Raw genomic sequence first — 144,179 nt, 5'->3', positions numbered from 1 at the left:
AATATCTCTAAGGAGGTAGACTCCACAACTTCTCTCTTTGAAACCAGCTTTCACTGTAAAGCCCGCAAAACGCACGAGAACAGACAGCTTGTGCTGAGTTGTGAGAGAGAAACCATCTTGTCCTTTTCACAGCTATAGCCTGCTCGATGAGAAATGATGGTTCAAATCTCTGTAACAGTAACATCAACAGCATATGTCTCGGTATTTTATTTGGCTACACATTTCAAAAGATCAGCAACTGCCAGAAGCCCAGGTAATAGGATCTCTCACAATCTCATTTCATGTGATATACCCTTCAGATACCACACAAGCTAGGATCTGGGGGAAAGACCTAATAGTCCAGTATTGTGATTGAAATATGTCTCCATGGATTCTTTTTTTTTTCCTCTAGGAATACATTGTTCTGTTATTGGTAGCACTATAATCTCTCTTCCAAGACCAGCTAAGAAATCATGAGATGTTCACATCTTAAACTGAACACCCCAAAATGTCTGCCAAAAGAAATAAACCTATATGTTGAAAAACAGATTACCTATGTCAAAATCGATGCACTTGTTAGGAATCATGATTTTTACCTTTATTTTTTTATTAATGGTGGTTTCTGGTGGCATTCAGCTACAAAAATCAGAAATCTCCATGTTCATATCTACATGTAAACTAGGTGCCTATGATCCCCTTATATTTAGTGGAGATCTGGGATTTAATTCAGTTACCTTAATATAGGCATCAAAATGGCATATTTTTGTGTCAAGGGCATTTGAGATTCCTTTTCCTATATGATAACCAGTTGCTAGTCCATAAATTTGTAGACCCTCAGTAATGGCCACCATTTTCATGTAGATTCATCCCAAATGGCACTAGACCCTATCTTTAGGCAATTGAATCAATTAGCCAAACCAATGGAGCCTAGGGACTTTTGAAGCTTATGTTGTAGAAAATGCATACATTTGACCAGTTGAATTATTCTCTACGTTCCACTAATTATGTTGACTGGAAATCCACAGATTGCAATGGGACACAGTTCCATGTAGACATCTAGATGTAAACATCTAAATACAAATGTCTTAACCTCTGAGGTGAAACCCACTCCATATTCCTAGACAACCTGCTTGATAGCATGCTCTCTGCGTTCCAGCGTCCCGTTATATTTCTTGAGAAGACACAGTTTCAAGTAACAGCTGGAAAAAACACATGGGGAAGAAAAATACCAAATATTTTTCACATATTCTTTTGAAGAGATTTTTTTTTTTTTTTTTTTTTTTTTTTTTTTTTTTTTTTTTTGGAAGCAGAAGGTTTGGAGACCTTCCAAGGAAAGTGTAATCAGTATATATTAGGTTTTGTACAACAGCCAAATGTTACGGACAATTCCAATTATATATGAAACTGAAAGAGTCATATTGAAAGGGTCAGTTTATTTCTTGTTCCAAGAAACTCCTCAAAAATAATACCAGGATGCAAACATTGAGAAAGTAAATGCATTCACTTCAGACCATTATGAGTCTCTTTTAATTGTAATGTTTATGTATCAACTGTGCACTTGCTTGCTACAGTACTTTTATACTCCTTTCTCCAACTTGAACTTTGATCTCTTAATTGTGAAAAGTTATTCACTGCCCTTGGAAAACACTTCCAGGACCTGACAGATCTCACTATTCTAAAGCTGTTTATTGCATTATATTTAAATTACTTTTTTTTCTTCCATTTTGTTCCATCCTCCTGGTTGTATTTCACTGCATTAATAGCACTGAGTCCCTTTTTCTCTGTTGCACTTATCCTTCTCATTACTTTAAAATTGCTCTTAAGCCTGTCAACCATTTTTGGACTAGGTTATTTCTAAAACTTCTTTTTTTTTTTCATAAATCTTAGCCTTTTCATAGCCTTTGCTGTTTCTCTGAATTCATTCCAGTGCATCTCCATCTAGAAGTTTTACATTTAGAATAATGTAGTTCACAACAGTTTTTCCAGCCACAATATGTCATATGTAAGTATTAAGTATTAAAAAAAATCTTTCTGTGGATTTTCTGTCTGTATTTTAGGATTACGATGTTGCTATTTCCTGCACACTTAGCATCTTTCATTGTTTGACAAACGTGATAAGTCTAAGTGCCTAAGTTCTGTGTTGCATCAGTTTTGAATCAAGTGTACTCTTCTGTAAAGAGCTGTATCTATTCTGAAGAGAAATGAGAGGTTCTGCATAACGTTTTCCATCATGGATTTGCAGTGCCATTTGGCAAAGTAATATGCCAGTTATTCGTAAGAACAAAAACAAAGTGAACTCAAAATATCCAGTCTTTTTTTTTTTTTTTTTTTCTTACCGCAGGTTAAAATTAGAATAAAATAATCGGCTAGATATAAACTCGGTGAACTTACAGTTTCCAGCTGCATTTTTCCTTTACCACCTGAAACTGTGAAGCTAACTGCCCCGGGTCCAATTTTGAACCTGTTTACCCAAATGTAAACAAGCAGTAACCCTGTTGAAACTGAGAACATATAGAATGCAAGAATAGTAAGTTGGGAGCCCTAGGTGATATTATTTGCCAGCACAGATTTTCCCAGTACAATAAATGGAAATGATCCAAGAGAAGAAAACAATGAAGCTATCTATGGTGGTGTACTGTGAAAGAATAACAGAGAAAAAGCATTGTTGTTGGAGAAAGCAGCTGGAGTTGTAAGGCTCCCCTTCTTGCAATGGATTTCTGACGCTGTAATCAATTCCCTAAAAACCAGAGCATTAATGAATGGGCCATTATACAGCAAGTTACTCCAAGGCCTGGTTCTTTTCCAAGTGATTGTCAGCTTCACCCTGCCTGCAGTGTGAATATGTTGGCCCTGGGCCTTTAATTCAAACCTACAAGTACTATTCAAAGATGCTCCTTCCCAGTGCAATTCTCCCATACGCTACAAATTGCAGATTCACGGTTAATTAGTCTGCCACTGACCGCAGCAGGCCATGGTCTACAGCAAAGCCTATATTCAGAGAGATTAAATAACGTACAAGCTTTCTTTAGGGCAACACCACACCATGCAAATAGTATACTAAGGCCTTCCTTGCTATGTGGCAAGCCCACCCTCTGCTTCATGTCTTCTAGCAGAATGGAACTGCTCTTGTGTAGGGTCACAAGAAAACAGGCGTAGGAAGACAACCTTTGATTTTCAGGGGCCACACCATTATTTTTTTTTAAAGTATTACTATAACAACCGACACAGGTTGAAAAACACTCTTTGATTTTGCTGCACTTCTTATGAAGTACCCATAAAAAGTTAAGTTACAGCAAAATAGTCTCAATAGCAATATCTATGATGACAATGCATGGAAATAGAATATGAGAAAAGAGGCAAAAAAGAGGCCTAGAAAATGAGAAACAGAAATTAATCAGTGATGCATGGCCTTGTTGAGGATACAGAGTGAAAGCAGATTTCTTGCATTGTTTTGAAGGTTTCAAAGAAGGAAAAAATAGCATATTTCAGGCTGGGGTTTAACTGGTATTTGGAGGACTTCCAGTGGTCACTGACTGATTGAGCCTTGTGCTTTAAAATAAAATACAAATGGCCTGACAAACCACTGGGAATTTGTGTAGCCAAGGAAAAGAAGGGCGGCGAGGGGACAGGCAGAGGCACATTCCTAACTCTCATCTGGATGGGGTGTTCGAGTGCACCAGTCCTTGTCTTGTGTCAAGGATTTCTTGTAAAAGCAAGTCTGGGGTTGTAAAGGACATAGGGGCTGCAGAGCTCTCGGAGTGTTTCCTGCTGATCCAACAGCCAGGGCCTCAGTGCTCGCTGCTCTGTACACCCACTTTTTTCTGTAAAAGCATTCAGAAATTGTGTTTACATTTTGAGCATGCCAAGTAACAAATGCACAAGACAGGTGTGTTCAAAAGAATAAGAATTCAAATGCTGTTTTCTAGGATTTATAAATACATTTATTCAGTATAGAGAATTAAAGCCTGAAAATTGTTCTTAAGAAAATAATCACTCAAAGTAATTTAAAAAAACCCAAAAGGACATGAAGGTAGATGATGCAGATATTGCTCTTAGTTGAGTTATCAGTGCCAAGGGACAGATGGCATGCACTGACGCATGCTAATAACCATACAGATCAGCTTTAATACACTAATTGTCAACATGAAAAGAAAAACATGATAGATAATCTATTGTTATTTTCTATTCTTTTCAATCGGTGCTGCTGGGAAACTTGTATTACTGGAGCTGTACTATTCATCAGTAATAGTGAGTGTTCAGCTGAGCATGACTCCACATGGTGACAGAAAGTTTATTTTTAACTTTCTGCTCCATACTTTTCCGCATTCTACTCCATATTCAAAAGCAACTTTGAGACTAAAGGGCCACACTCAAATGAAGTGCCTATACAAGTGCCTACAGCACTTGAACAGCACGTGCAGTTCAAGAGAATAATACATGAACCACAACCACGTAGGCTCAACTTCTCTATACATTCAGTGGGGAAACCAAGACCAAGATATCACTAGAAATTTAGCTAGATGCCTTCAACCAACACAGGTGAGAAACCAGTGAACTCCAGCATCCCATCCTCACAACTAGGGACTAGGGACTGCAACAATGAGGTTCTCTGCTTCAGTGTTTCAGCCAAGAATTTGGGTGGGTTCAGGTATTTCTGAAGAGTTGTTAGCCTACCTCTCCCGGCGGAATGTTCGGGGAGCCAGCCACACCATGCTAGAGATGTTGGTAGCAAAATAATGATATAAACGCTTGTCTGCTGGAGACATACCCCAGGCCCTGGACCCATTCTTTTTTTTAGTACAAACACAGGCAATTTCAGTCACCTGGATCCACAAGGTACAGTTACAGGAGATGACGGGCTCTGACCTGTAGCTGGAACTCCTCTGGGGACTTTCAGCAGGACTGCTTTTATTTCACCTGCGCAGGCACTAAGATGACGGGAAATATTCCCCATTGTAGCATTTGTGCCACAGCGAGAAAACCAAGGTGACATCAGCAGCAAAAGAAAGGATGGATGAACCTCTTCAGACATTCGATTTGGAGGATTCTTGTTACTTCTGCAGTTGAAGGTAGATTACATGGTTCCTGCCCCAAAGGCTTGCTCCTAACTACTCAAAGGAAGAAGCTACGCTATACTACACTATAATAATGTCTCATCCTTCCTAGTAGGCTGCCGTGTTTTTCCATTTCCGTTAGCTGGCTTGGCCACAGGGCTTCTGAATTTTTTAGTTTATTTTTATGTAACAAGAATACAAGGTAGTAAGATCTAGTGGCTTGATGCCTGGCTGATTCATCACTTTTAGGTTTATTAACTACGTCAGTGTGGAGCATTAGAGGGAGGTGGGTAGAGAGGGGGTGGGGTGGGCATGAGATATTATTTCCAGATTCTTTATCTCCCTATTGTGTTCAGTATTTAAAAGTGACAAACACCGGTCTCCCCACACTGTAAAATGCAGACAAAATTTCCCTACTTTTGACTTTTCTCGAATACTGGATTAATAAAGCAGTAGTACCATATTAGCAGTATACTAGTAGTAGCCTACTAGTAAACAGTAGAAATATAATCAGCAAGCACTAACAAATTCCCATGATGACAGCAAAGGGTTTGTACAGTACAGGAGATGGGAAAAAAGGATCTAGTCTAAGATCCTTTTTTGGTCGTTTCTGGCCATGAAAGCCAATGAAATCTAATGCAGCTTGAAATCCCCCAGGCACACCAAAGAAAGTCCCTAAGAGGAACAGCTGTGTTGAATTGGACTTAAAAGTCACCATCCTTGGCACTGGCCAGTAGTGTCTCTACAGAGATGAGTGGTGTGATTTTCCAATGCGATAAGTTATAACCTGCTTCCAGTTTTGACTCCACTATTTCAAATTTATGAGGTGATTGAAAAAAAGGGCTGATATTGCTGAAATGCAATAAATTGGGCCATGAAGGAATAGTCTTAGCTATGCATCCCCATAAATTAGACTGAGATAGCTACATAATTTTGTCAAACATAAAACAGCCTCTTCGCTTGCTGAGAACTACAGTCTGATTTCAAAAGTTCTCCTCTGCTGAAGTCTTCCATATCCTGTCCCTAATCTCCTAAACCATCTCAACCCCGGAGCAGAAATATTAGAGAAAAACAGGGAGATACATTTTCATTCCATGTGCTTCCTCCGCTTGGATGTGAACGGCGTTCACAACATCTCAGCTAGCCCATGTGCAAAGGGCATCGTCCTTGGATGCTAACCAAGACTGTCAAGCCATTTGCTGCTCTCAGAGACTTTTAGCTGTTCACTTGGAGCATTTTCCACTGAGCAGAGAAGCAGGATATTGGAGTCAAGATTAAGTCCCCCCATCTCCCAGCACTGTATCAAGTAAAACCTTCTCCCACCCACACATTGCTATCTCAGCATAACAACAAAAACAACCTGCCAATCTCTCCCCCCACAGAAACCTTCAGAGTTTTCATCAAGAGTAAAGGAAAGGTACCGCAAAATTTCTCAAGCACACCAGGCAGAAATCGCCACCATTCCTTTCAAACCATCTGCTGTTATTTTCTTTGAAACCACTGGATGAATCAGATCGGGAACAAGGGAGTGGGTTTTTTCCTGTACCAAAACCACGCTACAAATAAAGACAAGTTTTCTCCTCTCTAGAGGAGCACTTGTTGGCCAGAACCATCAATGTTTGCTGAGCAAAAACTTCAGTCCGGAAAGTCAGAGAGGCAAAACCAAATGGGAGCATTTAAATGCAGTTGTAGGAATGGGGGAGACTAATCTGGGAAAGGCTACGAACACAAGAAAAAGTAAATTCAAGAAGGGCCTACTCTAAACAGGGACAATAAACCAGACAGGACAATAACACAGTGAGATTCATTCTTGATAAAGCTGAGACAGCTAGGGAAAAGCATCCAAAACATTTGCACTGACAAGGAACGAAGAGAACTAGAGATGAATATTCGGAAGCTGATGGAAAGAATATGGCAGAAGAAGAAACTGAATTTAGGTCTTCCCAGACCTGGTTATTACTGTAGCCATGGAGTTGTGGTGGCTTACTAGAAGCAAGCTGGAGAAATTAATGAATTTTAATAAGGGATTTATAAGGGTCAATTGTTTATCCAAACTGTAGGGTATGCAGGGTTTTGGGGTATCATATCACTTAATGATGTGTTAAAAAACCACAGTAAGGAACTTATTTGAATCATTCACATTATTTTAAAACTTTCTCTGTGTGCCCCTCTCTAATCTGCAAACATGGACTCAGCCTATGAATTTAGCTGGATCACATTATCCTGCAAGTCTTCATTGGCCACATCCACACTCATGAATAACGGAGACGTTACAGACCATTCTCAGGACAAGATGTGGCCACGCTTTTAAGCCACCCAGCTAAAACCCTCACTGCCCTTCTGCTCCTCAGGTGGCCTTATCCATACCACCCTTGTGAACCTGTGGTACCCACCCAAAGCATATCCAGGCCCTTTCGGGGAAGGTGCTGCCCATCCCAGACCAAAAAAACATCAGGGATTTTGCTGACAAATTACACAGTATGGACAACTGTGAGAAGGCTACTGAGTCCCTCTCCTGGCCCTCTGCACTTTAATGATGTAGGTGTAGTTTTTGGGGTACACATCCAGCTGTGCCAAACCGAAGGGCACCAGCATATACATGGATAAAGGTGACACTTAAGTAAGTCATCATAAGCAGAAATAGTCCTTATGGGCATGTTTTTTGCTGAACAGACAAGGTATGAGGACCACGCTCAGTAGATAAAGGATGTTGGAAGATGCACAAGCTTGAACAGAACTTTTCTCTTACCTGTGAGTCACTTAACAAGTTTGGGGGTTTTTTCATGCTATGACACAAGATTAATTACAAGCTGTATAGGATTATTCTTTGAAACCACTTTGCAGTTGATCTTGTTTTTCAGCTAATCTTGTTTTTCAGCTCTGTGCACTGTGCTGTGCTGCAAGATGGGCAAAACGGAGCCTTTAAGCCCACTACACTCATTTCTTCTTTGGGTGGTTTTGATGCCATATGAGAGGGTGTATAAATTTCATGTGGTTTTGTTCATGTAAACAGACCTTGGCTGATTTCAACCAAATTTAAAAGGGTGGAAAACTCAGAGATGGTAAATTTCTAAAACGCTTATTAAAATAGGCAGCTGAGTAGAAAGTCCTCTTAGTGAATTTTAACTACCTTTCTAGACATCACAAAACCTACTAATTGGGGAAAATAAAGAAGAGAGGGAAAATATACACAAACATGACCAGTGCAAACCAGTCTTCATTTATTCTATTGCTCATAGAACAAGTATTTTTTACTTTAAATTTAAGTTTCATTGCATCTTTAGCCCTCTGGTATTTCATGCAAATTGTCACACAGGAAAGTACATTAATCTAAGATTTCCAGCCATGACACAGTTCCTGACATTTATATTGAAGTGAAATCTGTGAGGAATATGAAGCCAATTACTAACTGTTATATACATGAGAAATAAACCATGTCATTATCATTCAGGGTGTTTCAGACCTCCTTTTTTGCTATCACCATAATTTTATAGAACTTATTTGTAATTTGCTGACAGCTTTCTACTATTCAAACTTAGAAACTGCAAAACAGCATTTAATTTATCCATCTTGGGCATTTTCTATTAATAGTATCTCTGAAATGTAGCCCTGCACTCAAATAACCCCAACAAATGCAGCAAAAGAACTAGCAAAATGTATATATACACATGTATATAAATATGTATGTATATATGTCCTTAGGAAGAGAAAATCTAAGATAAATTATCAAGGTGGAGAGGAAACTTTCCCAACAAGACCTATTATACAATAGCTCCCCTGGGGAAGTGATGAGCACATAATTTCTTGAAATACTGAACATGATCTTTTTCAAAACCAACAAGTGTACACTGGAGAGAAAACCTCCAGCAGCAAGGAATTGGACCATTTAATAGTCCTTTCCTGTCTCTACATTTGTGGTTCTGTGAAGATCCCTAGGGGCTAAACGAGCCACAGATCTTGACAATGCTTTCCAGTAGTCTGTTATCAGTCACAAGTTACAAAACAGCTGGGGAGTTACTAGAGCAGTTCATGCAATTTCCCAAATCAGGTCAGACCAAGCAACCTGTCACCTCGGTACATCATAGATCCAAGAGTGGAAGTGATTAATACCGTGTAATATCTGACTATGCTACCCACACTGGTCTGCTGTAAAGACCTATGCCCTGCCATTAACAAAGACATTGTTCATGAATTCCTTATTAATTTCATGAAGAAAAATCAGAAAAACAAGGATGAAGACAGTCAAAAGTGAGGAGACAGGGGAACAATATTTTTTTTCCAATCTTTCTGTTCAGTCCTCCCCTGTTGACCCCCCCTTTTTCCCAGCCCTGGTCTGCAACCAGATAGATGAGGGCAGCAGCTTGCTCAACAAACAAGCTTGTGTACCCACTGCATGTGTGTTTTGCCTATGAATCACCTTCTGATGTTGTTCCAGTTCTTTTCTGTGCGTTTATTAAAAACCATTCCAAGAGTGGGATGGACATCAGACAAAAGATGGCTCAGTAGAAGAAGCTGTAATTTCATATGGAATTGCTTCAGGACTTATCAGTTTGAGGAAACTGCACAGATGTTGTATTTCTAAGCATTAACTTATCACTGAATAGGCACTATTTCAACATAATTTATATTTCAGTCTTGGGATTTCCCTGACAACCTCCTCCAAATCATTTCTAGCTGTTAACGTCCTGTCAGATTTAATGATTCTGGCTTCTCTGACAGTTTCACCCTTAATGTGAAATAAATGCCTTCCTGATGCTTCACTCAGTGTTGCTAATGGGGTGGTAGCTTAAACATTTTTCTTCATGTCTGTCTTTTGGTCTTCAGAGGCTAATCAAACTTGGCCACTGAAGGCCACTAAATGGATCCTGCTGGTAGCACTGAAAGTTAAAGAAGTCTCTTGGCCAGGTGGGACTGCAACGGTCACCGAGGCAGATGTGGAGGGGGATAAATCTCAACGGAAGCCACTCTTACTGGATAACTAAAGACAGATGAGTTACTTGAGAGACAAAATATTTTTGCCAGAGGAAGTAGAAAGAAGGGAAAGTATTGGGGCTCTTAGCACATCATCCCAGGCACAGGATCAGCTGCATTAAGCATAGGCCAGAGGAAGGAAAGTTTTTGCCCGCTAAAACTTCTTTCACTCTATACAACCAAATATCCAGGTTTCACAGTGCACACAATCTAGTCACAGCACCGCAACCTGAATAAACAGCCCTCATGCACCAACCACAAGGTTGACACAGAGAGGTTTGGCATTTCTTTACTCAGGCCTTGTAAGAAGTAACATCCTTGACTTAGGTCAGAAATCTTCCACAAGACTGTCCTGATTCCCTCTGCTCCTGTAATGTAGTAGAAAACCTGTTCAAAAGCATCTTTGAGCTACAATTCCCTGATCTATCAAATGCTTGATTCAGCGAGACTGAGTCCAATCCAATGCCAGCAGGATAAATTATTGTCTCTGGGAAGTTATCATCTTTGCAAAGACTAAATCTGTTCCTCAGGATTTGCCTTTGCTGGGCTGCAAGTCCCTAGGGACTGATTATTATGGGAAGAGAATAATTAGTTACGTGATTTGTCTCCCAGATGTCGATGTAAAGAGAAGTTCCTCCAGAGGCTGTCACCAAACACTCATATCTCTTCTTTGAACAGTACATGGAGCCTAAACTGCTGACTTCTGTGTCAAATTTTGATGCTTAAAATTAAGTGGCATGAATATCTCCCTCCTCACAGTGTCCCTGCTACAGTCAACTTTCAAAAGGAACCAGGAAATTTGAGGTCCTTAGCCACAGAGGTGGAAGAGTGTGTTTCCATCAAGAAAATGGTGATCCAGGTGACACAGCTGTAGGGAATACTTGAAACATTAGCAGCGTCTTCTAATACTGACAGAAGATAGACATTTCCAAGCCAGACTTCACGGAGTACAAATTCTCTTCCCCTGTATTATGCAGACTACTGAGGGACGGACATTGTTCTACAAACATGATGACAGAAAAGCATGATGCTCAAAGAAGCATTTTCCCCATGGCAAGACTTGATTCCTCCTTATTTGGGCAATTTTTCTGTGCCTACTTAATATGACCGAAAATTTTTTAGAACAAGACAATGCAAGAAAACAAGTTGGCCCAGAATCACAACATGTGAGGTGGAGAACGGACTTTTGTCTCTAACACAGCAAATATTTTAGACAACCTCATTTTTCATATTCACTGTTTACTCCTCTGTTTTTTTAATCTCTTTTTTTTTTTTTTTTTTTTCCACAGAATAAGCCAGACCAAAAAAATCTCACCAAAAACAAAACCTTCTCAAAAGGTCAGAATGAAGAATAATATTTCATACTGCAGGTTGTGGAGCCATAGCATTCCTTTTCAACAACACCAGAACCACATGAGAAAGTTTGCAAATACCATTTAAGATAGCAGGGAATGAGTCACCTTACATAGGACCCCACTGTCTTATTTAGGTAATACTCGGCTTAGCTAAAATTCTAATAACTGGTACCAGCTACTGCTATTAGTTACAAATACTCCGTAGGTAACTTATCCCTTAATCTGCCGGTACCACTATCAACATTTAATTAATCTGCCTAAAGGCCTGGTGCTGCCTCAGTGAGATAAAGGAATGTTTTGCCATTTACTTAGAGCTAAAATATAACCCAATTGCCATTTTTAGGCACTTGAACATTGATTTTCCAGATGTGCAACACCATTCGTTTCAACAGCACAGCCAGCTAGCTGGTTTCTAAACAGATTTAGAAGCCTAATTTCTGAGCTGACGACATTTTTTTGTAGTGTCTGCAATGTTTAAATACCTGTCACTCCAATGATCCTTGGTCATCATCATTTTTCTTCATTCTGTAAATGCATATTCATGAAATAATTAATTCCCAGGGCATAATGGAGGGATAAACTACTTGTGCTTCACATGCAGTTTGTGTGTGTGAGAAACTCCAGCTTTACAACTTTTCCTTCCACTTCTTTTCCAATTCAGTCAACCTACTACAAGGGGGATTTGTTCCAGAAACCAGACTGGTATGAAACCTATTCAACCCATAGGCTGTGAACGGAAAATGCTGGTATCTATATGAAGGGCTCACATGGTGTGTCCTTATGTGTTGGCCCATTTTAATCTTCAAATATAAAAGACAGCACTACATGTGTAGTTACTGTTTTGTGATAGAAATAGTCTTGGGGGGGGGGGGGTTGTATCTGTAGCACTTTTAGCAATTACTGTAACAGAGTGAAGTAATTTATGTCCACTAGGTCTCGATTTCATACAAATCCTTTCTCAAACTAATTTCTGATTTTGAATCATTTCTTTCAAGAGCAAGAACAAAGAAAAAGTTGTTATATTCTTGGGATTCTCCAACAATCAGTAACTCAGAAACATGGGAAATAATAAAAAAAAATACTTTAAAAAAACCCACATACATTCTCAAACTCCCCCCTTCTGGCCAATGACCACAGCCCGCACAACCTGGAGTTCATCCTGTATCCATTTGTTTAAACAACTAAAGAACAATGAAACATTTCTGGACATTCCTGCAATCGCCTTCTATCCATCAGCTCTGGCAGCTGCTTGGCAACTCTTGATTTGGCCTCCAAAGTAAACCCACCCTCTGAAGAAAACACTGCAAACCTCTACAGCCAGCCTGTTTGCCTGCAAAGTGATTAATTTTGAGCGCCTTGAAACCGAAGCCAGTGTGCTGATAACACGAAGCAAACAGAGGGAGCAGCGTGTTGAACAGCTTGGAACGAACTGTTCTTGCTTTGCAAGCCAGGCTGATATTCTCACCACGCATTAGTTTTTCCAAGGAACGGAAAATGAGCACCCTGGGCAAGTTTGAAAGGCTTGAGAGGAGATCTACCGCGTTATCCACCTCCTCATCTCTGTGATTGTGGAGACACCCTTTTGATAAACATACATTAAATCTCTTCATGTTGCTCAAGTCTGAGATCAGTGTCTCTGCTGAAATTCAGGGGCTTCCCTCTCTGAGACTTCCCTGAACATTCCTTCCACTATTCTATTGATAAAACAGGAATATTTCATATAATAACATATACTGATAAGACATGAAGGCTGAGATGAAGAGGTCTCTTATGAAACCCAGTTAAGAAACACTTGGGTTATCGCAACCAGATGTTATTAAACTCACCGCAGGAATTACTGGCTTAGATATGCTGGCCTGTGTTAGGAAGCATTCAAGCCACATAATTAAAACTGTCTCTTTTAGCTTTAAAATCCACAAATCCTTGCAGCTATTGCACTTGCTAACTCCTCTGGAATTCATGTGCCAATAGCAGTTTATACCATCTTCCCAGAAAAGCGTTTGCAATGAAAAGCTTAAAAGCATCAAGAGAACAAAAGATTCCCTTTTCCTTTAATAATTTTCAAGTCAATATTACAATCTGGAGGTATCTGCCTCAGGATTTATGAGCTATATGAAAAGTTAGCCTACTTACCTACCATGTACGCTTTTATCTCATGCTCATCCCATAGTTTCTGGACATGCCCAGTTGCAGCCAAGGAAAACTTAATTAATCTTGACTTAAGTCAAGGTAAACAATTTAAAGCATTTTAAAATGCTCTCTGGGGCTCAAAAAAAACCAAACAAGCTTCACTAACAGAATACATGCTTTCATTCCACAAGCTATTGCTGAGGTTTCTTCAATTTGGTTGAACATCTGTAATGATTTTCCAAAAAGAAAGCAATAACTATTGTTTGTAGCTAGAGGGCTTGATTTCATGTCCCATCTGATTTTTCCTGACAGTCCTCAAGATGCAACTAGGAATGCCCTGGTATTTTTTTCTTTTTTCTTTTTTTTATTTTCTCCCCACCCCTTCCTTCATGTATAGCAAAGCACTCTGAGGAATCATGACAGACGGGGAATGGAGGTGTCGCCTGCTTGTTCACTTTTACAAAGCCAGTGTGCTCACAGCATGTTATACACACGTCAGAGGCACACATGGGGATGGTATATCTAGGGTCCCTCTAAAACGCTGAGTTCCTCTTGCCTAAGCTTTTTTGGAAGGAGACCAAGGTGATGTGTCGTTGCAACCAGCTTCTAGCATGCACCTGTGTTTACTTAACGTCAAAACGAAGTCTGGGCTGGACGTTGCTGGATAAGGTGTTATCCTCTACAAGCTGGTTAAACTCTTTATTTTCCTTAGAAAAACACTGAAATTAAGTTGTTAAAGACAAGTCCTGAATACATTTCAGAGCATACCAAAGGTAATCTAAGTGGGTGGCTTACAGTTCATTGAACTATCACACATTTACTGCTCCCATAGCCTGGAAAGTTTTCCAAGAAATACAAACCAATGAGGCAGGACCAAGCAAGAAGGTGTCGGAGAGCTCAACGGGACTGCTTACATTGCTGTCAAGACCCAGGCATGACCAAGGGCAAGAGAGGTACCTGAGAAAGGTGCTCACATTGAGGTCGATGAGCTAGGGCCAGAGACCAGCTACAAACAGCAACTTTAAAAGCCTCCAAGGACTTTTGCCAACATTTGGTGATGCCATTCAGAATCCAGTCATGGCTCACAACTTCATCTTTCCTACGTCGATAACAACAGCAACCTGTCTGCCTTTTGTCCTGAACCTCAAAAGCACAACGTTCATCGCATTAAATTACCCAATACAGGGCCGTGACTCTTAGAGACACCAGAATACAGCTTCTAAGGGACTTTAAGGAAAAAGTATTATCTGCTGCTCTGTCTTGGGCTTTGGCATCCTGAAAAGAAAAGGTTATGGAAACTGTACCCTAAGCAAAATGTAAAAGGGCCGAAAAGTTGGGTTCTGTTTGCTTGTTTCCAAATACAAAATGAAGGGAATTCCCTGTTGCCTTACACAAGGCTGTACAGTTCTGGGCAGCGAAAGCTAGTGACACTAAATTTCAGTGCTGAGAAAACCGTATCTTTAGAAAGCTGAGAAAATTTCACTTTAAAATTCCTATACAGTCTTAACATTTCCCATGCACAATATCAAGATCTTCAGAATAATAGCTGCAAACTGCTCTTCCATGTAAAATCTTTCGAGGGAAAAGAAACGCCGAGATATTACTCGTTCTCTTTCCACCAGATATGGGAAGAAGAAGGAGAATGATTTTAAGGTAGAGTTAAATTTTTCTTTTGGATAAAATTCCACGTTCTGTTAGTCATCACAAGAGAAATATGGTGTAAATCAGCCATAGTCAGTTGAGTTCTGCATTCCTTAACTCTGCCTGAATTTGAGTCCTTTGTTATTCACACAAATATAGAAGTCTATAAAGGTCACTCAAAACCAAGCAAGAGTGATACATTAGTATCTCTTCATCACTGCAAGGTCTCAGCCTATGAAGCCTTTTGGTTTTCTTCTTTATGTTCATTCCCCTGGGTGGTTACTTCATAACAATGATTCATTTTCCTTTATTTCTTCATTATTCTTTTATTTCAGAAATAGTTTTCTATTCATTTCTCTTCTTCATATTTGATTCATGTTCTGAAATGTTAAAGTTGCAAAAACTATTTTTTTTAATGAAAAATTCTTTAAAAATGAAGGACTTAAAATAAACAGAAAATATTATCCTGGTGATGTACATATGCTCAATTTCTGAGCATTGTTATTTATTCATTTTGATAAAATCTTTGATTTGAAAAGACCCTTTATCATCATAGTTCTGACAGGTGACATCTGCCTTTTTTTTTTTGTTTAGGGGTATTTTTTTGAAAATTAACTTACGGATGCTTTAAAAATGTAAATGTAAAAGATCTCTATGAAAACATAAGATGAAAATATAACATGAAATGTCCTGGTTCTGTGCCATTGCCCTATTCTGGATGAAATATCATTGATTTTGTGGTTTTTTTACTTAATGGTAACTGTGTCTAGGCCATAAAAAACACACAATTCTAAAATACCAAGAAAATTTCCAACCTTAGCTGAAGAAAAAATTTCTGTTTGGTGGGGGAGGGTGGGAGCAGAAAACATGTATCTATTATTTCCACCATGAGCTGCAAACTTCAAGTGTCACAGTAATGGGCACTTGCTCAGAAACAGTCCACACATTTATTACAGCCTATAAAAGCAATGTCCTGTTCCCATCCCTTGTTTGCCGTGAGCAGTGAGTGCCAGCACAGTAGCGTTGGTGTCTGATGTACCAGACCAAAACACCCCCTGGCAGAATAATTACCCCGTGCTGAGATCTCTGCTGCTGTGGCTGCTTCACCTCCAGAATGAGAGCTGGCTTGGTCGAAGGTACGAGCTACGCTGGGTGTGCAGTGTGGAAATACGTGCCGTGACACCAGATGTATCTCATTTACTGTGCACACCAAGACTTTAGAGTTAAATTTCCATTTTCTTATTGCAAACGGGGGTTTACTAACGTAAGGAAGCTGTTTGTTTGGAAGAAGGTTTAAGCAATCAGCATTTCACAGCAAGCACTGAAGATCTACGCGACTGCGGCATTAGAAAGGTGAGGTTTAGGATTCCTAAAATCTGAAACTTGATCCATCTGTTCTGGAAAGTGGGAAAGGAAAGAGAACGGGAAAGAAGTTTATCTTCCAAGCTGCCCTGACTTAAATATGTTTGTCCTCCCTGCTCATGGGTGCCTCGTCTCTCCCCTCTGCCCACAAAGAGATGTCAGAAGCTCCTATAAACCTTCCACCTAGCAAAGCCCCTGAAAGAGGCTGCTATCATTTGTCATCCTCCTCCTCCTGCAAAACTAACCCTCCGTCCACGTGTTCCATTGTACATCAACAAAACAGATAATAAAGATACCAAGAAAGGTTATTTTCTGTATATTTTTTTCTTCCTGTTTCACACAGCTTCTGTGAAAAAACATGACAGGTGGTTTGAAGAAACCATCCTACGTGCTTTCTTTTTTTCATCAAAAGGCTGACAAAGAATGGCTTGTCTGTCGCATCCCTCTTGCAATGTCTCTACTAGGACAGGCTGAGACAGAGGCGGTTTTGGGAGCAACAGTGCTCCCAAGCATTTCTGAATGGCTGGCTGGAACAGCATGTGTGTGCAGATAGATATTTCAGACTGTTTTGATGCACTGCGGGCCAATAACTTCTCTACGAGCCAACCAGGGGTACCAGGGATTTATTACAGTTGAGGCTTGGCCAGTGGGGGTCACTAAAAATTAGCTGTAAGGGAAATAAAACAAATAAAAGAAAAAAGAAAAAAAAAAAAAAAAACATGGGGAGAACCTGAATATTAAAAAAGCATTTCGGAACTTATTTTTGGCCCCAAGCCTTGTTTTGAATCCTTCCTTTGGTCAAACAATGGCAATGAGATCAGAGCCAGGCATCCAGTGCCCACTAATTACTATCTGGACTGACGCTTGCAGTGAATAGCTGGTAGGAGGCCCGGATCGGATGGGAAATGATTTTGCTGAAGCATCCCGCGTGGATTCCCTGGTGGTGGTGGCATGTTTCTTTATGGGCTTCCTACGCTGCTCTCCCTCACGCAGTGGGGGAACGCAAGCCAGGTGACTCACTGAGATTCTGCCCCATGTTTACTGCGGCGGCAACAGTCCCCTCTCCACAGGGACTTGCTCACCGTGTGGAGCCTGATTTTTCCCAAGAACGTCTCAAAGGGCTAATTTTAAATTAACAAAAGCTTTGGAAGGCAGGGAGAAGGGAAGGGGGAGGGGGATTTCTTGCAGGAGGAAAGAGATGGCAGAAATAGACTCCTTCCTTTTTCCTTTCTCTTGTCCAAGATAAGGAAACATCACACGCTAAAGGCAATTTAAAAACAACTTAAAAGGCAGATAAATTTAGTCACAAGTATTCCTCTGGGTGGACAGTCGAGATATAGTACGAGTCTTGAGCCAGAAGGTTTTTAGGAAAAACTACCAGTGGTCAAGGCAAAGGGGCAAAACTCAAGGAAATACTGTTCATATTAAAACTACCATAGGCCCAGGTCATAAACCCCTTTAGGGGAAAGATGGTCCAGTAGTTGACACAATGGACTTTAATTTATGCATTCGACCCAGGTCTCCTGCTCCAGTCTAGGCTTCCTCTCTAACTGTGACAAAGTCATTGCAGCTTTTCTGTGTCTCGTTTCTCCACCCGTAACCTAATGATATTAACAGGAAGATGGCCAGGACCAACATACGAACAGCTACGAGCTTTGCTGAAATTATCATTGCATCAATAAGAAGTTGCACCCAGATCTAAAGAGGCCTATTGTACCCTGCAAAAAACAAGGTTGGAGGATTTCCTTGGGGAGCTCGGGTAGTCCTGTTACTTTCCAATTCATGCTCCAAGTTTCTAACTAATTGATAAAGCCCTGCAAACTGGTGCTGTAGACGATGAGATTCGCTTCCTGAGCACATGAAGCCAGTGGCATGCTTTCATTGTGTGTCTCCTGGAAAGCTGGAAGTCAACTCATCTACCCATGGAAAGGGGAAGCTGAATTGGGATGCCTTGATATATTTTGCTTGGAGGTGTCCTTCTGCAGAAGGGGTGGACTGGCACATGATGAGCAGCAATGTGTAATCTTCAGAAAGCCTAAGAGATGTCCTCTATCATATTAAAGAGTTCACGTTCCAGTTCTATCAAGACTCAAACTCTTTCAAATCTTTAAAAGGGTGAAGAAATTTGTTACTTGAAGAGATAAACCTGAAGATGATGAATGAGTTTCACATCAGGCTACAGGCTGATGGTTCTTCTGTAAAAACTTGAAGGGACTTGTAGCTCTGAGGCAGAGCGATGCCATCAGAAAATGACACTGGCAACTATTCAGTAGAAGCAGAGGTTTTGCATACAAGGATTATAGCAAAGCCGCCTCCTTTTATGTCTCTTGCCAACTGTCCTTTTGCTACTTTTATCGAGAGTTTTCTCAGTGGTCTTTGGGTTATTTGGAATTTGAGCCAACTTCTAAAGTTTGGGGGGCCAACAAAGATACTCTATCCATTATTGTGGTGAACATGTATCAACCGCAGGTCAGCACTAGCTTGAGGATGTCTGTATAATGCTCCATCGCACTAAGTAAACATGTCTTTAATCTCTCTGTACCATCTGGAAAATAATAATATTTCTTTGATTTTTTCCCTTTGATTTTCTTTTCTGTTGAGATTACAAGTATTAAAAGGCAAGCCCCTTCTCTTATTACACAAGGATACATGAACGCGAGTATGACAAACAGGCCAAGACCTGTTCCTTGGCCCTGAAGGCAAGTGGCGTAATTAATCTCATGGCCATATGGCTAAACTTTCCTCCATGTGAAAAAAAGCATAACCTCACCCATACTGGCTACTGGGAACAGTCTCTGACCTGTGATATTACTTGAACCATTTTGAGCATTGTCTGGGAAAAATTACATGGAGCAGAACTATTTCAGGGATGGTGCTAACAGTTGATCACTATGGAAGATTGCAGGTTGTCATGGTTTAACCCCAGCCAGTAACTAAGCACCACGCAGCTGCTCACTCACTCCCACCCACCCAGAAGGATGAGGGAGACAATTGAGAAAAAAAAAAGTAAAACTCGTGGGTTGAGACAAGAACAGTTCAATAGAACAGAAAGAAAGAAACTAATGATGATAATAACAATAATAAAATAAAAATAATAATAAAAGGATCAGAATATACAAAACAAGTGATGCACAAAGCAATTGCTCACCACTCGCTGACCGATGCCCAGTTAGCTCCCGAGCAGCGATCTGCCCCACTCTGGCCAAGTCCCCCCAGTTTATATACTGGGCATGACATCACACGGTATGGAATACCCCTCTGGCCAGTTTGGGTCAGCTGCCCTGGCTGTGTCCCCTCCCAACTCCTTGTGCCCCTCCAGCCTTCTTGCTGGCTGGGCATCAGAAGCTGAAAAATCCTTGACTTAGTCTAAACACGACTTACCAACAACTGAAAACATCAGTGTGCTATCAACATTCTTCTCACACTGAACCCAAAACATAGCACTATACCAGATACTTGAAAGGAAATTAACTCTATCCCAGCTGTAACCAGGACACAGGGCCATCCCTGGTCTTTTTTACTTTAACAGCATAGACCAAATTCAAGTGTACGATGCCCAAGGCAAAGGGCCACAAGGTTGATTGGGGCCTGTAGGTATTACCATAAAAGAAAAAAAAAAAAACCACATGTATTTTTCCAATTGACTTTTTGATTGGGCTTCCAGTAATTCAAATCACTAGTCATGAGTACCTCCCTGAAGGAAAATACCAACTCGAAGGCAGCGTGCAGTCTCTACACAGTCACTCCTCCAGCCGATCTTCTAGTACATTCCCGGCCATTCTCTGCCGGTTTTCCAGCTCTGGAAAATTAGCACAACGTGTTACACCAGTGCATGAGAGGAAAATGCCGTTAAAGAACATGACTCTCTTGACAGAACAGTGGAGGTGTGTATGGCTTGGCTTGTCTATCATGTACTCCATTGGCATCTTTGAAACACGGGACTGTGAAAGCAACATTTCTCAGATAATCCTTCCCAAGTGTAGTGAGAAGGAACTGCTGGTGCCACAGAGCAAAAAAGATTTCCAAAGATTGATTCTAATTTCCTGATTTTTTAAAAAGAAATTGCTCATCTGTGGCTATTCATGTTTGCGCCTTTTGCTGTCTCCAAGAACAATATTTTCTGAGGTGCTTTTAATGAACTGAACAACCTCTTAAAGGCTCATGAGAGACAGAGAGACTATTAGAAACAAATCATTTTATTTGATTATGCGTCACAAGATTTTGGTACATTCTTAACAGAAAAGAACACAACAAAGATTGATCCTCCTCCCACTTAAATCAGTTGGACTTTTTCTCTAAGGTGGGATCAAATCCAGAACATATTAATTAGAAATGTGTTTTGATGAAATGTTGTTATGGAGTGCTAGGCGTGTGACCAGAAAAGCAGATTAGGTTGCAGGAGAGACATAGCTGGAGATGACTTCCAAAGGGAAAAACCCCAGGAGAGGTCAAGGTGGTAGATTGAAAATGGAGAGCTCACCAAGGAGCAAGAAGGGGAATCCACACAACCTCAGCCTCACTTCTCGTGGGGGCTTGGACCCTTCTGACTTGCAGGACATAGTGCCATAACCCCACCTACATTCTCAATAGCTTTGCCAACAGATAAAGTCATTTATTTATAATGAACTATATTTCATGTGCTTTGGCAGAAAAGCACATAGTTGCTGAACAGTTGGGAAAGTGTTTTGTCAGAGACAGTCTGGTTGAAGGCTTGCTTATAACACTGTTTTCTAGAGCTCTGTTAGGCTACTCTTCTCATTTACCATCTGCTCGGGTTTTGCTGTTTTGTTTTCTTTCATTATTTCTAATCTGTCTAAAAGAGCACTCTTCCCCAAACCCAAATAAAATTTTCAAAATTCTTAATTTAGTCATTCAGCAGCAAGTTCTTGCAATTAACAACAGGTAACATGGTCTTGATAGCAGGAAATCTCATAAACTCCTTTGACAGAAATCACAAGAAATCGTCTGCGCTTCTAGGCACAGTCTGTGGTTTGTCTTCCAATGGATCTCCCACTTCCACTCTCCCCTTCTGAAAGCCAAATATTGCATAGAATTTGAATCACTAACATGCAGTGCAATGTTGTCAAGGGTTTATTCACGAGGTATAGATTCAGTCCAGAGAAAAACAGACTTTCCTTTCTGCTCTATCCTTTTGATGATAAACTACTTATGAACAAGTTAAAACCCATTTAAGTTTTCAGCTGTACCTTTACTGATAAGTGAAAAATTGACTAACTTATGAAATAATGTTTTCTCTTACATGTTTTCTTTCTTTGGTACAACTGAGATTTGGCTAGGACAGAATGTCAATCTGCCAGAATTAGGCGGAAGGCGTAGGATTCGTGGTATTTCAGACCCAGTCAACACAATTAAGCAAGCTTTGTTCTATTTTAAATTCACAGAACACATTGATCACCTTAGAAGTAACTTCCAGAAAGTTTTGTTTTGTTTTGTTTTGTTTTGCTCTTAAACCATGCTAGTTCCAGGCTGATTTCCAGAACGTTTAAGTTTCAAACCTGAATAAGAACTGAGGAATCATCTGAGCTGAACTTCCAGGTCCTTGACAAGACTTACCTGTTGAGAATAACAGACAGATGTTCTCCACACACAGAGTTCTGTTTAGCTTGAGGTCTCCCTGTAATATCTTCTTCTGTCACTCAAAATTAGTATTTTCAGCAGTTACTAGCCTTTTTAGGAGAAAAGTAGAGCAAAAATCTTCAACAACCGTGACCAAGCTTGTTAGGCAAATGAAAAATAAAATACTCTGAAAAGCCCTCTGATGTTCCAACAGTGCTCATCTATGCTCAGGTAAAAAAATCTCAGATGCCTACATCAAAAATATGAACCATTACTCTATCTTTGTTTTGCTACTCGATTGTAAACTCATTCAAACAATATCAGGTTAAATTTAACTAAGCTTTTCAGAGCTATAATAACCCTAAAGAAAATTACATCCTCAGCTTGCTGACAGGAGTCTTAAGGGTCGGAACTCTAAATTCCATCACTTTGGTGTAGTGCCAGGGATTTTGGAAAGAAAAAAAAATAAAAATCAAGTAAGCTTCATAGGAGTCTTAACAGATGCAAATACTTTTACTAAAACTAAACTGTTGCCTGGGACTATGTGCACCCTAGAGTCTCATCCATGTTCTATTCTGACATGTAACATGCTTTATTCTGGCATGTAAAATAAAACCTAATGAGAAGTTCCCATAGATTTATGAGAAGAGAAAGGAGAATATTATTTTTATTTCATTTTTGTACTGTTGCGGAGCCAGTAAGGGATAACAATGATATGTGCCAGATACTGTGATGTACAGCTTAGACTGTGGTTACTGAGCATTGATTATTATATCGTATCAGCAGAAAGACATGGAAAAGGAATAATTACAAGGCATCTTCTGGGTTGCTGTACCCTGAGTTTCTAGAAGATTTTTTGTATCCATTATGAATTTAACTTTTTATTTACCTACTAACTCTTAATGCTTCAAATTTACAAAGCAGGCTTCCATATTACAATATATATCAAGTGAGATGCTTATATATGGGGGTAGATAAATATTCAGGAAGAAAATCAGATCATTTTTCTTGTGATGCTTGAGTTTGGAATAAAGCATCAAACTTAGGAAGCCCAATTTTGGTGTTGTTTTTTTCCTGCTGGTGATTTAACACTGGCACAGACTCTTTTCTGATATTTCTCATGCAGCAGAAATATGTTTCCCTTAGAGTTTGCAATTGAATATTTACAATTTAGCTTGAGGGATTTCCTCAGGTATTATTGTGCTTTAAGAAAATTGTTCAGACAGCGCTGGCACAATTTGCTGAAGGTGGCAGAAATAAGCAGATCCTGTGAAATGTTTTGCTCACCTCGGTTGTTAGTAGAGGAAAACCTGGGACACTGGGATTCAAAGCATGGAAGTCAATCACTCAGACTCCATTATCTGGCAACAAGCTCTAATTGCTTACATGACCCAATTATTAGAGGAGAATGTGAAATCTGAATAATTTTTTTGAAATAATCTCTCTCTGTATATTATTGGAAGCATAAGGCAACTATTCCATCACCTAGACACCTCAATCAGATTTTTAAATGGAAATGGGATCAATCTGATCCATTGTTTCTAAGCACAAAGGTAGAAAGTGAGGGAGTCCTGTCATTATAAAACCAGTCAGTCCCTATAGCTCTCATTATCTTGACAGCTGTAAAATTGTGAAAACCATTTAAAAAATGTCATTAATTTTCAAAAAATGTCTTTAAAAAGGGGGGAGCTGGGATGTCTTGGGGATTCTCGTATTAAAGTGACAGGTTTTTGTTCTCTTCTCAGTTCTTATCTTACAGAATAAGCCTAGGCAGAGGTTGATTAAATGCCGCGGATACAGAGTAATGATTCTTGTTGCTCCTTGGCATGAGAAGGCTCCAGGATTATCCACTCCACACGGCTTCCCTAAAAGGAGAGGAGAGCATGTGGTGCTCTCTATAAATTGCTTCCCAGGGAATGTTAAGTGAGCATTTAGGCAGTAATGATTCTCTTGTGCCTCCTTGGGCAGGGAAAGGTCCCGTTTGCTCTGGCCCAGAATAATTTTTCAGCACGTTTGCCTTGGTAGCAGCACTGCTTTTTTCACATCCTTATTTTCTGGTGAATCAGTGATTTGGTTGTTTTAGTTCCAAGTTTTCTTAATGGTTTTTGTTGGGTTTTTTTTTTTTTCTATGAACCTTGGTAAACAGTTCTTCATTTGTCAGGTCCTGACTGATTGTTTTCACCTGGCTGATGACTCTACATTTTTCCTTCTTTGGTAAACACTGCATGGATGTAGCAATTCATTCCCTGTTGCAACACTTTTCACTCTAATTAACTGATAAAAAGAATATCTTGGTGTAGCTTATTCTTTAGCCAAATGGCCACAGTTTTTTATATCGAATGAACAGAATTTTTCTGTTTAAATCAAGGCTGAATTTTGTCTAGGAATCTATAACTGCTCACCTAATTAATCCATCTGAAAGTGGCCATATGATCATTTGTGGGGGGGGAACCACCCATCATTGACCATGATCCTCAACTAAGCACTGACAGTGCACCGTGGCTATAAAACTGAGTGCAGCTGAACCAGGCTAGCCCAATGGACTAACGCACAGATCTTTGACTTCCATTGGCTTACACACTATTTTGTTTATTTTATGCTTTAGGAGCTACCAAATTAAGAACATATTCTCAATTATGGAGTTTTATTTGATTGCGCATACCTCAAAGCTGATTTTTTTTTTTTTAAGTGAAATCCTATTCATTATGAAATCAAATCATATTGATTTCAACAGGAGTGGAATTTTACCTGTAAACCCTTTTAATGGGATATGGAACTTCTAAATGGAGTTAGTTTCCTTCGTTCCTTGTCATAACCCTTTTTTTCCTCAAAGAAGCATATGAGTAGAAATGCAGCCAGCCTCATCAGTTGGTCATTAGAAATGTGTAGGCCTGTAAGGCTCTACTATGAATTACTCTACACATTTTATGCCAATATTGGCAAGAGGTATTTAAGACATCATGATACTGATGAATACTGAGAAGTATTTAAAGGCAAATCAGAATTTCTCTGATTAATTCTCATAGAAAAGTTCCATTTCTAATTTGGCAATATCCACTCAAATTCACAAGGGAATTTTTTTTGATTTCGCAATGAGACCCTTCAAGTTAGAGAAGGAAGGTGTCAGTTTTATTCTCAAATTCCATGTTGTTAAGAAATAGGAAAGGAAAAATAAAACTCAGCCAACAAGGATTTTTCCCCAAATACTTAAGCATATCAGGACAAAAAGAAACATAAGGCAATTGGATGGTGATACTCTATATGTCCTTGATTTGAAGTTATGTTCCTTCTTCCTCGCATTTCACTTCACCTTACTGCAATCATGTGTATTGCTGTTGTCATTATATTTTTTCTTTCATTTTCAAATTACAGAAGTGCAACCAGGATGTTTTGGTTATTTACTTTCCATTTGGGTTTTTTTATTATTTTTACATATATCAGTATTTTCCTAAATAGTCAACAAGGACTTGGCTCTCCTTTTGCATATTTCTTGTGAGTTTCAGAGTGAAAGCAATTAGAACATCACAGTTTGTTCATCTGTTTATTTTAAATGGGATTCTGAATCAGTAGTGTGGAATGGCTGAAAAATTTCTGAGCTTTATTCTTTTTCTCCCCATCAGCTTAGAGCTCCACTGCTCTGAGCAAATGAAGTTTGCTTGGAGCTGTTCTGTTTTGTAACTTGCTGTGCTCAGGGATCACTAAAAGAGTTTGCCCTCCCTGAACTTCTCAGGTACAAGGGGCTCAATAAAGAAAATGATTAATTTTGTGTGCTGTGACTATCCTAGCACAACCCCCTGCTGTTTTCTACTTACGTCTTTCTATTGGGACTCCATTAATTTCAGGTGTCCTTTCTCTTGCTTGCTTCCCCAAGCTTAAACAACTGCACCGTTCCATCAAATATTAAGAAGTTAATAATAAATTGTAGTGTCATTTACAACATGGGTGCATTCAGAAAGACCTGCGCAATCTTAAGTGGGGCTGCCACATGCTGTTAATTTTGCATAAAGCAGCAGTTTTGTACTTCAGCTCTGGAGAATGTTAGGGGCGTTCACAGTTCTCACTCCTAATTTACACAAAGGGCAACTGCAGCATGGCTTAGTTTATTTGTTATAGTAGCAATCATTTTGGCACATGCTGGCACTGCCACTGAAAGCAGAATAATGTCACCAGAGGCCGTTTCCTACACACTACACTGGAATTGCTCAAAAATCTCAGCTGGAAAACAGCCTGCTGAGGCCTGAGATCATAAAGGGCTTCTCGTGCGTAAATGACACTGATCCTGGTACTGGAACGAGTAGTTAAACCCTCCGCAAGCTCAGAAAGAGCATGGAGAAAAAGCCCAGAAAATTACACTTGATTTTGTAATTTTCTTCTATTTTTTTCCACCAGCCTATGCTCTGCACACAGATGACACTGGCTATGATCCATACATAAAAAGGGGAGGGATTAAAAAAATACCTATACTGTTACAGTTGCAAGCAGAGGGTTCCTTGAACCATCCTCTGAAGTCACAATTCATCTTGTATGCTGTGCTCCACTTCCAGAAGTGTATTTGTATTTTCCTAAAGTAGCTGTAAAAGGCAGGTCAGGAGGAGGCATCTGTTCATCTGACCCTAAAAGATGTGTAGAGTGATGAGTTCAGACATAACGTTTCAAGAATAAAATTAAAGTTGACGGCTTCCACCGCAGGAGGAAAACAGCATTTAACAAAATTATGTTATTCAGGTATCAATCTGTGTTAGGGGTGCTCGAGATCAGACCATCACTTCACACACACGCTCACAGCCAGAGATAACCATATGTCTTTCACGAGGGGATGAAAAAGCAAAGCTCTTTCCTTCATTTTGCTCCATTTTTGGTATACTGTGGAAAACAGACTAGTGTGGCAGTAAATAAAATGTAATTTTACTTTAATCGGAAGGGACACTTGTTTTTAAACGTAGCAGTGATTACAAGAAACATGATAGCTGTGGTTTTGGCACAGAAACTGATAAAATCTTTTGGATAACTATCACTTCCCCTATATGCATGGTTTGTTTCTCCAGTTATTCTCCGTTTTCACACTTAAAATTTTTATCTATCTGATTTGCAGACTTATATAGCACAGCAACTGCACATGAGTATAAGAGCCTTCCTAGGAAACCATGATGGAGATGGGTTTATTAGCTCGTTCATTCAAAAAAAGTCCTTTATTTTCAAATCCTGAGCAATAAGCTGAAAAGCACAAACCACAGATGAAAATAAAGGTAATGCACTGGTAAACAGCAGGTAAGCACATCTAAGCATAAAATATTCCTGAACATGAAGAACAGAAGAGAGTAGATGTACAGTCACTATAAGATCATAGGCAGTGGCTTCACTTCAGGTTTTGGCCACAGACTAAAGTTATCCATGATATAAATTCTCTTTGCTTGAATCTGCCTAGATGTTGAATGTCTTCTGGTAAGGTGAATCTTTTTATATCACATGCCATTAAAAAGCACAGCAAAGCAGAACCTGGTATTAGTCAGAGTTTTACTGGGATGCCATGGAGTTAAGAATCAATAATAAAATTGCCTAGTTCAGGCACCTGACATTTAATTTTGGATTTGTGATTAATATTGGATGTGAGGCACAACATACTGGTATGGCATTTCATAACCGTTCACCTTTATTATAGAAAAGATGCTAGGAAATATTAAATGAGAGACCCATTGGTCCATTGCACAGATGTCAGATCTGTAGAGACACGGAGAAAAAAATCATCTGAATTGTTTAGAAAGCAAGAAGTCAGAGAGATGACCTCATGGAAGGGGGGTAATTTGAAACCTCCTCAGACCAAGAGCAGTGGTGATGTGACTTTCACATATTCCTAGAGTGGAATGGAGGACAAGAGGCGATTTCCTCATGTTGCTGAACTCAACACACTATGTCCTACAACCCCTTTCAGGAACTTTTGTTGTTGGAGGAGAAAGTTCCTATCCCATAGATTGAGTAGAGGAAGGCCTCAAGGGGTTGTAGTCGTCCAGTAGTGCAGTTAAAACCCCCCAAAAGTACTAACATCAAATTTATTTCCTTTTTTTTTAATAGCTGAAAATATGTTTCCAGAAGCTTGGTGCCTCCCTTAGTGCCTTACAACACGTTACGTGATTAAAAGCCCAAACCCACAAACACCAAAGTTCAGTGGGGGTCAGACGGACAACAAGTGGGGAGAGCACAGGTCAGGATGACAGATGTTAGAGGCAGCTGGATCCAAGATGCGTGGATCCAGTGGATGCGAGGCTGCCACAGCTCCATGTCCCTACGCTCAGCCGGCTGTGAGGTTCAGCAAGTATTCCCAACAGGCGTTGGGAATACTCACAATCTCTCCAGCAACTGCTTCAGACCTCCAGACCCTCCAGTTGCCAACTTGTTGACCCCCTGGTCCCTCCAGTATTTGACCCCAGGGCCATGGTCTCCCCCATGCCCAGCTCCCAGACCTCAGCCTTCTTGCCAGCTCATCTGGTTGGAAGTTTGCGGACAAATTAGGTATACACACGCGCACACACGGGGCTGCGGTTCCTCAGGGAAACACTCACACATCCTGATGTTTCTGGTTCCTGGTCCCACAGACACACGAGTGCTGCGAGCCGCGGCCCCTTCTCCAGCCGCTGGCACTCAGACCCCATCCATACACACACGCGCACGCAGCATAGGGAGCTCCTCGGCCAGGAAAATATTTGGAAATGGAGTTCAATAAGGAGACAGGACAGCCTGAGAGCAAGCACAGAGCACGGCCAGCCCTGGTTCATACACGTTCAACTGCTTTTATCCCCTTATCTCTCTGTTTTCCCACCCTTGCTCCTCCCCAAGCCACATGGATTGGTCCTTCCCCCAAACATCCCATGCTAAGTCTCACATACTCTCACAATTCCTGTAAAAACAGCCCACAAGAATTTTTACACAATCCTCAAGTGCTCCTCCCTTGCATCCCACTAGGAGTCCTGTTCCTGTGAAGGCAGCAAACCCGCAGCTTTCAAGGCCACCTGGGAAGTATTTCTTTGGCCAAGCCAAGGCATCTTGGTGGGTCTCAGCCTTGACCAAGGGCTGATGACCCTCCCTGGGTAGCCCCAGGAGAGACTGAGTCCGAGTAGTCCATTGGCACTAATTGCATTATTAGGGTTCCTCCACCTATTGTAGTTCCTCAACTCCTCGACGAGCCTTTGTGTTTATGGTGATTTAGCTCTTCATCACATATGCTAACGGATTAGGCAAACATCCTGCCTGCTGCCTATTGTTCTTCTGACCAGCCCTCGCACGGCTCCAAGCATGACTGGGCCACCTGCTGATCCGAAAATATCATGTTCTGCTGCTCCCCATTGCCCAGGCTGCATTAAGCTCCCAAGGTCTGGGGAACCCTGTCTGGCCAACATCTCGTTGTGCTCTCTTCCTTTCAGCCACCCTATATCCATCACCAGCTTCTCCTCACCCACATCTGTGAAGGTTTTGAGATCCTATAAAACCTTCCGGATACACAATTTCTGTCTCATTTGTTATTGTGTGCCTTTCCCTTTGGCTCTTTCCCTCCAACTAAGACACTAGGCTTTCCTCCAGGTTTCCTTCTTAATTTACGCTGGGTCAAAGATATGTGATGCCTGCAACTCTGCCCCATTCGCCTCCCTCCTCAAAACTCCTTTTCCCTGGAAGACTTACCAAATCAGCTGGCGAAACATCTTCTCTGCCCCACTGTGAGATGTAAGGGCAAGAATGAAGAGATCAGTGAAAAAGAGCAGTAACTCTGCTTTATCAAGCAGATATTCTAGGTTTTGCGGATTGGTTTTAAAGCAAAGAAATCAATTTTGACGCAGGATACACATGAAACATTTTCGCTTTCGCATACCTGGTAACAAACATGAGGGTAGATAAACTCTTCCTTCCAGACTCGTTCCAGCAGCCACAGAATCTGCACAACACTTCTGCTGCCCGCAGGACCGACCACCATCGGGGCAAGGCAAAGAAAAAGCCTCCCAGAGCTGCGCATCATAAAATTCAGCAGCACCCCAACATGCATTCTCGAAAGCTAATACTCTGAAGACCCCAGTAAGAACAGATTGTTCGGTGTCTCTCTTTATTTTACCAGCCCTTGTAGGACATATTTTTTCCGTACTCTTTGATGCTTTACTAGAGCACGGACTACGCTCTGAAGGTGTGGCAATACTACAACTCAACTGAAGTCAGAGGATTTACGCAGTCTGAAGACCTGGCCCTACATTTCACCTTGGCCTTTCCAGCATGCTGATTTAATTTAACCCAAGGCCAGGAATTAAAATAAAAAACAACAATTCATGCCTGGTTACATTTGTGCTTGTGACCTACGCCTGTCTGAACAGGAGTTGGACAGGACAAAGCACAATGCACTTCCTTGTTTTTATTGCTTTCATTCACTTCATGTCATGCCAAAGAAGGTTGATTTAGGAAGTTCTAGTAATTAACTGCTGATGTTTTTGACTGCTGTTCCCAAGAGACTTACAATGACTTGTAATGGTTGTTCTGTAGGAAACTCTTTCTGGAATGATTGTAGATAACACATATTCTCCGTATGGCTTTACTTTTACTTGATTATTTTTTTAAGCAAGGAACATAATTTTTCCTTTAAACAAAAGTCACCTGTTCCCTGCATCCTGGAAACCTCATAAATCACCCTTCTCCTCTCAGACCATACTGGCATTTTGCTGTCAGAGTCCGCAAAAGAAAGAGGCTTCCTAATTCAGTTACACATTAGACATAGGATACGTAAAGTGGGCAAAACAAGCAAGGAGAGAGTAAAAATTAGTGCTGCCTTTATACTGCAAGTTATGGAGTGCCTTTCATTGCTCTTAGCAGTTGAGAAAACTCAAAAGGAGGAAGCACAGGAGCAATGTGTATTTGGAAAGCACAAGTTGTTAGAAGAATTTAAATCTAGGCTGGTGCTATTAGAGGAGACTCTAACAGTTCCTGACATGGGCTCATGGCTGTTTAGTCTCTCACTCTTCAGGATGTTTCCCTGGATTTTTAATTCACTGTTCTGTTAAAAATTAATGGATGCCTTAGCCCTGTTGCATAAAACCTAACAAATTCCACCCAAAATGAAAAGAAATGTAATAATTGTCATTCTAATTCCTCTTTCTGTGCCTTCTGCTACTCATACACACATGTATTTCTCAAAGCATATGGCATGCAGCCATCAGACACCTATTTTCTCTCTCAGATGACTAAACAGTTGGGTATCCATAGCTATATTTCATAATGTAAAAAAAAAACAAAAAAAAAGCCTGATTTTCAGGTTTTCATCTACTGTGTTCATCTGCTGCTAGCATTGAAAACTCCTGAAAAATAATACCAATAAAAGCAGAGCAGATTCTAATGTGCGTGTTGTATTTGTCAGGTCTGCAAACTGGAATCATAACTTTAATAAAACTGGACTGTTTCTTACAGAACTGACTTGACCAAGAGCGACTCAGGAAGGATATTGTGTGTGATAGGAATTCAGCCCTGAGAAGGATGGCAGTTACAATAAAACTCTTCTCTATTGAAGTGCTGATAAAAAAACAGCTTTCTTCACACGCCATTGCAAAGCATTACTCATTTGTCACACTATCTAGGACTGACATTTACCAGCCACAATTTGCTATTGTGATATTTTTCCCCTTTACTTCTATAAACCAAACGCAAACAACATATGACAGCAGATTTGAAATCATATCAACAATGTATTACAGCCACTTAAAAACAGGAACACAGAGATGTATCATAGGCAATAAGACATAAAGACACAAACCATGAACCTTTTTCTCAGCCAAAATGTAATAGCGTGCAAGACAGTTATCTTCCATGTGAGATAAATAAAAATATGGACCATACTGAAAACAGTATTTAGCTGATTTGCACTTGGCATGAGATTGGCCATTAGTATATTTTTCTCCTGAATTTAATGGTCAGTAAAAGACGTGTAGGCCTAAAACTGCACCACAAAGAAGAAAAAAATCAGAGTAACACAAAAATCAGTGATTCGTGATGTCCTGTACCTCTAGAGTAAAATGATTTGTAGCTACTTGCATGTTCAGTGTTTAAGGTGGATTTTTGCTTTTTGCTTGGGTTACTAAAATTAATTTACTTCCACCCTACTTATGATGATGCCTTTTTAATGTTTAGGATTTAATCCCTACCAAAACTTCGCCAATGCGACCCAAGTCATATACACAGCTACTCAGTAACTGTGAACTTCAGTTGGGGTTTTAACTTCTTTTTTTGGAAATAACCTTGCAGAAACCCAGATGTCCTCAGGGGAACTGTGCCACACAGATCTGCACAGGTGGAGGCTGTGGACCACTCCCTTCCCTTAGCCAGAAGCTATGTTTTCCCATGCTCCCTGCAGGAATGATCAAGAAGTCAAGGTCTGGAGCCCTTGGCTCATATCCACAACGCTTACCAAACCAAGTACATCTCAACAAAAGGTATGTTTGCGGAACGTAACTTTTAACCTCATATTCTTTGTGCATTGTACAGAGAAGAGCTGTACGGTTTTATTCTTTTTTTGGTTACACATTCTTTGCTGGTGTTTTGTCAATTATTAAATATTTGCTGAATTCCAGTGCACAGAGTATTTTTACAAATGCCCAGAATATTTCTTAGATAAATTCGGAAGTCTTTGCCAAATGATAAGAAAATAAGCAGAACACCCACACAAGGTACAGATATCTTGGGTGTTTTATCAGGATTGAGGATTGTGACACAGTCTTAGTGCTGTTATACAAGAAATCCAGGCTTACAAAATCTCACGTCCAGGACACCTTCCAGGTCTCAACTCTGATATGCCTTCCGTGCGTCCACGTGAGTGACCAAATTTTATCAGCACCTCCTTCTCCAAACGCTGGCAAATTCCTGCTGCTCAGTCCTGCGATTTCTTTCCCAAAGAGAGCTTTCTCTATCTCACAGCTAAAAGCCGTGAAGTGGAAGACGGAGGTAAGAATGACGCAGGGGCCAGGAGGAATCTCTAACCCACCATCTCATTCACTTGTTTTGTCAAGTATATCGGTTTATAAACCCATTCTTCTTCTTTTCTGACCTTATTATTCACACACAGTGGGATTCATTTGAACTAGCCATCCCAGCCTCCCGATAATCAGCATAACCAGCAGAGATCCAGCCAGCAGCAGGCAGGGAAGTGAAAAATGCCATTCGCTTAGTAGGCACCTAAACCAAGTCGGGTGGCTCATGCCCATATTGTGCCTATTTCTTACCAGCGGCTCTAAAGATAGTCCTGAGTCACTGGTTTGCACGGAGATATCTACCCTGTAGACACCTCTGACTAGATTAGATGGATCTTGCCTGAGATTCACGGATAAGACTAAACTTCCTCCAGCAGGAAGGCATCTGAGCAGAATAAGTATTGCCAAGACTAGTTGACAACGTTGGAAGCTTTTTGCTTGGGATGATCACTTCAGTCACATGAAAGACCTTTCTTTTGAGACTGTGGATGCTCACTACTTTCCAGTGCCGTTATAGGCATTGGTACATCAAGCAAACAGATTGTATTACAAAATTCTAGTGAGCAATGCATGGACCAGCTGTGAAAATTAAATGTGTTGCATCTGAACCCATTAGCCTTGTTGCATCTCAGCCATTTAACATCCATGAAAGAATGAGGGTTTATAAGTTCAGCTTCAGAGCTGTATTAATGTCACAATGCTGCTTCCAGATTTACTGTCTCTCGGTATCTGAATCTAGTCTCTGCACAGGACCACCTCATCTCAAGCTGCCTACAGCCAACTCCTGATATTCTGTTTTTTCACAAATGATCTCAGGCTTCTTAAATGGGCCTTGAAAATTAAGGCACCCAGATCCATGAGTCGCTATAAGACCTTTTAATCTGTGCAGACCAAGGATGTGCTATGTAAAGCATGCTGTGAATAGCATGTAATGCGTACAGTGCCATGGAAATCACACACTAGCTGAAACTCATCTTGATGCCAAAAGCCAGAGACCAAAGAAGTAGTGCTCTAGTTCGCGGGTCTAGCAAAAGGCTCAGTGCTGTCATTCTTACAAATAGCTAAGAGTTGTGCCTTTAAGCACAACTTCCATGAAGTGTCGACTGTTGCAGTTTAGCATAATTCCTTCAAGCAAAAGGAAAATAAAAAATTCCCACAGCAGATGAAACTTGAAATCTTGGACTACTGATAAATATTTATCTTAGAAAAAAGTCACTTTGCATACTTGAGAGGGTTTTTCTTTTTAAAATCGGTGCTCGTTTCCATGTTGATAAAGTCAACAACTGTTATTAATGAGGGACATCACGAAAATAGGTTTCTTTCCACTGTAACAACAATCCCTCCCTACCCTGGCTGAAACGACAAATAAAATATCTGATTAAAAATGCCCTTTTTCTTTCTCTAGTTTTATAAACAAAGCTGCTAAGGAGAACCTGCTTCCTTATTTCAGAGCTAATGTTGGCTTTATTATCTTTTAGCCAATGAAAACAAATAAATGAAGAGTGCTAGTATACACAAAGTGTTCTTAATGGGATGAGTTTTCCTCAGGTTATACAGCAGACTGGGCCCTGAATCATATGAACATGCAGGAGCAATCATTTTCTTTCCATGAAGAAATGCCTCTGTTTCCTACAGGATCTTATTGTTGAACAGAAAAATAAAATAATGCACATCACTCATAAAGGCTTTGGTTCTTGATTCTTAAGTTTTGTGTTTCTACAGACATGAATTGAAGAGACAAATTATTACAAGACAAACTTTGGTGTGGATGAACTTTTTATCACCTACTCCACAATAACTGTCCATATACCAGGTGTGGTCAATGGGAAATAATTCAGGGCAGTTTCCTCCACAGTAAACTTACCTTGGGACAGGAAAATGAAGCAAAGTTACCAAAATAATGTAAATCTAGATTTTTGTCTCACATTATATTTTTGTAGTCGTACCCCAAATCATGTAGGCACTCTAAAGAACTGACTGTTTTACTCCTTCAAAACATTGGTACCAGCATTTTCAGAAACAGCCAGTGATTTGAGGTCCTTGTGGTTTAATGGAGCTCCCAACACCAGAAAATCGTGCCTTCTTCAAGTACTTCAGTTTCAGCAATTGAATCTTTAGAGCCCGTAGGCCACTTATCACTTCTGAAAAACTTGGCTTATGGCTGTGTCATTTTTCCAAGCTCTTCAGCTTTCCTCTGAGTTCTAAAGTGACCATTTCCTGCCATTTCAAATTAGCCCATTAGATATATTAGGAACTAAACCAAAAAGAAATCTGCCTCAGAAAAGTGAAGACTTGAAAACAACGGATTCAAGTTGTCATTTTTGGTCTGCCTGGGAACAAAACACATAGTGACAGCAGAGATTCATTCATGATAGTCAGCCATCATATCTCAGTTTTCCCAGATTTGACCAGTATAAGGGCACATATGTAGAAAACCAGACACCAGCAGGTTCATCAAATTAGGTCTGAATTTTACCCACAATGATGATTTTTTCACAAGTGTTTGCTGCTATAATAATAAAAGATTTCTTTCTGCTGTAGAGTAGACTTGCAGATGGATAAGAAACCTACTCAGTGTGTGCACATACCCGTCCTGCCCGGACTCCCAATAAAACTCTGCAACATGACCGCCCCTGCTCTGATTTTGATCAGGATGATGTGACTCGTATCAGACTAAACGACGACAAGTAATGAGATCTTTGCAGTTTTCACTACCGCTTGGGTAGGTTTCGAACAGAACATGGTGGACACGTGTACGTGGAGTCGGATAGTACCTCGCGCTTTAAACTAGCTTCAGACTAGTTGGTTTAAGCATCTGTAGCTGCCTGGGTGTAACACCACCGAGGTCGTTCTGGGCTACTTTATCCCACCCCGACTGCGCTAGGGTTCGTCTCACAGAAAAGGAGGCCTAACTTCTCGTTATTATTCCACTGACCTGATGAGGCCCATGAAACATTTATAATCTAATCTCCCAGATTAATTTCCACTAGCAAATGAATTATTAAAAAATGAGGAGGAAATCTGGGCTTTTACTATTACCATTGCTTTAAATGTTTTATTTGTATGGGACATTCTGTACAAGACAAAATTAAATATACATTTTGTACAAAAGTGACATATATGACACCTTACCAAAATAGTACCTCTGCTTACATATTCATCTACATACACAATATGCCATGTCTGTTGTTTGCGAAGGGGCCAATTTTCAGCAGAGGATGTATTTTTTTTAATGCCACAGAAGAAAAGAGAATGAAATTAAGACATCATGCAGACCAAGTGCCAACGTCACGGGTGTCTTTTAATGCTCAATTATCAAACAGTTGCTGTTTTGTTCATTTCAGGAAGTCACATTCATTGGGTAATGAAAAAGAAAATAAGAAACAATGAAGAGGAAAACATAATTAAAGAAAAATAGATGCATGCTGCTGGAACAGGATATGATTCTACACAGATCTGTGCAAAGGTTGTTGCATTGCCGTATAACATTTTGCATTGCCTTGTCTGATTGACTCAAAAAGCCCTGTAACGCCTTAAGGGAAATAACTTCTGGTGCTTTATATCGAATAAAAATACACAGGTCTTCTTCTTGATGCAGACAGTGATCGAGGTAACGCTGTGGCATTTTTCTGAGAACTAGATCTAAATTAATGTTCTGGTTGCACATTTCTTCCTTATGGAAGGCTGCCCTAGCAAACCTCAAGAGTCATCTCTTTTCCTAGTAAGGACACTGGCGTTGAACGCTGGTGAAGGAAGACACAGCTTTTAGGCTCCAGCAGTCAAGGATGGTGGAGGGAGCTTAGCAATGCTTAAGTTCTCAGTGCTCCACCTTGGTGGATTTACCCTACACAGGTGGCAGTTTGGCGAAGTGGTCCAAGTGCTTTATTTCTGCCTTTGTGAGTGGGGGCACAGGTGAATCTGGAGTTAGTTCATCTTAAATAGATGACAGGTGGACAGTGGACTTTGCAGAACAAATATACGTGGACACAGTGACAGATAATAGGCAAGAAAGATCTGTCTCACTGAGGTTCTGTTGTCACAGAAACTGAGATTCAACAAAACTATTCTCCATAACCAGTGATGAAGGAGCCTCAAAGTTCTTTACAGCCTGTTTTACAAAGATGGTCAGAATTCAGGGCCTCTCCTCATCTTCATTTACCCTCCAAGATAAACCATAAACCACAATCTATTTCCAAGCGCTATTCACTATACTATTTCTTATACCCTGAAAAATCCTTACATCTTCATGGGTGAAATGCATTTGAGGCAATCCTCATTTTTACTTATCATCCTACAGGCTGGAGCATAGTTCTTCTCATCCTAAAGCAAAGACATCACACCCTGATATCTCCCCTCTGCTGAACAGAGGAGAACAGCTCTGAACACATACGCACTGTAGACATCCATATTTTAGTCAGATGAAATCTGGCCTGTCACAAGGCAGCTCCCTCCTTCCCCAGACAAACGCTTAATCTTTGCTGCTCTTCTATCAGGGAGTGGAAGGTTATCTCCAAACTGACATACGTTAAAGCAGTGCTTTAAATTAAATGGTGTAGGTTTACTAGACTGAAAAATTCAGAAAGGAATTTTTTGTTAAACCTGGGTCCAAAAATCTTCCACCATTTTTCATCTCTACACTATTTTCTGTCCAAATGCATTCTGAAAAAAATCTTAGTTTATATCATAGATGCCCTCTGAGGTAGGTGGGAAAATCAAGCTATATTTGCGTCATGAAACAAAGTGTGGACTACAGTTCACAGAAATTTCAAGAGGAACAAAGGCTTTGGATCTGGGATCTTTGTTTGTGATCTTCCACTCCCAGAAACACTGAAGCTCACACTGAGGCAAGCTCTTCCTGGGAGACTGGACTGCCTGAAGTATGGATGATGAGTGTATCTTAAAGGCAGTATTGAGTCCACCTATAGCTGACAGTACAAACATATGCCTATATACACAAAGATGAAAGGGTTTGCCAAAGGCCGTGTAACATCCTTGTAGTAGAGTCAGGAATGAGCTCAGATCTGATGCTGCCTAGGCCTCAGAGGCTGAATGGGAGATCTTAATCTCACAAAGTTTAAAAAAGTTTGCCTACCTGATCTAAACCAAACAAATTACATTACACTGCATTAAATAAAATAACTGAAACTCTGAGATGCTTTACGGTGTATAGCTAGTTTGATGTGAATGGGAAGCAAAGGGGGAGACAGATGTTCACTCAAAGACTATCTAAACCTTTCCAGTACTCCGTTATGGCTTATATTCAGGCTGGTTTCCAAATCTAGCTCAAGTGCTAATTCCCCGAGATTTGTATTTGCATAGTCAGTTTGGTGTCTCCACACTACACAGAGTAGGGCCTTGAATTTTTGTTGGAAATTGATTTTGGAAAGAGCAATTAGTTTATCAGGACTCAGAGGAATTTGCATACTGACTAGGAAGAAGGTGCTATGATAAATATCAGAAAGTAAAAGTTCTTTATTAAACTCTCATGAATTATTCACTATCAAGAGAGAGGAATAATTCTAGAAACACCACTTTTCTGGCTTTTTTTCCAAGGCATTTTTTCCATCGTCTGTTCAGTAACTTGTGCCAATTTTGGTAAAGTGTTGCCAAAATATGTCACTTGAATTCATTTCAGCATACAAACTGCTGTTTCAGTACCTCATGATACATACCCACAGTACATAATTTCAGTACATGCACTTTATTTAATCATGAAAAACGGTATCTATCACAGATAGGCACCATTTAAATTTCAAATCTAACAGCTCTTCTGTTTTCTTGTAATGAAGAAGCAAAGCACAGATCTTATCTATCACTTTGGTGTAAATAAACCCTAGTGTATAAGTAGTTACAATGGTATAAATGTAAAGATACTGATAGAGCTATCTCTAATCTAGAAAGAAAAATGTGCTACATCAGTGTGAGGCACTGTTACACACCAATTTCACCCAGTATAAGGAACGTACTGGTGTTATTATTCTCATAACACAAAACCACAATCCTTACTGCAAATTTTATGACACAAGAACTTTGTATAGTTCAGGCTTTATCTGAAAAGTCCATATGGTTACCAATCTGTTTAGTGCAAAACGAGACTTACTAATATCAGGTAACGAAGTGAATATATATTTCTTGGATGATATTTTATATTTGCACTGGAGTTTTGTAGGTGAAGAACTAAGCAGTACAGAGAAGGCATGTACAGTGACAGAAATCTGGGTTCAGCATCTTTCATCAGATGCTTTGAAACAATTGCAGGATACAGAGTGGATCCAGAAAGAGACCTCAAGGGGACGTTGACGACTTCACTGCTTCATCTGTAACCTTGATTTGGTAGTGGAATCTGAGTCTCCTCTCAGAAGCTGTATGTTAAAGGCAGTGACAAGGAATTTACGTAAGTGTTGTTTATATTATAAGCAAAATATCTGAAGCACGAGGTGATTGAGGTGAAACTCTTCCAGCCTGCAAACCATGCCATTCTTCCTCATCATAAACTGCACAACTCTTGTCCTATTTCCTGTATTGGTGGGAATAGGAATGTGCTAATTCAGTCATTTCCTTTTTGTCTTTACAAATAAAGTGCAGGTCAGGTCAGTCACAATATTGGTTCTGTGCCATTCCAGTCAATAACAGCTCCTTGCCACCTAGAAATGAAAGCAATCGTTTTACATCCATTAGTTAACCAGGTCATTGGAAAGGTAACCCAACACCCCTCAACCACCCAACAAACCTTAGAGAGATTAGGATGGACTCATCTGGGGTAACTAATCATATCTTCTCAAAGGGATAAGAACAGAAGTGAGGTACTTGTGCCCCTTAATTTTAGGTGCCCAAGTTTGGAGGTCAGTCTCCTTACCCTTCCTCCAGTCTCTTCTAAGCAATAGAGAGTCCTCAGCAGCCGCTGATTCAGAACAAGTACCTTCATGTTGCAAAGACTGTAGGGAATCCCTAAGACGGGCACAGGAATTAACCCTATATAACCAGAATGCTCAGTCTCAGCTGTTACTACACATTTTGCCCACTCCTATACAGGCAGGCCTCTGATTAGGGACTCTCTGTCTCTGAGACCCTGAGACCAGATCATTTCAGTTAGCAGCTATCTTTACTCCTGACCTTGGTTCCTTTGAAGTATTCAATGGCTCACTTTAATGGCAATGTTTTGTTTTTCCTATGTTGAGGCTTTGCTTTTTCTCTGCCCTTATTCCTTCTTCAGAATAACACTAAAGATGTGTACGAAGAACAATGTTTTCAAATGACTCCACACACATGTGCACAAAAACCTTCCATCTCTTTAATTCCTGCTTATCCTCAGCTGCCCATTTGTCCTGGTTTTGGCTGGGATAGAGTTAATTTCCTTTCTGGTATAGTGCTATGTTTTGGATTTAATATGAGAAGAATGTTGATAACACACTGATGTTTTCAGTTGTTGCTAAGTAGTGTTTAGACTAAGTCAAGGATTTTTCAGCTTCTCATGCCCAGCCAGCAAGAAGGCTGGAGGGGCACAAGAAGTTGGGAGGGGACACAGCCAGGACAGCTGACCCAAACTGGCCAAAGGGGTATTCCAGACCATGGGACGTTGTGCCCAGTACATAAACTGGGAGGAGTTGGTCAGGCAGGGGATCATTGCTGAGGGACTAACTGGGCATCCGTCAGTGAGTGGTGAGCAATTGCATTGTGCATCACTTGTGTTATATATTCCAATTCTTTAATTATTATTATTGCCATTTTATTAGTATCACCATCATTATTATTATCACCATTATTTTCTTTCTTTCTTTCTTTCCTATTAAACTGTCTTTATCTCAACCCATGAGCTTTACTTGTTTTCCCGATTCTGTCCCCTATCCCACTGGGTGGGGGGGAATGAGTGAGCTGCTGCGTGGTGCTTAGTTGCTGGCTGGGGTTAAACCACAACACCACTCCAGGAATGTGACCAACACTGAATGCAAAGAAGGTATCAACCCTGCATTTGTCACCGAATGTGTCTTCAAATCATGGCAGAAGACAAAGATCTGAACCAAGACTTGGTGAAAGCAGGATGATGCTCTCCAGTGACCTCACTGGGTTGAAGTGAGTCAACTTACTGTACAGTCAGAGTCATTCACTGCATGAATTGCACCCTTGTCCGTGGCATTTCTCATGTTTGCAAGTTCACGGTCCCCATCTTCTGAGAACTAAACTATTGCATTCTCAGTGTCAAGTATTTATATCTGTTTTGAAAATCTGTCTCAGAGTGCATGTGCACAGTAGCAAGACATTGGTGAGGGGGTGGAGATGAGTTGCCAGAGTGCCACATTCTTTCTGTCACCGAGGAAAGAATGTGTCAGCAAGGGTATGGCAGCTCAGTCCTTTCACTGAGCAAGTCAATTAAGTGTAAAACAAAACCAAAAGCTGAATTCATCCAGTATTCAGTGCAAAGTCTCAAAGGAAGAGACCATCTGAGGGTTGTTGTGAATTTTTTCCTTCTTTTTTTTATTTTGCTGAGAAAATAAAAATTAAAAAATTGCAGAAAGACTGTCCTTATCCCAGGATTTAGCAGGAATACACAACAGTGATGCCTCACATCTTAAGTTAAAAGCAGAATATGTTCTAGCTGGGGATATTCAACCAAGTCTGGCATTTGCTAGTGGTGAGAGCTGTCCCTGCCAGATGTTCAGAATATCACCCCAGAACAACCAAATGCAAGTGGGAAGTACAATCACCACCTTCTGTCCCCACTGGATTTTTCAGGTAATGCCACCAAATCATCCCTTATCTTTGCGTACAATCTTCCCAAGGCACCACCTTCTATCTATCTCATCAGGGTGATTAAAGCTTTGACAGGGATCCACAGAGACCCCACAGAGGCCAAAAGACACCGAATGAAATCTGCTCTGAGAATACACTATACTCTGTGAAAACACTAACATGTGCTGATACCATTTTTGCTCTTATGGCTTAGGATGCTGCTAATCACTATGCAGTGAAGAACTGGCCTTTTCTAAAACAGGATTTCAATAAAAAGCTTAAACAGAAAAGAGTATTTTGAAGCAGGACTCAAGGTAACTTTCATAACAAGCCTTATCTCCCGTGTTTATTTTCAAACCATTTTTGCTGAGCCATTTGTAGACTGAAAAGCAGTCTTTGGCTGTCTGCTCCTTTGGAGATGGATCCAAAACTTTTTTCATCTATTGAGTCTGCACAAGAAAAGGTGCCAAATAGTGAGGAACCTCACTCACAGGCGCTGCACAAGTCTTTTCTTTACAGACAGAAACAAAACTGTCCAGACAATTCAGCATCATCATTTCCCCACACTATCCCGCCACAACACAATTCAAACTGAACCCAGATTCTAGCTGCTGATTCAATTATAATTTATCAGATTAGCTACATGAAAACTATATTTGACCCACCTGGTTCAACCTCACCCAAGGGTCATGGAGTTAACGGGAACCCAGGAGGAACTGGTTCAAGCCCTGAACAATGCTCAGTCTGGAATAACATTCAGAGAGTATCTCCTGTACTAATCATTCAGTATTGTTTTAGAGCACACCAATAATTCAGAATCAGACGCCCATGCTCTCCTCTCCTCTTATCCACTAAATTTCCACTGGATGTCTCACTTCAAAGCCAAACAGATGAAGTAATGTGTCATATAGCCCCACTACCCCAGAGGAAAAGCTGATGTTAGAGGGTTAACAAAATATACCTCTAAATTCAGATTATAATATCAGATCAAAGTTTTATTCCCCTCAGGCACAGCTAACAGATGTTATTTCCGCCAGTGCAGAGAGACGCCGAGGATTGTGACTGTGATATGAGTATTTTTCAGGGAAGAATGGGAGAAGACGTCTGCACGGCATCTCCCAAACAACACATTCCAGACATCTCTTGGTCAGAATCTGACTGCTTCTACAGATGTCTAGGGCTGAAAGCCACAATCAAAGCACATGTACTTGTACTGACTCTTTGGCTGGGAGCCTGCAGGTTAAAGTGATACCTGTTGGTGACTAGTCATTCTAGCCATCTGAAGCATTACCTGCTTTAAACTCAAATCTCGCTCTTCTGACATTTTATAGAATAGGGACTAAAATAGGGACTAGAATAGGAACTCTCTTCCTCCTGCAGATGCAAAACAACCCTTCTCCTCTGATAAAAATAATAACAAGAAAACCTAAATACAGAAACAGTCTATTACATATGCAGTTTTCCCTTTGGGAGAGGATAAGAGAACAAACAGCAAACAGATGTTAGGCATGTAATTCAATGCATTACAGGACGGTGGTGTTCAGGTATTGAGGTAAACAATGGGTAAGGCTTTTCATGGATTAAAACAGAACTGAGTCATGTGATTAAAAGGAAAAAACCCAATCAACTTTTGGAAACAACAGTTAATCTTCTCAGTTCTGATTGTTCAGTCTGTGAAATTCTCCACACTGCCTGAGAAATCATCCTGTGTTTTTTTATGAGAAAGGTTTTTTAAGTAGCTTCATCATGAATGCTTGGTCAAAATAAGTAACTGTTCTTTGCTTGCTTGCTTGCTTTACTAAAAACTAGTTTAGGAGTGTTTTCCACACCTGTATGATAGAAAACATTTCTTTTTTATCACCCAATTTGTTAAAATATTGGTTAGTTTGGTTTGGTTTTACTTTTCCTTATATACTGTTTCACAGTTGGAAGAAAAAATTCTTAAACCAAAAAGGAAAAATAGAACATGAAAAACCTTTAGCAGCAAGGCCACGCTTAAATAAATATGCTCAAAGCAAATGGAGAATACTGGAAACAAGGAGCCAGACTGATCAGGGTAAATCAGACGGTCCTGAGAATGGTACAAACAAAATAAACTGACACTGGAATTTGCTGGTAATTTACTTCTCCAGTAGATTAAAGCAGGGAATTTAAAATAAACAAACATCACTACTACAAAAACTGTGTAACTTTGATACAATGCCAGGAATGGAAGATGTTCTAAGAGCACTTTTAAGTAGTTGCACGCATTATTTACTGTGTGGGTTTCTGAGGCTATATATTATTTATTTTAGTTTGTAGTCATGCTTATGTGTTACTGGAACAGAGGAATCAATACAATCTATATGTGCAGGGAGTCTGGACTAATGTCACTGCTGTCATGTTACAGGATGCCTCTTCTACTTTTCTGTAACTTTATACTGGCAGCCATGCAGGAACACACTGTTTGGCAGCCACTGTGCTTATTTTTGGGGGTGTTTTTTTACAGGACAAATTGTGGCAAGGAGAGGGGGAAATTACAACAGAAATCTGAAGCTGCTTGGCTTGATGATTTAACAAATGTTACGGTCTTTGACAATGAGGCTTTTACTTCTTGCTCCAAAGATATTCAGATAGCAGTTTTCAAAGTCATGCTGATGGAGCTGATATAAAGCTGATTTTTCTACCTAGTTAAATTTCTCCATTTTGCTTCTTTCATGTCTCACTAAACTGAAAATGTTCTCATTAACTTCAGTATAACTTGGATAAATTGCTTAAAATAATATCATTTAATATCATATAGACCTCAAAATGGCCATGAAAATCTGAACATGACAGGAACTAGCCTTGTATTTAAGGAGAAACTATGACCTAAGAACTGTCAAGAATGACTTCATAAAACACAGTGTTTTGTGATCTTGAGCTCTGTGCTGCCCATAGGCACATGGAAAGTTTGACAAAACTGAGCCCATTGAGCACAGGGTTTCATGCATCGAGAACGATACCCAAGTCCCCCACAGCAATTATATTTTTCAGAAAGGACTTATAAAAATTTTCTCCTTTTCTCATTATACCTCTACAATAGGATCAATGAAATTTTGGGGATCTAAATGTAGATCTTTTGAAATCATGTTGTGCTCTCAAACTGAATTTGGCTCAGTCAGTTCTTGGTGATGTAATGAAGGTTCCTCTAAAAATGAAGTGAAGATCTTAGCCAGTTTGATGTTAACTACAATAACACACAATTAAATGTGTAATACTTATTATCACAGCCTGGCCTATTCAGATCCTTTCTGATTTTTAAGCAGTAATTTTGCAAGATTACTTGCTGCATTATTTTTTACCACACTACAGCCTTACATATATTATTTATATCAGTAACTGAATATATCTGTATGAAAAACTGTAGTTTCACTTACTTTGTCCTAATACAGTGCTCAAGTGGAGGAGTAAGGTCATTTTCTTTATCTTCGGTGCACATCTGAGTTGTGTCTGCAGAGACATATCAGACATTATTAGTGGCTGGAGTATATTTTTATTCACACAGAATACCGCAGTAGCTTCTAGGAACTCCACCCATGGAAGTGATGGACTACCACTCACACTGTAAATCTCCTAGCCCACAATAGGCACGTATCCACTTTGGACTGAAACACCCTGGCACTGGAATACCATCTCATGCCCTCGTTCACACCATCTAAACAGTGGCCACAGACAGGGCCAGGAATGCTCAGAGCAGGTAGCACAACTATGGCTTTTTGCAAATAACATGGGCTTTATAGCTGACCTTAGAGCGGACAGTCTGGCACTCATTGCTTTGTCATCGCCCGAACCCTTTCAGCTCGTGGTCTACCGCCTGTTCATGTGATGGCAGGCGAAAGGCAGGGGTGACTGAACGCAAATGCTGTTGGGAATGATCCCCAGATTATGCCCAGTATTGGTTGTTCTGGGCCAGAAACTCTCCCAAAATTGTGCTGACTACTTACCAGTAGGGATGATCAAGGGACAGTGTTCAGACTTATGCCCTGACACAGGTTAGTTTACTAATATAGAGATGGTTTCAAGGAAAAACATGGATTAGAAGGTGAAAGAATATGCTGGAGGGATGTCATGAGGTTTTTATTTTGCAATTGATGTCGTAATTACTAAGAAACCAATTTTCATTACTCAAATACTAAGGACAGCGGTAGTTGAATAGGAAACCCCAAGTCCAGTCCAAACTGGGTTAAGATTCTTTCACCCTGGAAAAGAAGATTGTCCCTTGACTGTTGAGAAAGCAATGCACAGATGGGAGAAGCCAATGTTGTGTTGGATATAAGAGAGCTACCACAGGCTGTGAGCATTCCTTTGGGACAGAGAGGCAATTGCACTGTTCCAGGGAAAACAGAGAGGTCAGTGTCTCAGACACTGGATCTGTCAACAGTGAAAGTAGTCGCTGAACTTCTCAGGGAGAAAACATCCTGCGACCAGCTTGGATGTCAGTCTGCTCAGCTGTTTCCTGTTTTGGAGTAAAACATTTTAAACTGCAGCAGACTAGGGCTTTTTCTTTTTCTTCTTTTCTGTCAGTCATCCAGCCAATGGGTAGGTTGCGAGCAACAAACGATGCCAAGACAGGGTGTAGGATATGGGTCTGCTTCAGTGAGACTGTTGTAGACAGGATGGGAGGCAATTGCTCTTACATTCACAGCTGCCAGTCTCAGATATATCTGGCTTCCTCATGTCGTAGACAGAATCTGGCTCTCCCTTGCTTGTTGATCATGTTGGTATAAATACATGCGGAAAACTCTGAATGACTGTAAGGGCTGGAGTAGTAGGAAATGGACAATATTTAAAAATACATAAAGTACTGGCAGTTTTCTCCTAGATCCTCAGGAACTTAGAGGTACACAGGAATCTTTCTAAGTTTCAAAGGGCCTCTTTTATCATAATATTGAAGTTTATAACGGTTAGTTAGAGGTCTCCAATAGTATTTGTACCCATCTAGGAATTCCTGATACTGATGTTCTGGATCTTCTCATAGTGAGAAGGAAGAGCTACTGTCCTGACCTTAGTACTGGTAGCAGGATAGGCATACGGCACAGCTGCCTTTCCCAGTCATTGTCAACTTGTGGAATTCTGTAATTCTTAGACTTGAGTTCTTCCAACCAGGAGGTTTGAATAAAGGTTTTTCATACAAAGGAATAGGAAAAATGTATCACTAAAGGTGTACCTTACAGGAGTAGGCAAGGAACATTTAGCTAAGTTAATTAACTAACAAACTGCATTAAAGTGTTTTATACAACTTATTGGGAGCAAGCAATATTGAAGTTACACTCTTCCATCCTGGAGTCACCAAGAGCAAGAAAGATACGAATATGATCTCTTATATATTCACTTATATTCTAAGCTAAGGGTAGTGAGAAACCGAGAGCCAGCACAGCTGCAGACAAACTTGCTGTTCAGGAGATATAATGACACAGGTTCAGAAGAGTGGAATGTGAACAGACAATCACCGAGAGAAGAAATACTGCTCATAATTTAAACGGCAATTTTAAATAGGCAACCTTAGGAAGTTATTTTTATTAATTACCTTTCCAGAAGGTGTTTGCACATTGGAACAATCTCATCTTAACTGTAGGAAAAAACTGTTCTGAAAGTGTCATAATCAATATATGAGCCTTCCCTAGAAGCTGCCTCCAGTATCTGAATCTCTGCTAATTTCAATGCTTGCACTACCTCCTGTGGGACCTGCAAAGGGGCTCAGGATGCTGTCTATGACTCTGGAAGAATCTTCTGAGAAATTCAGTTATATTCTCCTTAGCAATTATTCAGCTGCTTTTTGAAAACACCTTTAAAAGGATACTGAGTTGAAGGTAAGCACCAATGAGATATAAGTATGATCTATTAAAACAGATTGTACAAAAATTCCCTGTATCTTCACTTGGAGACAACATATTGTAAATGTTAACACAGGTAGGTGTTAACTGTGTATGTTAGAAAGGAGAAGCAGTATCTTTCTGAGCAGTACAACACATTCATACAAGTGGTCTCCGTGAGATATAACAAAAATCCCAGAATCTCCAGTCAGTCCCTGGACAGCTGACAAAAGAAGATGAGCAAAATGCATGCAAAAATTAGATACACTGGCATGTTTTTCTTCTCTGCCTATCAGAAATTTCTACCCCAATGGAAAGGACTGAAGAACCTTCATCTATTTAGGTTAGTATGTTGAATTTACTAGAAGGCTTTGCCTGCTTTTAGGAAGGAAATTTATTTTTTCCCGTCTAAATTTTGGCAAATGATCATAAGTATAAGAAGCAGGGCAAATTCTCAATATAAAGTGGCAATTGCTATTACTCCCAAAATGTAATTCTACTCTTTCTTTCTGGCTTTTTTACCTTTCTTGCCCAGTGTAATTTCTTCAAGATTTCCTGAAATTTGACCTTGATTTTAATCTTCCTAATTATAAACAAGATTCCTATATCAAGGAATTCACCCTCTTGCTAGTGAAAAGCAAACAACTTCACTAACCAGCACCAGTGAGATGTGGCTGTGCAGCACCCAGAACCTCACGTTGTATCTCTAGGTAACACTGCCTAACCATCAGAGTAACACTGCCTAACCATCATAGCTTGTTGATATTTCTGCAATGGAAATACCAGTAATACTTAGCATTCTGATGTTTCCATCTGGTACTGCATGCATGGTTTAGATGTATGATCAATGTTACCTTTTGGATGTAAAGTAATTTCAGTTTTTCTCCAGACCTAACAAAGGATTACTGTACAGCCAGAACTAGGAAAGCATTTCCCTGGAATGATGAAATTATTTGCATTTTACAGCCTTTTGCAGAATTTCACAGATAACAGAAGATTTACAGGGGACACATCCCTGAAAGAGGCCATAGGCACAACAAAAAGATATCTACCTCTCAGTGCAAGTTTAGTCTTTGAGGAGAAATATACAGAGATGCCATGACAGATTGAACAGTAAAGAGAAAAACGTATACATACTCTGAGCACTTTCTCATCCAGGGATCTCAGAGTGCTTGGTAGCTCTGGATTTTGGAAACATTCCTGATTTATTAATGATAAAAAGACAGATAAGAACACCTGTTTTGGACTGTATGTTACATGGTACAACACAATAGAAAAAATGTGTCTTGATCCCTCTAGCCCTATGTTGAACTCTATCATCTGTATCACTTACAAAGAACCTTTTATCTGGGACAGGCCATGTGGGAACCAGTTGGCAACTATAGTCCTGTAAAGGTCAAGTATTTCTTTGAGATAATATATAATGTGATCACTACAATAGAATGACAGGGATTTTAATTAAAATAAGAGGATAAATAACAGGGAGAAAGATGATTGAATTCACTACCAAATCTTGCGAGATGCTAAAAGCCCCCAGCACTCCCACTGTACAAAGAGCTTTGCCGCATGGACTCAATTAGAACATACAACACCCATGTATAACTCATCCTGTCCAAGAACCAGAATGTAGGTGCAAACAAGGAATACAGACAGCTTCTTTTTAAAGAGTGGACTACAGTAGAGTGGCTCCTTAAGATTGAGAAGGAATTTGATTAGATTGTATAAATATAGTGAAGAAAAGAAAAGAAAACAAAAGATAAGTAGGATATTATTAGCAAATAGGAATTTAGTGGTCAAGAATGTCTTAATATGGCAATAAGTAGGAGCGTTCTAAGCATCAGAATACTTCTTGTCCAAATGCCTTCCAGTTGAAGAAATACATAATTACTGTAAAAGCAGCTGCATAATTTGTCATGGTTTCCTGAAAAAATGAGTGCAACAAGTCAAAAGATCTTTTGCATGCTTGTGTTTCCAGGTATGCTTACAAGCAGGTAAGAGACTAGACTTTGTTAGCGGATTACTGCCATCTTCTGAAGTAGCTGGTTTTGGAGGCAAGGATTTCATGCTTCCTCACCCTCTCTGCTCATTTTACTACAGGCATGTAGGGTTGAGGAACAGGAGACTTGCACCTTCTGCCTGTACAAATGATGTGAGATGTGAAGGAGAATGGGAGCGGTTAAATATGGTTTATAATCCTGGGAGCATGAATAGGCCAGATCACAATCTGTTCCTTGGAAACCAGTGTCACTGAAAGATATACCAGACTGTATGAAGTAGCACATGCTCACTTTTAACTCTTTCAAGAGCTTATTCTCAAAATTTTCTTGAGAAATGTAATTTCCAATTAATCACCAAAACTAATTATGGAAAACAGGAAACAGGCACACAAATAAACTTTAGTTCCTGAGACCACCATTGTTTGTATTATTGAACTCTTCTTTTTGATGTGATGCTGTTGCCACCACCAGAGATGAAATGCAGAGGTACTGAGTTGTACGTACCAACTGTTAACCGTATTTCTTCTTCCTGGTTGGCCAAGCCATCATAATAATATAGATCAAACCTCCGCTCTGTTTTCCAGTCACCTAGTAAATCCTTTTCCAAACAAAAAAGCACACTGAAGTGGCTTTCGCTGCATACCAACCAAATTGGATATTTAGGGGTCTTCAAGTAACAACCAACCTAAAAGAAAGATACAAAACATTAGAACATCACGAGGGGCAGGGGAAGAAATAATTCATTGTGGAAAACATGAGTTGTATAAGATCCTTTATTTATTATAGTCTACAAACATTATTGAAGGCTCATTATGTACTGCTGATGAAGCAGACCAGGATAGCTCTGGTAAATCATGGAACATATAAAGCAACTATTTGGCCCTGAGTTACAGGCAGGGAATTAAATCCTTACAGCAAAAAGATCGTATACCAGGTGATCAGAACCAAAAAGAACCCTGTCTTCTGCAATAACTATAAAACCACAGTGAGTTTAGATTAGGAATAATACACAAGATCAATGTGAGACTATGCTTTTATGCAACAGCACCTGGAAGCCAGGCAAGAGACTTCATAGGATCTCAGATGACATGAGACACCTCAGTGTGAGCAACTAAACTGACACCAAAATCTTTTCTTGGATTAAGAATATAATACATTCTTTTCACTTTAGCATGTTCTTCTAGCTTCACAGTCCAGATATGTAAAATATTTTTAGCTACTAGAAGAAAGCAATAACAGAAGCACTTGTTTTGATTCAGTGTTCTTAAAAATGAAATAGTCTCAGCTGAAAAAAACCAATTATTTCTTTAACAGATGCCTTTTCTAAGCCTTTGCCCTCCTTTAGAATGTTTGAAAAAACCTTCTTTATAAGTAACCAAAATATTCTGTATGAAATTGCATATAGATGATTTTCATACTCAAGATGCTTTAAACTAGAATACTCAAGAGCTTTAAACTAGAATTAGTGGGGGAAGGAGATACCAACAGGATTGCAGTAGGTAAGCCAAGAGCTGGTATGGCATCAACTCAGGGCCGCAATCCTAGTGGGAACATTCACACTGCTCCTGGGAGCATGGAGGGCTCAGGAGTGTATCTGATACATATAATAAAGATATAATAACATGCTTTAACTTGGTCAGCTCTGAAGTGGTCAGGCAGTTGAACTAGATGATTGTTGTAGGTCCCTTCCAACTGAAATAGTCTATTCCATTCTACTGATTTGAAGTATTGTTTTTAAATCTACCAGCTATTTAAAATGTGGGCTACTACAGCAATTCTTTGGATTTGTGAGTAATTTCTTTTATCTATATATGTATTCATTTATTGGTTTAATCAATTTTTTCTGCTGCTTCACCCCATAGTCTTTAAGGTTCAAGTTCAGTCCAGCAAAGGATTGAGACTAGTCTTATGTGTAGTAGCCTCACATATATATATTATTTCTCATGGAACTTCTGTTTTAAGGATTTCATACCTGGGGGAGTGTATCTATGGCTTTGAATCTTAATATATGGTGACATAAAATGAGTTATGGAAGTTTCCTGCATCCCCTGAGATCATTGAATATCTTGTATTTTCTTCACCTCACACTAATGTGTTCTGAGACAGATACCATCCTCCTATTGCATGCTGCTGCTTTAAAGCTGCAGTATCAGTTAATGATATTAGCCCCTTCAGTAGTAAGTAATACAGTAAAAATAGTGATTAGATTGCTTAATGTAACAAAGAAACCTTATTTCTTCCAGTTAAGATGTTGGTATTCAGCTACAACAGGTATTTTTTATTAGCTATATTCCTGTCATTGAAAGCTGTATTCTAAGTTCAAAATAATACTGTTTTTTTCCATCACTGAATTGTCGAGTTTTGTATCTTTGATAAATCACTCAGGGCAAATAAAAACCAAAATAAAACTTTTTACTTTCAGTGGAATGTTTCTAACTACAGCTCTGTTTATTATTTTTAGAGCAGACAGAATCACCACTGTGCAGGACGCTGTGTATAACCATTTCTATTTTATCCCCAGTTTTATGTATCCTTTGCTAAACAGATGTTGCACTCCTGGTATGCTACCAATCTGCAAAACAAGGAACAGCAGCCAAGTGTGCAAATATATGTGCATAGAAATACAAGATCAGTTTCTCTCTCCGTAATACAGACACATGGATCAAAGAAACTTTGCTAGTTCAGAGGCTCAGGTAGTTTAGAAGAGGTTTGCATAGTAATATGGTAAGTGATATAGTCTACAGAAATAATCTCTGTCTATTACTACCTTTACCTTTACCACTATGGGATTTAAATCATGCTTCAGCATATGCAGTAGGTGCCAGTGGAAACTGGAAGGCTTTTAATAGAAAAATTCTCATGCGTGTTTTCTAGATACAGATTAATGGATACAGCTTCTACAGTGCAGCCCTCAGTTCTTCACCTTGGGCACACAGGTGCAAATGTCATCTAATATACTGCTAAAAGGCAGAAGCCAAGATATATGCCAAGATATATGTAAGTAAAAATCTAAACAGCATCCTAAGTGATAAGGAGGGGGAGGGGGGTTATCACTGAGATTTAGAATTTGTATCTGAAGTGTTATATGAGTACAAAATCAATTATATTCCCCAATGAGAATTTCTTCTGATGTTAGATAAGAAGTCATTAGCTAATTAAGTAACTGTTCTCTGACTCATTACTTTGCTGGTATCTATTTAAAACAGCCTTTTATACAACAGTTTTGCTTTTTATGTAAATTCTTGGCTTAAAAGTAAAGAAATTTTTTTTTACAAGCTTACAAAACCACTCAGAACAGGAGTTATCAAGAAGGGAAATACGTAGATGCAACAGAAGATGGCAAATTAGAGGGATACGGATGAAAAGATTCAGTCTCACAAACATGCATATTTTAATATGCAGATAAATCAAAGCCAAAAAGGAACAGCCAGTCTTCTAAAAATGTGTTCTTCCTACATATGTCTGCTAAAGCAACTTCCAAGCTTCATCAAACAACATTTGACAAAACAAGATTAGAGAGATACAGAACTGTTTCAGAGCACACATCCACTCCAGTTCTTACTCACATGAACAGTCCTATTGAAGTCAGGACAAATTGTTCAGATGAGTAAGGTCTGTAGGAACATTTTCCAAATATGTAAAGTTTTCAATTACAGTGCTTGCAGAAGAAGGCAAGGGCATGAACTTTAAGACAATAAGGAGACTATAAAAACATTGCAGGTCAAATCCTCATCTCCCATAAAAAGGGAGAAGTTCTCATTTCACTTACATGCATTATACTAATTGAGGATTAGCTGCTGCCTTCAACATGAAGTTGTGTTCGGGTGGTTGGCTGGTCACTGGAGGTTTGCTTCTCCCCAAAACCACTGGCCACTCTGTCCCACTATCAGCACCTTCCAGGGGCTTCTGGCTCTCCAGATACCTCAGGTTATTCCTACACTCCAGCTTTAAGGTCAAGCAGCAGGGAATGGTTTTTATCCATAAGACTAAAATTTCTTCCTCTCCCCAAACACGTTACTTTGTCTAGACTTCCTATAAGGAACTTCCCTCTCCTATAGCATTCCCCAAAACATGTCTAGATTTTTTTCTACAAAATATAATATGGAACCATGCTCCTCATTGCGAGGATTCCTTTGCCTGCTTCTTCAAGCATGAACTGTTGAGTGGTCTAAAAGCCCTCATTTAACTGCTCCACCTGCTGAGTGGTGAGTGCTTCTTCAATTGGCTGGCCAGGTTGGTTGGTGGTACTGATCCTGGAATGTAACAGGAGCTTGAAGCAGGACAGGGAAGAACAAGCAGGAACACCCAGTGTTCTGACTTCTCAGTGCCTGCTGTTGTATGCTGCCCTGTGAGTGTAACGCTGGCTCTGACTTCCAAAGGCAAATCACAGATATGTGACTTGAATCTACTTTATTAAATATTATTATTTGTGTTAAGGGCTGTATTTCTACTTTGCCAAACATAAAAATAATCCTTTTTTTTTTTTGCTATGCAGTAATAATGCATTACTATTCAAATATTTGTTTTCAAAGATGCTCATTAATCTTCTTCAGGAAAATAAAAAATATAAGGCAGCAAGGATGAATTAGGTGTCCTTTCATGCTGCATGTTTTCAATTCCTATGGAGACTTCGCTAACCCTAATCCTCTGCTTTACAAATCGCATAAGAATGCTCATAAATTTCAGGGACACAATTCTCATCTTTGGAAAATGTCAACCTTTCAAAAGCAAGCACCTTCAAAGGGCTCATTTTCAACACTACGGGTGGTCTTTTTCCACATCTGACTTTACTGTGTATTCACACAATAGTGAAATTAAATCTACAGAAAAATATTTATTACTGGAGAATTATTCCAATGTATCTGCCAGAATGAGTGTATGGTACTTACCATTCAGTTTTTATTTGCTCATTGAACAAGGCTATCTTTTTCCACATTTATACCAAAAGAAATAAACAAGAAATATAACCAAGATTCTGTGTTTCTTGGACTCTATTACACAATTTACCTTGAACAAAAACAAACATCAGGTTATCACTCCTGTGCAGTGGCCATGATTCAAAGAAGAGAAGATGATATCAAAACCAAGGGGGCTCACTGGCTATGGCTAATGTGAAGGCATTTTTCTCCAGGAGTTTTGTTATAACTTAATATAATTTCACTTCCTTGCTTGTTGGACTTTATTTATTCCCCCCCCCCCCCAATTAAAATTATATTTAGTCATTTCTTACTTTATATCTGTTTGCCTGAATACAAGTGTTATAGATGCTTATTTTCCAAAGTAATCATACAGTGCAGTACTGAGACACATGTAATTCCACAAAGGTCTGGGTTCTGTCAAACTGAGAAATTGCTAATTGTACTGAATCCAATAGGACTGATAGACAAAAGGATAATTACACAAGCTTTCACAGTTACAGGCCATAGCCTGTTGTTTGTTCTGTCATTTTTTCCCAGCATTGCAATGACATTTACTGAATTATATTAAACAATGTTCCAACAGTGTTAAGTGTCAATGGTATAAAAATGGATACCCTTGCAACAGCCCTTGAGTGATCAAGAATACCACTAACTCAGTTCACCTATTGCACCAGCACTATTAAAACACCAGGCCGGCCACATTACTATTATATTTGCATATAGTTAAGGGTCACTGTGAGGGTAAAGTTATTGCCATTGATACGTACTTGATTTCAATCAGATTAAGAAAAATAAAATTAATGTTCACAAGATATGACATTCAGAGTATGCATAATTTATTGACTATGCCAGGTTAGGCAGAAATTGAAGAGGTTTTAGCCAGATATTTATAAATTGTAGTAGAAAACACTACTGCCATGTGGGAGCCCTTCATAATTTCTCTGTAGCTTTGAATCCTTTTTTGTTTTAGAAAAGGAAATCTTTCTGAGAATGAACTGCAGGGAAAAAGGGCAACATTAATGAAGAAGAATAGAAAGAGATGTGTGTTCAATCCCAGGACTACCAAACCAAAGACTTCTAGAAAGCACTGGCTTTTGCCTAAAGTTCTCTTTTGTGGCCACAACATAAAAGAAGATAGCAGTTGTGGTAAGGCAAATAGTTGCCAGGTAGCCTCAGGATCTTTCCCTTATCTTTGTCCCATTCTGCTGTTTTTCTGGTCTGTCCCATCAAGTGAAGAAAAGTTGTGGGAGCTTCAGACCCTCACTCAGACTTCAGCACTTTGCCATTCCCTCAATACACATGAAGGAGTTTATAATCCATTTCAGTAAGTTACTTCACCGTAATGACAAAGAGAGGTCAAGATTCAGTCCATTTAACTCTTCACCATCTATTTCTAGTCCCTCTAACTTAGGCTAGCCCCTAGGCTTTGGCTGTCTGTAAAATCAAACAAGGAAGAGATGGGTATTGTCAGAAATTTAGACCCCCTCTGTTCATCAGCTATAAAGGGAGTTGGCCTGACTCTTACCTGAAGAATTTTCAGCCTCTAAAGGCCCTAACGTTAGATAGGATAAATCCAGATCCAAATGCGGGTATTTATAATCTAGAGAGACATGTGGAAAATATTTGACTTATCATTTTCTTTTTTGTCTGTTTGCAAAGCATGCAGATCTGTCTTAAAAATGTGGGGTTTGTTACTCTTATTGTCTTAAATAAAAACTCTGTGATTCTATTTTATTGGAAGGATGTTGACAAGAAATCAATGCTAATATCCCAGCAACAGTGACTGGCCACTGGGAAAATAACTGTCCATGGATAAGTAGGACAATAGGACTTCATTAAAGAAAATTTCAGTTCCAGGCTAGAAAGGGAGATGTAAAAACAAAGAATGAAGAAAAGACTTTTTAACTGGCTGATGCTTTGTCACCCTTATTTCAGTCAAACGTGTATGTATCACGTGTTTTTGCCCACAGTGGTGCTCACAAATGTCTTACATAAATAGCAGGGTCCCTTGCTGAATGCATCTAGGCGGCACAGTATCTACCACATACCCATTACTGAAAAATAAGTGGAAAATTAAAACCAACCATCAGTTTCCATTTTGCACATGCATATTTTTGTTGTTGGTTTCTTAAACAAGATGGTTAAAAACATCTTTCTAAACCTCCCCCTCTGCAACCCCACCAATGACCTGGCTTGAATCCAGTCCATCGGACTGAGAAAGGCGCCTGTTTAGCAGACATATTTCCCAGCGAAGAAGGTTATAAGAAGGACGTTCCACAGGGCAAATAAACAGGTGAGGTGCCAGAAGACAGAGCATGTGTGCTGAATTTAATAATTCAAGTAGGTCTTGTTATAGCACAGAGTGTGCTGGTTTCATCAAAAGGACCAAAGATAATAATTCCCATCTGTGGAATTTTAATGAATAGATTCTGTTTATTTACATTGCTCTCTCTTTTTGAAAAGAAATAGGAAAAATGAGCATAACCTTTTTGTCAATGCCACATTCTCTGTTCATTTTCAGAAATGCAAAAACTAAAAAGCATCAGTCTCGAAATGCTGACAGCTCAGGCAGAGACTTGGACATGTCATGAATCAGAGTAGGGTGAGTTTGGGAGGTCAGATGATAGGAGGTTTAACTACAGTAGCAAGACAGGTTAAAAGCAGCAGAGACTCAGTGAAGACAAAGAAGAATCAGAGGCAAGGTTCAAAAGAGACAAGTAACCTTGAATACCTTCATTATTTCGTGTATAACAGCACATACCTAAAGTGGTTTCAAAAAGCATTTCAGAAGGATGGACAAATTCATCAGCCGGTATCATACTAACTTTAGAATGAAAGATTCAGAAGGCCTGTACTCTCTTACCAGTTCAGCCACCAGCTTACTGGATGACTTATTGGGATAAGCACTTTGACTTTTGTTCGTCTGTTCCCTCCCCATAAAATGGTAATGATACTTGCCTCTTTTGCAAAGCACAGATCTATTCATAGGAAATGATGCATAAATGCTAGATATTAGTATTTTTATTGTTATTATTAATGATAGTAGTAGTATCTTTTAATTTTTTCAGATGAGAATGCAGATTATCTTTCCCTTTTGTTGCTTTTAGTCCCTTAAATGATCTGGTATAAATAAGAAGAGCATCTGTTTCCATCTGTTTCTACTTTTAATGTCACAATAAGTTTTGAAAAGAGCATTTCATCATTCAAAGTTTTTTCACCTGCAATTTCAATGTGGCATTTAGGCCAAAGACTCTGACCCAAATGCAGGGACTTTCTCACTCATGACTTCTATACTTGGCCCTACCCACTTCTGTGCCTCACCCCTTTCTCTGAGGTCTTGTCCCAGCTGCAGAAACGACTCAGCTTCCCTGAGACTACTGCTAAACTGCTGCATGCTGCAGCCCAGCAAACAGAGGAAAACCTGCATCAATTTTATATGGACTGACCAGATTTTGGAAATGTTTCTATTGCTTTAAGAGCTCTAAAGAAATCCCAGGAAACCTAAAATCTGAATTTAGGTTTCTTAGTTAAATGTGTAAGATCAGATGGAATTAATATAGCTTAAACATGGGCTTAGCACAAAGAAAAGAAATCCAAAGATGTGTAACTTGCCTACCAAAAAGTGATAGAATTGGACTTCTAGCCTTTTTGCATTAAAATACGGAATCTCACTATGAAACTAAATGTCTGCATATGAAATAGATTGAATGAATCCATCTGTCATTGCGAAACAATTTTCAGCAAGTAATTACATTACAAAAAATATACTGAGTATGGTGATATATTAGGACTAAGAGTGATGATTGGACATTAACAATTCCAGACAAATTACATGAAACACACATTTTTCTAATCAGTAAAGATAACACATTCGGCATGATCCAGTGAAAGAGATTAATGGATCAGTAACAGAGGGATTCTTCAGGCAATCACTGGAGAAAAAAGGACTGATCATTTTGTTTTGTTTTGCTGTTGTTGAAGTTTGACAGCAGGATTAATTCAGTTCTCATGCCCTCATGATATTTTCAACTTAGAAGCCATGCCGAGGAAATTGTGTATTATATACAAATACTCCACATATTAGAAAAGGGAGATAAAATGGTATAGAAATCTTTCTCTGTGTGGATATACTGCATCTAGCCTGGAATCTTGCATATCTTTTCCTAAATGCATTGGTAATTTGGAAGAAGTCTAGAGTAGGGCAATAAAAATAAGCTTTGGACAGGATGCACTGATGAAAAAGGGAGGAACTGTTACATCAGCTTGCAAATGTCTACCGGATGAGGATGAATTGTTTAGGGGTCAGGCTGGATTAGAAATAAGAATGATAATCAGAGGAAACTAAGTAAATGAACAGTCAGATTTAATATTAGAATATCCAAAGCACAAGCTGTGTAGTAGATATTAAAATATTCACATTCTCAGGTACCTGCAAATCTGTATTTGCAATTCCTCATATTTTAAAGCAGAGACATGTGAGGAAAAAGGTAAGATCACAGTTATATGCACTATGATCAACTAATAAATGGTCAACTGAACAAAAAGGCAGGAACTTCATGGATTCAGATTTTTAAATGAACGTCTACTATATAACAGGACATAAAAATATCCTGATTTATCCCCTGAGAGATTGACTGGATATGACCTAAAGGGAGTTTTCCAACTCTAATGTCTATGATTCATCATATATCATGCTCAGGATTTTCTTACTCCTGGAAACAAAAAAAAAAAAACAACCAAAAATGACAGTCCTTTTCCATTACTGGTTTCAGTTACCATCCTCATAGCCACAATGTAATTGGATGTTGAATCCACTTACCGAAACACCGAGAGGAAGAAAAGAGTCACTTTGAATGACAGGCAAATGCTATTCTCAGTTCCACTACTGCAAAGTATCAGTGACATTTCTTTTTTCTAAATTGTTCTAAACGTATATCTTTGTAACAGAAAGCAGAATCTGGCACCTCATGCTGAAGCCACAGTGAAGACTCCCAGACTTGAGGCCAAAGTCCACCAGAATCTGACTTTTGTCCTAGTCCGAAGGCAGGCATTGCAGCATGCACTGAGACATATGAACTGAAATGTAGAGCAGTCGCAGATGTTCTTAATAAAAAGCAGGACAATTTGCATCAGATGCTTAACTAGCGTAGACAGAAAAAAAAGGAAACTACATCTACTGGAGTTTCTGTAACTGATTAAGACTCACTGGCTTGGAAAACAGATCACTGCTCATAAGTCCAGCTCCCATGGAAGAGCACAGTAGTAGAAGAAACAGACTCCCTCCACGATGTAATTTGCAGAATAAGTGGAAGACGGTGTCAGATTCTCTGGGTAACTTTTTATTTTATTTTTAGAGGGCAGATGGGAAAGAAATAGCTCTTACCTGCGCTGACCTCACTTACCATTTTGCTACTTAGAAGTCATTTTCCTCACTAGAGAATGGAAAAAATGCTACAGTGATGCATAACAATTTTTTGAGGTTTTAAATGTTACATTGTTTATAGAAAAGGACAAGGAGCTTGAACTAGACACAGAAGCTAATTTATTTTTAGTCCAAATTGTTCTGAACTAATCTGATTTTGATACACTGATATGCTGTCTGCACTGAATTTAAGCCTCATTATAATCTTGTGAATAATGTAAAGGATTGTGTTAATCAAAAATAGTAAAAATTATAATTTGTCAGTAGTAGGAAAATGTAACTGACTTTAGCCATATGGGAAACAGTTAGAACTAAGCTTTGTTTTCAGTCACACATTTATATTAGATAAGTACAAACAAATTCCTTGCTAATGAATTCAAATTTTTATAGAGGAAAATTCAGATGGGACTGTTACAATTATCTAATCTAGCATCTAACACAAGCAAGAGAATTTCAGATAATATCTTTGCATCAAACACAAGATTCTCTGTTTAAGATAGAACATCTTCCTAAAGATGTCCATCTTGACAACACTGTCTGTTGATGGAGAACCAGTGAAATCCTTATAAAAGTTTTTCCAAAGGTAAATTAATCGCTGTCACATCTTTGAAATTTTTAATCTATCTTTTAATTTTCATGATGACTACAATTAAAATACTAATTTCAAAGACCTGTTAAAGGGAACATTCCCATTATATTGACAGCTATTTTAATTGTTTATGGGTTTTTTTACTGCTAATACAATATGACCAGATACAGCATGGAGTAGAGGATTCAATCAATCTGGCTTCCCATCACGTGGGAACTCATGGAAAACTGAATACTTAGGGTGAGTTTCAGCTCCAGATTCAGTTGCTTACATAAACATGACGAAGATATAGGTGTCCACATGTGAGCTGGGCCTCTCAACTACACTATAATCAGTGGAGAGCTAGTGAATACAGTCAGAGGAACTTGTTCAGATCAGCCTAGAGTACCCAATAATTATGTTTAGTCAGCTGATCAGCTTTAAACTCCACAGACTTCACTGAGCACGTCCTAGTTCACGTATACAGATCTATACAGCAGCCACTTAAATAGAAGTGTGTTAGTCCATAAGTGGACTCCCATTTCAGGAGATCAGTTAGAAATTATACAGGCATGTAAGATTTGAGATGTTGTGGACTACCCACGTCATTCACCAAGGGGTGGCAGTTGTGACACAGAACCTGCATCCAGAAGAGAGACCATGCCCTGCCTTGGGGCATCTAAAGGAGTGCTAGATGCCTCTGCGTGAGCAACTGAGTCAAGCCCATGATTTCTTAGCTGCTATACTCACTCCAACCCAATTTTAACTTTCATTGTTTCCTTTTTAATTAAAATCAGAAGAATGGAAAGCATACCTGACAAACATCATAGTGCTCGAAGAGAGACAGCAAACCAATATCACTGCGGCTTGTGATACCTTTCAATATTGTGATATTGCCATTTCCAGAGTCCAGCTCTATCACATTGTTGAAAACATTGGACACAGCTTTGCCAGTCAAAAGCAAGTTCACCAACTCCTGTTTGTGACATGTTTAAAAAAAAACCCAAACAAACAGTAGTTAAACATCTTGTCTCTACCAGACATCAGTACAAGATTGATTCAGGACTGATAAACTGACACATGTACCAGACCCTTAATTTATGTGGTGGCTTTAAGTTTAGGGTTAGGGTTAGTATTAGGATTGCTTATAAAAATTTTTCCAGATATTTTGAGGAAAGTCTACTCCCAAAGTAAAATGAGGAAATATTAATGGAGTTTTCGATGTTCATCCTTCCAAACTGCTGATAACCCATTTACACTGACATTCAACTCTCAACCTTCTCACATTAGTGTTGGGGTTTTTTTGAATTAAAACATTTTGGTGTCCCTTTTTCTCTACAATGAAAGCTACAGCATGAATGATAGAAATTAAAAGCCTGTACAGTACTATCTGATATTTCTGCATGTGCTTAGTGATTTATTTCGTATGTTGGATGAGATCTGTTAAAAGATTTTTTTTTCATCACTGATTATTTCTGGATGAACTTAAGCCTCATTCAGTAAGACATTCACCTATATGGCTTCACATCTGGTCCATATCACTAATATACTCACACTTTGTATAGCAGATTGTTGATTATTTTGTCTCCAATTGAACTAGAAGTATGGGTGTGTCAGGGGCTAAATACAAGTGAGAAGTTGTGTGTGTGTGTGCATGTGCGCATGTGAGTGTGTGTAAAGTACAAGGAACAGAGACACTAGACATTTTGTTTAGCTTAAGAACTCACAAGGGCCAGCTAGAATGTAACAGCACATAGCAATATCTAGCAGCAGACTGTGCTACAGCAATGAATCAGCTAACTATTAATAAATAACATATGTCAAGAAACATGAGGGGAAATAACAAGAAGAAAGCTTCCAGAAAAAATATTCCAAATTACCATGCGTGAAGACATGAATAACAGTGGTATTGCCAGTTTGGACTTGACGTATGATTTTAAAAATACTGCACACATTTATAGCCCCATGTTTCTCCTGAAGGGCTCTCCAAAGTTTATAGGTTCTTACTGATGTTTTTAGGAGTTCTAATCCACCAGTGATGTTCCACCACCTTCCTGAGGAATCACCATGTAACCACAGTATAAAAGTCTTCTAGCAACAGTACCAGAGAATAAGATGAAGCTTGCCTTTTGCAGCCAAAATGGCAGTACATTTAATGGCTGTGGACCATATTCAGACCACACAACTGCCTACGTCGCAACTTTGGGGGAATCCATGTCCCAGAATTCTGGGATATACATTCCACCTACATGTCCAAGGCAAAGCGTTTCCAACTGAGTGGATGCCTCTGCAGGCCTAGAGCCAGCCAGCGGGAGACATTTGGTACAGGACATGAGCTGGAGTTTAGACTACATACAGTTGTGGTCTTAAGTGTCAGACAGCAATTCAGACTGCTTATTTTCAAGCACCACATGTCTTTTAGACATGTATTTAATAAATCAGTGTCTCCAGTTTGAAGCACCAGTTAGCTTAAGTCAGCATCAGCTCAGTTAGCTGGGCAGTGATTGTTTACAGAGGAGCTGTACAATTGCACATGCAACTTCAGTCACCTTTCTGAAATGGCACGGAGAAAACTCAGCTTGCAGTCTCAGCAGTATCTCAGCACCAAAATCAACTAAGGAGTTCAAAAGAGGCAGATGAGAGGAGTATGAGCACGTGCACACATAGGTACAGACACACACAGAGCAGAAAAATAGGCCAAAAAGCAGAGGCTCTGAAAGCAAAGACAACAACATGCCAAAACACAAGGAAAAAAGAATAAAGGATGAAGGTGCTTGACGTTATGGGGAAAAAGGAAAACCTTAAGGAACTTAAAATAAGAAATGCCATCTCTTCACAGAAGTCAGTTCACAGCTCTGCATGCAGAAGCATATCACATCCCCAAGACTGCACACTTAACTTACCTGAGTACAATAGCCATGGCTGCCAATCAATCGGTTTGTAAGTACATCAAAATCATTGCGCACCCTGAAAAGGAGTGGACGATATTTAAATACAATTGCTTTTTTTCACTAGACTTAACGTCTAAATCTTGGGGAACAAACCCCAAACTTTTTCCCAACCATAAATATACCTCTAGATTTTTAAATTCTTTCAAGGTCATTTTTGCATGGGGGAAAAAAGTGTATAGATCAACTAAACCTGTGGCAAGCAAAAGTTTGTTAGAGCTAGAATAAAGAAGATAGTTGTATAGGAGAAAAGCCATTGTCACCACTAGTTAGAACTTTAGAAATTAGAACTAGTGGACCACTTGTCTTACAGAATTAGAGAATCACAGACTGGCTGAGGTTGGATGGGACTTCTGGAGGTCACCTTGTCCAACCCCACCACTCAAGCAGGGCCACCTAGAGCCAGTTGCCCAGGACCATGTCTAGATAAGTTTTTTAATATGTCTAATGAGGTAGACTCCACAACCTACCTGGGCAACCTATTCCAATACTCAGATAAGATGTTCTTACAAATGCATGTATTTGTTATGCCTATCAACAGTACTTGGAATATACCCACAAACTGAAGATGACCCTTCTCCTATTTTATATCAAAGAGAAAAGTCCATGAAATTGCACTATGGATAATTATGGCATAATATCTCCCCAAACCAAATTCCCTCTCCCATACTCCTGAAATGACTGAATTAGTGATTGGTTGATGACCTAATAAATAAGATTGTAACCGTGATCATTTTTATCCTGCAGATAAAATGTAATTGCAAACATTATTTTATACATAAATAAATGTCTAATCTAGTTTTGAGAAAAAAAAGTGTACTATATTCTGGGACAGCTATGGCAATAAACTCCACCAATTAATTCTATGGTTCCTAAAAAAGCTATTTCCTATCAGTATAAAATATGTCGATCTCAACTGTTTTGGCTACATCCTTATTTTGATATTGTTACAAAGGTAAAGAGAATGCCTGAATGATCATCAATTAAAACTTAGTTATTCTACATACACCTGGCCTTCTCACTCTCATTTGACTTGTAAAATCTTCTATGCACCCAATTACTCATGTTTTCTGGCAATTAGCACAATTATTTAAAAAAAAAAAAAAACACAAAAGATTTTGGTTTTGATAAAGTAGGAGTTGAATAGATGTGGTTGGAGTAGAGCTAGCTAGAGATTTCCCTTCAACGTTGCTAGACATGCTCTGTTAAAATTTAATCTCGTAAGTAAAAAGCTGGGACATTCCCTGTCTTCAACCCAAACTGTAAATAATTATTTTCTCATGGGATTTTTTTGAATGCCAAAATCAGAATGTAACATATAATTTCTAAGATTTCCAGCCCTAATGATACTTAAAATCACTCAAATCGAGTCATAGCCACTGAATCACAATTGTCTTTTTAAAAAATGTATTTTAAAGATAATTTACAAGTTAGTCTCAATCATAACAAAGTGCCATAATAACATCTCTTGCTAGTGTGAAATCAAAGAAAAGACCACGGAAAGTGTGCCTGTGATATGGAAAACTCTCTCATGCAATGCAACATTGCAAGGAATGGATGAGGTGATAATAATCTTTGGATTTTGGCCATTTTTTAGTTTTAGAAACAGTTTCATCTTGAAAACGCCATAGCCTTGTTTGAAATGAGTAGACTATACAATATGCGTCAGTTAGGGACGATGGGACATACGACAAAGACAATAGGAGGAAGTTCTAATTTCATCTGTAGGTACAAACAATATGGGAGTTTAGAGGTGTATCTCAGATTTTCAAGAAGAAGAACATCTGCCTTTCAAATCATCTCTGCTAATGAGGAAACAAACATCAGGCATATAGCTATGAGATTTACACCTATTTTAAATGGTTTTAAGATTATTATTCATACCTGCCAAAGACTTACCAGCTTCTGTGCAGGTGTATTTATTGTGTTATAATAAAAGGTGTCAGCTTTTAAGTGCAACTACACTTCATACATTGTAAAAGTATCAGATAATGGTAACAATGTGTTTTGTTTCCTGCTAGGCTGTGAAAATATTCATTGATGACAAGCAAATCTGAATCATTTGTTCATTCTGGTGTCTTGGCTATCAGATGTCAAAACAGATGTAATGAATAAATCATTACTACTAATACTACTTTGTCCTTTCATGGAATTTTCCATTTATAATTTTTAAATCACTTTAAAACAGAAAACCCCATTAATTTTAAGCCAGGAGACTTTTAAGAATCCCGGTCACCATCAGGCAATGAGTTAAAGGCTTGACTCTACTGAATTCCTTCTTCTTAATTTACAACTCAGTGCTCTGCATGCTGCTTTGACAGAATCACAGGTCAGTAAAAAGACACTAAGAGAACTAAGACAAAGAGAACAGTGTTAATGGTAAATATTTTTTCCTCATGCAATATTATCAGTATTTTCCAGTGTCATTGTAGTACTTAAATACTTAACTGGAGAGTGAGCTAGGAGTATGTTGACTGCTGGCGCAGAATGGCAGTGTTTGCCTCACCTGGTAATACTGTAAAGTCTGTGAAAAAACACTATGCAGAGAGCAAGATACTGATTTTTAAAATCTCCTGGACAAATATTTAAAATTAAGCATGTGTTCAAATATGCTTAAGTGCAACCTTCAGCAGGCATCATTTCCTAAGGTGACGGATAATCAGAAAGTTGACGATGAGATCTGCTAAATTTCAGATCACTCTGTAAGATCTCCCAGCTTGATTTTTATTTTCAGTTGTACTGTGCGTAAAGCAATGTGGCTTACATCCGTACTGAAACCAGGGAGCAGAGAGTGTGAATATTCTACGGAGTGAGGGAAGCTGTGGCTTCTTCTAAGGCAGAAGCAGCCTCTTGAGATGAGAGAGAGACAGCAGCAAATCGACTCAGATTAACATACTTCCTAATGTGCGTAAAGGCATAGTTTCAACTTTTGCTGTGTTTCAGGTTTTGCCCTGGGACCCCTGAATTGCTGAATTCTCCTTTCAGCAGTGCTGGAATTGCTTAGGCCTGCTTTTCTGATATCTTCACAAAATATGGATGTATTTTTATATGCTCACAGAACCTAAATAACATGGAAAAACTCATCTCCACATAGTTAATTAATTTTGTAGTGTTCTTTTCAAAAACATTTCTATGTAAATCTTTTTGCCCCCCCCCCACCCCCCCCATAATAGGGTGATCAGGGTGTGAGGTACCTGTATACTGGGGCTTAACTGTCTTTTCATTCAGCAAGCAACCAAACGTTTTTTTCTCACATTATTATTGCAAAAAATGAACATCATTATGTGGCAAAACCAAAAGATGTGTAAAGTGGCTTCAGAGCAAATATCTACTTTATAGCAACTGGAGAAATCTCATCATGACAGAAATCAGCAAAATACATCTGACGTGAATTATACATATTTTTTCATGTTTGTTAATGCTGCTGGTTTTAGGGCAGGAATGCCTGAAATAGCCTTTCAAAAAATATCAATACATATTATAAATCTCATTTTCTCTCCATGCTCCTGTTGGTGATTCTGTGTTAGCCAGCCTTGTTGAAACTGTTAGTTTCAAGTTATAAATAATGTGTTTATTAAGGATGTAAAGTACTGAAGATGTATAGATGTTCTGGGCCAAACCTTTGACTGCTCTGAATTGTCACAGCCATAGTGACATAACTTGCCGACTTCAAGGTAGCCATGACAGTTCTTATTAGGAATCTGCCTCATGTTTTCAATTCATTCATCCATTCTGCGATATACAAATTATAAAAAAATATTCTAAGAGTTTAAGACAGAGGAACAAAAATACCAGACTTAGAAGAAACTATAATGGCAGTATAAACCTTAGTACTGATGATGCATTGATAAAATAATTTACAGTGATCTGTATGAACTCTACTGAAGTTTTAAAAGTGCATAAATAAAAATCCAAAATATAAATATTTTAAGCACTGGATGCTCCAATATAACATAATCTGTAAACAGATTAACTTTTTCTTAGCAAATAACACTGAGTTAGATAATTAAGATATTTTAAAAATGCTTCATACACATTAATTCTCAATTTACTTCCAGGAAAATTCTTGCCAAGCCTTAAATGGAGAACATCTGAGCATTGAATATTAAATACAAAAGTTCATGTCAGTTATTTACCCTAGATATTGTTTGGATTGATAGCAGAACAAAATAAAACAAAAAATAGTGCATTCAAGTAAGTGCTAGCTGTTTTACAGTCCTTAACTCTGTGGCAAAGCTGTAATAGAAAATTGGTGACCTCACTTTGTTCATGGCAACAGACAGCTATATTAACAAACACACAATTACAAGTCTACTCCGAAAATAGAATTTGGGTTGGGAGGGAGAAAAACTCGTCTTCAAGCATAAGGATTTCAAATAATTACAATGGGGATGTGGAAAATGACAGGATGGGTGACTGGCTTATTGTGTAAATGTTCCATAATATTTTTTTTTTATACTGGCACACTGCAAAGCTTTCAAATGAATGTTCAAAAAAGAAGGGAAGAGCCCCTATGAAAAGAAAAAAAAAAAAAAAAAAGATTGCTGTTTGGGATTCAAACCAGTGAAAGCAAGGAAGTGGCTTGATTCTTTATTTATCACTTTTTTAATGTACCTGCTCATTTCACAAAGTTCTTAAAATGTATGTGTACTGAGGTAATCATGCACATTTAATTTATCAGCTCTGCTGCTACAGGGTGCTAACATACTGTAGGAAGCATTTATATTTCAGAGAGATAGATCTGATGTGAAAAGAGATTAATCTATTGGCACATTCAACCTCTTATTTCATTTTTTTAAATAAATGATCTTTCTTCTTACTGAATGCAATATGTCTTCCTGAGTGCCACACATTAAGCAAAGATACTAAACCCCGATCTGCTTAACCATGTTGATCTTACATTTAGCAAACAGCTGAATAGTACACAGTATGACAGTACACTGGCTGAAATTTGGCAAAAATATTAGAGTGTTTTTGTTACTGCTCTATTTTGTAGTAGAATCACACTTGTTCTTTCACATCTTTGGAGTCTTCTTAATAAGTATACTTTATGCCCCTAAAATCAAAAGAGTTCATTTCTGAAATGCACTGATTTCCTGAAGGAAAGGGAAAAACCAAGATTGGGAAGATGACAAAGCTAATCAAACACTTAGGGATGGGCTTCATATCACTAATTTTTTCTATCTAAAGATGGACACATAAACATCAGCTAATCAGTCTGGGCTTCTTTACATTTTTGTACATGGAAAGAAACTGGTACGTCCTGAAGGTAGTTTATGTGACCTTGCTTAGATCATTTGCAGAGTAGAGGAAGAAACTCTACCAGAAAATGCATTTTCTCCATCTAATGACCATAAAGTAAAGGGAGCCTGCCATGACTCAGGCATGGCCATCTAACTGCTCCGTAGCAGGGACTGGGCAGATAAATCATACTCACAAATATGCCAGCACTGCAGACAGGCTGACTATATTTTTCTTAGATCACACGATGAGAGATGAGGTTGCTATAGAAATGACAACACCCTGTAGCCAGCCTTTAAAAAAGACTCCTCAGCTGGACAAGCGAATTAAAAACAATGCATGAACACTCAGTTTCAGTCACTTTGTTATAAATTTTAGCTCAACAGTAACAGAATTCAAGCATTTAGACATAGTAGAATCAAAGGAAATTCAGATGGTCAGAAGAAACCACTGTCAAGATATGGAGCAGCTTTCCTGTAAGAAGACTTCATAGATCCTAGGACCTTTTCACTATGAAAGGACACAACCAATGGACTGCAACAGAAGTTCAAAAACTCCTCAATAGTAAGGAGATTATTAAGGAACATTTACTCACTACGTTTCATAACATGGACTAGGCAACACTCTGTAGACTTATTGGGCAACCAGTTCAAGCAAACAAAAGGAAAAACTCTTTCAGAAAGCACCTACCTACATCGGGGAACTCATTGCCACAGGATGTTGCAAAGGCCAAAAGAATTAAAGGGTTCAAAAAGGTTTTAGAAAAATTCATGGAGGATAGGTTCATCAAGGGCTAATAAACTCAGTGGTCCGGATACAACTTCCAGTTTAGGAAGTCTCTGAATTACTGACTATCGGAAACATAAAGAATATACCAGCAGAATAATTACTCTATATTCACCCCATTTCTTATGCAGTTTCTCTCAGCAGCCACAGCTTTCCACTATCAAAGACAGGCTAATAGGACCTTTCCTTTGGTGCTATATGGACAGTCTTATGGAACTGAGGGACAATTAAATCCACATATCTCAGATACTTCTCAGAACAATACTCTGTGTTTATATTAGCCACAGAGTGGACTACAGCCGTATCACATACTGGGATAGAGCAGCATTGCAGAGAGGGGGGGAAAAGGAAGATGATGTTCTCTGCATCTGGCAGGTAAAATCCAGCCATCCCAGTTACACTCCTTCACAGAAAATATTTCTTAGCTGCTTTCTTGGCTTTCCATACTTTTCTCAGTGGTAGCTTAGGAACCTGAATTATAGTCGCACTTTGACTAGGTTTATTGAGTCACAGGATAAGTTTACTCATACACTTTTATTTTGTACTATTATTGTTCTTTAAATTCAACAATTCTTCTCAATCCTTCTTGTTTACTTACAACTGCTGCCCTCCCATTTTTTAGAAAATAGTTATACCCCCTCTCAAAATCTGTTTTTTAGGCTAGAAAAGATAAAAATGTTTGTTCTTCTTTTATAAGGCAGATTTGTCATTCCCCTGGTCTTCCTTTTCCCTACAATTCTTCCATTTTTAATGAGTGAACCCAAATTGACATGGGATTTCAATGAGGATACATCAGTGCCTTGCACAATCTATTAATATTTCTTCACCTCCTAAAACTATTTATACTGATACACCCTAAGAGCAGATCCAGTGCTGTTTTATAATGCTGGCTCAAAGTCACCATGTACTCCACTACTCTTCTCAACTCCTCATCCTGCCGTTCACAACTTATGAACCCCCACAGTACAGTAGTGAGTAGTCTCTGTTTGCATGACCTTGTAGTTTCTGTAGTTAAAATAAATTCTTTTTTTATTATCCTCATCATGAAGCTGAGCCAACTCTTTGTGTACAACACAATTTGTTCTCTGTATTGACAGTGCCTTTCAACTTTTGAGTCATCAGTACATTTCATTAGCACACCACTCCCTTTTTCCAACATTACTGTAGGGAATAAAAACTAAGTTTAATGCCAGACGGATCACTGAGGAACTCTATCAGTAACCTTCCCCACGCTGGTAATCCTTTTCTGAGTCCCTTTCCTTTATCACCCGTACAATTCTTAAGATCCCTTATTTTCGCATTAACAAATGACTTCTCATATGGCATGATATCAAATACAAAACCCTCTTATTACGTCTCTATTAACTACATTTATTCTATTTTTTTTTTTTTTCCAGTTTAACTAACAATTCTCCATTTGGTACTATAATTGCATGCTCTACTGAAGTTCAGATAGAATTAATCTATTTCATTTTCCAGAATTCATCTATTTCATTTCCCACTTCAAAAAAGCAGCTCTTTTATCAAAGCAGAATGTTAGTCCAGTTTTGTATAACTTATCTTCTATAAAATCAGACTGCATTCCCTGCCATTTTCCATTATCTCTGTAGTTACTGACTCTTTTTTCAGAATTTTGCCTACAGAATTTCAGCCTGCTGAGATAAAGGCTAAGTTGCTTGGTCTGCTTTTCTATCTTTCTTAAATGTAAGCATTTTTTGCTGTTACACAGTTATGGTGACCTCTATTGTGAAAAGGTATAAAGCATCATTGTCATTGTATCTGTGATTTTAGATATTAGTTATTTCAGTATTTGGAGATGGAGAGCATCCGATTCTCCAGACTTACTGCACCAGAGATGCAATGTTACTGTACATTTTAATGGGGCAAGAGGTATAGTATGACAAAGCATGGAAGATTTTAGGATCAAGTCCATTCATAAAGTCTGACAAAGCAAGAGAGAGATCAGAAAGTGTTGCATAAGTTTAGGAATGAGATATAGGCAAAAAGATACTTGGTTTAATTTTTCCTTCATGTTGTGTAGCCATCACTTTTTCAGGTTCAGTTCTACCCCCCACAAAATTAATTCAATTTCTATGCATGGATTCCAGTTACCTATCCTGGCTTTGCACCATGGTGTTCTCCTTACTGAAATGTAAGGCAGAATATTAATTCAGATCTGGAACATTCTTTACATTATTCCTAATATCACCCACATCCACTCTACGCAGAAGCTTCACATCTTTTCCTGATATCTTTTTATTGATATGATACGGAAATTGCTTGTTGTTTAATTTCTGTGACTCAAGGTCTAGGTCTGACCTTGTCTGAATCACATTATTTCCAACACCAAGACTCAGACCACTAGTTCTAGAGCTATTTGTTGCTCACTACACTTTTTTCATTCCTTTTCACTCTTTCTTTAGAGATCAGAAAATTCTCCAGTGAATGAGCTAATAAGCTTCCTTCTCTTCAGGCATGTTCCTCAGCTTTATGATCTATCGTGATCTGTTCTAGAAGGAACTGGATGTGTTGGAGGAACAATCTGGATTTTTTTCCCCTGTTGCCATAAGAAATCTTTCTGTTGTATATCCACACCAAAAGAGTGGATACCCAGCATATATATATATATATATATATATATAAATATAGTGTATATATATATATACCCAGTACATAGGCCAATTCTCTGTTCTGTGGACCCATGCTGGTGACAGGCTTCCTGAATTTTCTTAACAGGGTAATAAGTGTTACATGTTTCTCTCCATTATTTGTGCAAATCCCAGGTTTTTTCCCATTATTTTTTTTTTTTGCATTGTTTCTCAATATACCAATCCCTTACCTAGCAAGATATCAAACAGAGTCAGTATAACAACCTCTTTGTCTTCTTGATTGTTCCCTTTTTTGCTGAGTTTGGTTTCATTTTTTCGGTTTCCTTTACCACTAACATCTGCTCCTTGTTCTTCAGTGCAGCAAACTTCTTCAAACCTAATTCAGCTCTTCCTCTTCTTTGCCTTTGTGGTCATTTTTCCACCTGGATAACATTCCTTACCTAGCAGGCTATATAGCTTCCTTATCTTCAAATCTTATTTGACGGATGACTACATATTTGTGTTGTGTCAGACCCTATTCTCCTTTCCTGTATCTTGTCTTCAAAATCCCATTCTACTATCATCTTTAGCTTTATTACTTTGTCCCTGGATCCCCTCTTTCTCATGTGTTATAAGGTGACATTTCATACTTCAATATATTCCACTGCATATCCACTTTTGAAAAAATATAAATCTCATAGCTTCAAATCTTGGTCTCACATCCTCCTTCAAATATTGCTACGGCTGTCTCACTTATTATCCCTGCCTTCTTGTCTTTCTTTGAAGGGAAAACATTAGCTTCTTTCAAGCAAACTCCCTTCTTTATTGCCTCTTAGAAGCTGAAGCTGCAATCTGTACTTCATCAAGGTTCTACATTTATTAATATATTTATTAATGTAGCAAGCAATTCTTGCCCAGTGAACACTCCAGCTAAAAGGGCCTCTGTCTAATTTACACAACAGAGCCTCGAAGACAAGGAAGATCCTGAAGATTACGTATTACATGCAACCTATCAAGCAGGAGGCACGGAAGTTCCCTTACCCAAACAAACAAGGACTCAATTCTTCCCTACCAAGGACTGGATCCCACACAAACTCTCCCATTTGCTCTCCTCCCACTGTTCTCGGTAAATCTAATCTCATGCTTCCTCCATGTTGTGAAATCACAAATGGATCTTGGAGAGACTCTCAAATATGGATTTTTCAGTTAGGTCAAGCTGCTTGTTTTTTAGCACTGTAACGTAATTGACAGCTGTTTCCCCTTAAAAATAGCTGCTTCCCTATCTTTTTCAAACACCAAAAGACTAAGCCGTAAAATACATGATGACATGTATTTATATTACATAACTGTAAACACTGAGTGAAAACTGCTCACACACGTAATTTCCCCTTGCTGTTGGTCTCCCAGGCGTTCTCTAGAAGGGGGGGTGAACTACCTTTGAAAAAGTTTTCCCAGAAAACTAGCTCATATTTCCATCAAGAACTGAGTATGCCCCATGTGTTTGGATCTTTTATGTGAAGTTGTAATTGCTTTTACCATTGGACAAGCCAAATGGTCATTTTACAGAAAGCCTTTCTTCAACAGCCAAATAGCATGAGGAGAGTAGGTGCATTTTAGGGGAACTCTAAATTAGAGATTGGTTCTGAGACAGGAAAAGGTGTCAGTTAAGGAAAATGGATTGAGGGTGGAGGACCCATTGTTCCACCCACAATTCATGCAACAGAGCATCACTTTCTTTTTCAATGTCCTACGTGACTGAAAGAGTTTAAAAGTCAAGTAACACGTCAGAATCGGGATTATGTCACAATAATTGATACAGAAAAGGATTCAGAAAGGATATAGAAAAGGATTCAGAGAGGATATAGAAAAGGATACAGAAAAAAATGGCTTGATACAGATTACTACAATGACAATTATCTTATCTTCTGTTACACAACTCAGTAAAAACTTGTTTTATTGAGTAAAGGTAGTCTTCCCAGAGCTTGGCTTTCAATATTTTTTAATTGCACTAATATTTTATAATTTTAATATGGTTAATTGAGATTATTTAAGATTCTTTATCATAATGAAGTGTATGGTTAATTAAGAGTGGTTATTCTGTCCTTGCAGCAATATGAAATAATCCAGATGAAAATGGACAAGCAAATCATGTCTGAAAGGCAGGTAACATCATGGCTAGAGATGCCAAAGTTCAGTAGTCAATGTACAGTTTCTTCTCTGATTTGTGGCACCTTGTTCTGGCCACAGTAAAGCAATGTGCTCACATGCTTACAGCACATGCCCAACAAATCACACGTATCCAGAAGCTCTTTGATAAATCAATTCCCACAGGCTTCTGCTTCCCACTTGTGACATGTCCCTCCTATTCTATGAAAATTCTATAAAGCAGGAATTGTGTGGCTATGGGTAAACAACTGATCTTGAGGCCAGGTAGAGCATGACCCGTAATAATCGCATATACACATGCTCTTACCCTACAGCAAATCTGAGATACCTTTCTCCTGTGTGAAACAAGGATGAACACATCTCTTTGCCCTATAAGTTAGTTCATATAAGGTCAGAGCAATTGGGGAGTAGTAAGTGGCATGCTGAGGTTACTCTGGATGTGGCTTTGCTCTTTCTGACTCTTTGGCAAGGAGAACTTCTGATCTTTATTACAGCCTATAGGTATTACTGTACTATAAATATATAATGTATATATATAACAGTATGTCTCATAGCGACATGCTGTCCTATGGAGATGAGTAAAGACAGAACTGTTATATTTTTTTTTTAAATTGATAAAAATAGTTTGCCAATGGACCAAAGCAGGAAGATTCTTGGAATATGGCTTGCAACCCAACAAATAATTACAGAAGTAAAACCAAGTTGACAAATGGACATACTTGAGCATAGTACGGGGCATAATAACGATAACAATGCATAGTTCATCCAACATCCTCTGAGCTCTTAAAAATCAGATTTCTTAGATGAGCAAGTTATTCGTTCAGGAAGGTATAATAGATCTGTAAATGCTGAAGCTAGATGCTCTGCATAGCCAGAGAGGGATTGTAGCCTCTGGTCCTTTAGCCTGTCTGATCAGGCTTTCCTTTCACTTGAAGTTCAGACAAGTAAAAACTTCTCTCCCCTGTAACATGTCAAGTGCAGCTCAGGTTCATTTATTATGGGAAGGATATTTTTTGAGATGGAATAGGTATACTGGACAGCTACTAACATGATTTAATGCTTGTGTGTGTTTATTTCAAGGATGGATTAGAATGAAAGATGAAGGAAATTTAACTTCCCTGGTTCAGTAAAAGGGTACCACAGGAATGAAAAATAATTACTCAAGGGCACAGAACATGGTTTTAATCATATAATTTGCTTAGTAAAAAATTGTTAATTGATAGAAGATTTCAGAGAACTAGATAATTTACTAATAACTAGGTGCAGACTTATTTGATGTGAGAAGTCCTAGACTGATAAGGAATCAAAACATGTTTTATTCCATTTAATAAAAAGACATTGGCTTTAAAAAAAAAAAAAAAAAAAAAAGGAGAAAGAAAAGAAAAGGAAAAAAACCCAAAACAATGAAAACTCCCAAATTCAGAAATGGAAACAGCACAAATAATTTTGAAACAGGACTGTACGCCTTTCTGGTGCAGGAAACACTACAGAAGGATAGTTATTAGAGTTGTGGGATCACAATGAGGAAAAAGGCGTTGATGCATATTATCCTAGGTTTATAAGTGGCCAACCTTAGTGAAGTACACAGCCTCCTCTTGCTTTGCAAAATCATTTTCCTTTTTTTTTCATAGATAAAGCCATTGTTTTCTTTATTCTCACAGAAACACTTCAGAGAAAAATTTGAAAAGATACCCAAATGACCAATGCTGACTGTAGAATTACATTTGTGATCTGCTATCACTAAGTGATAATGTATCCCGAAGTCGACAAAAAAGATTGCAAACACTGGTGTTTTGATTCTATTGCTCAGCAAATTTGTGAGTAACACAATGAATCTGTGTGTCAGATGAGGTTCCATTTATTTTCTCCAAGCAGCTTGAAATCGGCAGTACACTGCTTTTCCACAAAGGAATTTGACCCAAGGAATTTTCTCATTCAATATGTTCTTTGCTCTAATAGGTTCTATTAATGATGGTTTTATGCAATAAAGCTATTGCACTGATTAAGAAAAATACAGCAAGGAAAACAGACAGTGTGACTGGTTGGTAAGAAGTTGAAATTTAAAGAAGGCTTTTCAATGAATAGATCAGAATCAGCCACATCCCAATACAGCAATGGCTTTGCATGAGTAAGCTCAGTGAGGAAGGTGCCAAGTGTTAGAGGTGATGAGACAGCATCTAGCAGAGAAAGCTTGTGCTGCAGTTCCAGTACATGCTCTAACTTCAGTAAGACTGTGGAGTTTACTGAAGCTGCCATTACTGGGTCAGTGTAAACCACTCCTCAGTATTCATCTTTCCTGCATGCAATGGGCCGTTCTTGGATGCAATGGTGAGGTCCACATGGGGGCTTGCAGCCCACCTTTAAGCCCAGTCTCTCCCAGGTACATGGAAAATATCTTGTAGCTCTTAACAACATGAAGATTTAAATACACATTTTGCACATTCAGGAAGATTGGTCCCTTGAGCTAGTACAATACGCCCACTATTTTTTAATTTTTCACTGGTTGTAAAAAAAAAAATAAGAGGTTACAATTGTTAGTGACTAGCATTCCTTCCTGTACCAGAAGCAACAACAAGTTCTCAGCAACTTCCTCAGGAATTCTCACTCCTCTTTGGCCATTTGTTATCAGTCCTACCAGTGATGATCATTAGTGCATGGAGTATGATAAACTCATTACCAAAATCTACAAAGCAGTGCAAACCCCTGCGTTTCCTGGCATGCATCCCCATTAAATAAAAATACTTAGATTGTCAGTGATTTAGAACAACTCCCTGATAGACCTAGCTGAAATCTGGAATTTCCGTTTACATGAAAAATCAGTAACAATGTAAAAATTATGGAGCCAGACCAAAAGTCAGCCTATCCCAGCATCCAGTCAGCAGTAGCAATAGTAAACATCAAGGCAGAACACAAAAACAGGGTACATGGAGATTACATCTAGACAGGTGAGTTTAAAGATACAAAAGCATGCATGTTCCAGTAATTTGTCTAAATTTATTTGAACCTCTTCATATTTTTGGCCTCCTCATCTCCCAGTACTGACAGTTACTTATGCTGTGGAAAAAAAGTACTGTGGTTTGTTTTGAAATTGAAGCCTGAGCATTTCCACAACATCCCCTAAGTTTTTGGACTCTGAGAAATAATGTATAATCACTCCTTATTCAACCTTATCATGGAAGTCTAAATATTTATCACATCCAAGTTATTCCTCTTCAATGCTGAAGAGGAAAGATTTTGTCTGTCTTCACACAGAAGCTAGTCCGCACTAAAGGGAAACTTTTTTTTTGTCTTCTACCGTGTGTCTTTTCTGACGAGGGGAGGCAAGACTACATGCAAGATAGAGACATGAGAAGATCATGTATTTATGCAAAGACATTACCATGTTTTTATTCTATTCTCACTTCTTATCACCTTAACTCCCAACACATTATTTCTTTTTTGAATTGATATGTTCAGATAATTAAATTACTAGTAGTGGTGCCAGCATTTCTCTCCTTTTTTATAATAGCCTATTTAAAGCCCATCACTAGGTAAGTATAGTTGAGAATCTTTTTTCATCATGTATAACGTTTTGCACTGAATTTCATCTCCTATTTTATTGACCAGTTACTATAAGTCAGAATTCATTTCACCACTTGAGGTTTACAGTGTAAAGCCTCTATATGATTAGGTAATTGAGATTTTCTTTTTATAGAGGGGAGGTAAGTAAGCATTTCGGGACATGATTTATTTCATTCTAAGCTAGACATTCAAAATAAGTCAAATGAATCATGATATTTTTTCTCTTTGCTGAGCGTAAATGAAGCCTAGATGCAAATATTTCCATGGAAAGTAAATAAAGTAAGATAGATCATTACCCTCAAAATAGCAAAAATCTAAGAAATAGGAGTCTTAGCTAGTAGTTCTCCTTCAAAATCAAACAAAAAAAAGATAGGCGCTGCCCACAGCAATTCTCCTCACCTTTCTTGGCATTTATTTTTGGATGGGATGACTCTCTCTTAGAGAAACTTCTCTCTTTTCACTGATTACAGAGGGAGCTGGGAAGACTGAGACTTGGCGTAATTTTTAGAAGGCTAACCCTAGATGAAATTACTCCAGTCTTGGCACTATGAGATCCTTCTGAACTGCTAGAACTTAGTCACAGATTTAAGAAGGTGCTAACAGGTCTTGATCATTCTGAACCACACCAACTACTGCAGTTACGTGGCATGGTCACAACTGCGTGCCATCTTCCATCTTACAGACATGGGAAGCATCTGTCCACAGATGTGACTGCTCTGAGGAAGTCTGTAAGCTTTCTGGTCTCATTATCCTGCACTCCTTCTAGATCAGTGCTGGATGGGTTGAAGTGCACAGGTCTTGGTACAGTAGTACTTATCCTTCAGTTAATCAACCTCACCGTTTACTCCACATTCGGTGCTCTTCCTTTTAACTTGTAATTCATGCTTCCCCACCATATAAAATAAGGTATTATTATTTTCTTCTAATTACATCCTGAAGTGAAATTTTCATGGAAGAGAAAACATCTGAAATAATATTTTTGATTGAAAGAAACATTTCAATATCCATTAACCAAAATGCCAGTCTTCTTTTTGTTGAGCCAAATGTAAATGCTTTGGTTTGGTTTCACTGGACATACCTCTGCATCTTAGACAATGTCGTTTTATGATAACCATGGTCCAAGATTATTCCATCCTTAATCTTCAACTTGCTTACAAGAAATGCCAATTATTTATAGAAGAGATATTTAACAAGGGTCCCCAGAGGGTCAGCATTGTGGGCACATGGTGAAGAACTGACCCAAACAGAAGCATTTCAACATGATTTCAGAATGTAAAATATGTCAGCTTCTCAACTAAAATTAAATAATCTATCTAGCTTTTTCAATAGAATATGCACACAAAAATCATGACAACTGAAACTTCCATGGAGGTTTGGTGGGGTTTTTTTAACACACACTCCCCCCCCCCCGATTTTGTGTTAAAAAACTGTGACAAAAATAATCCTAGGGAGATTTATTACTGTATGATAATTCCATTACCTAAAACAACTCTTATTTGTCTTCAACTTTTCATCCAGAACTATGCCAGTTATGTAAATAATTACTTACAATGCTTGTAACACTCACTAAATGGTACATATTTCTTGATGATATGAGCAATGAGTTATTTGTCTTGATATTTGTAATATCCTAAGAGAAGTACTATGACATAGTCATTCAAATCTGTTACTGAAAATTACATAAACAAAACTTAGTTTGCACTTCCAAAAAAATTTATGCAAAGATCTGAAATCACATTCCACTGTATCTAGTGACACAGAAAAATTCCTGTTTCTTATAAACAAAAGATAGGTACCAATGCCATGTATTACACAGTACCAAGTTAGAAGAGTAATGGTACTTTAAAATTATGAACTGTGAGAAAGCCATGAATTTTCCTCACAATAAAGCTACATTTTATAAACAATTCTGACATTGTGGACCAGAACTGTAATAATATTTAGATACCCAAAAATGCCAATAGGCACCATAAGGAATTTTCATGTTCACTTCAGACACTTAGCTCCCCCAAATACAAACACAGATGATTGATTGGCCTTGTCATAATCCATCTGTTAAGAATTTAGATGTGATGGGAAAAATAAGCTCTTTGCTTCTATTATTAAAGAATGTTCACCATTTTATAACAAGTAAAGCTATGCAATCAATAGCAACTAGGACCATTGCTGCTTTTGGTGATCCTACCAAATGCCAAATATATTGTCACTTGCTCAAACACAAAAAGGAAGCCTGCAGAGGGTGGAAGCAAGGATGGGAAGCCTGGGATGAACACAGAGAAATTGTCCGAGCAGCCAGGGATCAGGTTAGGAAAGCTAAAGCCCTGAGATAATTAAATCTGACCAGGGACATCAAGGGCAACAAAAAAAGCTTCTTTAGGCACATTGGTGATAAAAGGAAGACTAGAGAAAATATGGGGCCTCTCCAGAAGGAAACAGCAGACCTCGTTACCAGGGACATGGAGAAGGCTGAGGTAGTCAACAACTTTTTTGCCTCAGTCTTCACCAGCAAGTGCTCCAGCCTCACCACCCCAGACACAGAAGGCAAAGCCAGGGACTGGGAGAATGAAGAACTGCCCACTGTAGGAGAAAATCAGGTTTGAGACCATCTAAGGAACCTGAAGTTGCACAAGTGCATGGGACCTGATGAGATGCATCCACCGGTCCTGAGGGAACTGGTGGATGAAGTGGCTAAGCCACCACCCATCATATTTGAGAAGCTGTGGCAGTCCAGGGAAGTTCTCACTGACTGGAAAAGGGGAAACATAACCCCCATTTTTAAAAAGGGAAAAAAGGAAGAATGAGGGAACGACAGGCCAGTCAGTCTCACCTCTGTGCCCGGCAAGATCATGGAGTGGATCCTCCTGGAAACTATGCTGAGGCCCATGGAAAATAAGGAGGTGACTGGTGACAGCCAACATGGCTTCACTAAGGGCAAATCATGCCCAACAAATTTGGTGGCCTTTTATGACAGGGTTACAGTGTTGGTGGATAAGAGAAGAGCAATCGATGTCATCTACCTGGACTTGTGCAAAGCTTTTGACACTGTCCCACACGATATCCTCGTCTCTAAATTGAAGAGACATGGATTTGACAGATGGACCACTTGGTGGATAAGGAATTGGCTGGATGGTTGCACTCAAAGACTCGTGGTCAATGGCTCGATGTCCAAGTGGAGACCAGTGACGAGGGGCGTTCCTCAGGGGTCAGTATTGGGACCGGCACTGTTTAACATCTTTGTCGATGACATGGACAGTGAGACTGAGTGCACCCTCAGCAAGTTTGCTGACGGCACCAATCTGCGTGGTGCGGTTAACACGCTGGAGGGAAGGGATGCCATCCAGAGGGACCTGGACAGGCTTGAGAGATGGGCCCATGTGAACCTCATGAAGTTCAACAAGGCCAAGTGCAAGGTCCTGCACATGGGTCTGGGCAATCCCAAGCACAAATACAGGCTGGGCGATGAGTGGATTGAGAGCAGCCCTGCAGAGAAGGTCTTGGCGGTGTTGGCTGACAAGAAGCTCAGCATGAGCTGGCAATGTGTGCTTGCAGCCCAGAAAGCCAACCATATCCTGGGCTGCATCAAAAGAAGCGTGACCAGCAGGTCGAGGGAGGGGATTCTCCCCTGTCTACTCCACTCTCATGAGACCCCACCTGCATTCAGCCCTGGGGCCCCCAGTATAAGAAGGACATGGACCTGTTGGAGTGAGTCCAGAGGATGATCAGAGGGCTGGAGCACCTCTCCTATGAAGACAGGCTGAGAGAGTTGGGGTTGTTCAGCCTGGAGAAGGCTCTGGGGAGAGCTTAGCGCAGCCCACCAGTACCTAAAGGGGGCCTACAAGAAAGCCAGAGGGACTTTTTACAAGGACATGTAGTCACAGGACAAGGGGTGTCAGTTTTAAACAGAAAGAGGGTATATTTAGTTTAGATATTAGGGAAAAATTCTTTACTGTGCCGGTGGTGAGGCACTGGAACAGGTTGCCCAGAGACCTTGTGGTTGCCCCATCCCTGGCAGTGTTCAAGGCCAGGTTGGATGGGGCTTTGGGCAACCTGGTCTAGTGGAAGGTGTCCCTGCCCATGGCAGGGAGGTTGAAACTAGTTGATCTTCAAGGTCTCTTCGAAAACAAACCGTTCTATGATTCTATGAAATACCTTTATTAATCTGGACCTCTCTGCTGTAACTAGCTCAGAAAAATAAGAATAAATGACATATGCTATAAAATTATCACATCATTTGTGTTAGAGTGCAGAAGTGGAGTTAAGCCAATAGCCTGTAGTGTTACCATAAGCAAAAGAAATGAAGAAATGAGAACAAAACAAAAAAAACCCAATCTGTAAACACTTGTAGGAATCTCAGTAGGTGAGCAACCGAATGCGTATCACAAATTTGGACTAAGTTGCTATTTATTTTCAAGACAATACAGAGATGTTAGAAATAAAAGCTTACATAAATCAAACCCATGCTGTTTTCAAGCACAAGCTGCTCTCTTATTGTCAGTTGTTATTCCAAGTTGTCAGGGAACAGTTTTTTCACTTGCAGATAACTCTAAGACATTTTTTAAAAAGTGGAATTTGACAAAATGAAGAAAATTTTTATATTCTGACCCACTGTGATATTCACAGTACCACAGAAATACATTTAATCTGTATAAAAGCACAAATAACTGCAACTGTGCTTGGGCAAGCTTCAATGAGGTTTTAAAAGAGGTTATAATGACTACTGCTTAGTTAGAGCTCAGCGTATTTATTACACCAATAAACTGAGACTAGATTTGTCATACCTTACTTATAACCATCTAAAAATTAGCTGCCTAATCCATTTTATACTAGCCTTTCTTTATCATTATCATTGACGAGAGAGATTGGGGAATCACAAGCAAGTTATTCATTCCTACCTAAGACAGATACCTAAAGTATGTGAAATAAATAACCCTCTAAATGAGTCTTGCTTTCAGCTGTCAAGAGAGGGAGCATAGGCAACTACCTTTGACATGATGCCTAATGTTTTGATGGAGTCATTTATATCAGATACAGTGGACTGATCACTGCCACTTTAACAGTATATATATATATATATATATATATATATATATATATATACACAGACACAAGTGCATGTGTATACAACAAAAAAAGACAAGATTAGGTGAGTAAATCTGCATAACTTCCCTATATTTATCAGAGTAAACATCAAGACACATTAAAAAGGCCAGGGAGTTAAGTACATCATGGTTGTTTCCTCACTTTGCACAGCTTGTTTGCTTTGCAGTTTATGAAACAGGGATACAAAGACACTCACAGATTGATAGATCTTGATAAGATGACAGACACAGTCAGAAGGATGCACCCACAGGGACCAATTTCAAACTGAAAAAGAAAAGAACTATTTTTATTTTGTTTGTTGTGTACATTTTTTGTCCAATCCTAAAGATACACAAATTGAACTGAAAAGCTGGAAGAATTGTTCTCATTTATACTAAAACTGAGTTGTTGCTCTGTTTGTTTAAAATGCAAGACATGTCCATATAGTGTTTGAAACAATGTTCGGAAGACATCATATGGGACTGATAAACACAGAAACCTGAACTATAACAGGTTTAGTATCTTCTCTATACACAGTACCTGATGAATATTTTGCTGAAGAAATACAATCAGATCTTCGTATCTTGTGGCACTATGTAGTATTAGCTGGGAAGAAATGTAACAAGAAAAAAAAAAGTAACTGAATCAATAACAACTCATTTTTATAATCTGAAAGCTAAAGTAAAGTAGCCAAAACTTTAAATCTAACTGGAAAAATTTGAATAAACAAAATGGAATAAAGATCTAAAGAAATCTACCACTTCTGTTGCTACCTGGTATAAAACTGATTCTCCACACTTCGTATATTCTGAATTTTTAAATACCGCTTCTTTTTGGTTTTAAATTTGTTGAACAGTTTGATTCAACTTTAAGCATTGTTTTTGCAATGAAAAACAATTCCTAGAACAAACACAGGAATACTGCAGCTTTAGAAGACATAGAATGGGCAAGTAGCTTAGGAGTTTATACCTATGTGGTGACCCATCTATAGCAGGCATATATCAGAGCACTTCTTATCATAATCAGAGAATACGCCCATGAATACTCCTATTTAACAGGAAGTTCAGGAGAGTTCACAGATCCAGGCCCTTATTTCAATATTCTTTGTCATTTTTTCCATCTTCAGATTTTGACAGAAATGATGGTCTCACGGATACTGTGTGAGGAAAGATGAAGCAGTCTGGATTATATTCCTTTCCATCACATTTTCACTGTGGCTATATCCACATGACCTTTGATAAGCAGTACTTAGAGGCAGCATAATGGTGCTAGTTGCACTCTGAAATAGTCAGCAGCTGAGAATTATGTTAATGTACTAATTACCTTGTCTCTTGGAAAAGCATATTATAGGCAAGGTTTTCTGCTGCATTCACCTTATTTATACAGGTTTTCACCTTCAGTTGTTCCAAAACTGTCTGGTTCTGAAAAGTTGTTGGCACATCCATTCCTCCATTTAGGAGGCCAGTAATATTTCCTTAAACCACTAAAGCCTGGCTTATGGCATCACTGTTTGCAAAGCCATCTGAGAGCTTCAGATGGAAATAAAGGCATAACTGGAAAGTATTTTGCCATTTAGATCTTCTGGAGGAAAAAAAAAAGGCAAAGAATTCTGTGTAAGACAAGAAGAAAATACTGCCTTTTGATGCTCACAGCCATGCTGGTCAACTTGAAAGGATCCATGTTCACTTTTACTGCATATCAATAAAAGTAGGCACAGTTTATAAGCTTGAAAAGTAGACGGAACGAACAGGACTTCAGAGAGCCCAATTGCCCACAGACACTGGGACAACTCAGAGCCAGCCAGCCAGACTACAGGATTTTGTTACTTCCTATTGGTTTTTGGATCACAACTAACTAATTTGACATAAAAGATTTTAAAACACTAAGAGAGCAATGGAAATCAGATTCATTGTACTAAAATAAGAAAATCTAGAAAGAGGATATATGGACAGTGTTACTGTGAGTTACACAGAGCCTTACAGTTTCTAAGATTCCATCTGCCTTGTATTTTCCTATGGGAGTGAACTGCTGTCTTCCTGATGGCCTGAAGAGGATATTCAGACAAAACCAAAGCTCATGTTAGAAGGAACAAAATGGCATTAAAGAGAAATCAAGATGTTATATTAACTGAATGATGAGCCAAAGATTTTGTATTATTATTTTTAACCACTTTTTTTAAAAAGGGACCTCTTGCATAATAAGTTCATATTACACATTAAACAAACTTTTATCAATGAAACATATACTTTAGCTATGCTGTGCTCTCTCAGTCTATTTATTATCAAATACAAGTTTCTTTATACAGAAAGAGGATAAATATAGGTTTAAGATGTTAATGACAGTTTTTATTGGAAAAGAATATTAAAGCAATGACATTAAAACAAGAAGAACATATGTACAATATCATCACATAGGAAGCATTTTATAGATGTAAAATAAGCAAAATATCATTTGAAATGTCTTTGAATTTTCTGCTTCTATTTCAGGTTTGAAGAAGGACTTCTGTGCCCAAAAGCTTCTCCGTTATTTTTCAGCTATCTTAGTTGATCTAATAAAAGAATGACCTATTCTCACAAAACCTGGCTCACTTTAAAATATCATGTCACATCCAGTACAGCCAAAGCAAATCTAAAAGTTAGATGTCTTGTGTACAAGCAGCTTAATTGCATAGCATAAACTAAGTAACTAGTAGGAAGCTACAGCAAAAGACACAATAGAATATCCTGCAATACAAAACTGTTGGAGTAAAATGCTGCCTCTGGAAAAATAACTCTTGATAATGGTTTTGGAGGAATCCTAGCCTCAATGAAATCCACAGGATCTTTCACAGCAATTTCAAAGAATTTGACTGTTTTGTCCAAGCTAGTGAGACAGCAGAAATTACATTTTGCCTTTCTCCTTAAGCCATTTTAGACTGCATACATACATGTTACAAAACTTTCATTTTGTAAACTATGTACATATATAACAGACACAAGTATAAGAGCATTGTACAATAACTAAAACTGCTTCTCCTACTTACAGTGCAACAATTGCTTTTTCATTGCCTCCTGCACGCCACAATATGTCTGCAATAGCCATGGTGAGGCATTTGGTCCTGTGTGCTTCTGAGGGCTGAAGACAACTGCAGTCCAGGAAATGGAAGAAATAGACAAGTACCAAAATGTGTACTGGGAAGCTTACTCATTAGAGGGCAAACTGCCCCAATTACAGTATACATAGATTCACAGCCAGTTTGCATCTAAAAGCACAAAAGCAATTTTCTGAGACTATTTAGGTGTTGTGATGCCTAATAATGAGGCTCCGGCAAGTTGCCTTACAAAATAATCATTTAGGTACCTCAGTTCCTTCTGTAGTCAAGAAAAGAGACAACTTGGATGGCCAACTCAAAAAAATCCTGTGAGCCGAACAGGAAGATAGTATTGTTACTGAGAAGACGTACCAGGTGTAAAGGTACAGTTGAATCTGAATTTTCTCTGAGGATTAAGCATCTGAATGAAATGCCATGAGACCACTCACTGTGCATGCAGTATGAAGACTTCTCAGCACTAGACTGAACAGGTGATAGGAGGATGTGATGCTGTTGTTCAGCACCTAAAGAGCTCTAAGGAGGGAGATGCAACTGAAGTTACCACTGGAATATGGACTTTCTGGAACCATTCTTTGAGGTGAACCACCTTAAATCTCATTTTAGGCATTCAAGAAGGTACCTTGGATCTCACTGAAGGTAATCAGATCCAGTGAATAGAGCTGTATCTAGAACAACTTCCTCTTTAGATTGCTAGTAAAACAAACTGGGCACAGTGGGTAGGTCTCGTCTGAAGTCAGAAGCAAAACAGAAATTTGAGGGAAGTTAATTCACCTATGTCAAGTGTTAACAGCAGTGTGTTGCATTTGGGTGATCTGGATGAGCTTATGTTGCTCATAATGATGGTTAGACTGCTGTTATGGGTACTTAAGCTAAGCAATTGTAAGCTTGCTAGCCTATGTCTATATATTCTACAACAATACCCTTGTAATACAGGTGAACCTAAGAGATAAAATGCACAATCTCTATTTCTAGGAGATCAATACTAAAAATGGCGTCTGATTTATAAGGAATGGTTAAAACAAAACTGTTATTAAGACCAATGGACCAAAATCAAGAGAAGACTAAGGTATGATCAACAACAGGAACTGATTATACACAGATATATAGTCAGACCCTGGAAACTAATCTTCTAAAAAAAAATAGTGGATGCTCTTTCAGATTACATATTTGTAATTGGTTGGACAAAAAAAACCAGGTAAATGTACTTTAGGGAACAATACTGTATTGCCAAATAATGGACAAGAGAAGCTAATTCATCTTTAAATCTGTAATAAAATTGTTTTAATATTCTGTAACAGGATTGTTTTATATATTAAATATGGGGTTTAGTTTATAAAGGCCTTCATACTTTATTTCTTTCTTAAGTTCTTATTTCTTAACTCTTGTCAACAACATAATGTTCTTACTTACTACTAAACTTCATCTAAAGTACTATCTGCAATAAACAGTATGCTTGCATTTTTTTAATAAGGTATGCCCAAAGTGATGACCTAAAACATTATGGTGACTGACCTAGTATTGGTCTATGAAGTCGCACTGTTTCTGAAATGTCTTCACCTAGATGCTTGGCTTGGAACTTACACAATGATGTACAAAACTACAAGATGCTTACAGTAGTCTACTGATCTATATGTAAGCAATGCTGTCAACACATTTCCTCCAAGCTGTGTTTTGTGAAGTCTTCTAATACCTCTTGTTATTCTAATTTCCAAGGTGTGAATGGAGAAATAAAAGACCAGGAGGCCAAAAGTCACACAATGGAAAAGTGGCAGATTTAAAAATAAAACCCAACATCCATGAGCCTGAAGAAGAGGACAACAGATCCATGCCCCTGGGAAGCACAGAATTGGAATTTTCTTTAGTGGCTTCAAGAATGGCAGTCTTTGAAATTCAGATGTTATCAGTCTTAAGAGTATTACCAGCATGGGAGATGATGTCAAAACCTGTTCCCAGCATTTCAGTAAAAGAACTAATAATTCAAAAGACAAAACAAGAAACACCAACCATCAAAAAATTAAACAGACTTTCAAGTTCAATGTCTGCCTTGAATATAATGTTCATTTAGAGAATGTTTCTCCCTCTGAAGGATGTGAGATATGGGAAATAATTGGTGAGAGTTTTCAAGTAAAAAAAAAATAAATCACAACTTTCTCTTATCTCTGCCTGTGTTCTAATACGGACACTCAGAAATTTCTGGGAAGCATAGCAACTAATTTACGTGTCTGAGAGAGGTAGCAGAGTAAGAAGGAGACATGATAATTATTTCTTGAATGTCGAAGAAGCCTGAAGTCAAACACTTACTGTGAAGTGGTTAGTAATTTGAAAATTCAGGTTAGAATTAGAAAGGAATATTAATCCTCTCATTTCAAGCTCTGAGACTTCCCTCTCTTTCTGCCTAAGAGTTTCTGCCTATGGCAAACACATCATAAGAAAAATATGTTTATCTCATGAATAAAACAGTCCATCTTGCTATTCACTTTCAGGAGCCTGGAGGCTTTTAGCATTTCTGTGCATAAAGACAAAGAGCTCACCTGCTAACCTGAAATCCCACAGAGAATTTCTGCATACTTCAGCATCATATTTCATATACAAAATATGTAAAAAGAATTTTAAAACCATGTGGATAATAGGAAGGGAAAAATAAGAGAGGCAAATGTTGCCAAGTAAATAGGATAGTTTCTAACTGGCATGAGTGGGGACACTTATAGTTTAAACAATCTGGCCTTAATCCACTTATTTGGGTGCCACATAATTTTATGATATTTACAATCACTGAACCACATTGAAAGAGGAAAAGGTTAACATCTCTATTTTTACTAAGGATGACCTGAGACTCAAAGGGACCAAGAAGCAGATGATCAAAGGCTGTCCTCCAAGCTGAAACAAATTCTTGGCTTTCACAACCAGAAATAATTCTTCGGTGAATTCTGTGGAGATTCCTGGTCATAAAATCTAAATATGTATTGATTTTCTTGCATGCAAGTTTCTGAGTTTTCTCTTTTATGTGGACAAGAGCTTCATTCTGCCTTGAAAAGTCTTCTTTCATTATAATCTAAATTAGAATAATAAAGTTTTGCTAGCTAATTTTTGCACTTTTAAAAAGTGTGCTCTGAACAGCAGGCCCTTGAAAGGAATTACAGACAGATGAGATGTACTGAAAGAACTGAACAGAAGAAGAAAAAAACTAAACCGCATAACATTGCAGAATTAACTTGACATTACGCTCTGCACATATATTATAACACCGACCCTATCTCAGTCCATCCTAACTGCCTTTAAGTGACTTCAAGGAACAGGCAATTTTCAAGTGATGAATTCATAGCATCTTGTTTATTTGGCCCTTGTCTTGGGGTCTGCTGGCAATCAGTGCCAATAACAACTAGGAACAGCAATAGTAGTAGTACCGATAAGACTTTCAGTATTGTATTTAGACTAAGCCTGTTTTTCAACATTTCCACTGGCTTACTAGGTGTCTTGTATCAGGACTGCCTACACACTAGTACTGGACCTGGGCACCAGTGTGGACCCCCTAGGGCCTGGTAATCCTTTGATTAACTGTAATCTCCCATCCTGGGTGCTGAAGGCAAATAATATCGTTCTACAGGTGCCTGTTTCATTCCATTATTGATGAAAACAGCCCAAACAATGAATTTACATTAAGTGCCAGTCAGACAAAACTAAGAAAAATCAACAGAGACCCTGTCACTTTCCTAAACAGCTCCAAGCAGAAAAAGTGTATATTTATGTCCAAATTTTTATACATGATGAACATTTTTACATTGTAAGGTAATGAAGTTCAAGAAAATTCTCAGCATGGAAGATTTTCTTCTGACTAAATTGGGGTCAGTGTATCACCCACAAATAACACAAGGTGGTGGCAGCATAAACCAGTAAAATACTGTTGCACCTATTCAACAAACTGTATCTATAAAGCACAGGAAATCTTTGCAAAATTTTTCTTTTGTAATGGACTTAATTTGTTATTGAAAACAAAAGGTGAATACAAGAAGTCTGGTAATACAGTAATTTTTTTAGACATTATTTTCCAGCATTTCATTGAATAAGCTCTGTTCCTTTAGGAAAGTGACAGGTATGTTAATATTATAGAAGTGCAAGCAATTTTCCTTGACACTAGCAATACTTAACAATATTCCTTTAAAGTAAGTAGAAAATACACACACAGAATTTAAATTCCAATTCTATTAAGGAGTTTAACTGTGAAAGATCAAACAGTAGCAAGAAAAAAAATTATAGCTGTAACTTTAATTTTTCACTCTCCTTGAGATTCATAGTGTCAAAAGCTGCATGAATTTCATGGTCTTTCAAGCCTTGATTACATTTTCTTTGAAATCATATCTCTATGGGATCTCAAGGTTAAATAATTTTCATTGGCCTCAATTCAAGCTGTTGGATTTTTTTGAGAGCTTCTTGGGGTAATGACAAGCAAGTAATTTACAAATAAAACATCAACCTCTAAATTCCTACAGTTGAAAGGGAAGTAAATACAAGTAAATCATATACTACTTTCTTTCTCTCTCAGAGACAAAGAGAAGTTCAATAAGTTCAAACTCAAAAGGCTCCTCAGTGGCTGCAGCAGAGAAAAAAAATAATTCTGTATGGAAAATATTTCTGATGTCAACTGCTGACTTACCGAGTGTCTTTATTCCTGTTACTGTCTGCAAAGATAAGCTGTTGTAGGACACAAGCTTGAACTGCAGCCAGTACTCCACATGGGCCACCCTGAGGGGAATAACGGGACACTCCATGAACAAAACAATTTGCACTGTTTGATGCTGGTGAAAACTTTTGCAAGCCATGCGCTTCTATTCAGGCTTAAGCCATTCTTTCATCTCTCTCTTTCCATCCATGACTTTGTAGTACTCTCTGTCACTCTGTTTTTTTTGCAAGCCAGTGAAAATCAGTGTTACTAACTCGTATTGTTTCCCACCTATTTTTCCTGGAAATGCCTAGACATCTATATTGTCAAAGGAAAGGTTTTTTAAAATCTGTTCCATGATTATGCAAACAAATGAAAGATCTCCTGATCCCTATTGAGCCACAGTGTACCTTGACTTCCAAAGAGAAATCAAATCTGACTGTTTTCCAAATGGTGAAAATAAGCCTTGGTCTTTTGCCTCTTCTGAGCACTATGCCCCCCCTCAAGTTCCCACTTACATCACTAAACAAAAACTTCAGTTTTATGTATAGTCCTCTGCACCAGGCAGCTATCTAACTGGGGAAGAAAGAAAATGAATGAAGTTTGAACCTTTCAAATTATTCATGTTGAAAAAAAAATCACAATACCAATAAATACCATATAAACTTTAAACTTTATGGAAAATAGATAAATAGCTGTTCTGAAAGACTGTGGGATGGAGTAGCAATGTATTTCCTTCTCCTTGCTTATTCCCTGCCATCTAGCCCACCTGACCCTATTGCACGACCAAGACCTGTTCCTATGGGTTAACTATATGGCAGAGACAGCTGTACAAGTTGTCCTGAGAAGCAAATGGTATGCCCTCTTCTTGTCTAGAAAACTTCATCCAGCATAACTCTCCTTGTCACTCAATTCTCTCTCAGGTGCCTCATATCATATTATTTACTCAAGTGATTTGCTGAGGAGTCAGAGAAAAACCATCATTTGTCTGGAACATCTAAGCATGAACGGAGCAGGCTATGCAGGACACAAGACTAACATCACAGATACCACAATACCACACATCAAATTGGTAGTACTGGGAATTACTGCAATTTAACAGAAGATTCAGCATATTAAATCCCACAGATGCTGTCCCACGTGTCTGTCAGCACATGCTGCCATTCACAGAAATGGGTTCACTCTTAACATTAGGAAGGCCATTACTTTAACACAGGTCCTCCCTAAACCAGCATCCCATATAGGCTGACATATCAGTGCCAGCTTTGTCTACCAAGGTCACGTAAGAAAAACCATGAGAGTAAGAAAGTGTGGTCCACCCAGCAGGTTTTCTGGAGAGTCGGTGTTCTGATTTTAACCCATGCCAAAGTCTATGCTGTTGTTACTCTCCATAGCATGAGATTAACCCAGGATCACACGGCTGTCATATGCTACAGTTGCGCCCCTGATTTCCACCGTAGATCACAACCAGGTTGTGATGAATCAGTTTAGGATCTATCAAACTCCTCTCAAAACCATGGAGCAGAATGAAAAGTGCAGCCAGCACTGCTATTTTCAAATAGCAATGTGACCAAAGTGATCAGTTTAATTCTCAGGTTGTCCTAAGTATGGCATCAAGCCTAAGGGAATGGGACTTCCAGGTACATGCAGTATGCACAGTATGCAACCTAGAAAATAAAGGTCCTGTAATCAGAAAATAGGTTAGATATTGATACCTTCCATTTTCTCATTTATATTACACAAACACTACCTCTCTATAGTTACTTAACATAACTAATGAGTGAATCATCTGAAATATATAAAGGAAAAAACAAGGTTTATTTCAGTTCACCAGGGAAAGCCTCCCAGTTGAAAAAATTACAGGAACCATTCTAAATTTCTTCTTATTGCACCACAGAAACTTAATGTAAGAGAGAATCAAACATTTGTTCAGCTGAAATGAATTTTGGAAGTGAGGAGGTATATATTACCTATCTGAAATAAACACATCTAAGCAAAACACTCTGGTTTACCATTTCTGTTGTGGAATTTACAGTAGGAAATTTAATGGCCAGTGAGTCACTAGAAGTGATGAGATATCCTTTCTCTAGCAGCAGGGTCTGGAAACACCAAAGTAACATTTGCTGTGGACCAGTGAACATTACTGCCATGGTTCCTTTTGGAGTTTAAATTAACATTTAGTATCTTTTTTCTGCTAGGTTTTCTTTAAACATAAGCAGGTTTTCTCTGAGATCATCAGCCTAATTAGACAAGGTAAGTTAATTAAACATCTTAATGACATGTTTATTAGCCATTGTCCTTGCCCCAAAGCCTGTCTTCCTCTCATTTCTGTATAGTACATAATGGTCTACTTCTCTCAGGCCAGATAAAGATTTTCTGCATCAGTGCAGAAGCTTGATGAGTGTTTTGTAAAGTCTACTCCTTCCCTAGTCTTTACTGAAGTCCTCAGATCCTTGCTCTTTAAGAGAAGAGACCTGGTGCATGGATGTCCCCGAAGCATATGTACAGAGTCACAGGGCAGAGACAAAAGCATTAAGCTGTAGGTGAGGAGGATGCATTTTTACAATGGATCTGTTTGATTCTGGAGGCAGCTACACATCCTGCACCCTGCGTGTGATCCCTGGTCTGAACTGAGTCTACACATCGGCCAGATGAGAAAACAGAGTGACCAACTACATCTGGCATATGGAGCAGAAGGACAGTCTGAAGCACTGCAGTCTGAGTCTGTAAGAGTCAGGTGCCCAGGCAAGGTTGAGAAGATAGACACCAGATGAGTGAGTCTCCCACTGAATGCCCTAGACCAGAGAGATCTTTGTTAGCACCAAAACTTTCTATGGATTGGGTACGTGCTTTCCAGGCTGACCCTAGTCATAGCACGGTGGTTTTACCAACTCAGGTCACCACAGAGACCTCCTGGGGATTTTAGAAAGGGCCACTTGGTAGATGATGCCGAGGAATTGATGAAAACCTTGTTTTAGGGAGGAGCTGGCATCTTGTGGCTACAGTCCAGAATTACAGAAACATGGCTGCAAAAGAGGTGGTCCCACCAGCCATCCCAGAGTTCCAGCCTCAGTGACACTGCAGGGGCATTTGTTCCCTTTTGTTTTAGGAATGAGCCTCATCATGTGACACCCATATCTTTAAGAGGCAAAAATCTCCTTGTGATTTCCCAGGCACTGCAGGCAAGTTTTGCTATGTCATCCCATTTTGAGACAGATAAAGCTCTATCTTAAACTTGTTAAACTCTGCCCCCCCCCCAATTCCTTTATCTCTTAAACTCCACCCTTGATTTATGCTCTTTTATTCTTTTACCACCACTAGCTTTCAGCTGAAGTGGCTTGTCTTCCTCCCTACAAATAACTCCCCATCACACATACATATGTGCACACTTTCTGTAGCTACTTTAAGTTTCCCTCAGAAATATTCCATCCATCTCCAGTGTCCTAAGATCTGACAAGGTCACATCATCCACTGGTAACTAGAGAAGTTAAAGAAAGAGAAAAGTCTTTAGAAGACTTTTTTTTTTTTACTGCTGAAACACACAACCTTTGTAAAATCAGTGTAAAAAGCAAAGATCACTTTAAAGAAGTCACTTACAGTACCTTTTTTTGCACAATGCCGTATTTTAACTGTGGTATGTTATTAAAAGTAAAACTCTGTATTTTCCATTCTTCACTGAAGCAACAAAGACTAGAGCCAAACAAAAGATTTTTTAATTCCTATAAAAAAAAAGGAAAGAAAAAAAGTTCTCATTTTAAAAACAAATCAAAACATAGATACGTTTTCTTGCAGTAATTTGTAGAAAAGAAAGGAGGAGTGTGGAAGGGTAATGACTAACTCACTACAACCACCCTTTTCTGTTTTATACATACTGTAAATAGCAACACTCAAATGAAAAGGAGCAATTTTTTCCTTTTCCTGCAATATTCCTTCAACTCACAATGCTGTGTGCTGCTCAGCATAGGAAACTGTTTATGCAGATTGTCTGGGGCACAGTTTCCCATGAAACCGTTACAGAATATTGACTTAAATTTAACAGCTAGAAAAGCAACACCTACTAATGGTTACATTAGGGAGAAAAGGACCCTGCTGAACACAGTATGGAGAAAAGGCAGCCGGTTTTGCCTGTCAGAATTGCTGGTATGAGATAAATGTTACTCAAATGTTTAACTGCTGTATGTCGGATGGCATATCAGCATGTGCCAAATTCAGAACTTGGCCCTGAACAACTGCAGACCACTGCTATTCAGGAATAGCTACACTGAAGAAATTGCATTCATGCTAAAGTAACGCTGAGTAAATAAGAACAGACTACTCAGGGTTTGCATGGTTATTGGACCTCTTTGATCTAGAAATGAAATTGGAAGACACCCTCATCTCTTCTCTGTTTTTTCTTTCCCTCTGTCTGAATGGAAAAGAAAATATTAAAAGTATTTAATGCTTCCATTTCTGGTCAGAATGAGGAAGGTAAGCACAGGATAAACAGTGATAGGGGAATAATAAACTTGTTTTAAAGCACTGTCAATTTAAAGGACTGGAGAATAAGCACATGAATAACTGACTGGAGGCATTAATAAAATAATACAAGCTTCATTAATTAAAGCTATTATCTGTGCTTCAAGTGGGCTGATGCATTCTGGTATGCTCTTCTGATATTTTTCTGAATTTTGGCCAGGCATCCCTACATTACTTTTTCACCTGAATACCAAGTAAGGAATATACTCAGGAATGAAACAGCACATGTTAAGTCACAGACAAACATGCAACACATAGCAACCTACTGCAGCTTTGGCTAACTTAACTGAAAAAAACATTCTCACACATCTATTTATATTTACCATCATAGTTAGTCTTACTTTTGCAAGAGAAATATCAATTGCCTTTGATACTACTTGAAGCATATACAGTGTTGAAAGATCTGTGTTCTTACTAACTTCTCCAGTTGTTTCTTCATCCTCAACATCAACTAAAAGAAAAAAAAAATCATATAATGTGTTGGATGAAAAAATTGCTTTCCCCAGCAGGCTCAGTGCCAGGGGGTCACCAATATGACAATTAACACTTTCTTGTCATCCAGCTTTATAAAAAAGAAAATATAGTTTTAGTCAGAAAGGACAGATAAAAAATACATGAGCCAGCCTTTGTTTGATTACTTCTTAATGACTTCTTCACACAGTCTTACCCAAGAAATAATAGCACATGCAATTACTCTGACTCAACTAAGGGTTACAAAAGAAGCAACTCATACATATTTGGCTCTATATACAGCTGTTCTAAAGAATACGATGGCAAAACCCAAACTGAAGCTTGACGTAACTTACCTAATTCTAGGACATCTTTCGTCTGATCTTCTTTACAGTAAGTGGATGTTGGAGACTTCCTACATTAAAATTAAGCAAAAAGCAAATGACCAAATGTTCACTTACAATGAGAAAAGTTGTTTGAATAAACAAGAAGAAATATGGAATATGCCCACACAAAGATATATTTTTTTATGTGTGTGTAAATATAGGTGTACATATATCTATATACAGGGCGGGGGTATACACGGGGTATGTGTGTGCATGTGGAGAGAGAGAGAGATAATAAAAGATGCAGAAGATGATAGATAAAAACACATTCAATGGCTTTCACCTTTAGTTTTTAAAATGTTCTATACAAAGGAGCTCAGTCTCATATTTTTGTATGAAGAAATAAATGGCGTTAGAGCAAAAACTTTTTCAGTGGAAGAAAGCAAAACTTCAGGAGTTCATCAGGAAAAGCCAACAGCACAGAGCAATATACTGCAATTGATTCAGGATTTCAGTTCTCTTTCAACATCAGTTTCATTTCCTTTGTGTGAATTCAGTATGTCTCAGGTCCTGCAAGCTCATATATAGGGGCAGATTTTATACTGTCCTGAATTTCAAGTGAGGATATTCAAGTATATGTGACTGCCTCCGAGTTCAAAGGATCAGGACATAACAAAATTTACATCCCTGATGGGGATCAGGATGAGATTCAAATTAGTTATTAAACTGCGTGAAATATCCAAATAATATAAGTGGGAATAGGTGGTAGACTGGCTTCCTTTACCAGGGTAATTTTTTAATCCACTAACAGGTAGCAGTTGTTCAACTACCCTTGTGATTTAATTGTATATTACATAAATAACATGTTAAAAATTCATATAAACAACTACAAAAGGACTAAGCATTTAAACTTGGCTATGAAGTCAGAACTTAAATAGAATGTTAGATCTTCAGAGGTGAGATGGGTTTATTCTTTCTGTTGAATTCATACCAAAATGAATTTAGAACCAAGGAAAAGTTTCAAATAACTACTGTAAAAAGATGATGGGGTTTGGGTTTTTTTCCAAAAGAGCAATACTGCATCATTGGCCTTTGCTTTGGAAAAAAGGTATTGCACTGACAGTCCTTTCAAAAATAGTATGGAATAATTTCCTCAGCAACATTCTTTGTATGCACGATATTATTATAGCAACAACTGCTGTCATATCACATACTTTCCATTAACTTAATTTCCTTTTTCAGTGTGTGAAAGATGAATAAAAACAGAACACAGACATATCATATTCAGGGCTTTTCCAGTTCAAAAGCATTTTGGCACCTTTAACACTGATAATCTTTGATACTGTAAGAAAAGAAACACATGGAAGTGAATAACCCATGTTATTAGGGACTTGAGGTAAAAATAAATAGGATGCCCAGCAGGTCAATATAAATAAGAGGACTGAGAGCAAATTTGTATAGTGGCATAAGTAGTACTGAGCTCTCACTGAACATAAGAGTACTTGTAATGTGATATAGAGGTTAACATAGTTGACTGTGGTATCTTTTAAAATACAATCAGATCTCACCTTGCTTTTTGCTAATACTGAATTTCAGCTGATATTCCTTTCTGCTAGCTACTTGCTAGTATTTCATCCCTCCCAGTGAGGGAAAGGGTCTCAATGACACTAAATTTGCCAATAAAATGTTTTTCTGCCAAGCACTCATGTCACTTAACTGTACTTTGACATAACCACAAGCCACATTTTTGTTTTGTCTGAGACTGCACACTATTGTCTCTTATTTCCTAGAGAATAACGTATTTCTTCCTAGGTCAACCTATTTTGATTTAGTATTGCAAAAACAGAGCTCTTAACACTTTAAGAATGCAGCGCTACGGGTTACAGCATCCTATCCGGCCTCAGTTGCTGCTTCAGAAGGCCTTGGGTCTCTTATAGGTACTGTATCATATCTCGTAGCTTCATGAGATGTCCTGGATACCTTAGAGTCTCAAATATCACTATATGCCTACGTTCAGGCACGTAGAACACTGCCTACATCAAACACTTCTCAGTAGTTTCATCTCAAAAGATCGATAAATGAAAATAAAGTCAACTATGGTACAATTCATATATAGCTCACCTGGTACTAGTTTTTGTAACATTATTGCTTTCTGGAAAGTCTAAAACATTTGGTTCTACACCCATTCCAGGAAGAACCAATGCTGGGATGCAAAGTGCTTTGAATTGTCAAGGCTGAGAATTCCCATCAAGCTGAGGAAAGTGCTGACATGAAAGATTGATGGAGGGTGTTTTCTGGTTAAGAGGGGTATTTTTGCAGGTGTAGGTTCCCTCCTTAAGGAGAGCTTGTGTTTCTCAAAACACTGTCAGGACATTTATTGCAATTTCCATTTCAGCAGATGGTTACTGTTCCAGGAAAATTTATTGTACATGTAAAACCATACAGTTAGAATACTGAGGAAGGGGGAAGTCATCCGTCATGGCAGAAAAATGGGACAGGAAGAAAATAAGTTTCATTATAAACATACTATACAGTACTTTCTCTAAATATTTGAACATTCCTATCTGATCTTCATGCATTTCAGAAAACTGAATTTACTCAGAATAGCTGAACTCGCAGAGAAAGCACTTCTTGGCACAACAATGCATGTACATTCCACTATTTCCTATTTATACTACCATACACAAGAGGTCAAATAAACAAAGGGGCTTAAAAAATAAACACTGATGATCGGTGGCTTTAAGATGACTGTGTTGGTAAAACTTATTTCACTGCCTGATTACAACAGCTTTTCCACTGGACATATACCTTTTCTGCGTAATAATTTAGTGTCAGCAGGATGCCAAGAAGTCACAATGCAATCCTCTGGTCTTTTGCTGTTATGCCATATACAGACATATGTGACATTCTTGGTAGAGTGAGTAAGATCTGGAGAGTAGGTAAGAAAAAAATTAGACTCTGTTGCTATTTGCAAAAAGGTAAACAAGGCCATTATATGCGATGCAGCTTGCCACTGCTTTGGGGCAAAAATATAAAACCAGAATTATTAAAAGCAGTTGTAAAAATGCAAAGAAAACGGATCATAATCAATACTAGGCAACATATTTCTATGGGAAAAAGACCTTGTCAAGAAGATTTAATATAAATTCTGCCATGCTTGCAAGTCTGGTTGACAAAGGTAACAGATCGCATACACTTAATTTCTCCAAATTTCCTTTTTAGTTAAGACCTGCATCAGATTTGATTGGCACATGAGCAGTATGAAAAATTAATTCATGAACAGATGGCTCATTGACAGATATAAAAAAGCTAAATGAAAAAATTGCCATTACAAGGGTCATTTCTAATAAGCTCACACACAAATCTGTTTGTCCTGCTGAATTTTATTAACTGTAGTGACAACTCAGGAGAAAGCTACATCTTTGCTGAGAAGGTTTGCATATGAAAAAAGTATGATTATAATCATGGCTTGAGCTACAAGATGGTTTGAACTGCATGATGAGTTGGGCTCACCTGAACAGAATGGTTTCATGGGCAATCAATGAATATTTATCTCCAGCTATAAAACCAGACTGACTATAATGTAAGTGTGGCTCCTTTATTCATACTGTACTCTATCAAAGATTTTTCAGTGCAACACTCCCACATTGGAATTTTCAAGGAGCACAGTAGCACTCGTGTGAACTGACAATTACATTCAGCAACTCAAAACAGTTGCCAGCAAAACAAACAGGTATCAGTAAAATAAAACTCCATTCCATTGATTCCATTATATAAAGGTGCTTACAAGACACCAGCTAAGAGACTCTACGTAAAGCATTGAGAAGGGTTCCCAGACTTCAACACTCAATCAGTTCATATCAGTGGAGGTGAATAGAATCCTCCATTCTGTTTGTCGTACATAAAGTATCCACTCTGACTGGTTTTGGCCTTCAACTGTTAGGACATTTATTTTTAAGGATGTAGAATTTTTGTGGCCTTACATTCCTGTCAGAAACCTCAGATTTTTAACAGTCCAAACCACTGTAACCTGATGAATTTTAGCAAAATAAATTATCTTCCTGAAAGCTAATATCAGATGTTAAATTGGAAGACGACAAAAGCTTACACTGAAGAGTGGGGGTGTTTTCTTATCTCATTTTCTTATAAAAAAAAGTGAAAACAGATAACAGCCTATTGGTAAGCACATATACTGCAAAGAGAGATTTTACCTCCTGGTAAAGTAGTGTTAGGGAGATTAACACATAGAGGGACAAAAATTCCTTGTGCTACATACAAACAACTGATTGTTTTTAAGGAATGGGTAATTTCTCATGCTGCTTCCAACTGTGCTCTCCCCAATGCTCATATGTAGACACAGTGAAAGGAAATGGTGTGAAGCTCTATGAGCAAAATAGGATGTATACTGTCTGTTCTTGCTTTACATTTGAGAAGATCTAGACTCCCTCTGTATTTGCATGAACAAGGCAAATTCTCAAATGACTGAATGCATTTTAGGCAATGGGTTGGACCTTTCCAGTTTTACATCCTTTCCAAAAATACAGAAATGATACAGAAGCCATTTGCCATTTCCAGTAATTGCAAAGTGCTTCTTCCTATGGAGTGCTGGAAAAATACTAAAAGGGCAAATGGCAGCACACACAGATGTTATGTCAAAGGCTCTGATGCCATAAATCCATTGGCACAAAACAAAAGTCACAAAAGTTACTTTTATTTTAGGTTCTTTTTTCCGGTCCAAGCATTATGTTATAAAAGGTGTTATGCAACTCCAGATACTTGAAGGTTTTCACTGCTGAGTGATTTGGCAACTACAGTATCTCTCTCTCTCTGTTTTTGTATGTAGGCTAGTTAAATCCATATTCCCCAAAGATGACCCCATTTTGTTTGACAGCCATTCTTCTGATTGCCAATTGCAAGAGACAAATAAAGACTTATTCCCCGACTGGCAGCTGCACACACTGCAGGAGGGTTTGGTTAGTCTCTCAGGGAAGGTGCCGACTGCACTATTCTTACTGTGCTTCCTGTATACAAAGCCACACCGAAGCATTGACGAAAGCTTGAGATGACGCCATGTGCTTCTTCATGCAGCTTAAGGACAATGCCTGCACAGATCACAAACTGACACAGATGGAAGGAAACATGCAAAGGTAATTTACTACTAGGCTGCTCCAACTCTGCATTCTTTTCCATTCTTCTGCCTGAAGTGTTGCACTCTGACTAAACTCCTGTTTCCCAGAAATGCCACCACTGCCCAATACATCCTCTTCCTCTTACAGCAGGAAAAATTTAATGAATTTCTCAGACATTGCTCATATACTCTGCATGTCACTGAGTATGCTGGCATACACTAAAATCAGTTGGGGTTTTCTGACTGATTTTAAACAGGCTCTAGTTTATAACAATATGGCCATCTGAGCTCAGACCTCATTTCACAGAATAGGCTATCAAGGTGATGAGTACTTACTTTCTACCCTCACAGGAAAAAATTCCTCAATCAACTGTGTCAGGAAGTTATCATCAGTGCAGTCAGAAACCTCCTGGACTGCTTGTGCTCTGCTTTGTTGCTTATGCTGATGGAGGGAATGTCAAATACTGCTCTGGACTTGTTCAGAAACTCATGGCCAACATTCTCTGCCAATGTTCTAATGTAAATCAGCACAGCGTGTGGCCAGGAATGATGCAGAATAAAAATGTGTGAGAGGATCTTGGCAGTTTTAGGTTTCAATCATGTATAACTGACAGGTATAGGCTTGGTCCTCACACAGAAAATAAGCTCATTTATTCCTGTTAATAACAGAAAGCATGAGTATTAATCCTTTAAAGACCATAACACTTTCAAAATATTATTTTGAAAGTCCCAGATATCGAAAAGAATAAAAAAAAAACCAAAAACCTGCACATATTTTTAAAGGACTTAAAGGATTTCTTTGAGGAAGATTAGTACTTTGTATTCCTCTAAGGATCTCTTAGCTCCATAAGTGAACTTTCAGGGACTTTTTGTTAGAACATATAAAAGGGAAAAGGCAGGAATTTTCAGTAACACAATGGGTTCACCTGTATTCATCTCCATTCAGGATGATGAAAGCCATAGGTGGTTCAGATAGCAAAGTAAAGCCATTTGTTCCTTGTCAGTCTTACATAGAAATGCAGGGAGTTGAAGGGAAGTACCTTTGCTATAGGAACACATATTGCCTTACCACAGAAGATTAGACTGACTTCATAATTCTACTGTAAAGGCCAATTTGGAGGAAAACACACTAAAACACTGAGGAGACATTTTGCATTCAATGTGCTTGAAACTGAAAGTAAGAAGGCATACGCCTGTGATAAACTGCAGTGACAAATGGACTAATGTGATTTTATAGTGCTGAGAATCATGCCCTGAGCAGCCAGTGACTGTTCTTATGCCATATTAGTGAGACTCACAGTGCAATAAAGTTAGACCAGTCCTTAACTACATGGAAGAAATATAAAACAAATCAGTAAAACCTAACAGAAAAACAACAGCAAAATTTCAGAGCAGGAAACATAAAAATACAAGCAGGCAATATAAGTTTTAGACAAAAAATGTCTAAATGAACATGAAAATTATATAAAAGTATTTTAACAGAGGCAAATATGTAGCAAGGAACAGAAAGATCAGTCAAAAAACAACTTTAGTTGTGGATAACAGGGCAGTAAAAAGCAAATGCAAGGTGAATATAAGGGAAAAATTCCTAAGACTAAGGACGCTAGACACTGGAATATATTCTCAGGGGAGAGGTGTTACCTGAGTAATTTAAGACTGGACTAGACAAAACCCTGGAAAAAGTATTACAGCAAATATATATATATAGAAATGAATAATCTGCCATAGAAACAAATGACCTTAAAAGGTCTTTTCCATCTGTAATTTCTAAGATTCTATGAAATATGAGTAATGTTCCACTAAGGAACTTGGTATCTATGGCAATTCACTAACCCTACCCTATTTGTGTTAGAATGCAAAGCACTGCTAGAAAAAGGTTTATTATCAAATAATAAGTGATATTTTGGGAACCACTAAAGAGTGCCCAGCTAAGGCAAACTTAGCTGAGAGACTATTGCAGGAAGAGAAATTCTGGCTCTGAACTCACTGGCGCTTGCTTTCCTGGTGGTGGAGATGAAGTGCATCAGAGATATTTGGGTTTTGGTTGGAAAAGGCATCTGAAGCCAAGCTACACAGTCATAAAATAGTCCTTAGTGTCTGAAATATCCATCTGTACTGGCAGACTTCTGAAAGGAAACCACTAGCTCACATTCAGTTTGTAGCCAAGACTGATGGCAAGGCAAAGGAGGGTATGGCAGACGCAATTAGAAGAACCGGATAAGTAGGGTGATTGTTCACAATGAAAGGATGAGTGAAGAATCAATTATCTTCCTTGCTTCTGAAATTGTATTACAGATCTCTGCCTTTGGACAATGGGATCCACTGCTGTATCCTTTTGTTCACTAATGGCAGGAGGAAATTTTTGTTCTGATGTAATGATATTCCTATTTCTTTTTGCCTGTCTGATAGCCATTCCCTTTTAGTTTCTATGGAATTGGCAAGATATCCTTAACTTCAGGTCCTGATTGCTAAGTCCTTTTGTTGCCCTGGGTCTTTGATTCCATTTTTACACTTTTTTCTTCTTTCATTGTTCTGATTCTAGTTTCTATGTTATTTTTCTTTTAATTGGGTGAGGGAGGGTGGTTGGCTTTATACATGAAAACTAGAAGTTCAAACATTGTAATGTGTTCTTCTTCTTAACTACCAGAGGTGAAACTGAGGTCTACAGTTAGTATCTGCCCATCTAACTCAGCACAAGGTGGTTCCACTACATTGCAGAACTGCCCAGTCAGAGCACAGCTGGCCAGCTCAGAATTACTCATTTAGAAACTATTCAGCTGAGAAGTAAAGGGTTTCCACATCCCTATCACACCTTACATTGATAGAATTAAGGGACATGGAAAATTAGGAGAGCACTTCAACTTCAGTGGCTGCATAAGCAGCAAATGTAGTATGTCTCTGTAGCTGAGACAAAAGAACTTTCTCAACTGCTGTGAAGTGGTTCTGCTCGCCTTTCCCCAATTTTGTTTGCTCAAGCTGTGAAACATGGGGACATCTTGACCTTCTAACACCATTTAGCTTCCCCAAATAACTTATTATTAACCATGGTCTTTCTGGAAAAGCAATAGAAAAATTTTAATCCAAGGTCAGGCATCAACTTCAACAGCTATTTATTTTTTTACAGTTCCTAAAGGTCGTGAATTCCATTCCACTATAAAGCCCCATTCTTTATTCTGTGTGCTCAGTTTAGTGATAAATACTTGCTTCTTGTAGGGGATTCAGCATTAAGGAGAATCACAGAATCACAGAATAGTTGAGTTTGGAAGGGACCTCTGGAGGTCAACTGGTCCAACCCCCTTGCTCACAGGAGGACTGACCCTACCTCAAGATATTAAAAGTGGCAGAGAACCTTTCCTCACTGCCATTTAAGGCTCTGCACAGGTTAAAAGACTTGGGAAAGTCTTTAATAGTTTGCTACCTTTGATCTGAATATGTTCCTCCAACATCGTCTCTCCCAAGTTCCTGTGGAACTTGCAGCATTTTAACAAAATCATAACTACAGATATGGCAACTTTTTAGTTGGAATTTTCAATCATTCACTTGAATTGTGTATTTTTTAACATTATTTTTTATTCTCTTGAAAATCTCAAAATAAAAAAATTAAAAAGTAGTGAGTCCTCCACATTTTGCTTGTGCCTTGCACAAAACTGACACTACTGAGAGAAACGAGGACTCAACAAAAAGAACAGTGAGAAATACTCCTTTGAGAATGAACTATAAACAGCAGCATCAAAATGACCTGAAAGGATAGATAAGGTTTCAAATTCTCCACTGAAGTGGCACTGAGACATAAATGTCATTTTTAACTTGTTAAGTTAAATGAAATTTCTATGAAGGAGTATGGAGGAATTACTGACATAATTCTGTATACAAGTGTGTGTGTGTAGTTTGATATCGATATACAAATACTAGATTATGTATTTGTCTTCATATGTTCTTGGAGAAACATTTTTCATTTTCTTAAAATGGAAGATTCTACAGTAAAATATTAGGAGTGCTGTATATATTGTATCAGTTTATACAGCCAGAAAACTCATCAACAATCTACCTTTGCATGATAAAGTCACATAGGAAAATATCACGAACTGACTCATTGTTAATTACTTGTGCTGCATGATTTCTGTGTCAAAGCAAACCTTTACCTTTCCTTATTTACTTCATATATTTATGATTGCACTACTATTATGTAGCTTAGGCAGAAAAGAAATGTACTGTGGCCACTGAAGCATTTTATCTAAACTATTAAAAGCTAAAGCCATGGAATATGAAAAGTCAGAAAACCAACCCCTGAGAAAAGTAAGTTTAAAACTCAGATTGAAATACTGTCCTTATAATAATCTCCTGTACCTACAGATTCCAGCAACCAGCACAGTTACCATTACCAACACCACAACACATATGGCACAATAAACAAAACGCGATGCCTCACCCAGAGGGTGGTAGTAAATAGCTCCTTTTCAAATTGGCAACCTGTCACAAGTGGGGTCCCCCAGGGACTGATATTGGGCCCAACGCTGCTTAATATCTTCGCAAGTGATCTGGATGATGGGATCAAGTGTACCCTGATGAAGTTTACCAATGAAACCAAACTGAGTGGGGAAGTGGACACTTTGGAAGGGAGAGGCACCCTGCAGGAAGACCTGGACAGGCTAACAAGAACCTTAAGAAGTTCAACAAAGACAAATGTAAGGTCCTGCACCTGGGAAAACAACCCAGGAATGCAGCACAGGCTGGGATCTACCCAGCTGGGGAGCAGCTCTGTAGAAGGGGAGCTGGGGGTCCTGGTGGACAACAAGCACAATAGGAGCGAACGGTGTGCTGCTGCGGCAAAGCAAGCCAACGGGCTGCCGGGTTGCATCAACAAGGGCGTCACCAGCAGAGAGAAAGAAGTCATTACGGCACTCTACTCAGCGTTTGTCAGGCCACACCTGGAATGCTGTGCTCAGTTTTGGTCCCCGCTCTACAAAAAAGATGTGGACAGGCTGGAGAGGGTCCAGAGAAGGGCCACAATGACCAAAGGACTGGGAAGCCTGCCATAGGAGGAAAGGCTGACAGAACGGGGTTTGTTCAGCCTTGAGAAAAGAAGGCTTAGGGGAGACCTTATCACCATGTTCCAGTATTTGAAGGGTGGCTACGAAGAAGATGGAGACTCCCTTTTTACAAGGAGTCACATGGAAAAGACCAGGGGTAATGGATACAAGTTACGCCTGGGGAGATTCCAACTGGACACAAGAGGAAGATTTTTCACAATGAGAACAATCAGCCATTGGAATAATCTCCCCAGGGAAGTGGTGGATTCCCCAACACTGGACACTTTTAAGATTCAGCTGGACAGGGTGCTGGGCCATCTGGGCCATCTACACCGTGCTTTTGCCAAGAAAGGTTGGACCAGATGATCCTTGAGGCCCCTTCCAGCCTGGTATTCTATGATTCTGTGATGGAGAAACTAAATTAGCTGCTGTTTGCTTACAGCTGAGGATACATGAAGATTTGCTGCCACCTATATATTGGGGTTTTTTCTGGATTAATTAAAAGTAAAGGAATTCTAAAAAAAAAAAAAGGCATATAGATTGCATTCACAATTACATCTCAGTAGGTTTGTAAACACTACAGCATATTATACTTTTTTTATGGAATAACTGCTAGTGACATAGAAAAGAATACAATCATGTCATAGAGACCTATCATTGACCCAACGGAACAAAAATTTCTGTTCCCCCTGTAATACAAGGAAGAAAATAATCCTTTTGTTCTAATTCTTTGCAATCATTACTCTCCCGTTTCTGGGGAAGAATTCAGACACTGTATTACCAGGAACTACGTAAATAAATGAAGCTGCAGGTGAACAAATTGTTCTTCACGTCTGTTTCTGGGATTAAAGGAATGAAGTGCCCTCACTACGTAATGACAGTATGTCTGCAAGTGGATCAACATTAAGTCTGGAGTATACTGAAAACACAACAAGTGATTTTCTATTAAAAGTCAGTATTTCATTACAGTTATGAACAATGAGGTAATAACTGCAGTTAAGCACTGGCATTTTAAACCACCACTAGAGTTACCTGAATTTGAAAACAGATGGTCTCAGCAATAGTTCAACAAACAAGCAAAGACTACATCTGTATCATTAGTCTCCATTTGATTGATTCACTAACTTGATTCCATTTTTCTAAAAAGAAACAAGGAATTGCAGCAATAGCAATGCAAATAAATGAACTTGCTGCTTTTTTTTCCTATCTGTGGTAGGTGTGTTGGTCTGTCATTTTGGAAAACTTACTGCTCACTCTTGAATTACACAGCTCTCTTTACAGGTAAGCATTTAATTTGGGTCATCACAGAAATCCAAATCCCTCCTCACTATCAAGATAGCAAATAGTATCTATTTGGACAAAGACAGAAGCTCCATTTCTTACTGAGGACAAACTTTTTTTTGTGAAATATGGTACTTGGAGGTCTAACTTCGTGCTGATATTGTAAGATTGAAGTAGCAAGTCACAAATCTGGCCTCTTGACACAGTTACCCTGCTACACATACTTCATGCAGTAGCTAAGAATTAGATAGTTGATGAAAAAAAAGCATGATCATTTCTTTCATTAAAATGTGTGAGTCAAAATACTGTGGATCTGTATTTCCCCAGGATATTTTTATAGCTAGGTATTTCTGCCCACTCAGTTTGTAAGCATTTATTCGATAACATTCAGCTTGTCTTTTGAAGCATGGCAGTGGTTTTGCTTGATTTTTTCCTCACAGGTAGACAATGGATGCCTGCAGCCTGTATGCAACAAAAGCATTTTTTGCATATGAGAAAAGAGAATGAAAAAGTGCAGCAAATGGAAGGAAAAAATAAGATTTGTATGTCTTTTGTTTTCTATGGGAAACAAAACCAGAATTGCAGATGCCTGTGAATGAACTAGCTGTGGTTAATCCTACAGAGATTTTCAACTACTTATCTAAATACTTAGATTAGCATTTATATCAGGGGCATCAGGTAGCAGTAACAGAAAATGCAAGAGAATCCAGACAAATATCCACTCCTACATTGTAATTTTTCATGCCTCAAATGCCTCAAAATGCTCAAGCACTCTGGCCAAATGCTGAAAGGCTCTCAAACACTGCAGGATTTGGCCAAATGGATATAAAAGTCTTGCAAGAGCCAGGCCTTATATTGTAATGGTTGATGTTTATCTGTAGTCTCACTTCCACTCTCTGTTACTTGCATTTAACTTCAGGAGTATCAGCAGTCCTGCTGATTTCAGTGTGAGTTTTCGGGAGCTCAGAGCTCAGCATGAATTCAAATGCTTTACTGGCTTTAACTCAAATCATCCGGCAGGAATGTCCCCGTTTTGCTTTGGAAAGAGATTATCACATGGACTCTGCTTAGGAAATAGCTCCCTCTTCTGATCTCACTGAAACCAATCCAGTCCTCTGCAGGAAGGAATCTATTTCAAACCACTTACTCCAGCAATGGAGCACTGGACCACAGCACATTGCACAAAATGGTGCACTGAGGCTGTCTCTGTTCAGTCCAGCTTCTACATTTCTACTTCCTCCACAATTACTGCATAAGGTTGGGAAGTGTCAGCACGTCCACCTACAGCTGAGTGAAGTTAGTACAAGAGATTTCTTAGTCAGATGCAGTCTTCCCAAAGAATTTTATCCAGTCCAATATGCCTTTGACACTCATAAATAATGTACTATATATTCACTGATTATCAAATACCAGGAATACGCTTACTCTTCTCAGCTTTGTTGGGGAGCTGTCAAAAGCCTGCTGAAGCTGTATTGTCTACCTCAATTAATGCTGAGCGTGAAGTAATAAACCATCCTGAAACTGGAAAGGATCATAGAATCATAGACAGGTTTGTGTTGGAAGGGACCTTAAAGATCATCTAGTCCCAACCCCCCTGCCATGCAGGGACACCTTCCACTAGACCAGGTTGCTCAAAGCCCCATCCAACCTGGCCTTGAACACTGCCAGGGATGGGGCAGCCACAGCTTCTCTGAGCAACCTGTTCATGTGATGGGTTAGCACTACCTTATAAACTCTGTCAAGCTATATGAAACAAGAGTTTTATGGAGTCAGACCCTGTTGCTTTTGCTTCCACAGTGACTTATGAGATGGCTCTCTGCATCCACACAGAGTCATGAAAGGCCTAATAAATCCTTCTGGAAGCAAAATATCAAAGGTGGATCTGCAGGCACCAACCAGTTCCAGTTCAGCAACAGGTGTATTACCTGGATTCAGCCATTATCTGACATAGCTCAGCTTTCTAGTACATTACATAATGGAGAACTGACCTCCTGTGGGTTTTAAGACTTAAGACTGTAGTACTTTGGCCTGTTACTCAATAATCTTTTACAAATGAAGTTAGCTAACACAGATAAATAACTGCATAATGCTGGTGGCTATTTTCAGTCACTTTTTGGTTCCAGACAGGAAGCAAGTGCCACTCCTGGACCATGTGCAGCTCCAGTAGATCCTCAGTTTGTGAACTCCCACAGCCCATACCATAAGTGTGGAGAAACCTAATATATCATTGCTTCCTCATGATCTCAACAGGGCCTTAACACACTGCATCTCAAGATTTATAAGAAATTAAACATGAAAACAAAATAGTAATAATAATTTTTAAAAAATCTGTGATTGCAGTTTTAGCATATTAATGAGGATTTTCAGCACTGAAAAAAAAAGCAACAAACCTGGCTGGTGTTAAATTTAGTAAAACAAAAATACTACTTTATGGCCTGCAGAAAGGGATAATGGCATGTGCCTTAGTTTGTGGAGCAGTAGGTGATATAAACTTGAAAATATTTCTGCCAATAATAACACACACTCACTTCTAGCACTGGGAGCACACCACAAGACCAACACTCAGGGTGCCAAAGCCCTATGTATGACTATATTATTGACCTGCTGTGTGACCTGTAGCATGCAGGTTTCTCTACCTGCTTCAGTTTTCCCATCTGTAGTACAGGCAGAGTGATAAACACCCCCTGCTTAAAGTTGTTGAAGAGCTGCTGACAGGAAGTGCTAGATAATGAGGCAGCAGTTTTTATTATGCAGATTTTATATATGCACAGACAGGGCACAGTTGCATTGCACTACTGAAACCTAGAGCATCTTCAGCAGTTCAGAATTCCAGACTGGTTAAACTCTGATGGATGACTCAACCTGAAGCTTTTCAAAACCCAACCCAAGTCACAGTCCCACTACAAAGCAAGCTTTGAGATGTGGCAGTCTGGGCCCTACTGCTTTAGCAACCTCTGAATAAATAAAATCCCATGCCTCCCACTCTTCTCAAATTCTGCACAGAAAAAAAAACGCCACACAAAACAAAACAAAACAAAACAAATCAATTAAGAATATAAGACAAAGAAAAGCCAAAAATACATATTTGGAGGTCACAGAAGCAGGCTCTTCTAAACCTTTTCTATCAATATGAAGCAATGCAGCACAATAAAAAAAAATCTGAGCTAACTTTTGAATAAAATACTTTGAGACACAGGAGCTGTGTGGCTGCAGCATCATGAGGACACTAACAGGGCTTAGTCTAAATACTTCAATGACATGGGCTGTCCTGCTTCAAAGACACAGCACAGTGTCTCTGCATGGTACAGCACTGTGCTGGTAGCTAAACCAGCCTGCTTGGGCATGGCTTGGATATCTCAACACAGCAGTGCACTGAACCATGGGGACATATGTGTGCACTTGGCTGGTATTCCTTAATTTTATCCTCTGTGGTTTTCTGGATGTACTACTGCAATATTTAGAGGTAATCAACACTATTTCCTAAGGAGCAAGCAACATCTCCGTGGAACACTGTAGGTGACCTTCACAGGTGGGAGTCACTTGTACTGCTTAGATGTCTAAGTGGTCTAAGTCTGAACCTGTAACTAGCTCCCTTTTGAAGCAGTAAAGAGAAACCAGCACCTCTAGGCTCTCTCCACTGGAGTCTTCAGTGGTTTGGGATATAAAAAGTTAGTAAGTTAAACCTTAAAATTTCTCCACCTTTCAGTATCTTTACCTCTTCCAGCTTCTTCCCCTCAATGAAATCAGAAGGCATATCTCAGTCACTCCTAGTCCTCCATCAGATTTCCTCAATGTTTTAGTATAATATTCTTACAAATATTCTTACCTGTGGCCTGACAACCGACTCTCATTTTTCTTGAGGGATCTTTCTCTCTTCTCTCTTCCAGCCCCTGAATGTCTGTGAGGGCCGCTCACTTTAAGGCTTTTTTCACTTCTGTCTGTACCAAAGCTTGGAACTGATTTTCTTTCTCCTATCTTGGTCCTCTCTCTTTCAGACAGCAGTTTGGCAAAAGAGTCATCTGTATCTTTGGGGATGTTTCTTAGTTTTTCAGAGGCTGAACTTGTGCGTGAGCTTGACATAGTCTTTGATGCAAACTCCTTACTTACTTGTGTTGAAGATCCTTTGCTTTCTTGAAAATCAGTGCTTGGGACACTCAGCTCATTTTCTTCATGTTCTTCACCCTTGAACTGTGCTGTGGTGCTTATGCTAGTGGATTGTTTTGGAAGCCTCCTTTTTTGCAGGTCCTAGAAGTAAGTGCCATTAAAAGCATAGATTAAAATTTGAGCATCTTTAAATAAACATGAAGAGAAAAGGAAAGCTCTGTAGCTAATTTCTGAGCTAAGTAATTTGTTTGTTATTAGGAATCAAGTTATACAGTAAATCAGATTTTTAAAAAAATGATAATATATGACAGACATACATTTTCAATTAAAATTTGAACAGTATTAAGAATGCTATATACCATTAAAAACTGTTTTCTTTTACCCAAGAACATCAACAAAATACCTCCTAAATGCTTAATTTTGGGGTTGTACCCAACTCAGGAAACTAAGAAAGACTGCCCACTACAGGTATCTAGTTTCTGTTTCCAATCAGAGATATTTAGAAAAATCCAACTAATTCATTTAACTTCCATATTCTCTTCAGTATTATCTAAATTATATGTTTAAAATATTTCAATTTCTCATTATTGCAAGCCTAATTTTACACAGGGGAAGTTCCTGTCTACATAAAAGCAGCAAGAGGGGAAAAAAAAGAGGCAAGAATTTTAGAACTGTGTTTTGAAAATACTTACTGATGGAATATGGTCTGACTGACCACTTTAGAAACATATTTCTAACTGAAAGTAATTTTCAATTCCAAACTGCTACTGATTAAATATAGGGTTTGGGAAAAACCTGAGTTAAACAGATACCCATGGCTAAGAAAACTTAGAAAGCTGCAGATACTGCTAAGATGAAAAAGCTATTTTCCTAGGAAAATGGAGAATCCCATCTGTCAAGAGATATCAAGAATGGAAAATATTTATAAAGCAATTCTGCAACCTAAGATCACAGACATGCAGGGGGTAGTTACAGGTAGTGGTGATATCTGAAACAGTTTGAATTTCTGAATTAACCAGAACCACTTCCCTAACTTACCACATATTTTCAGACTGCAGATTTAATGGATTAGCATGCAGAAGTAATTTTCACATTATTTGCAAATGACTTTATCGCAGAAGGTTAGATATAAAATCCATGGCCAAGCCAAATATTTTGTAAGTGTTGGAAATCACCTCTGGTGAACTTGCTACTGGTCCAGCCATCATTCCTCTGACAATGAGACCAGACCTGGGTTTCTCCTTCATGTTGGATTTCAGCTCCTCAGAAATTGTTGCTGCTTTTAAATCTTCTTGACTATCTTTTAACTTCTTATCCCCATCAGAGGGTAAGTGGCTGTTGTGTATTGTCCCTGTGTGGCATTTTTCACTTTTGTGCTGATGTTTTCTGGATGGAAGGATTTTATCCAGTGGATTCTCAACATCATATCTACGAGGAAGAAAAAGGCAAAACTTCAAACAGCAAAAAAAATGCACAATAAAATCAATGAAAACGTTTGCTTGGCTAATTAAAGCAGTGCTGTCAAATTAAGTTACTTATCTAGCAATAGTACTCACTGCTGTTTTTCACTTAAACATCTACATGTAGTTCTTCAGGACATTATTTCAATTTCATTATTATGTGTCACAATTGGTTATAATATGTGTAACACTTTAATCTTATGCTTACTTATTTTGATACGTACCACATCATAACAGAAAGCAAACTATATATATCATACCAGACAGGTCCTAAGCTACCACCAGCAGTTCCCATTCCTTCTCGATCTGCTTGGTTGGTAGATTGAAAATTTGTTAACACTTTTGCTAACATCCTCTGTTTTCATATAACTTAGACTGACCCCTTTCTCAAATGTAGAACACTTACTTTAGTTCAAAAAGAAAGGTACTTTTGTATTTGGGCTTTTCCTTGATAACAGGTTGCTACACTGCTGTCATTGACATCTTCCATATTCTTCAGCCTAGTCCTCCAGGAAGCAACACAAGGTGTAGTTCACTGTTTGCAAATGTTTTCCCACACATATATAATGCTATAAACAAGCTTTTCTGAAATGCAAGTGAGATTCACCTGGATCTGTGACTCCGTTTGTACAACACAATATAAATTTCTTCCTTAAAATTATCTTTTAACAAATCATGTTCTTACTAAAAAAAAAAAAATAATCATCATTTGAGCTTGTGAGAGATCATGACAAGTCCCAATTTTCTTCATCAGGATCTTTTTCACTGTCTGCATAATATTAGATCACTGTTAAATATAAGTACTTTTATTGAGTAGCTCCCACTTCACTGAGACCTGTTTTGTGTCAGCTGATAAATTCATATTCTGTGTAACCTGAAAATGATAGCTGCCTTTATGACAACTGTCCATGAACTTGTTTTTCACTCTAGGATGTTTTTGTCCATCCTATTTCATAGTAAAGCAATTCCTTGAATTGAAGCATCTCGTATCACAAAAACATTCTTTTTATTTAACCAGTTAAAAATTGGTTTTTGAAGTAGTATGTCTCTTGGTGTGAAGACATGCTCCATATATAAACTGAAGGGAACATGATCAGTCTCTGGGAGCATTAGGAAATCTGAGGACTGTTACTCCCAACCTGGGACCATGTAACCCCTCATTGCCAAAGGACACAGTGTGTCAGCTTAGAGACTGTTTTAACAGTTACAGACATTAAAAAAAAACTTCAAGAGGTAAGTTAAAAAGAAAGAAGGCCCTTTAATAAGGAACCAGTGAATAGTACCTGTCTAATTATACTCTCCACTCCTGAAAGCATTGTTAAAAATTATCCAGGCAGTTGAAATTAAAGCTAATTTCAGGCACTAGCTGGTTGACTTGGTAATGCCTGAGTTTTCTTTGGCCGGAGGGGATGGAAATGGCTAGGAGGATCACAGAGCTGCGCTTTGCCATGGTGTTTCTCTCACTGGTTCATTTTGTGGTCTGAAATAGGACGTGGCTGAACCAAAGTGACAACCTGCCCACATTAGTCCTTGTTATGGCAGCTTTGCAGCCTCCTCCTGCAGCCCTGCCGTGGAAACGCAGCTGAACCCCACGGCTGGGACAAGACCTGATCCAGGGGAAAAATGGGGCCACGCATCCAGGAATGCCTACCTGCGTCCGAGGGTCAGATTCGCAGCTGGTTTTGAAAGAAAAATCAGTTACAAATACTGGTTTGTATCAGGACAGGCCCTGAAACCCACTTCCCCTGTCACACCCACTTGGCCCTTTTTTCCTTCCTTGCACCTCCAGCCAACTTCGGCCTCCCCCACCTCAGGAAGGCGTAACTGGTGAGGTTGGTGCATACGAAGGCATGAAAATTGGTACAAAATCACACAGGATTTAGATGGAAACCCGCCCATCAATACAGAATTTTGCTCTCTCCAGAGCTGGCAGCTTTCAGTGTGTGGCTGGGTAACGTTTCCATGCTCGTACACACAAAAGGTTGTGCATTTCTGGTTTTTGCTTTCCAATTTGCCTTTAGTCTACCATTTCTGGCTCCCCCCTGCCCCACTGGCTGAGGCAGCAAAGGGGAATACTTCATCCCTTGAGGGATGGTGCCCGCGCCATGACGGCGAGGGGCCCTTCCGCACAGCACCACACCATCCCCCCACTCTGTGGTCGCCGACACATGTTGCTTCTGCCTGTGGGGCTTTACTTTGCCTCTTTGAATTTGTGTGTTCATGTTTCTGTGTATAATGAGCGTTTACGTGTGTGCAGATGTATGTGGGGGGGGGGGGGGGGGGGGGACACAGACTCAACAACCACACTGCGCATGTCTTTCCCGCCAGCGGAGGATTAGAACCATAGAGTGCCCTCCAGCGTAAAGCAGAGCGGTCCCACAACACACCACTTCCTGAGCAGTGAACGGCCACTCTGGGCCAGCAGCTGAGCACTCACTTTGCCGTGTCCCCCCCCCCCCCCCACGCCTCGAGGGAGGGAAGCGCTCGGCTGCCAATACGCATGCGCACAGCGGGCTAGAGGTAGCTGCGGGCGGGAGGGCGGCGTCGCCATTTTGTTGGGGATGAGGAGGGTGGGTAGAGTGGTCTGGTAACTCTCTGGGTGCTCCTGTGCGGTGTCAGACGGGGGTGTTAGGGGATCCCTCTGTAGGAGAAAGCTTATTGCTGTAGTAAGAAGGGTCTGCAGGCACTGGAGAGGCTTGCAGGGGGAATGGAGCAACTCGCAGTGTCTAGGGCAAGGGGAGAAAATGAGGCAGGTACAAGGTCTGAGGTATCATGAGGTGTGATAGTATCAGGCAGAGGGAGAGAAGATCACTGACAACGTGCTAGAAGCTTCTGTATCTGAAAAAGAGAAGCAGCTAATTCTTCTTTCGTACTGCCTCCTTTTCAAGTGTTGCTTCTCAGCTGGTAGCACCAACTCAAAATCTTGGCTTTCTTCCCCTATAAGGAAGGAGTTGCTGGTGTTTTGCAAGCACTGATGCTCAGGCTTAGCTACTTGGAGCGTGCTGTGTTCAGGATGAGGAATAAAATCAGATTAATTCCCTGAGAGTCAAGGCTGGGAAGGTGAATTACTCCTTTGTGCCCATTTTAAAAGTTATGTACTGAAGCACAGTTGGGGCTGTTAACTCCACCTTGAGGCAGTAATAAATGCAATTGAAAGACTCGGTTACATGCTGTTTTCAGGTATTTTGCAAGATGGAAATAACCTATACTGTTAGTAACAATATTGAATTTAAGATAATAGACCTTGGTTTTGATATGTAAGGCGTGAATATACATGTAGTTTGAGTGCATGTGGTTAGTTTCTCATCAGACTGCTTCAATCTGAGTATTTCCAATTTACAACACATAAAAGCTCAGATTTCTATGTGCTTCAGTGACTGAAAGATGTAATTGAGATTATCAATTGGTAGGGAACATAACATTTTTGAAGAGTGGCTTGCACAGGAGATTTTAATAATTGGAAATTTAAGCTATGTCTTACTAGGATAACTAATAAAAGGTAGTGTAGCTGAAGGTATAAATGATAATACTTTTAATGCTATTTCCCTTATTTAATTTTAAAAAGTTACTAGACAGGCCAAAGAGAAAAATAAAACTGTACCTGTAGGCTTGAGTTTTGCTTTCATCAAGCACAGTGGCACTCCCACGCGCATGATCTTCATCCAAGAAGTCAGACGGATGAGATGTTGAGCTCTTACTTTGAGGAAATGACAGAGCAGAACTTGAACTGATGCTTCTGGAAGTCCCACGGTGCTCAAGGAAGTAATTAGTAATAATTTCAAGAAGAGTTTTCAGTGGGTTCTCCTTGGCCTATCCAAAAAGAAAATGTTCTTGGTGACTGTTGAAACTCTTTGTTCATCTTGCTGCAGCCTAAAATACGATATTCTTTTTACATTGTACAGTAGCTGAACATACTAACTACCTTCTAGAGTTAGCTGCCTATGGGTGTATCCCATATGTGACTCTACAAACAATCCAGGAAACTGGAAAATGTCAGCTAGAGAATGCCAAGAGCTTCAAGGTGTTGCTGTGTTAAATGAAGTAAGTGTGATACAGAAAAAGCAACCTGTTACAGCTATTCCTTATTCTCATTGTAGCTAAACATTGCACAGTATGGTAGCTGTGCTAGAATACACCTTTTCTAATGTTACCTGGTGAACGTCAGAAGAATGCAGAATGAACTGTGTTTTTAGTACCTGACTTAAGTATTTGGGGTTTATTTTATCAGAACTTGGTGAGAAGCATAGACTATAGAACTCTCTTGTGCTTGCGATAACTGGTAATTATAGGGCGACACCCTACCCCTGTTGTTACACTGTTTCTCAACAGTACTCTGGAAAAGTGTCCTGTGCACATGAGTATTTTATTAAAAAAAAAAAAAGAAAATTAAAAACACCACAGATGTTTAAGGCTTAAGTAGAAAATGCTACATTGTCTGCTTTAGTGATGCAACTACACTGGGAGATTTTTTTGAAGTGACTTAATACAGGATTAGCATCATGCTGCTTACCAAAAGCATCATAGTGCCTTAAGTCATGAGTGAACTGGAAGTGGAAAATATCCATTGATGTCCCTGTCACCAAATATTGCTGTCTACATTGCATTTCAAAGAATAGTAAATGCTAGAAGTGTAATTTTATCTGCCAGGTCTTACAAAAAGTTGCAAATAGAAATGGGCATGTATGGGTACTTCCAAAATTGAATAATCTAGCCCTAATGATGGAAAAGGTGTTAAAGTGAGTAACTGCTCCTGGTATATTGGATGTTGCCGTTTGTAACAAGGGTTCATGAACTTCCAGGTTCTCAGCTTTGTCCCATGAGCTGCAATCTCACCTAAATGTTAAGCTCTCCGTTCCTCAGAGAACTGTCAGTGTGTCTGCAGCAATGCAGTACCAGACACAAGCTTGAGATCTCTCCAGTTTGGACATTCGCTACAGTCTTGATCTGGTTGGCCCAGTTTCATGGTATCTGATACCACATTTTTGGGAACACGATCTGTTTCCTTACCTTGTTCTGTTTGTACAAGGAGTGCAGATGTAGGACATTTCGAAGTTCATTCCTGTTATTGATGCTAAGTGCAGAACGTGGAAGCTCTCGGTCCATGGTAGTGATGGTTTTCTTCAAACCCTGCGAAGGAAAAGTGTCAGATTTTAGAGTACTTGAGACAGTACAAGTTACTAAATCTTTTATTCTTGACTTTGTTGGATATAATATGAAACTTCTGGATGGCAGTAATTAGTTACAAGCTAACCCTTAGAACCTGTACTTTAATGGTACAGTTTTGCATTATTACAGCCCACAGATGTGAAAATAATTAAGGTGGCTATGTTGTCTGTGAGATGGAAATTACCAAACATGAAAAAAAAGACCTCCATTCAGGTGACTTCAGCTGCTGAATAGCCTCATAAGACTGACTGGTCTGTGTGAGGCCCCTGCTAATACCTGGGCTTCTGGTAGAAATAGTTCCAGAAATACTGAGTTTACTTTTTCCATCAAGATGTGATACAGCTTTTCATATATGTGATTCTGACATGGGTAATTACAGAGTCTGAATATCAGGTGTATGCTATCTCTTGGTGGGTTCAGAACAGGTTTCAGAACCTTTATCATGAGTTGAAGTTACTCCGATCAGCCTCAGGTTGGAAATCAGTCAGATCTCCATGGCATCAGCTGGTTTGGGGTCTTCAGACTTCCTCAACTATTGTGAATCTGTAGTCTGCATACATGGGCACTTCAGAGACAAAATGTAGGGGCATCTCACTTTCTGGAGGGAGAGACTGATTGATTGTGAAATGTCAGAGTCAGATCCCAAACTGATTTACGTGGTACAACACCAGACCACCATTTTGAGAGAGAAAGTCCCGATTCCTTCTATGAAGGGTTATTGTTACAGGAAAGGATTTATTTTTCTGCGGATGGATTGTCTGGCTCAAATTTGGGGAACTGGGCAAGTTGTGATAAATAAAGGATCATTACCACAGTTGGCTCTGATGTGTATTAAAGATTTGGGGGATGCAGGGGAACACTTGTGCAGAAGCACAAAGGATTATCAGTGTCCCTTGTTTTGACTCGAGAGTATATAGTATGAAATAGATGTGGCAATTCAGGTATAAGTTACTATGGTAAGCTGTATGGTCTGTTTTACCAGCAGGGCATTCCCTTTCTTTTTATGCTTTTATTCAATTTTACCTTTAAAGATATCTAACTGAGAAATGTAAATGTCTTTCATTTGAAAAATCTTTGCAATCAGTTGAGCTGACAGAATCAAGCCTCTCATACTTCTGGCAGTAAATGGCAAATAATGAATTCTGCATCTGAAATTCTGCTGGCAAATGTTTCAACTTTGTTCACAAACATTGAAAATGTGCATTTGGAGACTTGATGCAAAACAGATGAAGAAAATGGAGGTCTGTGTAGCACTTAATAAGACAGTGGCTGTTTAATTTCTGATACAAGCTAACTCATTCCTGACACTGAAGGACTGACTGGGCTGGACATCAGCAGTATTTCCTTAGGGTTTAACATAAATACAAGGTCGTAGGTACTTTCACCTGGAAATGTGAAGGTGCCTTTTCTTCTGCTCAATCCCACACTCCACACACCTATGTATAGTCCAAAGTTTCCTTTACAGCATTAACTTTGTGAAAAGTACAGTGGCCTCTTACCCCCCCTTCTCCCTGTCCCCTTTCCCCCAGATAAATCTGCTGTCTGCCAAGCTATTACTGAAAACCAGAAAGAAAAAGAAAAAAGAAAAAAAAATACCGGTTTCTCTAGAACCACTACCTTTTGCCCTTTTTTTTTTTTTTTTTTTTTTAATGCCCTGGGAAGTTTTGTATGCCTCTTGTAAACACAGGGACAACAGCAAGATACGTAATTAATGAGGAAAAAAAAAAAGAAAAAAAAAAACAAAAACAGAAGAAACTGCGTTTCTTGATTTAATCTTGGATTCTGCAGGCGCGTGTGGGTAAGAATCAGGCTTTCTCAAACAAGGAGGAAGTTGGCTTCCATAATCGGGAATAAAAAGGCATTGTGGGAAATGTAGTGCAGATACTTACCCAACAGGCTTGTTACGGTTCAGGTCTAGCTGCTCTAAGGCTAGAAGAAGTCCCCCCTCCCAGTATTCCTTAATCTTTTAGCACTTAACATTTTCCATGTGTCATTCTCATTTGTACTAGCGGGAGAAAATCGAGACGAGTTACCTTTCTACTGAGAAATTCTCTCACCAGTGATGCAGCCACTTCTTCCACAAAGGAGTTGTCCATTTTTTTAGCCCAAAGTGTGCTTAGGGGGCGTATTCTTTACTCCATCTAACAAATCATTCAAGTCTGCCGGCATCGCAGCTCTTCGGTGCGGCTTTTAACCGCTGCAGTCCTGAAGCAGCAGCGGGTGGATGGCAGCGGCGGGGCTGTGGGCAGTCCGGTTGCTGGAGGTATGTTGCTGTGGAGACCGTGTCATCGGAAGCAGGGAGAACTCCTCCCCCTGGGAAGGAAGCCAGGGAGAGACTTAAAATTGAAAGGGCTCATGGTGTAACACTGCAGCAAGCATCTCGGTAATTGCTTTAAATAATAAAATTGGAGAAAGGGCTGTTCAAATCTAAGAGAGGGGACAGTTTTCTGGGTGTTTTGTTTTGGTTTGTTGTTAAGAAGCATACATACTTATTTGCAGTCTATTAACTCCTGTGGTAATACTGTGTGGATATCTGGTCTGGCATGGTCCTCTCCATGGACTGCAGGGAATGCCTGCTTCACTGTGGTATCCTCCATGGGCTGCAGGGGAACCTCTACTCTGGTGCCTGGAGCACCTCCTACCCTTCCTTCTTTGCTGACCTTGGTGTCTGGAGGGTTGTTCGCACCCTTTCTTTCCTTATCCTTCACACTCTGCTGCACAACAGTTTTCCCCTTCTTAAATATGCTTTCACAGAGGCACCACTGGCTTCGCTGATGGGCTCAGCTGCATCCTCCAGTCAGCCCGTTATGGAGCCATCTGGAACCAGCACTGTCCAGCATGGGGGCAGCCCCTGATCTCTTCTCACAGAGGCCACCTCTGCAGCCAATCTCCACCCTCCTGCTACCAACACCTTGCCATGTAAATGCAGTACACTGATCACTGAAATGTCTGAAGGAATGGGGATAGTGTAATGTAATCACCGCTCAGTGATTGCAGCACAGCTCTGTCTGTGAAGTGTGTAGCACTGTTTAAAGACATTGCACAAAGTATTTTCAGCTACTTGAAATTACATGTTCTCTGCAAAAAATGGCAGAATTTCTGCTCATAAGCTGATTCCACATGGACCTGGTTTTATAGAGCAGGAAGAACTCCCTCCCTAATTCCTGCGGTTGGGGGGGGGGGGGGGGGGGGGGCAGGGGGAAGGGGGTGGGAAACCAGTATTGATCAGATGAGGGTAACAGACTGCAGAAGGAAGCCCTGCAGGTGTTAGTGCAGTGGGAAGCTGTAGGAGGCCTGTGGAGAAAGTTATATGAAAAGTCTGGGTAGCGTGTAGGGGAAAAATCTAGGTGCAGATAGTGAAATACAAAGGTAGTGTAATAAAATGCAGTGACAAAGCTCAGACCTTAAGAGCTTTTACTTCTGAATGTCTTACAGTCTTTTACTCTCCATTTCTCTTAGGAAAGATGGATGCTGTTACGCATTTACAAAAAGTGCAGCAGTGTTTACCTGTAGCCAGCTTTTGGTACGTCTGTTTCCTTACAAAAGAGGTAACAGCTCTTGGGAGTTAATTTTCCCCAAGTGAAATATAAGTGCCTGGAATGCCCTCTGGCGGCCGTAGGTCGGTATTGCAGAACCGAGAAAAGCTCTCGTCCATGCAGCTACCCACTTCGGTACAGGGAGGGTGACATTGGCACCCTCTGTTTGTTGCTGTTACTGTCCATTGCAGTGACAGTGTTCTCAGCGTTTCATTTAACGCTTACTAGTAAAAGTAGGTTGATTATAACCTGACAAAGAGATTACGTGGAGTGGTGATGCAGGGATTGATTTTCCCTGAAGTAGCTCTTGGGGTACTCCTAACAGTGGGTATTCACGTGCACTGTGACCCAGGGTCTCACCAGGACACAGAAAGCAATCTCAAATGAGATACAAACAGAAAGAAATCGGGAAACTGCATTACAAAGCTGGGGAAGGTTTACTATTAAGCTATGCCAAAGAATGGTTGGCTTCTGAAACAGACTTTCTGTAACAACATTCTTATAATACTAATTTTATGAGTTTTACCTAACTAATCTATGCAAAGTGTCTCATTCTTAGTGTGTCCACTACAGTGGTTATAGTATACAGTGATCATAACTGTTACAGGGACTGGGTAGTTGTTGAGCATGTGGGACAGCATCTCTCCGGTATCCACATGTATTAAGAAGTACTCAGCAGGCTCAGTTAGGTCTAAAGCATTTGCTGCAGTGGCATGTGGCAGATCTCCCCACATAGCCCCACTGCAAAAGTAGGTGCCGATGACATGCTCCACCTCCCTGCAGCTCAAGGCAAGAACCCCTGGGGTCATGGCGTTCCTCAGTTGAATAAGGTTGCACCAGGCAGTGGGAAAGGGGATGTGCTATTTCTGTAGAAAATTAATGTAAGAAAATTCAATGTGAAATCCTATGGAAGGGGATTTTTTTACTATGCAAAATCTTTCTCGCTTTACATACTTTTTCTGCTAGTAACCTTGCTACCCACATACTCAGAAGCACCAAACCCTGTATGTTCAAGTGGTCTGGGGCAAGATCACTTCTGTGCAACATGGAGGGACGAGGGACACTGGCTGTCAAGCCCTCACTCTGTCTTTTGGGTTCCTCTTGATCAGCAGTGATAGGAGTTGGAGGACAACTGCTGGGGATGCATATCTCATGCTCAGCATGAGCACAGTTAGGAGAACATTTAATTAGAAGCCTCTGATGATGTTATCCATTTTCCCAATGTCAGAGCAGCAAGAGCAGATCCACTCTGCGGAGGAAGGTGAGCTGCGTGTCAAGGGTTACCACATCACAGGTAAGCAATGGTGACATCACCAGCAAGGGTGCAGTCCGGCTTCGCCCAAGCAGGGCAGACCTATCTGGAAAATGCACTATTTATAGACAGATAGGCGAGACGTTGGGGAGTCCTCTTCCCAAATGCTGTATTAACTAAAAAGAATTACTTAAAAGCATTGGCTAGACTATTTTTACTGTGTTTCCAAACTTACTGCCAAGTCTGGAGTACAGTAGCCACAGCCTTATGGATCTCCATAACTGCATATTCAGATCATGGTAGTTAGTAGTGATAATGCCAAGATGTTTCACTGCAACAGCAAGACAAGCTGAGTCATTCCTAATGTTACCAGTGTAGTATCTTGTGTCACCACTACTCATGGTGTGCTCTACAGTCCAGTTTGATCAGAGAACAGAGTTTGGAGCTCTGCATGGCCAGTGCTCCTCAGGTTTGAGAAACAGTGTTGTAGCAGAAGCAGTCTATAGCTGAGGTGTTTTACTTGAGCTAGTTAGTTGTCCACCACTCCTCGACCATGATTTCAGCCCTGATTTAAAAAAAAATAAAAATAAATAAACAACAAAAAAAGAGAAAAAATTATTAGATAAACACTTCTATCTTCCCCTTTCCCAGTCTCGTATTCCTTTATTTTCACTAAATTACACATGGAGTCCATAAAAATTCCCCTCATGAATAGATGGGCAACGTGGGAGTTTGAGGCAATAAGCATAGTGGTTCCTGCTCCAGCATGGTGTCAGCTATAGGCTGGAGTACTCTCAGGCGCATACGTGATCTGGCGTGGTGTATTCTTTCCCCTTGAGAGTTCCCTAAGCAGTTCCAGATGTTCCATTAAATATATTTAAGCTCGAGTACTTCTCTGATTCAATTAAGTTTTGGCACACATTGGGTTTTTCCACTGTTGTTTCATTTGACTTAGGGCAGCCTGGAAGTGATTTTGCCTGACACACAGTAGTTTGTGATGTCCTCCCCCACAGGTCACTATTGTAGCCCCCTGTTTCTTACAGCCTTATAGGCTTCTGGTTTTAATTAGTCATCAAACTCACAAATATCGCCACCCCAGATTTTAGGATCCCAGTCGGTGACAATCATGGCAGACACTGACCTCACTGACTGCTCACATAGCAGCTGTGGTAACATAGCATTTAATTTGGCTGGTTCAGCACTACTAGGTACTGAATATATGTGATCTAGAAACATTATTCTGGTTAGGGGCTAAGGGAAATACTGTCAGTAATGTGAGTGACTGTTCCAGCAATTCAGCAAATGTGAGGTCTGGAAAGACTTTGTAACATAGTCTTTGAACATTGTGATGTCTGTAAATACCATTATTTTCCACAGTGAGTAAAGCACAATGAGTTGAGTAGATCTGGCTTTTAAAAGGCACCTGGAGTTGGCTGACATTTTTTTGGTACAGAATTTGGAATACAACAGAGTCTGTTAGCAATGCAAAATAATTAAAAGAAGTTATGTATTGCTTGTATAATTGCACACAATTATGTATGTTCTGCAGTTTGTTGACTCCCCTTGTTCTCTGCTTTGTACTGGGAGAACATAATTGCACTTAAGTCTGATGTTTTATATGCTGTTTAGAATTATCTTTTTTTGTCTAGTTAACGTTCCTGTGTTTTTTTTGTAAAAATGCAGAACATTTCATTGTATGTTAAAGGAGAAAGTGAAATGCATGAAGATTTTCTAAATGTGAAATGCATAAAATTCTTGTGAACAAAAGGCATTTTTGTAAATAAGGGCTTTGGAAAGTGACTGATTTGTACAAGAGAGGACTTGACTGATATTTGAGGTGCTGAACAAGAAAGCTCGTTGAGCTCCTTGTTGCCAAAGCATTTTTCAGGTCCGTTGTTGTTACTTTTTCTGTTGCTTGTCTTTTCTTCAGCCCTTAGCTCAATCGGATGTGTAGGGAAAAAATGAGTTAAATGCATGAGATAGAAATAGGTGACTCAGACTTCCATATACGCACATAGCTGCAGAATAGAAAGACACTTAGCCAGAACAGTACTTAGAAATAAAGTTTAATGAGGGTACAGGACTGACTGTGCTGACCAGGTGCAGAAAGACAAACATACTGACCAGCCCTGGCTAACACACATCCAGCTCCTTCTAACTCCTTACCTTTCTATTATAATCTTTCCCAAATCACCTTGATCCCTATCTTCACCTGCCTTTGGTTCCTTTTCTAAGCAGCCTTAGTAAATTCTGAACAATCCTGTAAAGCTCTTCCCTGCATCGTGTACACCTGCCCCTCTGTCTGAAAGATGCACTGGAGAGCCTTTTCCTTATCTCATCGGCAGGTCTCTTGTGACAGCCCTGGGAGGAACTGTGGCAAGGGCTCTTTTTCTTGGGGTAAGTTACGGGGGTTCCCTTGCCTGTTGTTCCTCTGTGTTCCTTCAAGCTGATGACTCCTGTGATAGCCCAGAATAGTTGGGGCAGAGTGTTATTCAGGTTCTCCCATTTACCACTGTCTCTCTGTGCTTCTTGGAGTTGGACTTGATGATCCTTATGGGTCCCTTCCAACTTGAGATATTCTATGATTCTTTGTGAAGATGAACCTTTTCTCACACAACCTAACAGACGTCTTCCTCCCTGTAGCTTTCTCTTCTCCACACTGAACAAGCCCTGTTCCCTCAGCTGCTTCTTAGAGGATGTGTGCTCCAGCCCCTGAGCGTCTTGGTGACCCTCTACTGAACTCAGTCCAGTTGATCAATGTCTTTCTTGTACCAGGGGTCCTAAAACTGTGTGTGGTCATGTAGATGTGATCTAATGAGTACAGAGTAAAGGGGGATAATAATTTCCCTCAGTTGATTTTCCTCGATCAACAGGCCATGCTCCTTTTAATACAGCCCAGGATGCTGTCGACTGCCTTTGCTGCCTGGGCACACTGCTGGCTGGTGTTCAGCATACTGACTACCAAGACCTCCACTTCCTTTTCCACAGGCTATTCCAAATAACCACCATCTCCTTCATGCACTCAGAAGTGTGATCCAGGAGGACTTGTTTCATCATTTCCCCACAAACTGAAGGAAAGCTGACTAGCTTGTAGGTCCCTGGGTAGAACTTTTGGCCTTTTTTTGAAGACAGGTACAACATTTGTCTTTCATCAGTGACTGAGGACCTCCCTGGATCTCCACAACTTTTCAAAGATGATAGAGAGCAGCCTTACTATGATACCAGTCAGTTCTCAGCACCTGTGGGTGAAGCATCTGGTCCTATGGAATTGGATGAGTCATGCTCTCACAGGTAATCCCTGACTTGAACCACATCCGCTGCCAGTAGTTCATCTTCTCTTTGAGAAGAATCTCAGAGATGTGGGAGACCTTGTCAGTGGCAAATAAGGCAAAGAAGAAATTAGCTAATTTGACCTTATGTGTCCTTGCCATTCTGAAGTCACCTGCCCCACTGAGCAACAGGCCCACATCTTCTTTGGTCAGTCTTTCCCCACTATGAGAGAAGAAGCATTTCTTTTAGCCTTTAAAGTCTCCTACAGGCATGAACTGTGGATAAGCTCTGGCTTTTCTAACACCATCTCCATATGCGTTGGCAGTGTTTCTAAATTCCTCCATTGTGACCTGTAATCTGTCTATCACAGAGCTCTAGTCATTCAGGCCTTTTGTTTTGATGTGCTCATCGTCTCCCTTGACTGTATCATTGCTGCCCATGTGAATGAGCAGCAAGTGTCCAAGGGCTGGATGAGCCTTGGCAGTCTCTCCTCAGCATCCCTGATCCAAGCCCAGTGAAAACATCAAATCTCCATGGACGGGGATGTGGTTCTTTGTCTTGTCATCTGGCTCTGGGGTTCTCCACATTAAGGTGCCAGACCCCAAGGTAGGGGCTCTGAAATGATGTGGAGTCCTGGTGACAAATAATGTGGGCAGCTATACCAACCTGCTCTAGAGGAGTGGTTTGATTCTTGGCCACTTACTGAGATGTCCTTGGAAACAGGATGAAACTTGCCTTTGAGACTTCATGGAAGGTCTCTGTTTGTTTGTTTGTTTGTTTTATTAATCATTGTCTAGGGTCACTGATAAAGAAGAATTCAGGTGTCTGGTCGTCTTCCTGCTGAGAAAGTAGGTCTTTATCCCTGATACTTACCCTTCTTGGTTTTGCCTTGGGACTAACCTTTGTATAAATGTCACGGTTGTGGGTTCCTCTGTGGAACTACCAAATGTTTGTGTGTGTTCTTGATCATTTGAGAACTTTGGAAGGAAGAGTGTGTGTTGATAGTACAGATGTATCTGAATGGGTTTAAAGAGGTTTTCTGGATGGCATGGTGGCACCTTGACTGTCTTGTCCAGAATCTGTGGTGAACCAGATTCCTTTCTGCTTTAAAAAAAAAAAAGTGCTGTATGTGGCTGTAATTTTACCCTATGATTTAGATCTCCGTTCTTTGTGTCACCTAGTATAATGGATTGATCTTTGCATGTCTACATTATATAGATGCAATTTTCTCATGAATATTCTTATTCACATGAATAATTGTCTTTCCTTGTTCTCTACATTTTTTCCAAGATAAATTACTTCATGAAGCAGCAGTTGAAATGCTACATTTTAAACATTAAATTAACTTGAATGTGAGACATAGATCAGCAACATCATGCTAGGAAAGGATTTCTATTAAATAATTGACATTCTTTTAAAGCAGTGCTTAAGCTCTTGAAGGCTATGACACGCACTTCAATTTATAGAATTTGGGTTTGAGCAAAATGATGCATTTAGCTTGAACTTGGCTCATTAGTGCAGATATTCATTAGAATAATTTCACTTTAGTTCTGCAATTGTACATTTATTTATAAATATAATGTAGTTTGTGTTGACTGTATTCTATTCTAGAGCTGCTGTGAACAGGAATGTAGGAAATTACTGCTGATAAGCTGGAAAAGTATTAAAATACATAGTAGGAAACAGTATTGCACAAGAAAACTTGAAAGGCTTTTGAAATGTCCCCAGGATGGTTGCTCTGGGAAGCACGGTACTGCACTTTGATCATCACCTGGAGGTGGTATTAGCATGTTTGTGAACATGGATGCTCTTTGGTCATGTCCTGGATGTGATACCTTCTTTCCAACCCTGAGGCAATGTAACTTATATTAATGAGAAGTTATTTCAAACTACAAATATATCATGTCCATGGGATTCCCTTTACCTAAATACTGACTGAAAACACTCATACAAGTCCAGCAGCCTACTGAGGCTGGATTTCCCTTTACAAATCTGTACCAATTCTTTCCAAATAGAGTGTATTTGTGCATGTGCTCAAGCTTTATTCTTTATTATGGACTCTGTCATTGCCAAGGAGGTTACTCACGAGCCCGTAATTCTAAGATGCCTTCCAGACCCCTTCTTGTACATGGGAATCATGTTAGCAGCGCTGCAGGCCTCTGGCAGAGCAGCTGTTTGTAAGGGTAGGTAGCATGCCTTTGCCAGCAGTTTTGCAGATTCACATTTAGGAGAATGCTACCCAGTTCTGGTGTTTATTAGTATTATTGGTTTGGTCCAATATTTCTTGTGTATTGAAGCTGACTCATTATAAAGGATGTCAGAAGAGACCAGTGCAAGAAATTCACTGAGTGTTTTTGCCTACCCCTGAGTGCTCCTATTATACTTTCTTCATCAAGCAGTCCTGTTGATTCCTTAGCTGGCCTCCTGCTTTTAATGCTTTAAAAGAACTTTTTACTATGAAGCTGAGTATCCATTGTAAGGTGTTCTTCAAATTAATTTCCATCCTCTTAATTTCTTGTTTACATTTGACCTGCCATGTTGTATGGCTTTTTTGTTCTCTACATGTGGGCAAGCTTTCCATTTCTTTAAATTCAGACCTTTTTCTTCTAACAGCCTTCTGAACTCCCTGTTGAGCCAAGCAAGAATTAATTGTTTGGGGGTTTTGTTCCCCTTTTTTACCTTTTGGTCCATGTTTTATCTGGGCTTCTAATCCAGTATTCTGTGTAGTTTCTAGATTGCTTGTAGATTTGATTGTTCCTGCTTTTGGGGCTGTTCTTTTCCTCTTTTTTCTTGACTAATAGCCTTGTTTTTACATTGTTCCGTTTCTTCACATTTTTTATCTAGCGCTTTCTTCACTCACTAAAGAACAGCTCTTCCAGTGATTCCACTTGAACTGGTTCCCAAGCACCACTTGAATCTAAATCCAACTCTCATGTGGATTCCTATACAGGTTCTTCTAGGAGTTTTGTTTCTGCGTCTCGTCCTGGGACTGAAAAACTGGCATGGTAGCCTTGGTTGTTTCTCTAAAGGTTTGTGCATTTCTGTGTATTTCAGTTACAAACATAGTGCAAGTGATCACAGAGATGCCAGACACAGTTTGAAATACAGTAATGTAATCCTCTGTATAACTCATGAAGTGTGAGTTATGGCATTGTTTCAATCTCAAACTTCATCTTTTTGTTTTGCTTCTCTGAAAAAGGGGTACTGGTTTAATGGGAGCGTGAGGTTTGTGTTACAGAAAAGGTATGAAACACAGGTAAGAATTAAACTTCTGAGTAGCAAAGTAATGAAAGCAAACAATATGTACTTTTCTACCACTGAGTTTTATAATTGCATCTGAGGCCTTGAGAATAAGCAGCTGTGTAATTTTTAATAATGTTGTAATATTTCATATAGGAATGTGATGGATGCCTTGTTCTTCATCAGCCCTGTTGTTAAGGGACTCCTGGGTATCCTGAAGCACACTTCACTGTTAACTATACACGTGTGTGTAATGACATGTGTATCTTTGGGGTACGATGTTGCTATTAGTTTCCTAATATCAGGTTGTCATACTCCTGGGAATATTGCATTTTAAATAGTCAAAAACTAATTTAGTCAAAATCTCTGGGACTGTTTGCTAATGCAAGATGCTAAGCAGCAGAAGTCAGAGACAGGTCTTACCTTAATGCTTGGAAAATAGTTATAAACAAATGTTCATCATTATCCTCTTGGAAATACAGAAGCAATACAACTTATCAGTGGGACTGTACTTGGAGCATTCATGCAGCACCTGATAACAGCAGGCTTTGTTGCTTGTTCTTTGTGCAACTCTTACATGGTAGCTGATAGTCTATTTCTCTTGTATTCTCCCCTTTTTATTTCATCCTGTCTTACTGGATAACTGTCCTGAAGTCTGCTGAGATTCTTACAGAACTTTGTTGTCCTACAATTTATCAAGCAGAAGAGAGAGAACACAGAGGCCGTGGATGGATGAATTTCATATCAGCCAACCTCTCTTCACTGCAGTCTATTTTAGATGACTATACTTCAACCAAACTTATTTTTCCTTTTTGTGATATGCATTCTTTGTTTGCTGGAGCAGTTGTGTGAGCATAGACTCATGAGCCCATACCACCATGGAAACAAGCTCCGGTGGCTTGATACTGTGGTAATTTAGATGGCTTGCTTAGGATCCTGAAAGTATGAAGCTCTTGTGCAGTGTTTGCAACTGCCCGTTACAAAGTGCGTTACATTAAAACATTGCCCATTTTTCTTGGCTATGTAAACAACACATATAAAGATAGCAATTCCTCTGGTCCATATGAGGGGATATTCATCTAGGTGGCTGCTGCACTCTCAGTAAATGCATCTTTCCCACCCTTTGCAAGCCTCTCTGTGCTCTCTCTACTCTTCATAGGAACTGTTGCTACTTTTCTGCGTAGAAATGCTTTGGTAATAACCATTCTTCCTTTGCTGAGTCCACCTGCCACCATCCCAAAAGTCAAATAATCAGAATAGGGCTGTTCTTTGTGTCCAAAAGGAATAGGCACCTCGTCTCTCCTAGCAGTTCATGTAGTGCAGTAAGTGAAGCTGCTGATACCTACTTCTGGACAGGAGTTAAGGGACCAATGTGACATTCTGAACTCAAATTGCTCCACTATATGGAGGGCACCAGATCTGCTGAACAAATCTATACATTCTTCCCAGGATTAAGCAACAAGAAGCAGTGAGGATGCTCTTCCTGCCAGGGCATATTCAGGTATACATAAGGGATTTGCTCTTCTGGGTTTCCATCAAGAGAGGATTGGCAGCAGAAGAGGGCAGCTGACAGAAGGTGATAAGCACAGAGCATCTTAGGGTACCCTAAGACAGGATACATGAGCTCCTAACAGCACCCACAGGAACACCAACAGCACTCACATAAACATGAACATAAATGGCCCAGTGCTTTTACCCTTCTCCATCAGATCTGGATGGAAGTTCACCAGTGAAGAGACATTTACATGCCTTGCCTATTTAGATTCACAAGCACACCATGTTGGCAGATCTCTCAAATATTATCACAGACTCCATCTAATATCCATTTCTGGGCTTTGCCCAAGAACCTTAACAAGTTGTCCGCTGAGACCTTGGGCTTCATCAGTTGTGGATCTTCTCATACTCACCAGCTATTCCAGCTTGAAGTTTGTTAGCAAATCTCACTCGACATGCACACAGAACTGACATTCCGTGATGAAGCAGCCCCAGCCCCAGTGCCTCCAGTTGCTTGCACCAAGACCTACAGAGCCCTGCGGCTGACAGTCTGCTCTTCAGTTGCTGACACTTAGATCAACGTCAGACACAGAGAACAGAGCGAGATCTCACATGAAATAGTTAAGATTGGGATTTAACAAGGAGTTAGGGTAGACTGTGGTGGTCAGACAAGGTACTGACCTGCTTACACATAGCTAACCCCATTTATTCCCCCTTCTCTCTATTTTCCCATGCTTTTCCTTTCCCCGTGCACTTTATTCTCTTCCTTTCTCCACTCTTACGTCCTCCTAAATGAACAACCCATCCTTAATTACTTTTTCCCCATTGGTCATGGTTTTACTATATCTGCATCCAAATTTGGTATTTCTGATACTGTTACCTAGGTCATCTGCGCCTTATGTGGTATGACATTACCTAGGTCCTGTTAGCCTCATAAGATCCTGGGCCTCAAATGGTCCCTCTGATTACCTCTGGAATTCGGCCATGTCTCACATAACTCCCCCTTCATCATGTGTGAAATTCAGCCATCCTTCACAGTGCTACGTATAATTTTCTTCAGCTTTTCACTCCGTTATTTATGTTCAGCAGTTTCTAGTATTGTGTCCAGTAGTTTTTCATGGACTGTTCAGTTAACTAAACCTCAACCCAGTGCCCAGTCATCTACTTGCAGACCTTAACAGAAGCATTGTAAGTTCGGTGGCTCACATTATTTTTTTGTACAGTGTTCTGCTTCTCAAAGATCCAGAGAAACTGATAAACTTTGTGGGAAGATTTCACTGCTTCTGAATTCTCACTAACAGCAATATGACTGTGTGGAAAATCAAAAGTATATTTTGTTATTGAAATAGGAATTAGCACTGTTGTCAGGAAAATAATTAAGTTCACTAGTAAACAATAATATGCTTTGGCATATAGACTGAGAAATAAACAAAATACAGAATAAAATTACAGGAACAAAATCCATGCTCTGATTGTCAAGTCAGTTTTCAAATGTCCTTTTTCTCTTTTAAGATTTTTTTCCTTCAGATACAACTTATGTTTAATGCAAGAATATGAATCAAAAGAATACAGGAGATGTTTCATTTTTCTGTGCATATCATTGTCAGCAAAATAAATTGTTGCCTTGACCCTATCACACTTTTCCTTGCTTTTATGCATTCTGTAGGGCTTCCTCTCCAAACTAGCCTTGCTCTTATATCTCCTCTCTAAAACCTTTACCCTCGAGCAGTCACTTCTTGCAGAATCCAGTTATTCTGGCTGAGATAGAAATGCAAAATTTTGATGTGAGATTGAGATCACCTTTCTTCTTTTTTCTTTGGGAGGGGATTTTAGGAAGGGGTTTAGAAGGTGGAGCAACCAGAAGGCCCTGCCTTAGCGTTTTTTCAGACGCCTTTAAAGTTGTTAAGAATAAACAGAAGTGCTCTACTTCCTTTAGTTTTGCCCTCAAATTTCTCAGTCCATCTCAAGCTTTTCCTCCTGCTGTGTGTTTGTAGTGGTTTTTGATTTCAGGTATGAATTGATCACCATCATCCCATACCAAATTATTTCTTTTCTGTTTCTTTTGTACACGGTTACACTATGCACTGGCATAGTCGAGCAGTTTTCTTGGTGTCCTATCATCTGTCCCTTTTTCTAAGAGAAAATATAAATAACTACATGCCTTTGGAGCACAGCTCTGTCTCAGGGAAATTACAGTGTTCCCCCCCCTCCATCTCTGCAGGGTGGCTGTTTGAGAACAATGCTCTGCATGCTGCAAAACACTCTTTTCTTCCCTTAAAATGTGCAACCAGCTTCTAACTATTAAGGAATTCACCTGCTGTGGGCAGCACGCTCACTGTTTTTTTTCTCAGCACTGAGCAAACTGCAGAAGGTTTTGCCATCTGTCCTTGAAAAGCTTCTCCTACTCTAGTTTTCAAAGGCTTGACGTTTCCTTCCTTTCCTTTTCTCCCACAATTTGCAGCTTACTGCACACTTCTGTTGAAATTGAAGTGTATGCCATCCCACTGCTCGTGGTACTTTCTGTCCTCATGTTTGTAGGCAGACTGAAGAAGGACACTTTGCCAATTTACAGGTGATAGGTATTGCTTTGCAAAAAACCCTGTGTCTGTTTTTTTTCCTTTAAGCTGGAATGCATCCTCATTAGAGGCATCACACTGTGTGCTTGAAATGCATTGTTTTATTGGGAATTAAAAATAAACAAGGCAGGAAGAGGAGGAAGAATTAGAAAGGCAGCATGTAGCTGCATGCAGACTGTATTTATGTAAATGGACTAGTTTCTGAAAACCAGGTCATGAATGAATTGGGAATTTCTTATAAATCCCATGTGAAATGCTTCAGATTTTTAGCTATTGCTTTTTTTCCCTCTCCTTTCTTTTGTCTTGTGTCTTATGCTGAAGCTATAGAGTAAAATCATAACTAACAATTTGCTAGAGATTCTCCATGAGAAATGCTGCAATGCTTATAGTCTGCAAAAAAACCAGTAATTTACTGCTTTGACCTTAATTGATTAACTGACTTCAAAAAACACATAAAAATATTTGAGTATGTTCAATCTGTTGTAAAATGGGAGATCCAGATGAGTAAGCATTTGTTAAATACTAACGAAATAAAAGTAATTTTTGGCTTTAATATGGAAAAAGTAGACAAGTAAAATGATTTTGAAAATGCTAAGTATAACATGATGGATTTCTTGGTTCCTCACTGCAGTCTTACTTTAAAACACTAGGGCGAGCTCATGATTCATGGTTTCTGTTTTTTCCAGACGCTTGTTTGGAGAGCCAAGCCTCTTCATGTTCTCCGAACTATAAATAAAAGAGAAACTTTAAACAAAATACTGCCTTTTACTCCGTATTGTAGCAAATTTTTTTAGCTAATTGAAATTGAAATGTAATTTAATACAAGACTTAAATAATATTCTCAATAATGAATTAATAAAACTCTATTTTTTGCAGATCTTCATCCACTGCTTATCCAAAACTTTTTTTTTTTTTGCCCAGTAACAGTTCCAGGTGTTTTGGAACCAATTTAACATAGGCTTTTATATCTTTTCCCCCTCTTGAGAGCAGCACAGGATTTTTAGTCTAATGTTAGAATTTTTATCATGCATTTTTTGAATATTTTCACTGTGGTAGTGGTCCCAACTATTCTAAATTTCCGTTGCGGTATTTGGGAGCATTTGGGTAAATGAACCACAAACAGTAGTAGCATTTCCGTTCCTTGATTGGATGAGCAGTTCTGGCATGAATAACATATTTGTGTGTGTACAGATAGTCTTTGGAGCCTCAAATATGCACCCATGAGATCTTGAAACTAATTTCTTATGAGTATTTCTGCTAAAAAAGGAATGCTTGGGTATTTGCTGAGAGCCAATGTAAAAGATTGTCTGTCCCAAGCTCCTGCAGGAATTCAAGCCTAGTTGCATTTGTTACACTGTAATTTGAATCACTTCCAGTCCAGCAGCTTACAAACTTGTTTGGGTTTTGTACCCAGACTGGGTGAAATATTAATTTTCTTGAGATCTGTGGAAACTACACAATAATTGAAAATGGTTAATGTTTGGATTGAAAAATAAGGCTGAAGTTAGTCATAGGTTTGCAGGCATTTACTTACAGTCATGTGTGTATGTTAAGAACAATCATACAGTTTCTGTGGCTGCTGTCCTGGCCATTTTTTTCAGTCCTTGGCATTGCTACCATCAAATACAAGGCAACTGTACTGTATATTTGCACCACAACCCTGGATTATGGCAAGCTCCCAAACAGTCTTGTTAAATACGTTTGACTCAGAATTGGATTAACTGGTCCAGACCCTACTGCAGAGTTTGGAGCCCAACTTTCAGAGGTAATTCCGTAATTTGGACTACCAACGGGATAAAGTCATGATGTTTTTTAGACTAGATCTATCCAGGCCATACTGGGTATTTCAAGAGAAGGTGCAAGAAAATGTGCAGTGGACAGGTCTGGCAAAACCTTACTTCTGTTCTTAAATATAATTTCAAAGGCACGCAGCAGACCTCACTTTGATTGGATTCTCTGTTATATTAACAACAGTTCTGATAGTGGAGAAATTTGTCCATGCCTAAAAAAGTTTAAAAACAAAGATTCACAGTAAGGAGTGAGTTTAGCGAAGTCTACGAATGGCAAGTATTTTGAGTCAGAGAAGAAGTAAATTACAGCTTGTCTACATTTCACATGCATCAGCCTGGGTCACACAAGTTTTGCTGTACAAGTAAGCCTCAAGAAGAGATGGTTAGTTTGGATGTTGCCATTTTACCAATTACTTTCCCCATGTTTTAAATCAGACTGAAGGAGAAAGCCTCGTGGATCTTTAGCTTTCAATGACAGAGGCTTCACAGAACTGGGTTGTAAATTCAGGAGGTCAGAGCATTATACTGTGTACTTGCTTCTGAAGAGGTGTCTATAGTCTTTTTATTTCCTCCTGTTGTTTGTGGATGTTCTCAAAGTTTAATTCTTTATTTATTGGGACCTAAGCCGTTATGTTTATGCATGAGCAATTATCTATTTACTCCAGCATGGATAAGAGGCCATAAGGTTACAGTTGTTGCTAACGTATCTTTGAATGTCAGTTCTTTTGATTGCTCTGTTTTTCGGTGCATTTTTTTCTCTCTGACAATGCTTGTTCCTTTTTTGAAGAACTGTTCTCATTAGTGTTGTGTTGTTTAACAATAATGTCTAATTGTTAGAGCCTCTGCTTCCCCCAGCATTCATCCAGGGGTGTGGGGAGGTTTGTTTTTGTTACAGGATTGTTTAGTGGAAACCTTTATAGAAGCGGTGTTGGATTGGAAAGTGGAATAGGGATTAAATAATTGATTACAACAAGAACATTCAACTGAAATTAGGCACAGTGAAATTCAGGAGAACGTGGGGGAAGTAGGAATTATTTTTAATTGAGATTCTGTAGAAAAACAAAGGCCAAATCTTTCCACTTCAGACACTCTGTAATTTACAGTTATCCTACAATTAAAACTTTCAGATCCTAAGTGTTCATCTTTTATAATATCAAACTCATATTTTGACTCCAGTGTCAGTTTTGTTCTTCTCTCCTGTAACAGACAATCCCTGAACTTTGAATCTCTTTCAAAATTCAGAGGTATTTAAAATTTGGATTTAAAATGTTTTATGCCTGAGGGCTGTGCCTACTTCACATGTTCATCTAATTTGAATGAAGACCTTGAGGTCTGTCCAACCAACAAAGGTATTGGAATTTGCTGTTCTGGAGAAACATTAAAATTTTTCACTGGGGGAAGGGGAAGGTAAAATTCCAATGGAAATTGTATCCTGCCTTTCCAGCAGCCCTAGCAAGCATTTATCATTCTGTTTCCGTTCTTACTGAAGGCATGCCTTCAATATTAGAAGTTTGTTATAAATTACAAACGTCCATAAACTAGCTTTGAAACATTTGTGGCTCTGAAATATTCCTGTGCTCTCCTTACAATCATCACTGAAACTTTATCAAAAATATCTGCGATCTTATGTTCATGGTTTTTGATAGATGCTAATTATAGATACTAAAACTAGCTGAAGTGAAGGATTTTTTTTTTTTTTTTTTTTTTTTTTTTTTTGTGGAGGCATGAAGCCAAGATCATCATTACAAGGTTGCACAGTTTGTTGCCTGCGTAGGCCTGGGGAGCAGATGGAGGGAGGTATAGGGACTCTCTCAAGTAGAACTGGCTGGGAAACAGTACATCTGCTTTGTGAAAAATAGGGACATTTTGAAATATGTGTGGATGCTAGTGTGGAGCTAGGCATGGTGCTTCCATGATAGATTGGGAGAGAAAGAAGCCTTCCTGCAACAGCAGGCTTTGCTGTTGAAGACAAGTTCTCAGTGATGTCAGATGCTGTATTCGCAGCGAGATTTGAACCCAGGTGTTGTCCTCCCTGAGTGATATAACACTGGGAGGGGGGAGCAGGCGGAGATAAGGAGAATATGTTTGCATGCGTAATTTGTTATAAAGCTTTTTTAGTCATTCTTCCTCATTTTCTAGCAATTTAAGAGGACAATGCCTTTAAGCCTAAAATGTCACTGGAGAACTGCTTTACGTAGGTTTTTAATAAATTCTGATTCAGCATTAGCTCCACCTTAGTTACACCCACTTGATGCTGAAGGAGCTTCTGTGATCCCGGCACTAGAGACCCTGTTCATGTGGTTTCAGCCTGACAGTTGGAAGTGATGTTGCTTGGGTCAACCTTGCCTCTACTTGGCAAGATTGTTAGAAATACAGAAATGTGTCTCTGCTTGTTAGAATTATAGAACCATTTAGGTTGGAAGGGATCTCTGGAGGTATCTAGTCCAACCTCTGCACTGAGCAGGATTCACTTCAAAGTCAGATCATGTGGCTTGAGGTTTTCATCAGCCGAGTGCTGACAATCCCCAAAGACAGATATTCCACAAACACTCCAGGCACCTGTCCCAGTGCTGCAGCAATGTAATGTTGAAAAAAGCTCTTCCTTCATGTCCTCCCAAAATTCCCCTTGCTGCAGTTTGTGTCCATTGCCTCTTGTCCTTTCAGCGTACACCTCTGAGGATAGCCTGGCTTTGTCTTCCCTGTAACCTTCCACTAGACAGCTGAAGGCAGAAATTTGATTCCTTGCAGTAGCCTTTCTTATTTGGTTCAATTGGAACAAAAAAGGAGGATGAATGCAGTCAAAGGAAAACTAATTTTAAGATGACCATATATTCATGGACATTTTTGACTGCTGACCCAACACACCCAATAGAATAGACTTCATCAGCATGCCCGTATCCCCCAGGCTAATTCCTCTAAGCAACACATATGAAAGAGTGGAATTTTCCTGCCTTTATTTTAAATGTTCTAAATTAGATAATTACGTAGAGCTCTGACAGATTTACAAGAGTAATTGCCTAATTTTATGATGCAGCACTACTGAAAACAAAGATTACTTGATCTAAATCATGTCTTGAAAAGGAAAGTCTTGCTGAATGTGTTTGAATAACAGCTGAAAAATACACTATCTAAAGTCCAGCCAGTCACTGGGGAAGAGCCAGCTCCTGGGAAGCAGCACAGAGGAACTGGAGGTGCATGAAGCATGAGAGCCCTTGGTACATAGAGAAGGAAATGGGGGAAGCGAAGGATTACTGGAGGGACACAAGTAAGGGGACCCAGAAGAATGATTTAAAGGCCTTGATGAATCCTTCATGACAGTCAGCAAGCTAAGTTCGATTTAAATCAGACTTCTTTTTCTTTTTTTTTTTTTCTCCACTTCCAGTCATTCAAAACAACTCTGCTCATTCCAGCAGTATTGACCATGAAATTAGTTTGATCTACTGTAGCTAGTGCAAGGCACTCCATCCTCTCTCCTGTTGACTGGTGGCACTTCTGGACTATAAAAGTGCTAGCATACTCTAGAAGAAGCACCTGTATTGGGAAAAAAAAACCAAAAAACAAAAAGCCAAAACTGTAGGAAATTCGTTTCTTGCCATTGTCACACTCTGCTCAAACATTTTTCTGACTCTTCTCCCAACTGTACAATGTCATAATGGCAGTTGCAAATCAAACAGCAGGTTTTTGGCCTATCTGTCCCTTCCTGGGAAACCTGATGTGCAAGTGAGAAGTCCCAGTTGCTCCCTACATGTGGCATTTTGTTGCCTTGCAATGATACCATGCCAGAATAGCACCCAGCTAATTTTCTTACTGTCTTTAGTACTGCTTTCAACACATCAAAATGGATTCTGGAGCCAGGTGGTTTTAGCTTTGAGTCAGTCTTATTACAATTTTTTTTGTATTTAATCAGTTCAGTAGCACTTTTTCAAGTTGCTTGCAGAATGGAGATGCTGGAAGAATTAATAATGGGCTCTTCTGCACATCCTCTAAATCTGCACCAAACACAACTTGCCTTCAAAATTAAGAGTGCTTTTATACTAAGAGCTTCTACCCTGAAGGCAAGATCATGTAGTAACTGTGCAACTGCTGCAGCTTCTCTGCAAAGTGAATCCAATGGATTCGGGACACCACAATACATCAGATGTAACTTACAACACAGATCATCTGACTTTGAACTAGGTGCTGAACTTCTGGGTGATTGAGCTAGGTTGCCTCGCCAGTGCATGAGGAAGGTGGCATTTAGTGAGTGATTTGTGCCATCTGTTTCAGAGAAGTGTCTCAAATAAGTGGAATAAGTCACCCCAGGGAGGTGCTCGTCTCTCACTGATAATGGAAGTCTAGAAGAATAGCTGGGACCCAAAAGCCAGATTCGCCATACCAACTGAGCAGCGGGAGCTTACTGTCCACCTTAAGGAGTGAAATTCAATGAAATTACTCCTTCTTGGGTCTCAGTTTAGTTTAGTTAGAAAACTTTGGTCAGACCAAATAATTGAACAAACAGGATATTCCACTGAAGGTTAAAGGAAGCATGTAAGCTTGTTGCAGAAGAGTAACGGTTGCTCTTCCATCTTACTCAAAGAAGAGATTGTTTTATGTTGAAGTAGTGATTTGTAGCACTTACAGTGACAAAACTCTCAGAGATACAGATGTCTGCAGTATCTGTTCCTATCGTATTTTTTACTGTTTACCAGTGAATTCAGTGACAGCCTCCCATAAAAGAGTATCATATGTTGGTTAGGGGTTTTTTATTCCTATTACAGATCTCTAATACAGGTCTGTCTTTGTCTGTTGCTGCCAAATAGCAGGTCTAACAACTCCTGCAATTTTCAAAAGACTGTGGAAGCAGGAGAACCTGAACTCTGTTCTGTCCTGGCTCTGGAAGATGAGGACAACTGAGGAACATTGGCAGAGCCCCCTCATTGTGGGGAAAGGCAAGAAGACAAGCAGAAATTAACAGCTTTGATTTAACCATTCTGATTTACTAACTCATATGTCTTCATGGTATTGCTCTGATACAGGGTGCTGATATGTCTAGACATTAAGAGACTGACACTGCTGCTCTTTCAATACTGCTTACTGTTGCAGTTCCTCTACTGAACCAGTGTTTTCTCACTACCAGCCATCCCACTGTGCATTGCTATGGCAATAGAAATCAAGCACAAAAACAATCCTTCCCAAACATGTAAAGGTTTATTTACCCACATTAATTCAACTGCATACTTTCTCATGAATATTTTGGGGGTTTCAGTCTCAGAACAGAATGAACTGAAAAAAATTGCATTTAATATGAAAAATATGGATGACATAATGACAGATCCTAGATGCCCAGTTATCCTGGGGGAACTGACTTGCAGAAAGCAGGTATTCTACATCTTTCAGAAACCAAGAATCCTTCCAGTGACAACAGGCCAGTCAGTCCCTGATGGGCTAATTTACTTTTCTGGAAAACAGATCACTCCAGAGTCTTTGTATCATGTGTCCTCCAATTTACATCTTAAAAACATCTGGTCAGCTGCTGAATAGTCTGTTGCCATTAATATTTTGAGTGGTGAAAAGTTGTTCACTACAACAGGAATTGTCTAACAGTCCCAGTAGTGCCACACAGTTGAGTGAAATTCTCCTGGAGTGAACCCATCCATTCAGCAGGAGCTTCTCTGAGAGCTTGGGGTTGCTCCCTGGTGTACATGATTTTAGGAATCAGAAGTAGCAACAGGAGAAGAAAACAATGAAAACTTAAAGTGCAAATGTTTAGACAGAAGGCTTGCTTTGTGTAAATTCTATGCTACTGCTAAAATGATAATCCTTCAAAATACGCTGCTGTATTTTAGATGCGCTTCCTCAGCACTTCTTTAAGTCCTTTAAATCACCCCGTATTGTCTGAACACCACTACTGAATCACAGACTGACGCTTCCCTTTCCTTAAATCATTTTGAGAGGTATACTTAAAATGCTTTAAGTGTGTACATTCTGTGTGAAAATAAATAGAAGAACTGAATTAAGTGTGTTATTTTCCCTCCAATTAAATCCACCATGTAATTTATCACTTTTATTAACAAACTCATATCTCAACGAGTGATTTTTCATATCATCTTTTAATTAAAGCTGATTTGTGTCCCCATGGAAACTCTTAAGGTGAACTACCATTATCATAAATCCGTAATCAATCACTTGTAACATGTGAACAGACCAGTAACTGCAGATTTTTTTTTCAAATATTTAATAAGAATAATTTGTTAAATTTCACTATTTACAAGTGAATCTCTGTTCTGACAATGCATCTCAGAAATCACCCTGAGTCTAAACTCTTGTCGTTTACAGCCCAATTAGTAGAGCAATGATGGTGGCCCGTTCATTTACTGAAAAGTGAATTTATACCATACTTAAACACAGTTTGGAACAAAGAATGGAATAATTTTGTGATTTGATTTCCTGCTATAAAAATATCTTCTGGGAGGAAAGCAGGAAGCTTTCCATGATGCTTTGAGGATGGGTAGAGTGGAAAAAGCAGCTGTTTCTGAGGTGCAATATAAAATCAAATGACCCCTCCATCTGAAATTAAATATGCTCATCAAGGAGTGTCATAAATCTAAATGGCAACATCAGATGCATGCCACTGTGATTGTAGTAAAGTTCCATCCATCAGAAAACAAAGACTTTTTAATGAGATGATAACTACAAAGGAACATTTATAGACGTCCAAGTTCAATAAGTTCCTCAATAGGGTGTCCTGAGTGAGTGCTGCTTCATGTGACTGTTGGGTTGCTGATAAGTAGTCCACTGAAGGAACATTACTACATCCACCAGTGGAAATTAATCAAATATGACATATTCGTGGCAGCAGATATCCCACCTGTTCTGCCTCCAGCATTACTGGACATGGGTAAACTATTTGGAGATGGCAGTCTATTCATTGACCATTATTCTGGGTTTCTCACCTCCTTTGAAAGATGTCAACAGATAATAACTTCTTAAGAATTGTTCTGTTGGCTTCTCACCTTCTGAATTACCCACAGATAGGTTAGCTTGGATGCTTGTGGCCTGCAGGCAGTTGCATTGTCTATATAAATGACAGCTATGTCATCCCCATGGGTCATGCAGGCTTGGGGCTTCCCAGTCTCATCTGTCTATAACTGCATTGCCTCAGTGTAACTGGCAGGCTTTATTCTGCACTTCCCTTTTTTTGGCAGGGTGAATGGTGCAAAAAGAGGGAAAGGTAGAACTACCAAGTGACCAATTTCTGGGATGAAGACAGTGGAGAGGTGTAAAAAATTATGACAGAAAGTGTGGGCATTTTTATTTTTTCTTTCTGTTTCCTAAGTCACATATCAGGTGTTAGCTGAGATTGCCTCTCTGAGATATGAAAATATTTTGTAATATCACCAACCTGGTGAAAAGTTTAGCTATGGGATGTTAATATGTTGCAAAATTCTGGTCCTGTCTCCTTCTCTAACTTCACCACTGCTAGGGTTCTCAGTAAGATGACTATATCTGCTTTGTAGACAAGATGCCCCCAGGTACCATCTTCTCTTTCACTGTACTCCAGAAGTATAATACTTCTGTCTCAGGCTCATTTTTTGATGCTTTTTGTATTGCAGTGGCATCAACTGAATTTATTTCCAATGGTTTTTTTGTTGCCACAATAAACTGACAGTAATTGGAGGATGGATGAATGAGTATGATTCCAGGAGAAGAGCTCATCTGGCCATATGTGCCAAAGACTGTCAGGTGTTTGAGAGAATTATGCTTCTTTGAGTGATAACAAAGCGATTTATGGTTCAAAACTGTGCCAGGGGAGGTTTACAGTGGACCTCAGGAAGCATTTTTTTACTGATAGGGTGGTCTGACTCTGGAACAGGCTTCCTAGAGAGGTGGTCGATGTCCCAAGCTTGTCAGTGTTCAAGAGGCACTTGGACAGTGCCCTTAATAACATGCTTTAACTTGGTCAGCCCTGAAGTGGTCAGACAGTTGGACTAGATGATTGTTGTAGGTCCCTTCCAACTGAAATAGTCTATTCTATTCTATTCTATTCTATTCCATTCTTTCTATTATATAATTTATACAACAATATTTTGTATGTAATTTGGGAAAGGTAGTTTTTTGTTAATTTTTTCTTTTTTTTTTTTATTTCAGTTTCCTATCTGTTAATCCTTAGTATCTGTAATAGGATTACATGATTTGGAAAATGATGCAGGAAAGATATCTGAAATCCTTCGCATTCCTATAAGTTCTGTGAAAATCAGTGGCCTAACCTAGCCCACATCAATTGCTATCCCCAGTGCTGGTGCAGGAGATCAGCTCCCTTAATAGCTTCCAGAGAGACTGCATGAGAGAGGAATGCTAAAAATGCCTTGACAGCAGAAAAGCTTTGGTCAGAGCCGAGCCTTGCTTGGAGGAGGACAACCTGAACAGAAGATACAAAAATCATACTGAATGAGGCTTCCTATGACCCTCTACTTGCAAGCTACTTCTGTTTCTCTTTTGGGATGAAGGTTGATCTGAAGACACAGCATGTTCAGATTGTGCAGTAACTTTCCCTTCCCATCCTCAAAATGCAAAAAAAAAGAAAAAAAAGAAAAAAAAAAAGGAGTGTGGCCAGGGACTAATACTTGCAGTTTCTCAGCTGTTGTAGAAATGTGCCAAAAAGATGCAGGCCAGAGCAGCCTAATTGAAGGGTAATTCATTTAAAATTATTAAATAGGCCTGCCCATACAGCCAGCTGTGTGATCTTAGAGGACTGTAGGTAGACAGAAACCAGCATCAGCGTTGCAGCTTTCTTTGGCTGCTTTTATAATCTAGTGAATGAAATAATGTAGTCAAAGACTGTGATTATAAGCTGTTGAGTGACGATTTGCCAAGCATACTGTAATAGTAATTAAGACACAAAAGGTAATAAAAATGTGGATAATTACATCATGTGCAACATGGC

The 144,179-nt window shown here is 39.2% G+C and overlaps 1 protein-coding gene across 3 annotated transcripts; it reads right to left on the bottom strand.

The window, feature by feature from the left end:
* Positions 1–36,204: 36,204 nt before the first annotated feature.
* Positions 36,205–120,336, bottom strand: MINDY4 (MINDY lysine 48 deubiquitinase 4). Of its 3 annotated transcripts, XM_049798711.1 has the most exons (18): positions 120,132–120,336; positions 117,940–118,059; positions 116,534–116,742; positions 112,648–112,900; positions 111,195–111,613; positions 95,960–96,018; positions 95,495–95,604; positions 94,241–94,357; positions 90,633–90,721; positions 85,913–86,014; positions 84,871–84,934; positions 83,431–83,496; positions 83,108–83,175; positions 63,425–63,488; positions 61,336–61,497; positions 50,117–50,297; positions 45,180–45,252; positions 36,205–39,698 (listed from the first exon to the last, which is right to left on the bottom strand). In XM_049798711.1, the coding sequence occupies exons 1-18, from the start codon at positions 120,192–120,194 to the stop codon at positions 39,650–39,652; spliced, it is 2,268 nt and encodes a 755-aa protein (XP_049654668.1). In that variant the 5' UTR covers positions 120,195–120,336; the 3' UTR covers positions 36,205–39,649. The 3 variants fall into 3 exon arrangements, with proteins under 3 accessions (XP_049654668.1, XP_049654670.1, XP_049654671.1); XM_049798713.1 differs by lacking the exon at positions 85,913–86,014; XM_049798714.1 differs by lacking the exons at positions 83,108–83,175; positions 83,431–83,496; positions 84,871–84,934; positions 85,913–86,014.
* Positions 120,337–144,179: the final 23,843 nt, after the last annotated feature.

Source organism: Accipiter gentilis, chromosome 4 (genome assembly GCF_929443795.1).
Source record: "Accipiter gentilis chromosome 4, bAccGen1.1, whole genome shotgun sequence".
In the NCBI taxonomy this organism is placed as follows: Eukaryota; Metazoa; Chordata; class Aves; order Accipitriformes; family Accipitridae; genus Astur; species Astur gentilis.
The sequence above is the reverse complement of the archived record's forward strand: the minus strand, read 5'-3'. Positions and strand labels throughout refer to the sequence as shown.

Coding starts and splice junctions, on each gene's coding strand:
- MINDY4 (XM_049798711.1), bottom strand. CDS start 120,194: ATGGACAACTCCTTTGTGGAAGAAGTGGCTGCATCACTGGTGAGAGAA. Junction 118,060..120,131: donor GAGAATTTCTCAGTAGAAAG/GTAACTCGTCTC, acceptor TTTCCTTCGCAG/GGTTTGAAGAAAACCATCAC. Junction 84,935..85,912: donor GAAAAAGCAATTGTTGCACT/GTAAGTAGGAGA, acceptor TATCCTCTTCAG/GCCATCAGGAAGACAGCAGT.